The sequence below is a fragment of the Ambystoma mexicanum genome, chromosome 5q (genome assembly GCF_040938575.1).
Source record: "Ambystoma mexicanum isolate Mex_15411 chromosome 5q, UKY_AmexF1_1, whole genome shotgun sequence".
Lineage (NCBI taxonomy): Eukaryota > Metazoa > Chordata > Amphibia > Caudata > Ambystomatidae > Ambystoma > Ambystoma mexicanum.
In genome coordinates, this window is record NC_090933.1 from 164,829,896 (window position 1) to 164,974,074 (window position 144,179).

Here is a 144,179-nt window from a genome sequence, read left to right on the forward strand (position 1 = left end):
CATTTTTCTGTAAAATAGCTAATATACTAGGCGACTGGTTTGCTGATGGTAATACTGAAGGTGTATTACTTGCAGGAGATTTAACACTTATTGTTCCGAATCCCTATTTGACTTAAAAAGCCCATGATTTCACTCTAGCATGACAATTTAAAGAGTGTGGCTAGAGAGGCGAAGTGGATGAATTTAATGGATGTTTGGGGCCTTCAAGATTGTAATGAGAACATTGTGTGGGATGCCCCAGAAAATCCAACTTGAAGGACGGGCAATGCAAACACTGCAATAAATTAGGGTTTCTCTACCTTTATACTTGAAAAATGTACTAATTCTGCTGTGCTACCTTCCACTGTCAGTGACCATAGAGTTTTAACTTGCTCTATTAGATTTAAGAGTCAATATACTTCGCATTTTACAGGCCCTACAGCAGATTATTTTGGTCGTCTATGCCTAATGGCAGAATTAATGGCAAAATCTGTAACGTATTTGAAGGTGCATCAGAATGACACCCTGAACCCAGGCAAATGGATTTGAGAAGACAGGGGAGGTAACAAACATGTTCCTGTGACTGAGATTCAGATCCGGGAGCAGGCCATAAGAAGCTGACTTAGTAAATTTGAAAAACTGCCTGTTTAGGGACACTGTTTAGAACAAAGAAGGTTCAAAAAGACATATTTAAAAAGGATAAAATAATATAAGTCAATACTTTGGCTAATAGACAGTGAGACTATTTTATCTATTGTTCATAAACAGTAATCTCAATGTTGTTGGCACATCTTTGATGAGAAATCTGTTTTACAACCATTTTTAGAGGTTAATCCTGTTGGCAATTTCTTTTTTGTTGGACGGGATTGTATGCCTTCGTGTATGCTAAGAAATCGACAACTGATTCCTTGGAAATAAGGTGGGGTAATCCTTTCTGGAGTTTTGATTCCTCCAAAGATGGAATTTTCCTCTTAATTAAGAGCCTGATGGAGAGGGAGCCAAAATTATGGGTGAAAGTCCTATTCTTGCTCCTTACGAGAACTTTAATGTTAAAGAAAGTTCCATCACCTTGGAAAATTGCCTTTGTGGTCCCTATTTCTAAAACAGGTGATAACCTTCTTTCATTTGATTATTCACCTGCAGTATTATATCGGATGTCTGTAGTAGTTTTTGCTCCTCTTTGTTGCTGAAACAGGTGAATTATTGGGAATTCTCTTTAAGCGCAAAGGTTCCCTTTCAATCAGGGTTCAGGAAAAATTGTCTAAATCCATACTTTCTACTCCTGCAAGCATGGAGGAAGAAGAACCCTCTATATATTGCCTTTATTTTCATTATTGACATATCTATGGCATTCTAAATGTCAATAGGGGAAGGCTTTCATCTAAATAATTAGATTTGGTCAATGTAATGGTAATATTCAATCAGACACCAATCAGACTACTGAGGTCTCTAGAAGCACGAGATAACTACATGGTAACTAATACATTACAAATCAATACTTGGAATTCAAAAGTCATGACTATCTCTACCACTAGAAAGGGCCAATCCTCTCTGTGTAAGTTAAAATCGCAGAAACTTGAAGTAATTTATTTCTCTGGTGTAATACATCCTAGATAAAGTTAACATCCAGAAAAAGGCATACAACTCTATGACTGAAAGCCCTTGTGTAGGTTACCCAGATGAAGTGGATACATTTTGGATTTGATATGTTTTCTCTCTTGCCACTTCTGGACTCTTATAAATGTAAAGTTCTGCCATATCTAACCTATGGAGTACAATGCCTCCTCCCACAAGTCATAAGCAGACTGATAGTTTTGGATTGTGTAGTTTAGCGTAGAGTTTTAGACCTTCCTAAAGGAGAACCTTTCCCAATAATTTAGTTTGAAGTTGGCCTGCTATCATTGAAGTATTGATCAAGTGGAAGAAAATAGCATTATTCCATCAAATATTGCTTTCTCTTGCCCAATCTGGTTTTTGAATATTGTATGGAAGAAGGGGCTTCGGTCAAGGTTAATGAATGAGTCCAATTTTGTAATGAACTTTTAACTTACATTGACTTATCAACTACCAACACATAATCAGCAACCCTCTTTTATAATAAAAAAAAACAAAGAAAACATTGGAATGGCACTAGTGCAAGACAAGAGATTCTACCAAGCAGTACAAATTATATTTGTTAGTTGGGAACAATGGAAAAGAAATGTTCCACACTCTCAGGCTATTTAATAAAATTTCCCATTCAATCATTAAGACATGAATTTCTAAGACTGACTACATTTTTCACAACAAATTACATTTTAGGGCTTAGAAGGAAACTCCCAATTTCCATGATAATTTGTCAGTTTAGTTGTGCAGGTTTTTTAAGGATGTCTATAACAAAAGTCAGAAAGCCCCAGAAGAAAAGTTTAGACCAAAGTTTTCCTCTATTGACTGTCCTTATACAATGAGGCTGTATGTGTAATAAATAACAAGGCCTAATATAGAGAGGTTCATTAAATGGTAGGGTAAAACATTCTGAGAAAACCTCTTTATTTAGCATATTTTGTCTTTGCAGAAAATGGATGCATAGGAGCAAGGCATATTGCTTTTAAGCCTCCTTTTCCCACTGCCCCATTTTTGTTCCGATACACGATAGAGGAGGGGCATGGAGCGGAGTAAACATTTCTGTCATGCTTTCCTCCTCCATCTTGTGTGAGCACTTAGTTTCAGGCGTGCATGAGACTTTTCATGAATGCATAAAATTAATGTATTTTTTAAAAAGTACACTTGTTGAGGCCGCAGGTGGAGCTATAGATTCCTTTCTTCGGGTATTCAGGTACAACAGTTGCATGAACAATGAAGGACAGGAGCTTAGAATATTAATTTAAGTAGGAGTTGCTAAGCCCACTGGCTCCCACCACCCAGGCTAATTCATTCTAACTGCCAAGGCTGGAACTCACACCTTCAAATGAGCACAGGTCAACATTCCAAGCATTCAGGGAACATTCTGTCGGTGACATCAGGGCACGATGCCACCAGGCAGATTCAGACACAGCTAAAGGATATAACAGGCATCTCCCCTTCTTTCACCTAAAAAGGCAAGAGGAAAGCAGGAACAACCTAACCCACCTCCATTACTTGTAAAGGATATGAGGGTGTACGCCCTGGAGAAAAACCAACAGACAGGGGTCTCTACACTCACACAGAGGAAAAGAAAGTGGCATACTGACAGCAGCATTCAACGATAGTGACAACGCTGTGCTGCTCCCACAACAAGATCCTCTTGAAAACTATTACCATGTCCTTGTCAGTCGAACCAGCCGGACCAGGGCAACTAAGTTTATCTTAGCCAAAAAACTTACAGATACAAAATCGCTAACGAATAATAATGCAGCAAAACAGGTGACAAGAGGTTGTCAGGGTGATGATACACAGATGTGATACTCAGCAGGTACCAATACATTGTGGGTGCTGATGCGCACATGTCAACACCAAAATAAACACACAAAGTAAATCCGACAAAGTAAATCCGACTTAAACTGGGCATTACATATGAAGTGGACCCGGCATTCACCAACATTAAATTATATATCAGGGCAAGCATTCTCAAAATATGAACCACCAAGACGCATTAAATCACCCTTCTCAAAATCGGCATCCAAAAAGCGCCACCAAAAACAGAGGTTGTGAAAAACCTGAGCCGAGCATGAAAGACTCATCGTTGACAACACCAGAGGATTAGGAAATAGGTATATCCTTAGAGACCACAACATGCAGGAAAGACGTAAGAGTGCATGCAAAAATTGATGTCACATCGTAAAGCATAAGTAAGAGTGAACATCAGCATTGATATTCATGCCAGAATGTCAATAAAATGAGCAGAATGCAGAATTTAAAATGGCAGAATTGCACAGCAAATTCCAGGCCCATTAAAAACCATCCATCTCAAAATCAGTATTAAAAGAAAACCATCATAAACAGTAGTTGAGATAAGCGTGAGCCCAGTCTGCACACAGTGGAGTCTTAAACTTAAAGCATTTACACCACCACAGGAGAAGAATCAACATGCAAGCAAGCAAGAGTGCAAGCAAACATTGACATCACATCGTTAAGCATAGGTAAGAGTGAACATCAGCATTGACATTCATATCAGACTGTCACTTAATGAGCAGAATGCAGAACATTGCACACTTGTACAGCAAATCCCGGCCGAAGGAGGAGTCCGAACCTACACTGGGAAATTTTAAACTGTGATACAGGAGGCGTTCCACCCCACATCAGTGAGGTTCAACAAACATGCAAACATACACGTTAAAGAACATCATGTAACAGCAATTAGAAAGACGTTGCAGGAATTGTATGAAACTCTCATCAATTAAATGATAAATTATGTAGAAATGAGCACCAGTAACAATAAGTGATTAATATCCATAGCAGAACAGAAAAGAGTTTCACAGTTTCACCATAACAATGAATAGCAATGAGGCTTAAAACTCTTTGTCATGGAAAATGACACTAAAGAATACATCCTTTGTAATTTCTTTAAATGCAGGAGTAGAAATTCCTCAAAATGTTAAAACTGACACTCACCAACACACCAAGCCGCCTGATATTCCTCAAAGACAAAGGTGTCATATGTGTGTAATTAACTGAATGTGCGACCTTGAAGGCAACGCCATAATAACACTATAAGAAGGTGAGAAATTCACTCAGCAGCAAATAGAGGGGCCGATTAATGGAATAATTGTGCGCCGAAATCAGTGGCTCAAGCGAGAAAAATCCAGCGCACGCGTGCGATTCGCACGCAAGCGATTCATGGAAGTCTGTGCGTGTGTTTTTCCTGGGAGCAGCCCCAAATCCGCTCCTACCTTACACGTTACTGCGACATCCCAAACGCTGTGCAGGACGCGCACAGTGAAAGCGCACAACGTGTAGTGCAGACACCAAAAAGGGGGCGGAACACGCAGAATGGGGAACAACGCGTGAAAATGAGGGCATAACTGGGGAAGTACTGCTGGGAAATACATTGAACACCACACGCACGTGAACAACACGTATTCATGGAATCGAATGGGGAAAACCCACGCACACCAAAAGGCACGCACAGGCGAAAACATGTCCGCCACACGAAGGCAGGCGGAAGCACCCCCGCACAGTATAAAAGTGCGTGCAAACAACAAACACGCATATACAGCTACAATGAATGTCCCATTTCTCGCAGCAGTGATCGTGGGACAACGCAGGAGGAGGAGAATAGCCAGGTCCTGCATTTCTTTGCCCAGGACCAGCCTTTTTGGGATGCTTTATGACGAAGTCTATGGCAGGTATAGGTTTCCACCTCAAATCATCCTAGAGCTGGTCACTGAGTGGGAGGATGATATCACATCACCCACCTTGTGCTCCCAAGCACTGATCCCCTTGGAAAGGTGCTCAATGCCCTGCATTTTTTGGCCACTGGGACATTTCAGCAGACAACTGCCATAGTTGGGGGTGTCTCACAGCCCAAGCAGTCACGCTGCCTACACCAGGTGTTGGCAATCATGACTACGCGCCTCTCAGTCCGCAGACACATATACCTGCCCAGAACACCCGCAGAAAGGCAGGCTGTGGCCCAGGACTTTTACAGGGCAGCACACTTCCCCAAAGTGCTTGGTGCCATAGATTGCACCCATGTGGCCCAACGTCCACCTAGGGCCACTGAGAACATCTACCGCAACCGCAAGCGCTGGCATTCTATCAACATACAGGTTGCATGCAATGCCCATGGAATCATCACCTCTGTCTATGCAAACTATCCTGGGTCTACCCATGACACAGAATGTCCACCCTGAGCCGGGCCTTGGAAGCTGGGAAGCATGGCAACACATGGCTCATTGATGAGTAGAAATGTCTGTGCACATGCATGCATGTCACACACAGACAAATACACAAACCCAACTAATGACAACCATCATCACCTCCCCAGGGGACAGTGCCTACCCTCTGAGCACCCACATGATGATGACAATATGAAACCCCACCACACCACCCCAGGTAAGATACATTGCAGCCCATATTGCAACCAGAGCCATAGCAGAGTGCAAATTCGTAGTGCTCAAGTCACGCTTCGGCTCCCTTGACCGCTCTGTCGGGCAGCTACTATATGCACACCCAGTAGTGTACAGGATCATTGTGGCAGCATGTGTCCTGCACAAAGTTGCAACACGGCAGGGCGTACCGGTGGACATGGTGGTGCCCCCACATCCATAACCACACGCACAGGCACTACGCATGGGAGGGGAAAGGGCACGTGGCGAGGCAGTCGGACCCAGCTTGTGGCCACATTTTTCACCTAAACTCCCACACCTGCGGAGTGCACACAGGCCTGGCACATACCAGGTGACAATTGATGATGACAAAGAGACAGTCAAATGTCACAACCTTACCACCCTAAGAATGTTTCAACGGAAGTGCTACATTGTGCGCATCCCTAGCTACTTAAACATAACCAATCCGGTGTGACCAAAAGGAACACATGCAAGGTGCATATTCCACCACCCCCCTGCAAAACAGGCCATGAAAATCACTGGTATGTCACCCAAACCCTCCCAACCCCCATTACCTTTGTCGGCCACACCATGACATGGCATGCAACAGAAAAAGAGCAAACCAAATGCAGAACACATGACAAATTAGTCACAAAGTGCCACGTGATCAATGGAAACAGGCCTGAGACAATCACACCTGACATGGAATCAGATGAAATGACTGACCAACAACCCCCACACATACAAAGTCACACACAAATGCATGCCACCAGCGGTACCATCAACAAAAGACAGAATGCCTGTTGGTATGCACATTGAGCAATCCAAATCCGCAAATCCCAAAACCGTGTGCTGTGGGTGTCCCCTCAACACACCGCTCAGCACACAGCACAGTGAGCGGCCATTGTGTTGGGATACACCTTGAGCATCATATAAAAAAGGACAACCAACAAAAATTACCCAGTGACACATGTACATGATCGGAAAATTTTAAGTGATCATTTGCTGCAGGGACACAGCATGGCAGATAAGGCAATCTGTGTGCATGTGTGGGCATGGATGGGTGGTTTTATGTGTGGTGGTGCATTGTGGAAGTGTGTGTGTCAGTAGGGACATGCACTCAATACATGCATGTGAAATTAAGTGACCCTCAGTGTCCTGTACACATCACATGTGAACATTGCCCATGGTCAAACCACACCACTCCCCTGACACCTGAAAAGTAAACCCAACACAGGAACATCCATTGACCAGCAGAACACATCATGTACATAATACCTCACATTGACAATGTGAGACAGTGATCAATCACTGTATCCCAAGCATACTGTCAGACAACGAAAGCCCTTCCCTCATTTCCTCCTCACCTTGACCTTCAGAAGAACTGTCTCTGGGGTCCGTCGGCTTCTTCCTTCTAGTCTACCTGGCTTCAGGATCCCCCTTCTCCTTGGTTTTCTTGTTCTTCCTTTCATGTAAATAGGGTCTAGCTCCCTCAGAGGCCACCTTGAAAATACCAAATCGCAGAGAACACCAAGGAGCCAAACCCCCAAACCAGGGAAAAAGCCTCAAGGTGCCAAAAAACCCTGGAAGAGTCTCTAGCAGATGACTTGAAGTTGTAGAATATGGGCAAGTTAATGTCCAAGCTGAATGATAGAATAACTTCCAAGGTTGCACAGTTGTAGAATGGTTCAACAGAATGGGTAGGAACTTGAGTAGACAATAATGAATGAGGATGCCACAACTGATGGGTAGAGCTGAAACCTGAATAGAAAATAACCAAGGAGGCTGGCACAGCTGGATGGTTGAGCTGAAACCCAATCAATCCATGATAGCGTGAACGGAGAAAGGCAGAGACAGCACAAGTCCGGAAATGCAGAGTGAACGCGAGATCGCCGGAAACAGCTGACAGCAAGTTAAGAGCCAGAAAAGTTGAGTAGCTTTGGTAAAAGGCCAAAGCCAACATAAAGGTATGGATGTAATAGATGAAAGATTGGAGGAGCGAGAGAGAGAGCGAGAGAGAAAGATGCAGTGGTATAGAAGTGTACCGATAGAAGGAGCGAGACAGAGAGCGAGTGAGAGAGATGCTGTGATACAGAAGTGTACCGAGGCTAAGCAAGGCAGTGTACAAATATGTGGAAAGAACTGACCGAGAGACGGGCGGACAGATCTGCAACAAGGACAGTAGCAGGAAGAAAAACAGTGACCAAAGACACCAGAGTGTGAAAAACAAGTAAAAGAGCTGGAGTCCAGAAGGAAAACTGCGCCGTAATGCAGCAGCGAAGTCCATGAGGGAAGACAGATACAATGTGCCGTCCAAATGGAATGGAGCGCAAAAGCAGTCTAGGCGGCCATCTCATGTAGGACTGGACCGTGAGTTGTGGTTTTTGGGTCACATTCCTAATTCTTCCACCTTTGCCACAATTTCCAGGGGGTGAACCTAACACGTACCAACTTGACATTGTCACCACTGGCCCCCTCCCACCATCAGTGTGGCTTTGACAGCTAAAGTGTGCAGGCTACCATCTACAGCATAAAGTGCATCAAGCACGTATACAGGCAAGTAATGAAAAAAAATCACAATCAACTTAAAAAAAAAGCACAGTTCAAAAATATGCTCACCAACATTGATTGCAGACATGCCGTGGAGAAAACATCCTTATTCCCCTTTCGGGGTGTATACACAAGTAGGACTGCAGACTGGCCACAGATATGACGAAAGTCCAATGCCCCTGTGTAATTTGCTGTCACACCGAACCATCCTAGCAAGCCCATGGGAAGGGGACGCAGGAGTGGCATATGTGTCAGGACCCCAAGCCACAAACACATACACGAGACAAGCTTGTATGGGCCCAGCTGGAACACACAGTGGATGCTTTCAAAAGCCCCAAAGCACCACACCATCACATGATTGCACAATAGACAAACAATATAATTAAAAAAAATAAAAATGGCCACATATGACCTGGGGGGAGGAGGGGATCGGGTGGCACCCATGAGGGGGGAGGTACAGGGTGCACCTCAACATCCACATGCTATGATGTTGAGATAAAAAAAACTCCATGGGCTCAAAGCCTGCACGTCCTGACCTGTGTGGAAGATAAGTCGTCGTCCTACTCACCCTCTGGATGACAATCAGAAGGAGGACGTGGCACAGTTGCCTGGCCAGGGCTATCCACAGCTTGCCCCTCCACAGCAGCAAACATGCGGATCTGGTAAGCCTGGTCCTGTGTGGCAATGGCACGTAGGTCAGCATGCAGCACCTCATGTGATACGTGTGCTCTTCTTGCAAGGTAGCATGTGTAACATGGAGTTCTGCCTGCATGGCATCACATGACATCTGGAGCACCTCCCAGCATGCACGTAGCTCAGCCGAGATGGTGTTCTCAAGCTGCTCCATCCTTACTACTGACCGCTGCCTCTGGGACATGTTGAGCACACCCAGAGTAGATCTGAGAGATCAGGGTTCATCCCTCAGGGCCTCCCTGTGTGTCTCTGCCTGAGCAGCAATTGCTTTGCGCAGAGACACTATTTCAGCCCAGTGTGCCCTGTATGTAGCCATCATGCCCAGCCTGAGTGAGTGGCACGTGGACTAGGTTGCCTGCTGCTGGAGCATCACCCACCTATCAGGGGGTAGCCTGGATTGGCCCACACTTTCCATGCCTTGAGCAATCTTCTCAATAGCTGCCCCCTGTTGCTCTGAACTGGCATACATGGCATGCTCACACTCACGCACAGCCACCGCGTTGCCGGACATTACACCTGTGGGATCCAAGGAGCCGGGTCCTTGCTGGATTGGCACCGCCCGCGGCTGCAGGACTGCATCCCTCCATCGAAATGATGCCCCAGGCACATCAGCAACTGGTGTGGAGTGTGACCGTGTGTCCAGAACCACCACAGGCGGACGTTCCAACACTGCCTGGCCCCTCAGTGCAGGTGTCGCGGACAGAAGATCATCCACATTAGGATCACTCACCAGCGACGAATCGTCATGATACGCATCCAACACAACATTGTGCTCAGAGTGTTCATCAGAGCTGGACTGATTGCCAGCCCTGGACACAATGGTCCGGAGCACAAATGGGTTTCGTGGTCTACTAACCCACGACCCCCACTTGTGCCGGGTTGCTGATGTAAAAGCAACCATGTGTTTGCATCATCACCTGTAATGTGAACAAAACAAACATGAGTACACATGTCAGCAGCACATAACCCACACACATATAGACATCACTAAATCGACAGCCAACACATGAAGCAGACATGTCACACACAACTCAAATTCCGGCATGCATCCAGTGGCATTGATATGCAATGGCATCCCGAAAGCAGAAATGCATACGTGTAAATTGCGAAGCCTACAGATGTACTGAATGTAGTATATCACCTCCATCACACACCACCTCTGGCAGGAACATATCACAGGCAGAAATGACAGATGGCAACAAAGAGATGGCACATAGCAAAAGCATGTTTGAACAGCCAAATGGCCACAGCTGCAAGTGAATCAAAACACACAATGCACACGTAATATGCATGTAGACATGCATCACTAAATCATCATCACCAATATAGCTTCATCGATCAGCAGCTCGGCCCGTACCGGGCGTCATGGGCCCTGAAGACATAGTGAATGTCCCGAGCATAGCGAGCCCTTAAATGAGGTATGAGGGACCATAACGACCAGTACAGTCCGAGCTGCCGGTCCATGAAGCTTCTAAAACACCCTTCAGGGCCTGATTCAGCACTTTGTCCATTGAATGTGCCAAAAACATGATTCAGTGTGTCAAATCACCACTCCCAGGCTCCACCAGTATTGCTAAGTGGGCCTGGGCATACGCGTAGTGCACAACAGTGCACCTTCAGGTTTGTGCCGGTTGAACAGAACGGGCGCAATGCTGAAATCTCAGCAGCATTTTCGTAAAATGACGACATACTAGTTATTTAACAAAAATGCTGCTGAGAACACATGTGTAAATAAACACTTTCACACACACCTAAGTAAGTAGCTGCAATGTTGCACTACACAACATTGAAGCTACATTGAATACTACACGTATGGTGTATATGAAAGTGTACACATACACACGTGCCCGGCAGCTCCACTGTAATTACAACCCGATTTGTGGGCTATAATCAATCTGCGGGCTATACCAGTTAGTATAGCCTTCACATTGACCAGTCAACTTTGCTAAACACCCGCTAGGGTGTTCCAATACAGAGTGCATGTGTCACAGGATGCACCTGTGCTAGTGCGTTTCATAACAGTGAAGGGATGAAAATCTGAACATACATGCCAGGTCACTTTGACAGTGCAGCAGTGAGTAGGCATGTAGAACGGTGTAACATGGCTCAGAAGTGGGTGGGTGCAGTGCAGTAAATGTGTACGTTACCAACAATTTACATCAACAAGTACGTTTTGATGTCAATCACTTAACATGATGGCAGTGTAAGGGCAAGTTCAGCCATCATGTGCAATGTGCATGCACTGGGTTGCATGGCTACAGTTAACCCCCCCACGCCCCTTAGTGAAAATGCAGGGAGGCATTTCAGTGCAATGAAAGGTTGACCAGAGAACTGTGTATTGGCAGACAGTGTTAGCTAGCGTCAATTGCATCATCTCAGTCAACTGAAACCACAGCAGATGAGAATGTGACAGTAAGCAGGACAAATGGTGAGCTGTCAGTGGTACACCCATTCATGCAGAAGGAACTACACCAGCTGAACAGAGTCAGGGGGCCTGCAACAGGGGGAGGCCTGTGCCCCACACAGACAATGACACCCTAAACATGTGTGTGATGCAGGACTGAGCCAGAGTGAGCATGGAATGGATGACCAAATGCCATGATACGTATGTAATCCCGGACACATACTACAATGATCATCCTGCCAAGGACACATAGGGGCGTGCATGGAATGCACATGGAGCATGAATGGGCACTCATGTCCCTGGGGAGCATCTGCCATCTGTAAAGTCACCCTGAGACACCCTGCATCAAGGACAAAGGATGTACCCCACAGTATGTGTCTGGCAGGTTCGCAGGTGGAAGTGTGCATGTACACAGGAGCTTGGAACAGGCCATTGCAGTAGTCCAACATGTTACCCACCAGTGCCATTGTGAAATTGAGGTGCAGAGGGGTGGAGGGACAAGGAAGCATGCCCGCATTGAGTACCTGCATGCAGGCTGAACACACATGCACATCAGTCATGCAATGACATAGTCCGAGTGCTGAGTGGAAAGATACCACAGGCAACATGCAGACAGGTCAGTGAGCTGGAACATGGACCGGAGGGGCAGCCGGGTGACTAGCATGTGAGTAGGGTGCATGTGTGGTGATGAGGACAGTTCCCGTCTGCTTCACATGTCCAGCATGCATCACAACAGGCATGCATTAGTGAAGCATTGAATGACTTGCACTTGAGAACCATGTACACATAGCATGTAGTGGCAGTCAAGCACAACACATCACACAAGCAAACAACACATGGGCTGGACAAACACGCAACAACACTCACTGGACGGGGCATCATAATCCTGCATCTCTTGCACTCCTTCGATCAATTGTGCCAAGATGAACTACGCAGCGATCTCCTCGTGCGCAGTGAGTTCTTCCTCCTCAGGTGTTGGCCCATTGCCAGTCACCTGAGTCATGGCATAATTGGAGGCACGCTTTTGCTTAGCATAGCGTCAGAGGTCATCCCAACACTTTTTGCAGTCCTGAGCTGTGCGTACCTGATATCCGAATGCACTAACACCATCCGCAACATGCTGCCAGTGTGCCCAATGCTGGGCAGGCGTAGTATGGCAATTTGGGCCCACTAGTATATTGCGTTCGTGTTCCGACACGTAGCCCACAAGGAAGTCCAGTTCCTGCTTGTTGAAAGGCTTCTTCCACGACGTGCCGGAGGCCAGAGCCGTGTCTGGGGTCCCAGCCTCTTGCGCAGGAGCAACCTTCCTCCTCTTGGGCAGTGGTACGGACCCTGACTGGCAAATGCTGCCCTGACCAGTAGGGGCAGTAACGCTGGTGCACCGGACCAAGGGAGTGGCTGGTGGAACCTGGACGGAAGCCCTGACTTGTGTCAGTAGCTGCTGGGTGCTATTTCCAGGACCCAGCACATCAACTGCCTCAGTGGCAAGGTCAGTGACCGAGACTGTCATGGCTGGCAGACTTAAAGCCGGGGTGGTGTTGGCTGCATCTGTCCATGCACTTGCCACCACCCGGCTGCTTGCGGCAGCAGATGACAGCACTGCCCCAGGGACATGTGCCTCTGTCTGAGCATTCCTGCACGCAAATTGCTTGTGCCTCCTGACCACCTCAAATTCAGCCTGGAAGTCCTCATGTGCCAACGCATCATGCGCTGGCTGATCCAGAGCCTGGTTGATGGTCGCCACAGCTGCACCTGCAGCTACCACTACTGTTGGCCCCATGACAGTAGATGAAACTGACTGCTGGGTTGCATGGGTGCCAGTGTCGGATGCAACAGCTGCATCTTCCGGAGCGATAGGGGATGGTGGCATGACTGCACCAACATGTGGCAGGTCATCCTGGCCAAGTGGCGCACCCCTGCCTCTTCCCCCTCTGCAGCCACCCTGGCCACCCTGGACTCCCCCTACTCCTGATCACCCCGGCTTCATCCCTGACCACGGCCAACACGTGGAGGACACCCAACTGAGGTGCCCCTCACCTTTCATGGCCTCGCAACCATGGCAGGGATGTACTAGTGTCAATGGGAGGTGTACACGACAATTGTCCTGGGCAATTGGGGTGAAGGGGGCGGGGTACGTGATGTAAACATCACCCCTGTGATCCTGCAAGGCTGTATGTGACCCCTGGTAGAAAACGATGGGTCACGCAATGCTCAGGCACCCCAAATCTGCAATAAAACCGTGGACGCAACCCCCGCTAGCCCACGTGTGTGGAATTAACCTCCCGCAGTATGCGTTGGCACCCAGGGACACAAAAAACAACTATGCGTGGGACACACAGGCTACTATGACCTATGACTATAACGGGTACGCGATACACAGGGGGACTCGCAGTAGGAAAAATAGCATGCACAACTCACCGTCTGACTAGCATGGGAAAGAAAAACACATGTGGGCAAGACCCCGCCAAAAGAAGAGGTACATCCTCGACCAGCTGTGAAGTAATGGCGTGTGAAACAACAAGAAGTAGCAACACACACGTCAGTCTCCACAAAAAGCACGTACAGCAAACTGCTGGCCTGTGCTCACCTTTAACCCGTGCCAAGGGAAAAACCCACACGTGTCATGTCACTTAAGCGCTTATGCGCTAAGGCCCTTTCCTCGAATTACATGCTGATGTGCTGTTTCTTCACGTGCTAAATCACTCTGCATAGTGCTCGCCATGTGACAACACATGGAAGACCACGCTCCTGCCCAGAAGGCCATTTTCCTGCCCCCCAGGCTCCTGAACAGCCTCTTACGAGCCATCTGCTGTTGCCTGCCTGCTGCCCACATGCCCTGCTATTTGGTGCCTGCACATCAGCCATCTGCAGGGGTCCAGTTGCTGCGATCACCCCTGCTGGAACAAAAGACTCCCGACTGCTGTTCCATCGCTCCACAGCCCAGCCCCAGGACCCAGTTGCCCACCCACACCTGCCTCGGGGGTTGCCATGTCGGGGAAAACACCTATGAGACCACTGGCAACCCCCAGCCAGAGAGGCAGATGGCTGTCAGCTTCTCAGCCACAGAAATGACATCCTGGTGGAGCAAGTCCTGGGGCATTATGATGCCCTCTTCAGACGACCATGCACGGACAAGGTTAGACAGAAGAGAACCTGGTTGGACATCGTGGTTGCCATCAACGCGGAGGGGGTGGCAACCCGCGATTTGAAACACATCCAAAAGCGCTGGGAGGACCTCAGGTCCAGGACCCTCATGAAGGCCCGGCACCTCTTGCCAGGTCCAACTTACCATCGACCAGATAAGGTTCCTGGAACGCATCAACCAAGTGCTTCACCACCAGGTCCTAGAGAGGCAGAACCATCTGGAGTTGAGCGGTGAGTGTCCGGGCTATCCCATTCCACACAGTGCATGTTGAGGTGTGGCAGGAGTGTGCAGCATGGATATATGTCTGACATGGCCCATGTATGGATGTGTGTGTGCAGGGACATGCCCGTGCTGCATGTGTGTCCAGTCATGTGTGATGCACATCAATGGTTTATGTGTTCCAATGCATGATGCCCATCTGCATGTGGAGATGCACACATGTTTGCATTTTTGTGTATGTGCTATGCCATGGTTGGGGTCTGACACATGGGGGCTGGTCCCACCTTCATGTACGTGCACAGTGTACATGTGCGTGTATCTGTTTGGCATGTGTGTGACTGTGAGACACCATGGATGCATGTGTCCCGGACATCTGGATACCTGATTGGCAGATGTGACATAGTTGTCGATGTTTGCACTGTGACAGGTAGTGGAGATGTGCAGATGCATGCCTGTCTGGTGGCGTGTGTGCATGTGATCAGCACTCCCCATGTTGCTTGTGACATCATGCCAACCTTTGGATGTTCATGCAGTTACGTGTGTTTGGATGCTGATGCCTGCTGCACGATCCCAGTTTATTTGTGCATGTGTGTGGGTTCAAATGACATGAGTGTTGGGGAGTGTGATGCCATCTGTGGTGTCTGACACTGACACTCATGTGGTTCTGTCTCTCCCTGTCTGCAGCATCGACTGATGAAGAGGGTGGAGATGGTGCTGTGGAGCCCAGCGGCAGGGATGCCACCACCAGCCGGAGAGGCAAGGCCCAGCTCCCCTCCCAGCTTCTAATATCTTCCGGGAGTGAGGAGTCTTGTGCTGCCTCCATGGTAGCAGCTTCCGAGGGGAGTTCCAAGAGGCCAAGGTTGGAGGTGCACTCCGCGGCAGCAGAAGGTGCAGCTGAGCCCCCACAGAGGCGTACTGAGGAAGACGGCACCAAGTCATCCAGGTTGGTGGGGGATGTGGTTGAGGAGGAGGCCATATCAGCTCCACGGATGGGGCCTGGAGGCTGTGGTTCCGCTGGTGCGAGTGGTGCAGTCCAGGGTCAGGAGGCAGCACAGGTTGTCGCGGAGGTGCCTGTGTGTAATCCTGTCCCTGATCCTGTGACTGCATCCTCCCGCACCAGCAGGGATGCCTCTGTCCAGGCCCATACGTAGGCAGGGGATGCATCTACAACAACTGGCCCTCCTCTCCCTGCGGACGTGGCAATCCGTGACCATGTGCAGCCTGTCCTAGTCGGTGTGGTGTTGCGCACGCGTGGTATTCGGGATTACGTGCATGGTTCTAGGCAGGACAGTGCACGTCATTTCGAATACCTGCTTGGCTGCCTCGACTTGCTCGGACAGGTCACTGGTGCAGGGTTCATCCGTCTGCTGGACGCTCTTGCGACCCCCTCCACAACTGCACCCCATATGTGCCATTCGTCCTTCGTGCCGTCTTCCCGCCCATGTATCACCTGGGCTTCCCGTGCGGCTGCCCCAGAGCCCGCGGCCAGGCTGGTGGAGAGCACATCCCTGCGACAGTCGGGGGTCCAGCAGGGGTGGTCACGCCTCCAACTGGACCCGAGCAAATGGAGGATGTGCAGGCATCATTAAGTAGGGCACGTGCACGATGGCGCCGGGGGATTCCATCAGCCCGGAGGCCGTCGTGGTGGCAGAGGAATTTGGCATTGAGGCAGCAGCAGGTTCGGCATTGGAGGCGTCATCATTCAGGGCCAACAACATCCCGGGGCAGGCATCGGCCGATGGGCAGGAGGACCCAAGACTGGAAGTTTCTTCCGTGTGGCAGCAGTTGGGCCAGCAAAACGATGCATAGCAGCGTCGGGCGGAGAGGGCAAGGCTCACGATGCTCAGGGGGAGAAGTCCATGCACTGGGCATTGAGGCAGGCTGAGAGCCTTGTGGCAACTCACAGGGACTTGGAGGAGTCCATGGCAACATCCCTACGAGCCCTTGAGGTCAGGGAACAGGCCCGCCTCCGGGACATTGACGTGGAGTTCGATGATGCCCTGGCCCGGACCATCAAGAAGTGAGCCGTCGGACTAGCCCACTGCCTTTGTACATAGTTATTTAGGCATAGGTTTCCTTTCGTTTAATCCATGATTTGGAGTCCACAGACTTTGCTCCTCCTTTTTGTATATAGTTCTGTTTTTGATTAGATTTTTGATCGGTTTCCTTTGTTTTTGGGATCATGGACCCATGTGACTTATACTTTGGATATTTCCAGACATGTACATAAATTCTTTTTTTTTTTTTCCATCCCATGGAGTAATGTATTTTTTTTGTTTTTCAACTTTTGTTTTCATTTCTGTGGACTTTGGCAATGGACCACTTTTCAGTTTTCATGTCTTGAATTTTTATTTTTCCTTGGATTTACCTTTCTTTTTGGCATTTCTTTGATAATTTGTTTATTTGCATGTGTGCTTTTGAATTTGTCATTTTGTTTTCTTTTTAATACATTTCACAAATCTTCATTATTGTTGTGGTCTACTCTCATTACTTTTGTTCATGTGTCACTGTCCATTGCCTCTGTCATGTGTCACCACTTTGTGGCTCTGTTGGACATGTCTTTGTGTGCATGCATGTGCTTTTTTGAATGTCAAGGTGTGGTGTTTTAGTGTGGAGTGGGTACAATATATGGTTGTGTCTTTGGACTGGGGTGCTGCGGCATAGGGTGGGATTTGGGTTATTATTTCTGACATGGGCCTCTATTCTGACAGAACGTTGGGTGGGGTGACATGTGTCGGGGCCTGCTGGCAGGTGCCCGTCACTGGTGGGAGGGACACGAGTCAGGGCCTGCTGGCAGGTGCCCGTCACTGGTGGGGGGGACATGTGTTGGGGCCTGCTGGCAGGTGCCCATCACTGATCGGGGGGACATTTGTTGGGGCCTGCTGGCAGGTGCCATTCACTGGTGGGGCGCACATGAGTCGGGGCCTGCTGGCAGGTTTCCGTCACTGGTGGGGGGGACATGTGTCGGGGCCTGCTGGCAGGTGCCCGTCCCTTGTGGGGGGACATGAATCAGGGCCTGCTGGCAAGTTGCAGTCACTGATGGGGGGGGCATGTGTGGAGGCCTGCTGGCAGGTGCACGTCACTGGTGGGGGGGACATGGTTTGGGGCTCACAAGTGCATGGTGCCATGAGGGTTGCCTGCGGGGCATGGTCAGTGATTGTAGGGGTGTCCCCTGTGGTGTGGGCTGCCTGTGGGGCATGGCCAGGGGTCGTAGGGGTGTCATCTGTGTTGTGGGCTGCCTGCCGGGCATGGAGAGGGGGTGAGGGCACACCCTGGAAGGCCCACACTGCCAAATCGTGTGTAATGCTCACTCGCATACCCCGGAATACATGTACCCAACTCGTGCCATCAAAATCGTGTGCAATGCTCACTCACGTACCCCGGAATACATGTACCCTGCTTGCGCCAGCAAAATCACGTGTAATGCTCACTTGTGTACCCCGGAAATACACGTACCCTGCTTGCGCGAGCGGAATCGCGTGTAAAGCTCACTCGCGTATCCCCAGATTCGCGCACCAGTGTGGTGAGGAGCCACATGCACCCCCTGTAGGCAGCCCACAACACAGGGGACACCCCTACAACTCCTGGCCATGCCCCACAGGCAGCCCATCCACCCTGACCATGCCCTGCAGGCAGCCCATCCACACTGAACATGCCCTGCAGGCAGCCCATCCGCCCTCCCTATGTCCCACAGGCAGCCCACACCACAGGGGGCAGCCCATCCACCCTGACCATGCCCCGCAGGCAGCCCATCCACCCTGACCATGCCCTGCAGGCAGCCCATCCACCCTGAACATGCCCTGCAGGCAGCCCATCCGCCCTCCCTATGTCCCACAGGCAGCCCACACCACAGAGGGCAGCCCATCCACCCTCTCCATGCCCCACAGGCAGCCCACACCACAGCGGACACAACCACATCCCCTGGCCATGCCCCACAGGCAGCCTATCCACCCTGACTATGCCCCGCAGGCAGCCATCCACCCTCCCCATGCCCCACAGGCAGCCCACACCACAGGGGACACCACTACAACCCCTGGCTGTGCCCCGCAGCAAGCCCATACCACAAGGGGGACTTTTTCCACGCAATTTGCCTGGCACGAGCGGGGTACACACATTCTGAGGGGTGCGCAGGGAGTTTTACACGCGATTGGGCTGGCACGAGCGGGGTATGCGTATTCCGAGGGGTGCTCAGGGAGTTTTACATGCGATTGGGCTGGCGGGAGTGGGGTACGCGTATTCCAAGAGGTGCGCAGGGAGTTTTACAAGTAATTTGGCTGGTGCTAGTGGGGTACGCGTATTTTGAGGGGTGCGCAGGGAGTTTTACATGCGATTGGGCTGGCGTGAGCTGGTTACGTGTATTCCAAGGGGTGCGTGGGGAGTTTTACACACGATTGGGCTGGCGTGAGCGGGGTACGCATATTCTGAGGGGTGCACAAGGAGTTTTAAAAGCGATTGGGCTGGTGCGAGCGGGGTATGTGTATTCTGAGGGGTGCGCGGGGAGTTTTACACGCGATTGGGCTGGTGTGAGCGGGCTAAGCATATTCCGAGGGGTGCGCAGGGAGTTTTACAAGCAATTGGGCAGGCGCAAGTGGGGTACACGTATTCTGAGGCCTGCGTGGGAAATTTTACATGCGATTTGGCTGGCGCGAGCGGGGTACGCGTATTCCGAGGGGTGCGCGGGGAGTTTTACACGTGATTGGGCTGGCGTGAGCAGGGTACGCGTATTCCAACGGGTGCACGAGGAGTTTTACACGTGATTGGGTTGTCGCCTGAGGGGTGAGTGGCGTTTTTAGCGTGATTTCATTGTTGGGGGTCTATATGCTGGTCCACTGGCCTTTGCGCCATGTAGGGGATTTGTGCAGATGTTTTTGGCACAAGGGGTGGGGTTGGGGGCGTAATTGGCCCTGCTGCAGGGTCGCTGCACCACACTGCACCACGGCTAGTTATGGATGTTTAAATCACTTCTGCTCTTGATTCCATGAATTATCCCAGAGGGAGAGAAAAGTGGAAAAACAAAATTCAGTACTGCACTGGCCAATCAGACCAGGGCAAATAAAGCCAATCTTAAATCAACCAGACAACTTATATTTGGTAAACCACTAACGAAAATAAAAATGCTGTAAAAAGTGACGAGTGGTTGTCAGAGTGACTATGCGCAGGTGTAATACTCAGTAGGTATGAGTAGCATTGCAGTTGCTGATGCACAAAGTCAACACAAAATAAACACACCAAAAGAAATCCAAACTAAGACTCAGCATTAATTATGAGGTGGGTCCGGTATAGACTAAAATTAAAGTATCCATAAAGGCAGGCATTCTCAAAGTCACGCATCTCTAAAATCAGCATAAGAAAACCCCACCATAAACAGTAGTTGAGAAAGGCGTGAGCCCAGTGTGAACATAGTGGAGTCTTTAACTTAAGCAGTAGACAAAATCACAGGATAAGAAAATAACGATGTCCCGAGGGAACACCACATGCAGGAAAGATGCACGAGTGCTAACAAAAAACTGATAACGAAAACTAAAATGCAGCAAAAAAGTGACACGCGGATTGTCAGGGTGACAAAGCACAGCAGTGGTGCTCAGACGATATCAAGAGCATTGTGGTCGCTGATGCGCAAATGTCAACACCAAAATAACACACCAAAAATCCAACAAAAGCTGGACCTGGCACGGTTCCAATAATAATGCATCCGGCGCGCAGAACATTTACAAAGTAGGAACTGCGAAGGCCCATTGAAAGCCCGCATCCCAACATCAGCATACAATACCACAATAAATAGTGGTCCGGATAGGTGTGACCCCGGTGTGAAAACAGTGGAGTCCTAAAACTTAAGGCAGAGGCATCTTACACTGGGGAATGTTGAACTGTGATGCATGAGGCGTCCCACCCCGCATAAGTAAGATTCAGCTCACATGCAAGCATTCACATTCAAGAACATCATGTAAGTCACTAGACAACAGCAATTAGAAAGAAATTCAAGACATCGTGCAAAATAAGGATCAAGGAAAGAACTTAAGTTAAAAGTGCACAATAAAACATAACTGGGTAGTCTCCATGGCAGAACAGATATGGATATACATTGAGTAATGCACGTAAGATTTGAACACTCATCTGCCATCTTGCTGCTGCTTGTGTTGTTGTACATGTAATACTATACATGTGTTAGAGATAGAGAGATCGGCAGTGGCAACGTGAGCTAGGGAAGTGGGATATTTCTGCAAGAGGCCGTGGGTAGGAGTGCAAGGTTGCATTCTGATTTTCCTTGTATGGACTACTTCCCCTTCCACTGACTGACTCCCCCTAACATCTACCACCTGTGGAACACACGCACACTTCCACAGATGGCCACCACAGACCAAGCCATTAGCACATCAACACATAAGAAACGATGATAAAAGCCCTATCACACTCACCCACATCAGCAGCTAACCAGATCCAAAAACGCTTTGATATATCAAGGTCCCATGCATGATCCTGTAGTCTTTGAGGGGGACTCATTCAACCTCTGGCTGAGGTTCCACTGAAGTTTCTTTCCATAAAAGGAGATTTTCGGTTGCCATAACCTCAGGGAGATGAATAGCTGAGTTAGGGGCATTATTATGTCTCAAGCCATACATCATTATTTCTTTTTTGCATATAATGGTCATTTAGCAAGTGGCCATTGGCTCTCCATTCCCACACCATAGTATCTGACTCTCAGTTACCTTGCATGATAAAGGTAAGATCAACATGAGGTGGTGAGTGGTATCCTAGATATAGTTTAGTGGCCGTTCCATGCAGAAGATATGCATTGCACCTTCATGAGCAGTACCTGCAATATTATACATTGCTGATTTTGGACTTGGCTGCATTTAGAATGGTGGTGCTGGTTTCTCTAACTCACTGAATTGTTAATTACACCCATTCCTAGTGTTCCCCTTCATGTCCATAGTGTCCCTCCTGCCTCCTCTGAATTATACCAACTTGGCCAAAAAATTCAGAGATATTTGAGGAGGGATAAATAGACAGCAAATGCAGTTAACCGAGTTTATTTCCATATAACTGCTTGGGCATTGGTTAAGAAACCAACATAGTATCCCCATCCTGTAAAGGAAAATACAGTGAAGAATAATTGCCTAAAATAAAGTGAATTGAGAAAAGCCTTCCGGGAAAGGTGAGAGAGGCACCGATCAGAAGCTTTGCCTCTTGTTGGATTGCACATTTTGCTGACTGTCCTTTGTAGAAGGAATGCAGTTGTAAAGTAGGGAAACATAAATAAATGCACGTGTGCCTGAGAACATTTTTCTATGGGGTAACCAACTTTAAGTCATTTAAATGTAATTTCAGAGACTGGCTTGCTAATGCTGATGATTTGGTAATAAATACTTGTTTAAACAGTAAATAAAATCACAAAGGACTGATTTCATCATTAAATATACATCTATCAATTACATATTTTCTTTCAGTTACTGATTGACAGTACAGAAGAACATGTCAAGAGCCAAACTGGAACCCCTGCATATGAAAAGATAAGGCACAGAACTGTAAAATGCACTTGTATATTGTAAATATTATGATTTGTTTTCAATTATTATCTTTGCCAAATATGTATGAGTACACAATTATGTATACATACGGTTAAATTGAAGTACCACTTTATTTTGCCAAGTGTTCAATTCATTGTGAATAAGAGCTGTGATTTATATAGCTCAAATGGACTTACATAAATATTGCTAGATTGTTTAAGGGAAACTTGAAACTATCTCCATTCTGGAACTCCTGTTCAGAAATGCAGTCTCTAACAGATGAGTCAGCGACTGTTATGATTCTCAACTGAAAATTCCTTTTTTATTCCGGTTAAAAAAAATAGATTTTTTCTAGTTCTTTTCAATAATAATGATGTGGCCTTGCAGGGGTTTTCTTTCTCTGTTTAGTAGGCCCTGTCATAGCTTTCAGAAGCCCGCTCGGCGTCTTGTACCTGTAAGGATAACCCGACACAAAGTATCTGCTGATGGGCCTTTTATAGTTCCTTGGAACAGCCGCACCAATGAGGGGAAAGATTACTGGCCCAGTAAAACTCTTCAGGTGAGGAAACCCCAACCAACAACTTCACGGCAACTGCGGGTATCCGCAATGATGGTTGCAAGTTCCTTGGAACAGCCGCACCAATGAGGGGAAAGATTACTGGCCCAGTAAAACTCTTCAGGTGAGGAAACCCCACCCAACAACTTCACGGCAACTGCGGGTATCCGCAATGATGGTTGCAAGTTCCTTGGAACAGCCGCACCAATGAGGGGAAAGATTACTGGCCCAGTAAAACTCTTCAGGTGAGGAAACCCCACCCAACAACTTCACGGCAACTGCGGGTATCCGCAATGATGGTTGCAAGTTCCTTGGAACAGCCGCACCAATGAGGGGAAAGATTACTGGCCCAGTAAAACTCTTCAGGTGAGGAAACCCCACCCAACAACTTCACGGCAACTGCGGGTATCCGCAATGATGGTTGCAATCCTGCCTGCTGCATTTTGACAGCTCCCCGAGGGCTAGGTTGGGTTAGTAGTATACACATGTTCAATAGACTCTTTTGAGTCATTAATAGAGGGCCACTGTTTAGCTTGGTTGATTCCACTAGACGGTCTATGAGAGTGATCCATATCACGTTGGGCTCTGCGGCTGGGTTCCCCTCTTTGACAGTCACATGTTGAAGAAAAGAAAGAAACAGGGTTGATGTCTGACGCTGTCTGTGTGGCCAGCGGAGTCTTTCTCTGACACGTAGAGACAGTGGGAGAAAAGGAAATTAAGCCGCACCTCTTTGTGACTGTGGCAGAGTCTGGAGTTCCTCCGCTTAGCTTGTCGGCTCTGGGCCAGTGGCTGCATTGTAATTCCTCTGGGAGTGAAATAGGAGGCAATTCAGTAAAGTGGATGGACAGTCCGGGTTATACAATCATAAAACCTGACATCACGAGACATAGGCTACACAAAGGCCTTGGTTATTGAGGTTAGGCTGCTTCCATAGATTACATAAATAAAGAGACAGTCAGGAAGTTTTGGGACCAGACCCTCAAAGGGCTTGGCACAGTTCATAAAACTCCAAGCCACTCATAAAGAGATCCATTAGCACAGATCAAGAGATAGTTTATTGATTTTCATGCAAAAACAGAAGAATGTTGCTTTTGACATGTTAATATTAGGAAGGAGAGTGTATAGGGGATGCACCACCAGTGGCATCTGCAGGCAAAAGTCAACAACTCCACACTTGCAACACAAAAAGAAAGTAACATGTGTCCTCATCTTTAATCACAAGTTTAATCTTAAAAATGAATAGCGCCAAACAACACCATGCAAATTGCATAGTGTCGATAGAAATGATGCCTACCAAAAAATGTAAAAATGCACATAGGGTGCCATGTAAAGATTATTAGAAGAATGGGAAAGCACATTTCTCATAAAATATTTGACACACACCATTGTTTGTGTCTTCAATCGTGCACATTGATATCGAGATTACATTGACCTATATTTATATCATATTATAAATTAGCCAAAAAGCAAGCCTATTTCTCGAGGAAATTGTCTTTGTCGGCAGTGCTGCTTTATACATAGCTTTCTCAACCCAAGACAGACATGTTGCAAGACTGTCACGACAAGTACATTCGTGGTTTCGCCCTTACTAGTGTGAAATTTGCATTTGGGCTAATTTGCATACCCACAATGCCTTGCTGATGTGGCTCAGAACTGGAAGTGAACTTTCAGCAATGGCTACTAGATGGCATTGTGGAATGTGTCTTGGCTCAAATGGACTGCCCTACTTGCACATTTAGGGTGAACGTTTTCTTTGCAAACATGTTTAAAACCACCAAGACTTTATTGGTGTTTTGTGCGTATATATATTAGAATTGAAAGTGATTACCTGTTTGACTACCAGTAGTGATATTTGTATAGGTAGATATATTTGTTTTGCTGATTATTTGTTTTTAGTATCTATAATAATGTAGTGATCTATCCTTGCAAAGCTGGAGTCCGCCTTTGTTTAAAGTCATTCTATTTCTTTATATAAATTTGAAATTTTAAGATACAAACTGTCTGTTTTTCTTGCCCAGAATTGTATGGTGGAATTGTACATCAATGGGTATTACATTGTTTATGTTGCCCTACCGAGATCAATAAATAAACCTATCCATTTACTTCTACAATACTGGCTGGGAGCTCAGAGTCCGGTGCATTAGGTTGAAGACATTACTGGTGTCCATGCATTGGTGCAGTGAGTAATACAGAATGTGCACAAGAGCACACATGTGTCAGAAATTGAAGTAATGCAAAGAATCGTATGGTCCTTTATGTATTATCTAATGGAGTGTACAGTGAATATTAGTAAATGGTGTTTTTAAAATGGTGAGTGAGAAATTTCATATTTGGAAAAAGGAGAATTGTTTTGCCTATGCTGATTGAAGGCTAGTAACACTAATATATGGATTGATTGAATTTGTAGCCAGATACAATAGAGTCATGATGTCAGAGGGCATCAGAACAGATTTGGATGTGACCCTTGACCATGCACTAAGTAGATTTTGCATGGTGAATGGCAGCAGCAGGATCTGGAAACATGGAATAAATAAATTAGATAGTTGAAAGTGTGGGGTCAGATATTTGCGCCCTCGAGGCCCGGCTAGATGAGGCCCTTCGAAAAATGTATCTCAGCTCCCAAAAGCTGATGAGGAGAGGCTGCCATGCACGTTTCAGTGCACCTTTAAATTTACCTTCAAATGATGAAGAATAGATTTACCAAAAAGCCCACATGATTCATACCGCTTTACATAAAATATCCAAAAGACCTCTGCAGAATGAACATGTGTACAAGAAGTCAAACAGCGCCTAGAGGCTGAACTCAGACAATTGTTAACATTTATAGTGTCTACAGACACATAAGGAATTGAAGGCCAAAATAACTAATCAATATATTCATACTGTTGGCTTACTAGAAGACATGTTGAATATAACAGTTCAATTGACTCAGTGTCATGATGAAAATACAACACATATAATGAGGCTGATTGTCTCACAAACATAATTTGATTTGCTCCATTAAGAAACAAAGGGCTTGGTTAGCTCATGAGGAAGACTTAAATTCAGCAAATATGCCATCTTACCTCACAACTGTCTCACACACACACACGCACACGCAGGATGATCAGAGTATGGTGGCTGTTGAAGAATTAATGCAGAGAAAAGAGGAAAATGTCACACTGAGGGAAAACATGGCAGAATTAATGCATAATCTTGATGATTCAAAGTCAGAGATTGAACACTTAAATAATTAACTAGCTGGTGGACTATCAGTCAGGAGTCAGCAGAAGAAACTCAGATTTTCTAGAAATAAAAAGACTCATTGTAGAATGAGTTACAGAACATGAATGAAGCACTGGCTTCCAAAACCAGGGTATTTAAGACTAGTCAGGGTAGTCTGAAGGAGTCTAGGTAACAGCTAGTACAAAGTAAACAGCAGATAATTATTGAAAAGGATAACAAGGCTAGATTTAGGCAAGACATTAAAAATGTCCAAGCGACCTTGGACTCACGGTGCAAAACTCACAGATATATTTATTTATTTATTTATTCATTGAGCATTTGTTAGGTGCCTTTACAACAAAATGGTGTTTCCAAGCTCCACAAGGCAAGTGGGGAGCGAACAAGGGGAGATAATACAATGCAAAACGAACAGTAAGTATACAAACATGGTACTACTAGGCCATGCGACATTCAGATGTGCAAGTGCAGTGAAGAGAAGTGTAGGAGATAAGGAAGTGAAGGAGGGAGTCTGGTATGGGAAAGTGCTATTAAGCCCGGGAGGGAAGTGCAAAGGGGGGCCAGGGGAGGAGTCCACTAGCTAAGTGCTGGGTGGAGGGATCCCAAGGATGGTGATGCACAGCTGTCAGGTATGGAGTCCACAAGGGCAGTGCTGAGGGTGAGAGGGGTCTGGTGTTGACTGAGCAAAGAGCCTGGTAACATGTGAGATTCATGAAGGACCAGGCCACCAGTCTCAGGGGCAGTGGGGTGGCTAGCAGGGAAGGGAAAGAGGGAAAGAGGTAGAGAAAAGCAGAGTTTTGAGAAGTTTCCAAAACGTAAGGAGGTCAAGCTCAAGTCTGAGAGGGCCAGGGAGGCTGCTTCAGAGAGAGGCACCAACCAAAGAGAGAGACATCCCCCCCACTCTCTGCTTGGAGAAGTGTTTGAAAATCAGAGAGCTGGGGGAATTATAGACCTATAACATTAATGGATGTGGAGATTAAAATATTTATGAAACTAGTTCTGAAAGATCTTGAGGAATGGGTGGACCAAGCGAATATTATACCAAAATTTCAAACAGGGTCCACAAGGGACTCTCCACATCCTTAAATGGTTTGGCATTAAAGATACTTGTAGCAAACAATGTAAAACACACTGTCTACGTGGTGCATGGATCGATCGCTTCTGTGCATTCAATACCATCAATAGGGGCAAGCTCTGGTGTAAACTGAGGTACTGGGGTATCAACTTGAGCTTGTGACTCATCGGAAGGGGAATCGTTTCAGAATCCATTAAAGGTTAAACAAAAGTTGGCCCTGTTAGACTGGATCAAAACAAAAGCTTTGTTTGTGAATAAACAATGCTTTACATCAATGCTACCATTTGATAGATCGCTAGGTCAACTGCCAAGGTATCTTGCTAGATTTCCTAATCAATACTGGTGTGCTAATTTCATAAGGTACATAATGAATTTAGTGGTTACTAGAGATCTCCTAAGAATAAAAAAACATAGGGCCTGAAATTGATGTAATTTGTAATTTATGTGATTTGAGATCTACACAAACTGTAAAACATTTGTTAATGGCTTGTCCAGGTACGTTTGATTTGAGAAAAAAGTACTTCTCTCACTTTGTTCACAAAATGAATGGGTTTGAAACAGATGAGTTCTGGTCACGTATGTGGGAGATGAATGAGACTTTTGTCACCCTGGAAGTACTCAGATTCTTAAAGGTCATTGAAATACCTAAAGTGATTTGAATGCACTTGTGTTATTGCCTTTTTGTAGGTCATCTGTTGTATGTTCTGACTAAGATTTGGGGCAATTGAGCAATTAGTTTTGTTATTTTTAAAGGAATATAGTTAAGAATGAGAAAAGTCAGTTGGGCTAGATGGGTAGTTGTATAGTTCTCTTTTGCTTTTCCTATCTCTTTTTTATAAGTGATGTTGAATGGACTGAATTTTTTTTTATTTGTTTACGTTATGTATTACTTGTTTAGTGCTTGAATGGATTTAAATGTACTTTGTTTGTATAAGATATGTATTATTGTTTATTGTTTGTGAAAAGTCAAATTTTGATTAAGACGCAAAAAAAAAAAATCAGGGAGCTGGAATTAGAGGAGCGAAGGTCTCTAGCAGGGAAATATTTAGGGAGAGAAAGTTGGAGATAACATGGAGCCAGGCCCCAGAAAGCCTTGTGGATGATGCAGAGGGCATTGAATGTGATCCTCGTGGCCACCGGGAGCCAGTGAAGTGATTTTAGGGCTGGAGAGATACGGTCCCTGGGCTTGAGGCCAAGGAGAAGTCTTGCAGCCCTATGCTGGATTAGTTGAAGGGGCAAAGGGAGGAACAGGGAAGATTGTGAAAGAGGTTGTTGCAGTAGTCCAGCCTAGACTGGACCAGAGCTCTGGGGACATTGAGCTTCTGGGGAAAGGTGAGGAAAGGGATAATGCCTGTAAGGGGGTGAAGCTGTAAATGGGCCTTCATGGCAAGGTCCAACATGTGAGGGGTGAAGAAGAGGGAGGAGTCGAAATATGACCCCAAGGTTTTGGGCCTTGCAGGATGGTGAGGGTAGATGGCCCAAGGAGAGTTTCCAGAGGGTAGGAGGGAAACAGGGCACAGGTGTCCCAATGAGCATTATCTATGTATAAATGGCATTAAGACACAAATCATTAGCTGCGCACCATGCCTGGATAGTAGTCAGGCAATCAGGGATGAGAGAGGAGGAAGAGGCAGTGGTAGAGGAACGTTTGAAGGAGAGCTGTGTGTCATCAGCATAACACTGGAAATTAGGCGAGAAGTAGGAGATGAGCAAGAGGGGCGAGATAGATATTCAAGAGCCACGGTGATAGGATAGAGCCTTGGGGGACGCTACAGGTAGGGAGTTAGGTGGTGGAGGAGAAATGGCCCAGTTGCAGCTGGGAAACTAGTTAGTGAGGAAGAGGTCAGCCAATCCATTGCCCAGTCTGTGATGCTGAGGGTATCACAGAGCTGTTTTAAGAGGATAGAATGTTTGACTGTGTTGAAGGCAGAGGAGAGATCAAGGAGAATGAGAACAGCAGAAGGGTTAGAGTCAAGATTTGCAAGCGTGTCTTCATGGGTGCTCAAGAGAGCAGTTTCCGTGCCTCTGCATACCCGGAATCCAGATTGATGGCCATGGAGGCAACCAACAAGTTCAGTATGAAGGGTCAGTTGGTAGGGGACCAGCTTCTCCAGGAGTTTACTCAGGAAGAAGGTGGTGGAGATAGGGTGATAGTTAGCTGGGCAGCTTTATGAAAGGGGGGCAATTGTCCCCAATCTCTGAGACTCCTCCTCCATTACCAAAAATGTCCTAGAGTCATGCTAGTTGTTTTAACACACCTAGCAATATGCAGGATTTAGGGGGCACCAGCCACAATGCCCTCTCTTTACCAAACTCATCCAGGTGCACATAAAAAAAACATAATTTCCTTGTCAGATACAGAGGAATACACAAAAATACAAGTGAGGGGATTGGGAAGTGACACAATTAGCATGTCAGGATGGAAATGAGTGGACCATATGATCACAGCTGAAGGTACCAAAATCTTTCAACGAAAAAGATTGACATCATAACACAATTATGATCACTTGAGTAGACTTCTTATAAATTAATGTATTGAGGTAACTCCAGGAGGAAGAGAAATGAACCTGAATAATGCAAGCCTAGGATTTGTCCCATCTGCCACCGTTTTGGGCATATGATTTATCTTTCTCGGTCCTCTCACGAATAATTACCGCCTGCCTGATGACACATTTCCATGAATGTTTTAGAGGAACGAAACATGTTGACATTAGAGCACATTGATGTTCAGCAATACAGAATGAGAATTATCAGATATATGAACTAACTCTATTCCGTTGAATACAAGAACTGAAACAATATTTGGATTGCTAAATCAAGCTCGATGATGTACATGGAATCATCTGCCACTCTGCAATTCCACAAAGGTGAACTGATAGGCGATCCCATGCTTTGTCAGACAAACAGAACTTTCTGCGCATAAGTATTTGTGTATTAGTGTTTGACAACTAACCTTTTCTGAAAATTGTTTCCTACTTAAATGGATGTCTTTAACACATGACATTTGTCTTTGAATGTGTTTGTATTAAATATATAGGCTCTCATTACAAGTCAGGCGTTAAGGGTTTAACGGCTGATTCACACTGATTCACACTTTAACGCCTGCTTTTTGCAGGCGTTAAAGTCCAAGGCGCTAAGCGACTATGGGGCAAAAATGGGAATGGGGAAGGGCAAATGGTGAATGGGGAATTACCGCCCCACTCACCCTGGAATGGGGCGGTAATTCCGCCATCCAGCATGGCGGAATCCGGCATGGACCATGGTGCTAATAGCACCATGGTTCACCGCCTGACTTGTAATGAGGGCAATAGTGTTCAAAACATCCATAACCTAGAGAGTCAATTGAACACACATGAATATGACCTTTTTTGTAGCAATTTTACGTTACAATCCTGGTGCTGTCTTCCCTTGCACCGCTTGACAGGCCATAGGAGTCTTCCAGTCGTCCAAAACCTCTCTTAATTGTATTGAGGCAGAACATGCAAACTAAAAAGGGCATTTTAAAAGCCCCTATCAATGTCAGTTACTATGGAAATGTTCTAGAGCCCCTGGATAGAGTGTGATGAATCACCAGAATTTGTCCCTTTTCCCCAAGGGGTAGCCCCCTCGGTGAGGCTAGGGAGGAAAGCCCGCTCAGCAATTCCCTCCGTAGGGGTAGAGGCAAGTGGAACCTCACCAGGAGAGACACCCCCTTTTTGGGGAAAAGGACTCTCATTCCCAAAAGGAACTCCGTAGAGGACCTGCCAAAATACTATCTCTTAACCTTCCTAATAACAATATATATGAAGAGCAGGTCAATATGTGCTAATGCCAGCATTAAATTGAAAACCTTTTTATACATTTCAGTTCTACTGGGACGAGGAAGAGGACACCTAGAGGGGAATAGAGTTCACAACAGAAAGAGAAGAAGGAACATTTATTTGGGCAAGGGAATGCCCACCGCTATGTTAGCCCAGCAAGGGGAGTAGCCTGGGGAAACAAACAGAGAGCCTGTGAGTTTCAAAGGAAGACACATGCTGATTCCGTAGAGCAGCAGAAGCAAGATGTGCAACATCTTACAGCAGGGTCGGACTGGGACAAGAAATGGGCCCTCACCTAAAAATAAAGTGGCCCTCAAACCCTCAATGGTGAATCATGTCAGTTCACAATTTACAGAAAATGCTACTTATGGACGGTTAATGGTGTTTGTTGCATGTAATATTTTGTTTAAACACTTGAGAAAACGAGTGATTACATTCCTTTTCCATGGCCCCGGTATTTGATAATGATTTGTTATTTAAAAAGCGTGTTAGCCAAAGCACTGTACATAGCATATATTTACATACACTCATTCCCAACCAAAGTAGGTGGTACTCATTTATCAACCTCTGATTAATGAAAGGCTGAGTTGGCTTTGCCAGGATTTGAACCTGCTACCTGCAGATCATACATAGATCGCAGCAGCGCCAGCGAGCGCTCAACCTACTGGTCTATATTACTGGAGTAAGCTAGGAAGAGCAAGCAGTTCCTTCCTTCTTCCCTCCCATCATCTGTAACTTCCTTATCCCTCCCTCCCTTCCTTCCTCTTGATTTTAGCCTTTCTTTTTTCTTGTGTTCCTTCCTTTTTTCTTGCTTCACCTTCCATTCTCTCCCCTTTCTTTCATGGGCATCGTTCCTGCCCTCCTTTCCTTTCTCTCTCACATTGTTTCCTTCCTGTCTCCCTACCATTTTTCCTCTTAACTTTCCCCCATCCTTCTACCCTCCTTGTTTGTATCTCTTCTACCATTCCTCCTTATTTCTTTCCTTACTCACTCTGTGTAATTCCTACCCCATTGTTATATTGGAAAATAGCAGTTAAAGATAAATTGTAATGCATGGGTCAACAGGCTAAGGTGCACTCGAGTCGAGTGCAATGATGGGCTCTGCAGCATTCTTGAATCAAAGCTGATACCAAAGGGCAGCTGCATCACCAAGCCCTTAGTTGAGAGAGCATGAGAGTGTGATAAATCCATGTTCAGACAGAAGCATTTAATCTACGCATGCATGAACCCCACATCTGGGTCTGTCTATGTATAGATCCCTCACAGGATTAGGGGCCAGGATTTACAATCCTTGTATGTGTTGTCTAGTCCTGCAGGTAAGGTACCAGGAAAGGGTGATGTCCGCAAGCATGCAGTTTCAGCTACGACTTAACAATGCCACAATTCACCACAACCATTGTGCCACCACACACCTCATGCGCTCAGACAATCCCCAATCTAAAGCAATGCCACACTACGGTTACCACCTCCCCAATTCTACCCAATTCTACAGTGTGAGAACCATCCCTTGTTAAATGAGGGTAATGCACCTAAACTATCGAGGTGCGATTGCTAGCTGGAAAATTAGGAAAACGTGTCCTTAGCGCACCAAGTGATGCTCATACCAGTGTGACACAGCGTGCTTCAGAAAAGGCACTAACGATAACCTGGCTTTAGATCGCTTTAGTTAGACTTTAGGGAAGTGAGAAACTCTCACTTTCCACACATTCCTGTTTTCTGTTCAAAACTCTGAGCAAACATGCCCTAAAGCAGAAAACATGTATTCAAAGGAAACATAGTACAATAAACCTTATGTCCCACGGCCTCCCTCCCAGGCACACACATGGCCCAAGAAAACAGGCCTTGATGCAACTTCAGAAAGGGTCCTCAATGCAGCCACTGAATTTGAACCATACACAGCCTCTGAGAGGTCCCTTACTGAGGGGCCTGTCACAAAACTCCCAATGCACAGGGAAGCATGGAGAAACCATTGTTTCATATCCTTTTTGTGTATTGGGGTTCAGTTGTGCAAGTGCAGAGGCACAATAAAAGATAGGATCTGTACATTCAACCATAACCCCCATATATATTAAAGCAAGCTGCTTGGAATAAGGGCCAGAGTTTAGATGCCAGAGACCATGACTAATGCTGGAATAAACAAAACTGAGCTTTTAAGAGAGAATGATCATACGCCTCAGGTATCAGCAAATGCAACCACCTACCAGCCCAAATGTTCTTTTTTATTTCACCCACCCTTGACCTGCAAAGGTAAGGAGGAAGCAGTGTGAAAAGCATTCGTTCAAATTAAATTAGTTTTGCTGATTGCTTTAATCCCCATATTCTGGATACATAGTACATTTTGAAATAGGGCTTACAGAACGCGACAGCCATATGCTGCAAAGTTTGGAAGGAAGGTCAAACACTAGGCTCGAAAGCCAACAGTTTGGACTGAGAGTGAAAGGACCACATTATGACAAATGTTAGTGCACACTTGTGCTTGCAACACTTTATGCATAATGCAGAAGTACAATTGACTGTCTGTGTCCTATAATTGTACACCAGAATTTAGGAAATCAGCTCTTGCCAGAAGCACTGTGCATTGGACACTCCTAATCAACGGGCATGCACAAAATACACATACATGCAGCAATATTTACTACAGTCTAAGGGAAATTTCAATTTCTGTAAACTAAAATTATGAAGCTTTGTCCTGGCCTGTAGCAGTTTGTCCATGTCAAATTTCAAACATTTTTAGAAGGTAAGAGCTTTCGCTCATGGGTTAAAAAGAGACACATGGTGTGGATGCAGTTCATTTTCAGTCTTATAGAGCTTTCTGAGAGGATCGATCATGACCTGATAAGTGTGAAATACATACATACAATCTCACTGTATGAAGGAGCCAGCAGGTACGATAACATAGACCCAGAGCAGCCCAGGTCGAAACATAGAGCTTCCTGCACATATTTAGTGTGACACTGAAGTCACTTAAATACTGTATCATCACCACTCCCTCCCAGGCCCACCCAATCTAAATCTTTACAATTAACAGCCTTCACCATGCTTTTTTAACACTGACACACTGAGTAGCATCAAATGCCTTTATCACTGGACAGCACTGAGTGTTTTCACCACAGAACACCATCACATTCACATGCCTTTAACACATAGCAGAACTGACAAGGGCGTAGCACCTTTGAAAGCAGCGTAAAAACATCTCTTTCACTGAATAGTATCACAGAGCAGCATTAATGATTTATACATTAGGCTGCACATTTGGTAACTCTGCCCTGACTTTTCTGCAGCAGATAACCACTTCAGAACCAGTCCTGCCTGATTCGCCTAAACTGTAATCGGACCTGCTCCCTTTGTGGAGCCCTCCCACGAGCAACACCCTAAAGAAGTGAGGGGCTGTACCCAGACCAGGCTAGCTTAATATGGATAGACAAGTGCAGACTGTCTTGGACTTGGGACCAGAAACCCAGTGCCCACTAGCGAGCATCAGTGGGGCTGCCTCCAACAAACCAACTGAGCTGCACCATAAACACCTTATGCACAGACAAGCAACATGGACAGGCAGTTCACTAAGACCCTCTGGGCCCACATTATGAGAAATCGGATTCAAATGAATACTTGGGGCCAGACTTGATAGAGTATGGAGGGTGAAAGATAAAGGTGAAAGGGGAATGGGAATTTTGAGCAGGTTGACTGAAAGACTGCACAATGATACTATTTCTGAAAACTTCACATCAACCAGAATACCTAGGCACTGCATGCTCCACCAGGCCAGGACCTTTCACCTTTCCCTGCACGCGGTCTGTCTAGGGAAGCTCTTCCATGAGGGCCGAGTTCATTCAAATTGGCAAACATGCATGCACACTTTATGTACACACAAACAGGTAGTTTTAGGATTCAGTGTTCCCCTCTTCCATGGTCCACTTTTGTAAGGACTAGGACTACTACAAAGGCCGGTCCCCCACCGCTGTCTAGCCCACAATGAGCAAGGTGTTGAAAGCAATGACCCACTCAGGCAACAACACGGCTGCCTTCCGCACCTGCTCCGGATACAGTGCCAGGAACAGCATCAAGTTTAAGTAATCTCATGCTCCCACCATCATAGGCCTTGGATGCACAGGAGTGCTGCTGCAAAAGACACTCATTTAGTTTGTTTGGAAAAGTGAACATTTTTTCATACTTGTTTTTGTCTGTGCTCAAACATCCCCTTGTGGTTTGATTTGCATGTTGTTAGTCATGTTGACAGAAAGATTGCACGGCTGTGACACACACCGACTGAGTGGCAGTGCTCTGGCCCTTTCTCGACTAACAGAGATAGTAACAATTTATTACACTCCACTTGACTGTACTCATTCAGAGTGACTGCCTCTCCGACTCCCGACCCACATGCACAAATTCTGTCTCCAGAGACTCTCCATTGCAGTTTACTGCTCGGCCAGGCAATTTAAATAGGCCCCTTGTCATTGTTGGTTGTGCTTTGCTTGAGGCCTGCTCCCTTCTCTGTCATCAACACTTCTTTTTGAATATCTGTGCATTGTGCTGGGTGTGGCACCCAGCAACACACCAATGCGCATGATAGCCCACACGTCTTGAGCATAATTGGCTGCCACTGCCAGCATCCTACAAATAAATAGGCCCCCTGACCCTGCCCTAAGAGATCGAGGCTCAAGGTCATCCCCGGGTCAGCCCCGCCCTGCCCCCCACCTTAAGCAGGCAAAAGCAAAACTGATGTAGAGCCCTCCCCCTATGACAGGAATTGTTGGTGTTTTCGAAGAGAGCCTGAAGCTGCCTGCCTGGCGCCAAGCCAGTAGATGGCTGGGGCACTGGCAGCCCCATGACTCATGCTATAGGTGCATCATCAAAGAAAAGTTAACACTTAGTAAGTGTTAACTTTTCTTTGATGATGTTATTCGACTGACACTGTGTGCATTCTAATAATAAATATATCCTTTTGCCGCTGTGCCGCGAGCTGGCGGCAGGCTGTGTGAGGCAATGTAACAAGTACAACTTCAAAATCCAGCCCAGCTACATGGATATTAATGTGGCTCATAAAACCGGCCCCAGAGTTGCTTATAAAATCTGCCCCATGGCCATCCAAAGTCCATTTTGATTCAGCCGGTGGCAGAATGGCAGATAGGCCAGTCTGCCCCTGTCTCACAGTGAGAGGAGACCGAGTGCTGACAGGTGTGCTACCACCCGTAGCAAGGTCAGATAAGCTGAAGCCAGTTGTGTTGTGTGCTGAGGCAAAGCATGAGAAGGAAACTGAGATCGGCATCAGTTTCTCTACATTGCAAGAAACAACACTGGCTACCTGTACAACAAAGAATTGAGTTTAGGAATATATGCCTAATCCACAAATGAATCTATGGTATTTGGCTTCTAAAATTAGTCTTTATTATTGGACGCACTCTCTTCGTTCGATTGGGCAAAATGTGCTGAATATTCCACCATCTCACTTTGTTCTTGAGGTTGATTGATGTTTTTCAATTAAAGGTCCCCATCTTTGGAATGCATTGCCCACCAAACTCCGAAGACATCTTCTCTGAATCGTTCTCTTCCATAATTAAAAACCCACTTGTTCCAATAATTTTCTGCCTCTTTGCTATCTTAAGTTACTGCTCTGGGAAAGAAACATTGGCGCCTAAATGCAGGTTTCTGCTTGGTTTCATTGGATGCACGCAATATAAATACTAAATCAAATCAAATCAGATTGGTGACGCAACCATGGAGAGTCTGTGGTAGACTAGAGGTTCGCATAACAATGCGGAAAGCATTCTGCCATGGTCGACTGAAGCTAAGCCAATACCAGAAGGCCATCCATGACCAACAAAAAGAGAGGAAGTGGGAGAGAAGACCTGAGATGCCAGACCACGACAAAAGGAAGCTGATCCTTGCCAAATGAGAATCCTAGTGACGTTAATCCCAAACACTAAAGGTAACAGGGATAACGGGAGACCCAGGGAAGGATATGAGAATCATTACGAAAATGCTCATACTCGTCACAGTCAAGAGAGAAAAAATGTAACAGAAGTGAATGAGAATCATTATTGGAATGCTCATACTCATCACAGTCCAGAGAGAGAACACATAACAAGAGTGAATGACAATCATTACTGGAATGCTCATAATTGTTACAGTCAAGAGAGAGAAAATGTAATAAAATAAATGCAAATCATTACTGGAATGCTCATACTCATCACAGGCAAGAGAGAGAAAACATAGCAAAAGGGAACACAAGTTATTGTTGGAACATTCATACACAAGGAAACTCTCTATTGCCAGTCCAAAGAGAAGAGGATACAATATATTTTGGAAAGGATCCAATGAGCAATGATTTATGCCAAATAGGCTTAAGTAAAATTACAGACCAATACATAAACGAGAAACCTGAAAATAAGCTGGACTTTGTGAAAAGATATTCAGAAGAAGAGAAACATGAAATCAAAATAGATTATCTATTTAGGAAACAAAGAAATAGCCCAGAAGGAGAAGATCGTTGTTGGATAAAATCCTCAGGGGGAGAGAGATGGATCCGCTGTTTTAGAAGAAAAGATAAGAAACACATCTCTAAAACAGTAACGAATTAACTATACAAACGGATAAAAATGATCAGTAGAGATTACCAGACGATTATCTATTAAAAAGTGGCTGAATCGTAAGCCTAGAAGTATAAGGAAAATGGAGACATTTCAAGTGTTTTGAGTTGTTAAACATAGTGGTGGGGTCAGCTAGGTTAGAGTCAGATGGTGGACGGTTATCATCTATGGACTTTCACTGATGACTGACAAGCACCTTAGTTAGGTTGGGACACCCTGTAACAGGTCGTATTAATATGCTTTAATAAATACCCAGACAAATGTCTAACAAGAGTCTGTGTGCATATTCTCACCTACCACAAGAGATACTGTATTTGAGCAAAAATATGATGTCATACCAAACTATCGAGCCCATCAGAAAAGGTTTGAGGCCCAAAACGTGGAAGACCAAGAAGAAAGAGAAATGAGAGAGGGCCCCCAGTATCATGCATGTAAGAAATCTCTGTTTGATCATATTGACAAGGGGAACTATGTAAGCAGTGTCATGGAAAGAATTACAACCATCTATTGTGGTGGATTGATAAACAATTTATTAGTAGAAAGCGAACAACAAGACCAAACAATCCCAACGACAGGACAAGACTTCTGCACAAGTAAGAACCCCACTCCCTCTATGCACCGTTTTCTTATGCTCAAAGGAACACATGCATTTCAAAGGAATGAGTGTTCAATAGACAACAAAAAATCAAACTGAATCAATTTTGCAAGCAGGAAACAAAGCCCTACTATGCAAGTCTTTGATACCAGCTGTGTTCTTACATGTTAGTCAGTGTTATCAGGGAGGACAGTATAACGTGATACATTTAGTGAGACTGAATATACTCCTCAAAGATTCACAAAGCTCTGAGGCAGGCAAGAATGCTTACAGTATGATGACTGTCCACTGCTTAAGCTGCTTTTCCTAAGAAAGTGGGGGCCTTAAAAACGCTTACATATGCCAAAAGGGAAACACGTAAGAAGTGAGAGATGTGAAGGTGAGCATTCCTACACACTTGACGAAGAGCCTTCATTGCAAAGACATATGCAGTAAAGCCTATAGACTTACCTCGCATGCGCAAGAAACAGTGTTTAAACATAGCAGTTTATAGTGTCTACTCAATATTGTAATGCAACAGTATACTAGGAGAGTACATAACATTTTCAATTCCAAACTTTCCCATACAATCCCCTAATATGATACCTTCACACCAGGCTCATTCCTTACATCATTAGGGAACAAACATCACATACAGGCATGTCATAGCAGATTATTTCTTCGGCAGTGCGACAATAAAGCATGTGGGCATTTTGTGAAACCTCAGAACAGGTGTTGCATACCCAATAATAGAGACACTAATAAACCATTTACAGACAGGACACATGTAGAATTATGAATTGCACTATATGTAAAATCTGACCAATAGACTTACCCAGAGGACCCAATAGACCTTCAATCCAAGGCCCAAACGTCCAGGAAGCCTCCCGACTGGTGCGAAGGAGCCTTACAGTGTGACAAATGTGGCTGACAATGTCAGTAATATTGCTTGAGTTACTAGGTTTGTAAGTACAACACTCCCTTTTCACGATTGCAAAAAACCTCCTTGTGAGGCCATGACGATGTCTAGAGCCATACAATTCTGAAGCACCATGGTTTCGATGGCTACTTGTTCTCAGGATATCAGAGTCAATGAGGACGCAGCGGCATTTTCAATATCCTCCACTAATCATAACAATTGTGTCAGACATTCTATATTTATCTTGATGCCAAGGGCTGGTGTCAGATATCCCACCCCTGCAACAAAGATTTCCCAGGCAGTACTTCTTCTGAGACGGGACTGGACTGGAAAGGTGGGAGTATGCTGCACTGCAGGCAGGAAATACCCCATGTAAAATGTCCTGCCCCAATTAATGGGTAGCCAGGCATATGCTTTGTCCCCACAGATTAAATAGTTTCCAGAATACGTACCATACCCAGACTGGGAACCTGAACAATTATGGTCAAAGTCAAATGTAATATCATTAATTGCTACACAGGAATTGGTGGACATATAATAATGATATGTGCTAGTTCTCATGAACAGAGGACCTGGGTTAGTGTAGCATGCAAGAACAATTGCTGGGGACGAAACGTGGAGTGCTCCTTGCTTAGTGTGTACTTAGTCTGGGGTGTGAACATTTGGAGGACTGGTAAAGCCCAAATGGAAATGAGTGTCCCTACAAGGTCCTGGCCCTTGGGACTGGGTACCCAATTTGATATCCAAACAGACATCCCTCCACTGAAAGGGGATGGTTGTGATAAGGACCCTGGAGGATATGTTGTGTGGCAAATGGACACATACCCAACAATCAGTAATATTAAAAGTGCAAGCATACTGTCAGGAGAGATGCAGGTATGTTTTTTCACTGTGAATCCAGGGATGTGCAGAGGGACTGTCATTTTCATGACAGCTTGTGGGGAAAGGTTCGGCCACAGTGAAACAATGATGTATCAATATTCTAACAAGAACACAGATAACAGAAATAAATCCAGCCATACTGCACTCTAGAAGGTCCAAGTTCAGAAATCAGGTTGTAATACCAGCACAAAAGTTTGTAGCTTGCAGACAAAGTTCCATTTATTTCATCAAGGCAGGTAAGGTGCAAGTGACAAGTGAAAGACAATTGCCAAACTAAAACCTCCAGTTCAAAGTTTATAGGCTCTGGAAAGTTACAGTAAAGTGCATGTCAATGCTCAAAGATTCCACCAGGAATAATATACTGAGCAAACAATTCTTCAGACCACGCTTCATGATAGAAAGTTCCAGCTAAAAGTTCAAATTACAAGTATCCCAGGTACCAGAGCCACATGCATATGAGGGTCATTGTACCAAAAAGAATAGCAGGGGCCATAAATTGAATCAACAGTAGTGGCCACTACTCTCTGCCGGTGCACTGCCACCTCGGGGGTATTCATCGTTGCTGAGGGGACAGACTCAGGGAAGGGTGACTTGGCCAGTTGCAACTTGGTTCAGAGCGATTGACTCTCAGGAGCAAAATCATATACTTTGGAGGTTGCATTGTGAGGTCCAGAGGGGCCAGACACTGAAGATGGTATGGCAACAATGAGGTATGAATCGGGGTCTTTTCTTCCGGAACTTCGTCTGCCTGTTGAAGGAGCCCGAGCAATAGCACCAGCAACGACCTCAATGTGTGGAAGAGATTCAAATGTTTCAGATCCAGATTCAGCACGTGGCCATATTGGCAGATTGAAGGCATTGGCCTAGTCTTTTGGTACTAAACGTTCCATTCCAGCAACACTGAAAGAGTCTGATATCATCAAACCGCCCACTGGTGATGTCACTGGTGGTGGAGTCGGTGGTTGCAATGGAACTGGAGCCAAGCTGAAGAAGATTGGTCACAGCGGAGGTGAGGTTATTAACTGGGGCGGCAACTTTGTGGCAATACACCACATGGATACAGGCCGGGATCCCCAAGCACTTCGTGGCAGAATTATTTGTCAGAAGAACCTAAAATGAGCCACGCCACCTAGACCGAAGTGCAGACCTCTGCTGGTGGACCTTCATCAATACCCAGTCTCCTGGCTGTAGAAGGTGGCAGGGTTCAGTTGCTGGTTCAGGAAGAGCTTCACAAATCTGAGCATGGAGAGATCTAACAGGTTAATCAACATGCAACAATAATGGAGCACTGCATCATTCTCCAACTGAAAACTCTGAATGTGGGGAACTGCTGGGGCGGAGTTCCCATTCTCATGGGGTTACTTGTGTGGATTTCATGGGCAGAAACTTTGTGTTTATGCTGAGGATTGTTGAGCATGGCAAAGAGAACCTGAGGCAAAGCTTTGGACAATTTCAACCCTTTTTCCTTAGACACTTTGGACAGCCTCAAATTAAGGTCTCCATCCCGGCATTCTACATGCCTGCTAGAGTGCAGGTGATAAGCACAATGCAACTGCTCTGTTGTTCCTAAAGCTTTGCACACTTCCCTATTAACTTGACAACTAAATTGGGTACCACGGTGACTGTCTATACTGAGAGGCAATCCAAAATGAGGTATACATTCTGCTAACAACTTTTTAGCCACCGTGACAGCATCTGCTTTTCTACTTGGATATGCCTCCACCCATCCAGAAAACACAACAACCAGGACTAAACAATACACATAGTTCATGGATACATATATAGCCCTTTCCTCCTGTTGCAGGCCGGATCTTGACTGTTGGTTCCAGGTGCATTGTGGTACGTGTAGTTTTTCATTGCGTGGTGTTGCTTGCCGGGAAATATTACCCCTCCCTTCGGTCTGCAGAGTTTGATGCATCCTGGAAATTATAGTATTTTAGGAACCACCTGAATGAAAGAAAAAATAAACCTGCCCAAGACAGAGGCTGATATGCTTCGGGTCTGAGAAAGGGTCACCGTTATACATTCATGGCTCCAGGCATACAGCAGAACTGGGGACAGGGGTCCCCCTAGACCATCTCTGGGGTAGGTGTGGCTATAGTGCTACTCTAGTACATTCTGTTGAATGGGTCCCTGACCCCTCCCCTCTTGACAGAGCCAATCTCATGACCCTGTCACATATTGTAGAAACATGAGCATATCAGAACACAAGCATACGAGAACCTTTCGCATTTTTGATCTGCATATTTGTTGAATCTCTTCTTCGCAGCAGAGTTTTCTAAAAATAATCCAAGGAATGAACATATTTCAAGTCTATGTTGCTGACTGTAAGAGCCGTGATGCATTTATTATCGACAGTTCTTAAGGCGGCACCAAAACAAAAACATAACAACTGCAATTACAATGGCAAAGGGCATCATGATCTAATTATAAGTCCCAATCAACTTAACCCACATTGTCATATAACAGAACACATCCAAACTAGCACATATCTTGAGAGTGGCTGAGGCAATTCAAAACTTGCTTTTCCTGATTATATGTGGCCTCCACTACACACAATTGTTTCCTTAAATTGACTTATTCATAGATCTCTAGCAAGAACTGTGTAAAATTCTCAAAATGGTGTGTGATCTTATTGGTCCTATCATCATTCATCCTATATTTCAATTTGATATTATATCTTACTAGTGCAGGCCAATTTATGGTGATGCTCAGTTAGTGCGGTGAGCGAGCATATTAACTCAGATAAGCAATCATTTTTAGGGAGCATGCACATTATATGAGATTGAACATTCCGCTATCATTTGGTGACAAAAATCTGTGGAGCCCTTTCCCAAACACTCTTTGGGAACTTGCATTTCCACAACATCTCGATGGATGACCCAGTCCCAGACCTATCCCGCCCAGATTGCCGTAGTTAGCTTGCTTGTTGGGGTCCATATATCTTGGGTAGGCCCATATCTGCCAAACAAACACATTCCTAGACACTGCATTGCCAAATTGTGTACTTCCATGGACAGCACAACTGCTTTAGCTGGGTTGGAACTCCTGCACATCCCTCAACACTTCGGGCCATGACTGGTGGCTGATATTGTTTTAAATGGACCTCAATTGATCATTCAGGTCACCTTGCACCTATACACATGCATTGTTGGACTCCATCTTCTTGCACACATCTGTGATGTTGTATTTTATTGTATTCTATTTTAGCACCCATCGAGGGTCAATCAGAATATAACAAAAAATCTGATTGGCCCTCGCCAGGGCTTTACCCGACCGGGAATCCCTCACCCGGGATTCCTTTCCTTTGTTGCCTGCGGGGGGCATGGCAAGCCCTCACACAGTGAGGAGGCTCGAAATGGGGCAATCCCCGCTCCGATCCTACACACGGTTGGAGGCTGCCATCCTCCCTGCCTTGGATTCATGTAAGTGTTTTGTCACTCTCCCCCACCCCACCCTCCAAACAATCCCCTTACTGCTCTCCCAACCCCACTTACCTTCTTTTTGGCCCTTTTTTCAGGAGCAAACACTCTGGGAACACTTCTGTCCCCAGCGCGTCCTATTCCTGATGGCTGCCATGGAAAGTGAAAACGGACTCCCTTTTCCCTTCGGGCAGCCATTATTTTGTTTTTTGTTTGTGCTTTTTTAACAATACTATTAGTACCCCAGTCTTGCGGGCAGGCATACTAATAACAATCAGCCCCGAGCCGCTGGGGCATTACTGAGTCAGGTAATGCCCCCGGGCCTTCGTAAAGGCCCTCACTTCACTCAGGCCTGTAACTATGGGCCCCGGGGCATTACCTGACTCAGAAATGCCCCAGTGGTTCGGGGCTTATTGATTGAGTATTGTATTTGGTTATTTATATAGCACTCTTTCCCCATGTGTATGGATTCAATGCACTTTGTAGTTGGAACGCCCTCGGTGACCCTAGTCAATGTGTTGGAGGTTCAAATTGTTTTAGATTAGAAGATGCATGTGTGCATTTTAACCAGACTAAGACTTAGGTGACAGGCTAGGCTCGACTAAGCAGCCCAGATGGGTCAGGCACGTGGGTGGGTGCTGTTGGTGGTTTGCGAAAGAGGGCTATTGTTGAAAGAATAGAATTATTAATGCATGCTGGTTGATACTTGTTAGATTCTCTATTATTTTCAATTCTCGTATGCACTCCTTCTGCTAGTTGAGTGCTGTTCCCTAAGCCTAGTATTTTTCTTAGCTTATCCAGCTTTTATATGTTTTGATTTCCCAGATATGTAGACCATGTCGAGGCCATCAAATTGAGACCATCCCAAACATGACTGTCTTGTACCCTTTGATTTTACCTTCTACTTGACATCATGTACTCATGCCAATTTAACTGCTGTACCTGTTGAGCAAATAGGAAAGTGAGAAGTCACTCAAATGTTGAGGCTTGGCAAGACAACATGCATTGTTCCATTGGTTGTGTTTAAAATTGTCAATTTCTCGGGATCTGATCTATTGTTCACTTATCAGCACCATGGCAGCTAATGTATAGCCTTTTGGTTTATAAAATGAAAAGACGTTTTCTGTATTACTGTGCAGGTAAGGGATTTCCTGAAATGTACTTTAGGCCAACAATGGGCCTCATTACGACCCAGGCGGTAAGTTACCGCCTGGGCCGTGACTTTACCACCATGGCGTAAACTACGTTTACGCCATGGTGGTAGGCGGACTTACCGCCCCATTCCAACCTTGGCGGGGCGGTAAGTCCCCATTTTCCCATTTTCCCTTCCCCATTCCCATTTTTGCCCCATAGGGCATAATGGGAGTGGGGAAGGCGTTAATTACGCCACCGTAAATTACGGTGGCGTAATGAACTCCATGGTCCCTTAGCGCCATGGATTTTAACACCTGCTAAAAGCAGGTGTTAAATCCGCCATGGCGCTAAGGGACCTCGTACTCAGGCGGTAAGGGTCGGCGCTGTTTACGGCGCCGTAAACCCCTTACCGCCTGAGTTGTAATGAGGCCCAATGTATTTGTATTTCTTGGATACAATGCTTCTCATGGTGTAACTATGTAGACTACTTTTTAATGAGGTTATAGCTGATTCTTGATATTGTTGGGTGGATAAACAAACGCTGGGCACAATTTATCTACTCGTCCAGTCATAACACAGTCACCTTGAAAATGTTAATTGAACAGTACCACCTCCATACTGGTTGTTCGGGTGCCTCGAGCCATTCATTCTATGATGCTGCTGTGCACTTGTCCACATATATCCTGTAAATATTCAGTAAGATTTGTTTTCTTGACATATTTACACTTTCTAATTTTATCATTTAGTCTAATGCATTTTATCTGGACTTTGGACTGGCCCTGCCCATCTCATTTTGAATATGGTGCCTTCTTAGCAAATATCTCTGTTTCCTAGTCTTTGGGTACCCAATATGACATTGGTGTGCACGTTGACGTCACTTGCCCAAGGCGTACATTGTTTTGCAATTGAGCCACACCCAGTGTAGTGATTTGCATCACACTCCCATGTATTGAATCAACAAGTTCCATACTGTCAGGTGACTATCATTTTTATATTCCACCACAGCCAACTTTTGATCTGAGGTGTGTGTGCCTGTTGTTGAGTAGCCTACATTTCTAACTTTATGTCTCATTTTATATAATGTGTGACAAATTGGATTCTGCTCTGCAGGAGTGCAAGAATGAGTAGTGGCGAACATGCCCACTAAGCCCTCACACTTTTACAAACCAAGAGCCAAAGCAATCATAAAAGTAAAACAGGCCAAGTTAAGAGATGCACCTCTTTCACCTTTTGGGGTAATGTGGGCTGGGGGTTGGCTATTCTCGTAAGAGGAATGTTAATGTGACATAGTATTGACCCAAACAACACAGAAATACAATCCAAAATAAAGGGAATGTCCAATCAAGGTCCTATAAAAATATATACATTTTAATCAAACACACAATCTGCAATAAAAACGCTCTTCAAACCCACCCTTGTGGAAAGACATAGAAGATGCAACAGAAAGAAGAATGTACCACACTGAGTATGAATACAGGGGGGTGGTAGGTCAATTATTAACCACAAAAAGAATGTGTCTTTGGGTGACAACGGTGCAAAGGTGGCCTAACCTGTCTCTATGGCCCAAATGGACCAAGGGGGAAGTTATTGGTCGGAAATACCTCAGTTCGGTACTTTGGTGTCTCAACAGCTTTGAATAGGCTTTGAGCAGTGATGTGAGCAGATCAAGCTCAGTTCGGGTACAGTGGATCATGTGGGCACAAGCAGCAACGAGGCATTGAGCAGTTTCAAATGTTGTATCTCTGTGCTCCTCAGAGGTGGCTTTTGGTGATGCAAGTGAGGGCTGTAACAACCGGGAATGGTTGTTGAGTGATGTTCCAGTGGTTTGTGTCAATGGACGGTGGTTATCAAAATGGTGATCCTGTTGTTCCTATGTGCGGGACAGTGAAGCGACAGTTCAGGGGACGAGAAGGGCGAGTAGTGGTCTGAGTCAGCAAGTAACTCTCCAGTAGTTGGATTTGTGTCACGGCAGCAAGCAGTTGATTTTAAACTAGCAGGTGACAGGCTCAATGAAGGCACGATGCAGCACTGAGCAGATTGTATGTGCAAGCAATTGTTCGTCATTCGGAGAAGTACCAGAAAGTAGCACCAGTGGGATCACTCAGAAGGGATCGTGTCAAATTCCCTTTGCTGGCCGTCTGACTGGTTTTGAGGTGGCAGAACAGGTAGAATTAGCAGATCTGGTCTTCCAGGTGCTATGATAACACATTCAGGGGCTGGAGGACAGGGTGAGTCCTTCCTGGGCCTGCTTTGACCAACCCTGGCAGATTCTAGCAACTGCCTGATAACTGGCCTTCTCTGGTGGAGGGCATTGACTATTCTCACAAAGAGATCAAAGAAGAGGCATGGCCATTTAGGCTCCTGTCTTGTCATTTGGCAGCCTCATCCCGTTTGGCCAAAATACACATCACCTTGTACAACTGAGCTGACTCACAGGAGCTTAAACATGTGTGATATCAATTTTCGATGTGGCTGTAATAATTATGGGAATACCATCCACCACACCCTAACTGGGGTATGGCTTATATTTAAAGATTATTCTGCCACAAGGAGGTAGATCCATAATTATACAGTTTTGAAACAGGGGTGCACATCTTAAATACAGCCCCTGCGCTGCATAGAATTGGCTGTCGCTGCAACTGTCGTATGATCACCTGTGACTTCTGAATCTGCTCTGTGCCACTGATGGGGCTGGTGCTGCAAATCAGGGTACTGATTCAGCAGTACACATTTTGGCATGGAACTTATGAAAGGGGAATTTGATCAGCAGATTTCTCTATCAGAGATGTAATTACCTGCATCATTTTATTAATTTAATAAAAACCAAAAGCCAGGGCTCCTACACCCTTGCCAAATGGCAATCTCTCACATAATGAGACTTAAAAATAGAGGCAAGCAAATTGGTGTCATTATCTGCTGGAATGTCAGGTGGCACGGTGGGCTGGCAGTGTGACAAATGCATCTAGGCTAGTACATCTCTACAGCGGAAGGCAGTTTCTGTGGTCAGCAGCAATTTATGAAGTCCAGTCCAATGCTGGTCCAGGAAATTCTTCCTCTTATACTTCCAAATCAGTGTCCAATCTTTTTTCTTTTGTATTTGTATTAGCTGAAATAAATCAACCTTTCAAATACAAAATACAAGAAATGTATACATAAAGTTACAAAGGCATATTATTTACATTTACATTACATTACATTTACATTACATTTACATTACATTCCACGAAAACCACAAAGGGACAAAAAAAATTAAGCATCGTCATATAATCAATACATAATAAGACAAACAGACACATTTAAACATTTTTCCATTTGTGGTTTCATGGTTAATACATTTTACTGTCTAAACTCATAATGCAATCGAGAAGAAATTCATCCAACACATGATTAGTCATATTTTGTACAATAGTGATAGGATTAGATTTTTGTAGCCTCCAAGTTTAAGCATGATAGGAAGTTGTAAGTTGCAATTTGTAGAGGTAAGTAACAGGAACCCAAAATTAATGACCAACACAAATTCTGGTCTGTGAGGCACAAGTATTTACAGTGCCTTGCATAGTGCGTTTCACGTGAGAGCCGTAGAGCACAAAATTCTGTGATAAGATGTACTAGTGTTTCACAAGTGTCTTTCACTGAGCAAAAACGGCAGAAATTGTCAGTTGCAGCTAATAGTTTTCGTTTGGCTTGAACATCCCTGGTGTTCCACAAATTAAAGCGTAATCTTAGAATACCATTGCGCAATTTGAGTGAAGAGCACCGGACCAAATATGAGGGCAAGATTCGCTATTGTTTATGTGGAAACCGACATCCCACTATCTCATGATGCGAAAGACACAGGGTTCTGGTAGTTATCCAATCAAACTCAAACAGTTTTGATTTTACTTTGTCTGGATTCTGTATTAATAAGTCTAGTGACACATCTGCCAAATTTAATATATGAGACCTTCGTGAGGCATAGCTTGATGAATGTTTGATTAGTAGTGAATATATATTTTGTCAAAGTTTTCAACAAGACATTTAGGGAAGTCGAAATCAAACATTTCCTAAAAAACGCACACAAGCGCCACTGATATATAGCCTGTATGGATACCAAGCCCAGTTCATACCTTATCCAGGCTTTGGGTATACAGTTCGGTAGGTGTAAGATACGCCGCCAGTATTTTGCTTCCCATTTAGCAAACGGAAAGGGTGAATTAGTGTTTAATGTTTCAAGGCCATATAAAAGTGCCAGAATTGTTTTCATGTTCCAGAAGTACAATGCGGGCTTGATCGAAAATTTACCATATTTGAACATAATAATTCTGGCTTGTGAGATAGATGAAGTGAGTTTTGCTTCTAATCGTGCTAAATGGCCTGTTGCTTGGTACAGGCCCTCAAACAATATAACAAGATAGGTGTACTATGGCACCATTTTTATGGGAGACCGATCAAAAGTCCAGACATATGATAATGGACCAATGCGCCTAAGTGAGTAAGTGACAATTTGTGTTTTGCTTATGTTGATTTTCAACTCATTTTTTTGAGTATAGATGAAAAACGCATCCAGCAGGCGCTGCAAACCTAGTTGTGTTTTTGATATGAGAACTAGGTCATCTGCATACAAAAGTGTTTGGCTAGGTTGATTATTGAGTTTTGGAGAGTCTGACACCACATCGGTGAAGGCAGATCTAACATCATGGATTAAATAATTGAAAATTGCTGAGGCTAAATGACATCCTTGTTTTAGACCCCGAAAGGTGCTGATCTGGTCGGATAGTAAACCATCCAAAGTTAAATGAACTCTGATGGGGGTTTGGGAGTGTAACGAATGAATGACATCATACAGTGTCGCCGGACAATTATCTCTACAAAGTTTGAAAGCAGGAGCACTCGACTCACCCCGATCAATGTCCTGTGTTGTCACATTGCACAGCTCAGGAACATCTCCAAAAATAATCAAAACACTCTGGCAATTCAAATCATAAGTTGGAAAATTTCCATCTCGGCATTTCAGGATGAAAGTGTGAAAATTCGCTCTGCGTGGATGTAAGTGGCGTGAACATGGTTGCAAATTGTGTTTCCATGGCATCCATTTTAATTTTGAGATATCAGCACTTGTACTAAGATGAACACCACACATTTCCTCCTGCATATGTTGTTCCTCGTGTGAGGGGGTTTGTGGGACTGACCACTAGATATAACCGCTGCAGCAGGGAATTTGCTTTGCATCCTGGCTATGCTAGTGGCCAAATATTCATCCACCTTTTTTTTGAGATTCTCGAACACATATTGTGACGGTGGAACATCTGTTGTATGTGCGTGAACCTGTGGACAGGAGGCACTAGATTGTTTAGTAATAGGCAATGTGGTCGTTTTATGAGCTTGTCCACTTGAAAATTTGATTGACAAAGTTGGCAAATCTTGAACAGTAGGAACGGATATACCTTCTATGGCAAAAGTTGTACCAAACAGAGCAACATTTTGTTTCTTTATTGCAGCGAGATGGTTCTCTGCCTCATTGTTTCAAGCTATTGATAGTACTAATTGTGAAAGAGGCGAAAGAGGGCCGCCCGGACGATCTTTGTTACATGGGCCGGTGATGACTGGAGGCACCACAGGCAGGATTGAAGAAGGTATGGGTACTGGTATTGAAATGGGGGCTTGCCCAATTGTGACAGGTGCATTGTTTTGTGAAGCAGTTGTTTTGCTCAATGCTTTGAAAAATGAATTGAGTGTTTTTTGGTATGTTTGATGTTTACCATATTTGTCGTTTTTTTTTTTAGCAAAGAAAGGGATTTCTTTTGAGCAACTTTAGGATTTCTAACTTTAAGTGGCTTAAACCTTGGCCTGCTGGTCGCTCAGGTGCAGGCACCACAGTCGCTTGTTTCGCCACAGAAGCGCTTGCTTGAGATGGATGCACAATGGGTGCATTTTTTAACTCATCAATCGGAGTAGGACACATGCTTGTTATAGGGCGTATGATGCCAGTGATCAAGGGTAAAGCACAAGAATCTATGGCCACCTCCTGATAAGAGGTATGTGTATGTGCACTAATCATAGCAGAGTTATGGACAATAACATCAACATCAGAATCAACACATTCCACTGAATTATTCACTGCATTCAATTCATTATGCAAGAGAAGACTCTTAGACTGTGTGAATGAGAAATATGCTGATAACCACTTTGTCAGTTTGTCAAATTGTTTCGACTGATGAGAGACCTTTGTATCAAGTGACTCAAAGAGTTTACACAGACTCATGATGTTAGTATTGATGGCACTGAGAGCCGGTTGGATCATAGTTCAATGCTGTAAAAATAGATCAGATAGAACTGTTTTAATTGTTCTGGCTGTGGGTAGAGCAAAAGACCGTAACATGGGATTACGAATATCGGCACAAGACTGTGAGTGGGTTGAATCATCCTCCCCAACATTGGAGCCCTCACTAGGATGATTGCTATCCCTCCATAATATTGGGGATTCACATTTGCTTGCATGAATGGACAATCCAGTGTGGTCATGAAATAAGGGAGGGAAATTAATTGGTGAAATAACAATACGGGAGGAAGAGAGTCTCGGGCTATGTTTGGTGGATGCTAACATCGTGTGGTCAGAGAGTGGTTGCGGGTTGACTCTTGCGCAAGGCGTATTCACTGGAAGTGGCATGCTATTGGTCTCTGAGGAGCAAAATTTGTTGTGGTCAACAAAATGGGTTGTTGACATAGATGAAATAGAAACAATAGATTAATTCACATGATTGTCAAAAGTGTATTTAGGTTTTGGGCAAGATGACACACAAGTTGTCGTGATTGAAGTGGCAGAGTAAAATTTTGGCTGGAGAACTTCGGAATCAACATAACTTAGTTGGTTTGACAGTTTCAATATTAATGTCAAGTGAGGAATGTTCGGCGGCATACTTGTTGTTAGCTTATATGCCATTATTAACTCAATTCACAATGCCGAAAAACAAAACAAGGTCGGGGACCAACTCACAATACTAAATGAATACAATAGGCTATGCCAACAGGCCACCCAAAAAACCAAAAACAAAACACACACTGAATTTTGCAGGATGCTAGTGAGATGAAGAATTTAGAGAGCACTGCATTTGTCTGACTTTTATAGGGGATATCAGGTTACACAAAATAACACAAATTGACAGTGAGCATAAAATCACAAAAGAGTCAGGACATAAATAAAAGGGACACTGCACCACCAACCGCACCGCCACCTGGCTAAGCGGACAAGCAGTACTCTCCCAGTACTCCCACGAGGGCGCACGTGCTGTGCGCGTGCGCTCTCGTGTTATGGGAGATTGCTGATGACGTTGGGGAATGGGCGTTTCCTAGGGGGAAAGCACAAAAAAACTTTATCAATCTAGTGGCAAAGAGCTAGGTGTGACAAGAGCTCGTTGGGCTCGAAAGAGGCCCAATAGCCTTAGTCCTTAGTCACCTCCAAAGTCCTCCTCCAAAACACAGGCAAGCGCAAAGGCGCTAACAGCAGGCAGCAGGCAGCAAGCAAATCCAATGGCAGTCCTGCAGCGTTTCGCGGACAAGCGATACTCTCCCGGTACTCCCACGAGTGCACCTGCACTGTGCACGTGCCCTCTCATGTTATGGGAGATTGCTGATGACATTGGGGAATGGGTGTTTCCTCCAAAGTCCTCCTCCAAAACACAGGCAAGCACAAAGGCGCTAACAGCAGGCAGCAGGCAGCAAGCAAATCCAACGGCAGACCTGCAGCGTTTCGCAGACAAGCAGTACTCCTGGTACTCCCTCGAGTGTCCAATCTCCTGGTTGAGGGGCATGGCAGGAGGCAGTTGGGGATTTGAGCAAAGCCTACTGGACCTGATGGTAGATATAATGGACATTTGTTGTTAGAGTTTTACAATAACCAAGCACAGCATCATTTGTCAGATGCAACATGCCCTCATTCATATTCACCAGTGGAGTTTTTGTCAATCACTGTTGTTAGCCCTGTTATTCTGTTAGCAGTTATGTTTCCTTCATGCTCTTTTTTGTATGTTCTGGTACCTACTCTTTCAAGTCTGACAATTGCTCAATTGTTTCACATCATAGTTGTCTCACTGAACCTGCCTGCCATTATCTTCTCTGCCGATGGGGAACCCCTCCTTGCTGTCTGATTAGTGAGTGCATTGTCATAGCTGACATCATCTTGTGGAGATTGGTATGGTGTGCTCTTCACAACCACTATTATTAAGTGCAGTTAAATAACACTGATCCTTCCACAAACCACCAAAGTCGCTTAGCTGTGTAAATATTAACTTGCTTACCTGCAGCAATGGTGAATGCATGAGCAAGTGAAACCAATGTGACTATTTATGCTGAATTTACTGTTATTGTTTTCTATTATTTCATAGGATGTGCATTCTGTACATGCAGATTTCAGTTCCACATGTTCTGTTCACCCACGACGTGCATCCAAGTAAAGTTCCTTGTCTGGATTTTTCAATGGGGTTTCCTGGGAATCTGTTTGTGATTTTGTTCGAACACTTGTGGTTAAAATAACATTATATTCCACTTTATCTGTGGGACAAGGCTCAAAGATGTGGGATACAATGCTCAACCATGTGTGAGGGTGATATTTTCAGAATTTAGCAATATTAGATCATATTTATTCAATCATGATGTGGACACTTTTTGGGCTTTTATTTTGCAACCGCTGCAACCGACCAAACGCAAGGTGGTAACACTGCGTCTACTGGATTTAGTACTGCACTATAGCATGCAATTGGATGTTTTTCAACACTGTGTTCTTCATGTTAGCACTGCCTGTGCATAGCTCCCTTTCTCAGGACAATATAGAATACACGTTTTTATAGCCCATGAACCATTTAAGGGCTTGCTTTATCTTGACAGATGTTTTCTCCACTTCCTCTAACTAAATGAGAGGCTCAGGTGTGTTTACGTGAACCATTTCCTGTAAGTGGCTTTACAACACTTCACATAGCCGATTATCTGCTAGCAGCAATACACAGTGATCCCAAAAAGAACCTAATTTGTCTGATAGTAACTGGTCGGGGTAATTTCAACATGTCCTCTACTCTTAGTGATACATTGACTGTCTGCCGGCACATGGTGACCAAAATAATGCACTTTTACCTTAAATAGTTGTAATTGCTGTTTGTTTACTGTTTGTCCCTTACTTGTCTTGGCTCTTAATAATATCAGTGTGCCTTGCTTCCATCTGTCATATGTGGGAGACATGACCACTAGCTCAATGACATATTTCCCTAATGTAGAACCCAATGGAAATGTAATGTGTTCAAAGTATTTCTTCGTGGTTTGGCTAGTAAGGTTGGGCTTTCAGTGTGCCACTGTGGTAAACAATTCCACATTTCTTGGCAAACTAATTTTGACAATGCAAAAATATATTGCCTATGTGACGAGTTCCCTAGTTTAGCAGCAGGATCAGACAAGACCGTTGCCTTAGTGGTGTGGGACCCACTGTAGCTCCCTTTGTGAAGGAGGGGCTGGTCACATGGCCCACACAATAGCCACCACTCCACTTGAGAACATTCATAAAAACCCAGGAGATCATTCCCCAACTTTTTCACCTAGAGTGTTTTCCTAGAGTGGGTAGGGGTTCTACATCGCATATAACCCCAATTTAATACTAAAGAAAACCCTCAACAGGAAATCAGAATCTTGGCCATAGTGCCTGGAGAACAGGTGGAGTGTGTGTCTGTTTACAGAGGGATTTGCCAACCTCCCCGGAAGATAATAAAGGTTGACGTACACGCCTTGTTCACAAATGGTGAGAAAGTGCATCCCCTATCCATTTTAAAATCAAAAGCATAAAAGCAATATTTCTTACTGCACCAACACAGCCCTTCAGATTCATATACCCTTAGAGGAAGATGGAGGAGCGAGGAAAACATAGAAAATATCAATTTAAAAGAGGGTCTTGTAGGAGGTTTTTTCTTTTTGGGACAAATTCGGAATTTGGTGGTATTTTCCTACCATGCTATTTTGGAGGTAAATTGGCAGTAAACTGGATTTACCACTAGAGATAGTTTAGTATTACCCTATTTTGGAGATAATATAGTGTTGGCTTATGTTGGCGGTAATTTTTAGTGGTATCTTACTTTTGTGGTATTTTCAGAATTACCTTATTTTGTGGTATAGTGGTGAGCATATTTTTTATACTACTGCCCCATAATAAAGCAAACCTTTCCTCCCTATTGAAATACCTCTTGGTCGCGTGTAGAGAACCCCCCAGCCCTCTCACATTTTCATGGAACACATTGAGTTTATTCAGAATGCCACATTTTTTATGTGGCTTGTATTACTGGCTTATTTACATCCAGTAATCTATGCGTCTCATCTGACACTGTCTTCTTTTCTGCATGCAAAGAAGGACTCATTCACACCCACACACCCTTCTACCTGGCAGAAATATATATCTATATACCTTTTCTTGTCTACTACTTTTAGCACTGGCGATAAAATGGTAAATACTTTAGCGCCTCAGCATGTACAACAAACCTTTATGATTTTACTTTGCCTTTAAAATGACCAATAGACTCATGAAATAAAGCACAAAAGAAAAACCCAAAATGCTTTCAGTACACGATATGTTACACAATCATGATAACAAGGTTACATTGTGTTGTTACAATCATTTGCTCTTACCACATTTGTCATAGCCTCAAGCCTACAAAAGATAACAGAGAAGAAAGAAAAAAAAACACAACAGAAAGAAGCACTTTGCATGGCAACTATGCATGGAGAAATCTGACACATTTTATATCAAAATACATCTTTATTTTTTATATAACTTCTTACTTAACTCCACTCACCCAGATAAGCAAAGTTTATTCTTGCAGTCTGGGCTTTATCAATGGAAAACTCCCTTGCACAACTCCTGGTAGCACAGCCTTGCACTGCCTTGGGCTACTTCAAAGCCAGTCAGCTCTCCTCTTCTTCTTTATCTTCAAGACTGCAGCCACGGATCTCCCAAATCTGGGAGTCACTGTTCGCACTCTAGTCCCAAACTGCTCTGAACTCTTCATCTCACTTTGCCCATTAAAAAAATTCTCCCTGTCTCTCAACTGACATCAGCTGGCTGTTCCTTCTCTCTTTCCCTACCAATCATAGTGCAAGAATATTTTGTAAAAAAAAAAAACCTCTCTCTATGCTCCAGAACAATGAAAGCTTCAGCCCAGAATAGTAATTGTTTCAATGTTCTTTCCTGCTGGTGCATATTTCTGCTTTTCATAAAAACTTGAATGCATCTCACTGTGCTCACGAACTGCATTACAATGTTAGAAGGATTGGGGTTATTATATTAGTAATACAATTAGTATAATGTTAGTTAATTATGTATTTCTAATGCAGTTCCACACAGATGAAAACATCCCAATTGTAAAATATGCACATTTTTAAAATGACAGCACACTGTGCTAAATGCTTCCAAAACTAAACCCATTTTGCTGGTTTAGCTAAATGCTTTTAATTGAAAAAAAATAATGTTTGCTGAAAAACTGTGCCTGGCACCTATTTCGAAATGGCTTCATTTCCATACTGCGTACTGCATACTGCACATAAACTAAATGCTTTTAAAAATAATGCTTGGTGAAAAACTGTGTCTGGCTGCATTTCTATACTGCATACTGCATACTGGCAGTAAAATCCCCATATATATATCCTTACATTCCCTCTATTTTCTGATAATTCTGGCAAATAAACCCATAGTTGAAGGAAACCTGCATTTTTAAAATGTATGTTTCCCGAGACAGCTTTCTTTTTCCATTGTTGTTAGATGAATCACGGTTGAAATAATAGCATCTTAATAAAATGAAGATTTAAATATTTCACAACAAACCATTGCTTAATCATAACAAAAGTGAAGCAGATCCCAAATAAGGTCCATCAGTCCTCACACACATGTGCATGTGCATGTATAATGAAACATTGTACGCACATATTTCCATCCAAAGTGTCCATGGGCCTCATTAGGCGTTTGGAGGTAACCATGGTGCTATTAGCACCATGGCTGCCTCCAAATCCTTACCGACTCCACCCTGGTGAATGGAGCTATTACCGCCCCATTCCAAGGTTGGCGGGGGCGGTAATTCCCCATTCACCAGGGCCCTTCCCCATTCCCATTTGCGCCCCCATAGGGCTCAATGGGAATGGGGAAGGCGCTAATAACGGTACTGCAAATTGCGGTACTGTTATTAGTGCCAAAGTCCCTTTGCGGGTCCCGCCCTTAACGCCTGGTAAAACCAGGCATTAAGGGAGGACCCGCAAAGGGAACTCGTAATAGGGCGTTAACGGTACCAGTAATCCCTTACCGCCCGGGTCGTAATGAGGCCCCATGTATGTTTGCGGCTACAATGTCTTTTTCAATTATAGCCTTTATATATGTATGAAATAACATTTCTCATTAGTGTATATGTATGACAACAAAACAATAAAATAAAATAAATAAATAAAACACATGGCTAACATAGCTAACTAAAACAATTAGATAAAATAAGAAAATCTTAGGCCTCCACTGTTCCCATTTTCAAAATTAAGTTCAACTGACTACTGTTTCATTGATGGCATTCACCATCTTCATGACCACACCTCTGAGATGTCCTGATCACCACATTTCATACTCGCATCCTCTTCAGTGTAATCCCTCCTATTCGGCGCTCATGGGCGTTTCTCCACAGAAATCATCTCTTTTGTAATCCCAGTCTGTTTGTCTTCACCTCCATACTTCGGTCCGGAGACTTTCCTGAGGCTTTCTCCTGTGGACTCCAGGGATCCATCATCTCTCGGATCCTCCGTTCCTACGACCTCCAGGATAATAGTTGCATCTAAATCAAATAGAAAAGGAACAGATTAAGTACATAGCACAATACCAATTTTACCCCTTCTACTACCTGGCCAAAAACAAAAATGTGGCCCAAAACATTATGGTACTTTAATTTGTCGCTTTTGGATATCTTATTACACATTTCACATTTCCAAAAATCTGTATGTAGAATAACTTTATCACATTCTGCTAGAATAGAGTGATTTGACTCAGCACCTTTTATAAATGCATAGTGTCCCATTTGTATGTGTTTTATTTTATTTTTAACATTGCTTTTTCATCTACTACTATACTACTATATTTTTAATTCTCATGGAATAAAACACCACCTTGTCATATTCATTATGCATACATTATATATATCGATCAGACTCCAATAGGCCTTCAACATCAACCAAAAGCTTTAGAGGCATATGTAGTCAAAAACAAAATAACCATCAATCCGGAAAAATCCAGGATTTTGACATTCGCCAACACTAAAAAGGGGAAAAAGACAAAACACCCTCAATGGTATTTAAACAACAAAAAGATAACGGAAGTGACTGCCATTGCGTACCTGGGGGGGTCTGTGTTAACACCGATAGAAATGAAGCCCCAAGACGTCAAGATCTCAGAAACAAACTCAGAAATCTAACAGGACAAGCAAAGATCTTATTGGCACGATTCTGTCGATTTTCCATGAAACCCCTGATAGACTTCCATCGAGCAAAAGTAGTGGCAATCCTCACCTATGGATCACAAACCTTGCTTCTCTTGGACGTCAACGTATGGTCCTGTCTAGAAGGCAAATTCTGGAGAACAACCTTGGGACTGCCAAAATCCGTCCCAATTCAAATAATTCGAAGAGAATTGGCACTATCTTCTCTGAAAGTTATCGTAGAGTGGAAGATAATGTCTTTCTTCAGAAAATGCCTGGAACCAGGAACAAAGGGTGGGGGGTTCACAGCCATAAAAAAAGCAATGGCTATGAGATCGGAACCGATATTGGCTGAATGGTCCAAAACATGCCAGGCAATCCTCTTTAATCTGAATGAAACGGAAGAGTCCCTACTAAATAATCCGGACCAAGTGAAAAAAAACATTTACACCAGAGACTGGATTGATACACTGGAAGAGCTTTATAAATATCAAGGCTATGAAGAATTCTGGGCAGTTCCTCGAAAATTGAATATGCTACCAAAATATCTAACACTTTTTCCCAATTGGTTCTTGAGAAAGGGTTTCTTAAAACTACGCCTTAACCCCTGGCCAAGTAGAGCAAATCACTACAGAAAGAGAGGGAGAGAAGAACCAAAGGAATGTAGATTGTGTTAAAATGTAATGACGGTGGAATCGCTGAAACATTTGTTGCTCGAATGCCCAACAGTGCGAGGGGAACGACAGACCTATTTAGGCTATATCTGGCAAGACTATAGATTCAAGGAAATTGATCTCTGGTGGTCACATTTGCTGGAAGGAGATAACATTTCAAATAACATAGCGGTTATAAAATTTATCCTGGTCATCTTTGAGAAAATTGAGGGAGAACATTTAAACCTCGGAACAACGACAAGGATTTGAAACATAGCAGACTCTCCCAGTTTTAAGCACTAAGCAACGCAAAATAACAGAAAGAGAAAAGAAATAAGGCTGGCACTTGCACAAACTTTTATTAAGATTTTAGTATACTTTCAGAATTGTAGTTTCTAAAGTGTAAATCTTGCTGGTTTTTTATATGGAAGTTTTTGTTGTTTCTTATACTTTTATTTTGTTCTTTTTTATTTTAAAAATATTATTTAAGCTCTTAAATGAATTGTTTGATTAATTGTTTGATTGATTTGTCTAGTTGAGTTTGTTCTTTTCTTTTTTCTTTGTAAGAATAGCCAAAGGTTTTCTTGTGCAAACCAAAGAGCTAATAAAAATAAAAAAAATAAAAAAATATATATAGTCAACTGTCCTTCACTCATTCATTAACATACAAACGCATTGTGTTTTCATCAGTTATCTTAATGCTAGCTTTCTTTCCATGCAATTAGTACACCTAACCCATCTCCACCTGCTCAAGCCTCTTTATTTCATGCTTAGGATGACAGGGCTTAATTTGATTGACATGGACAAATATCTCTGTCGCTATTTCACCCTCTGTCTTCAAAATTTTGTACACCACTGGGGACACTTTATCTATGATTTCGAATGGACCTTGCCATGCCGCAAGAAATTTTGAGTTTTATGTTTACCTCTCCCGAAATGAAACTTATATGCCCGATCACCTATTTTATACTCTTTCACAGATGTCTTATTATCACAGTAGGACTTTGCACTATCAGCAGCACTTTCCAAATTGTGCTGAACAAATGCAAATGCATGTTGTAAATGCTTTCTCAATTCTTCCACATAATCTTGAACTGTAGATGCACTCACAATTGTTTGCTCATGCGTCCTGTACAGTAAATGTTGTGGCAGTACCATTTGCCTTCCTGTCAACACCTCATGAGGACTGATACCTGTTGCTTTAGCAGGAGTCGATCTAACGGTCATCAACATTAAAGATAATCGCAAATCCCAACTAGAACCTCTTCCGCTTCAAACTTCTTTAGTATCTCCTCTATAGATCTATTGCAATGTTCAAGATTCCCAGAAGAGGCGGGCCAATATGCGATAATGTGCTTGTGAAATGACTTGCTTTGTCTGACTCTATTCTTTGTGGTAAACAAAATCTTGAAAATATTTGATTTACCAGCAATGTAGCTGCTGTTTGTGCACTACAATCTGGTGCAGGAATTCATTCTACCCATTTCGACATTAAAAATACCACCGTCAAAGGATATTGGTTTCCCCTACTCGATCTCTTTACAGGCCCTACATAGTCGATTTGTAAATCGGACTATGGAAGGGTTAAACCACTTTTCATTAATGGAGCTCCATGCATTGGTGAAGCAGGTTTAAATTGTGCACATACCAGACACCCCCTGGTATATAACTCCACATCTTGGGACATGTGTGGCCAGTAAGCATAATCTTTCAGTATCTCTAAAGTTTTTTGTGAACCTCTGTGTCCTGTAGTTATTGCATCATGTGCATGGTGTAACATTAGCCCTCTGAATGAAAGAGGTACCACCAACACTGTCTCTGCCCTGTTATGGATTCCCTGATCATCAGACCATCCTATAGTTTAATTTGTTTTTTGTTCTTTAATAACACTCTCAACTCTTCTTTTCCTGTACAATCATTTTCAGTTAATCGATTTTGTTCGGGGTCCATCAAATGATTATAATAGATCCCCAATACTGGATCCTCTTTTTTTGCCTTAATCATATCCTGATCTGGGGCATCATAACTCCATTACACTATAGGTTGTTCAACTTCTTTTGGAGATTTAGAGTGTGTAACTGCATCTACTTGTATTTCACCAATTAAGTGTTCAATGGGCAACAATTCTCCCATGACAGCCCCAATCTTGGCTAATTGATCTACTCTATCATTTCCCTCCTTATCCTCTCCTGGTGTTTTCAAATGTCCACAAATGTTTCTCCAGTATATTGTTAAATAATTATTTCACACTAATGTGTCTATAGCTTCAATCATTTGCCCATGTTTGAGGGGCATTTTGTTATATGTGAGCATTTCCCTTGCTTTCCAGCCAGGCAAATATTCTACCAAGCTATTTCGTGCATAATCAGAATCAGTCACAAGGACATTTTCGCTGAATTTGTTATCAACTGCAGTAGTAATTGCTTTATAATTGGCTGCTAACTCTGATATCTGGCTACTCCTAGCCCCAATCCGCATTCCTATACTAGGAATGTCCTCACATCTCAACCATACGTTTCCTACCCCTGGCACCAACTGTTTACTGCTGTCATTTTCAATGTGAAAAGCACACTCATCGACATACACAATTGGCAAATCATTGCATGTATTTTCATCAAAAGCTTTATGGGGTGGTAGTTCAAACTCCCGCAAACTGGACTCCACCTCTACCTCATCTGATACACACTCAGCTGCACTGCCTTGTAGATCTGCCAACCCTTGAGCAATTGGGCTCTTTTTATTCTGGCCCTATCTCACTTCTACAGGAAACGCCTGCAATGCCAATGTCCATGAAGTAATTCTGGACTGTGCTAGATTGCCTGATCTAATCCTTTTACTCTGTAAAAACTGCAATGGTTGATGATTTGTCTCGATGATCACCTTTTCCCCTTGAACAATGGGACGAAAATGTTGTAATGCCCATACAGTGGTCAGAAGAGCCTTTTCACATTCACTAAATTTAGTTTCAACCTGAGAAAATGCCTTACTTGCATAAGCAATAGTTTTATGGTTCAAACCATGTTTTTGAGATAACACTGCTGACATACACTGCTCAGTGAATCCAATTTCTACAAAATAAATCTTTATTCTTTATGGGATAGGCCAAGCATTGTGGTGGAGACATTCCGTCAGTTTAGCAACTGCCTCAGATTGCTCCTTTTCCCATTTCCAGGGTTTATTCAGCTTCAATAGTTTAGTCAATGGTTGATTGATTTCAGCATAATTTTCAATACATTTCCTGTTATATCCTGTCATTCCTAATAGACTTTTTAAACCTTTCATGTTTCTAGGATCTTTCAACTTCTGTATGGCCTCCACCTTTTTCTTTTGTGGATTTAATCAGTGTTCAGTTACTTCATGGACTAAGAAATTCACCTTTTTCTTGCACCATTGGGCTTTCTGTAAATATACTTTGGCACCCGCCTTCTGCAATTGGTCAAGTACATGTCTAATTTCATCAAAATGACTTTTTAAGCTTTCATTTTTTATCAGGACATCATCTACATAAACTATGGCCCCTCTTCCTGCTAAATCTGGCATAGCTTTTCTCAAAAATATGCCAAATTTGCTCCCACTATTGACATACGCAAATGGTGTTCTGGACCAGGCATATTGCGTTTTTATCAAATGAAAATGCAAATAAATTCTGAATATCTTCTGCCAATGGCACACACCAGTACCCAGATGTAAGATCTAATGTAGTAAATACCTTTGACCCATTCACCTGAGCAAGGCCTTGATCAATGAATGGCAGCGGCCATCTAGACACTGGCACTCTTTTGTTTAATTCCCTCAGGTCTGCACACAGACGCCATTGACCATTTGGCTTTAATACACGCAAAATGGGAGTGTTGGAGGTACTATGAATGGGTCTGATAATTCCCCTAGACTCCAAGTTTTTAATTATCTATGCCAATGACTCCAAGCATGCCAGTGGCAATCGATATTGGCGCACAAATACTGGATTTCTACCAGAACCCTATGGTAATGTGGCAACATGTAAATCAGTTAGGCCGCAATCATATGCGTCTTTGGCAAAAACGTCCTTAAATTCCATAAATATTTTTCTCAATTCAGTCTTATCCTCTTCACTATCACAGGCATCTGCTAACAGAATATGCTCCTCTACCATTTTCCAAAATTCCGGGATTTTCTCCAATGGAGGAACCTCTGTGCTTTCCTCCAACTGTGTGGCTGTATCTCTCTGCAGAGTTGCCACTTTTAAATATTTTGGCATATCAGCCTCCATTTCAATGTGCTGATTTCCTGTTTCATTTTCATTTAAATCAAATAATATACAATTCCCTTGGTGACAGCACACTCTCTCATTGGAATCATAAGGGTACACAGACTGAATTTTGAACATCCATTTGGGTTGAGAATCCAGGGACTCTGGCAACACACCCTGTGCATCTACATATCTCTCAGGGATATTTCCAATGACCATATTGTTGAAATCTGCAGTATAATGTGATTTTTGTATTGCCATTCCTAGCACGGAATTCTCTTCTAAATGAACATCTTGACATCCTTTACTATTCACCACGATTTTGACGGCTCCCTCCCCAATATCTACCAATGGGGTGTATTCATAATCCAGCCCTTGCTGTTTCATGGACTCATTGAAGCACACCAATCCATCAGAATCCTTCATTTGCTGTCCATTTTGCACTTTGGTGTTATAGCAACCTGCCTGATGAATGCAGGAATAGTGATCTCCGTATTCACCTGTAGTTCAATTGCATATGGCACCAATTGTGCACAATGATAAGCCTTTCTTTTGTCTTCAAATTCGGGTGCAGGCCCGCCTTGCCGGGACCATACTTTTTGGTTAAGGAAATCTAACACCATACGCATCCTGTGCATGATATCATTGCCCAGGTAAAAATCTTTTGTGTTCCACTCACTATCCACACACTGTGGTAGATGTTTTTTTTTTTCAACAGTAATCTTTAGCATGCACCTTCCTGCTATTCAATTTTCAAAATCTGAATTGTCCAATGCACAAATGTATTGGTGTTTAATTCTAAACTTCGGGATCTCCTCCCTTTCCATCATTCTCTGAAGTAATTTCTCATTAACAAAACCTCTTTTCTGTTCAAGTGCCAAAGTGGCGTTTACCATTTCAGAATGCCCATTTATACCAATATGAATCCATGAATCCATGGCTGCTCATCTTCCATATGTATTTCAGCAAGAGTAGCGATGTGTTTTTCTGTGTCTGCTTTAGGGATGGTGTTCTGTTTGCACTTCTTTTCTTTTAAATAGAAGCGCAATGTGTGTTCATCTATTTCAGTTTTCCATTTTTTCCTAGGATCCAAATAAATCTGCATGGATTGTTTTCTTTTTCACTTTGCATTTTGTCCTGACACATTAGAATATTGGTGACACTAGGCACACAGCTATTCTGGAGATACAGTTCCACTGCATCATTTGATTTGGCAACAGTATGGCATTCATTTATACTTCTGTTTTGTGACTTTATTTTCTTAGGCCTTAATGGTGTTTTGGTTAAAGACCACAGAACCCCATTTACCCCATCAATGAGAGGAGACAATCTTTTCAGGCAATCTGTTCCCATCAAGAATGGAATTTCACAAATAGATGTGATCAATACTTCCTGTTTCATTCTATGTTTTCCTATCTTTATGTCAACTTCAGTGACACCTTCAATAGGCACTTCCTCACCGTTAAAATTATGTACTGGGCCTTCACTTTGTCTCACTTTGATCTGATTCTGTGGAGATTTCCCTTCATTGATACTTTTTACCAATTCTTTGGACATAATTGTGGCCTGTGCACCTGTGTCAATCATTGCAAATGTATTGCACTTCTCTTCCACAGTAATGGGAGCATAATATATGTCCTCAACTTCCTCCAATACACACAAAAAGTGCACATTTTACTGATTTCAGGACTCACTTTTCTCAGACCCTTCTCACTCTTGGCTAAACACATCGGTAAATGAAACATTTTTCCCTCCTTTCTTTCCATTTGAGAAACCTGGCCCATCTCCCCCTGTTCAGAGGTCATTTGGAGTGTGGCCAATGTTCGCCCTTCCGTCCGGGAATCATCAGAGTTCAAACTGCAATCCTCCAACTTAATATGCGTATAAACATCACCCGATAGGTTGTCATTTTCTAATTCTGGAAATTTTTTGGTATTTGGCATGATATCAGTCTTTTTAATTTCTTCAACAATATGTGGCTCAAAGAACTCTTCAGGTGACGGATCTGTACCCTCCTTTTTAGTACTTATTCTTCCTGCCTGTATTTTATTAGCATCTTGATTGTATAGGGAGGGTGTTCTAACATTCACGTCTACTCCCTCATCAATTATTTTATCAGTGCATAAATTGTCTTTCTTAAATCTGTCTCTTTGTTCCTTTGGAACATTGTTTTTCTCCTTTTCCTTTTTCATGTTTACATACTTCCAACGTTTGATTCAACGGTAGGTTAAACCAAACCTCTTTTTTAGATGTGTTTGCAACTTCTGCCTCATGTTCATTTGAAAGTATTTTCATGTTTAACCCTTTAAGTGCCATGGGTATTTCCCCCAGTGCCAGGGCCTTTTTTGGTGATTTTGGTATGTGACCATTCAATGGCTTGTAACTTTTTTGTTACATGAGATATCTCGGCCAAATTTGGCTCCTTTTTTTCCCACATCTAGGCGGTCGTAACGCCACCCAGGAATCCCAGGTTGCTATAGGGGGGTGAGAGAAAATAAGGAAAAAGTGTGAAAATTGTGGGTTTTTTTCAAAAAATGCCAATAAAATGAATTTTCCTTGTAAGAGCTTGGAACAAATGGTTTGCTGTGCTGAGTTTCCCAATGTGTTGGCTTTCAGGAACAGGTTGAGTGGAAATGGAAAAAAATTATTTTGATGTGGTTATCAACCGTTTTGTGAGAGGTAGGCGATTTTTGCCATTTTTGCCAATTGGACATGCATGGACGGAAAGGAAGAAAAGGGCAGGGAAGCCAAATTGGAGGACAGAAAGGCATATATTTCTGAAAAGTAGACAAAATTCCAAGTTTAGGAAGGGGTGATTTGCATAGCTCAGGCAACAACTAGGTAGGGGAAACTGCCATCGAATGGGGGAAAAGCGGGAAAATGACTGAAAAAAAAGGTATGTGTTGGACATGGTTGGCTTGGTACGGCAATGGCTTCTATGAATTTTGAGAAAAGCAATGCTCCGCTACATTCCCCCGACTCTTGCAGTTAGGAGAGCATACCATTTTTGTAGTGTTTTTACAAAACAAGCAATACCACCAGCCAAACACTGAGCCATGGTACACAGGAGTTTTATGCTCACGGCCTGACCAGACACATTTAGCATGTGTAAATTGGGAAAATCAATGTGGTGAGGAACGGCAGCCATACATTTTTTGAAAGAGCACAGGCAGACCTTTTCAAGAGTAGGTGACTTGTGCAGGTTACAAACGTGTATGGTGGCTAAAGCAGCGACTAAATGTAGGTCACATTTGGGAAAAGAAAGGGTTGTGAGACAAAGGGCACCAGCAAATGGGTCAAAACGTTATGAAAACCACACAAACACAACACATGGCCTACCGTCCCGCGTTCCCACAGGTGTCCCGATGAAAACAGTACCCCACATGTGTGGGTGCACCTACCTGGCCGCCAAGGGGAAAGCCTAAAACACAAGTAACCCCAAGTCTGTTTTCAGAGCGAAATCTCAGACATTCTGCCGACCGGCACAACGTACAGATATGGGCCTTGGGTGTCCAAGCCACCGAGGAAAACAGGGAACCCCATGCATTTCCGAAAAGAGGACACCCGTGGGAATCCGCAGAGGTATGATTTGCGCACCTTGCCCCAGAATTTTTTACCCAAACAGCCCCGCAAAGTCCGAAATGTCGGGAAAAAAACACTTTTTCTGCACATTTTGCTCGACGCACCCATCAAAACACGCCCCCAACAACACATGGCCTACCATCACGCGTTCCCACAGGTGTCCCGATGAAAACGGTACCTCACATGTGTGGGTGCCCCTACCTGGCCGCCAAGGGTAAAGCCTAAAACACAAGTAACCCCAAGTCTGTTTTCACACCAGAAATGTCACACTCTCACATCATACAGATATGGGCCTCGGGTGTCCAAGCCACCAAGGAAAACAGGGAAACCCATGCATTTCCGAAAAGAGGACACCCGTGGGAATCCGCAGAGGTATGATATGCCCAAATCGCCCCAGAATTTATTACCCAGACACCCCCGCAAAGTCCGAAATGTGGGAAAAAATATGCATTTTCCGCACATTTCGCTCGGCTCACCCATCGAAACACCCCCCAACAACACATGGCCTACCGTCCCGCATTCCCACAGGTGTCCTGATGAAAACGGTACCTCACATGTGTGGGTGCACCTACCTGGTCGCCAAGGGGAAAGCCGAAAACATAAGTAACCCCAAGTCTGTTTTCACACCGGAAATGTCACACTCTCACATCATACAGATATGGGCCTCGGGTGTCCAAGCCACCAAAGAAAACAGGGAACCCCATGCATTTCCGAAAAGAGGACACCCGTGGGAATCCGAAGAGGTATGATATTCCCAAATCGCCCCAGAATTTATTACCCAGACACCCCCGCAAAGTCCGAAATGTGGGAAAAAATACGCATTTTCCGCACATTTTGCTCGGCTCACCCATCGAAACACGCCCCCAACAACACATGGCCTACCGTCCCGCGTTCCCACAGGTGTCCCGATGAAAACAGTACCTCACATGTGTGGGTGCACCTACCTGGCGGCCAAGGGGAAAGCCGAAAACACAAGTAACCCCAAGTCTGTTTTCAGAGCGGAATCTCAGGCATTCTGCCGACCGGCACAACATACAGATATGGCCCTCGGGTGTCCAAGCAACCAAGGAAAACAGGGAACCCCATGCATTTCCGAAAAGAAGACACCCGTGGGAATCTGCAGAGGTATGATATGCCCAAATCGCCCCAGAATTTATTACCCAGACACCCCCGCAAAGTACGAAATGTGGGAAAAAATAAGCATTTTCCGCACATTTCGCTCCGCTCACCCATCGAAACACGCCCCAACAACACATGGCCTACCGTCCCGCGTTCCCAGAGGTGTCCCGATGAAAACGGTACCTCACATGTGTGGGGTGCACCTACCTGGCCGCCTAGGAGAAAGCCGAAAACACAAGTAACCCCAAGTCTGTTTTCAGAGCGGAATCTCAGACATTCAGGCGACTGGCACAACATACAGATATGGGCCTCGGGTGTCCAAGCCACCAAGGAAAACAGGGAACCCCATGCATTTCCAAAAAGAGGACACCCGTGGGAATCCGCAGAGGTATGATATGCCCAAATCGCCCCAGAATTTATTACCCAGACACCCCCGCAAAGTCCGAAATGTGGGACAAAATACGCATTTTCCGCACATTTCGCTCGGCTCACCCATCGAAACATGCCCCCAACAACACATGGCCTACCGTCCCGCATTCCCACAGGTGTCCTGATGAAAACGGTACCTCACATGTGTGGGTGCACCTACCTGGTCGCCAAGGGGAAAGCCGAAAACACAAGTAACCCCAAGTCTGTTTTCACACCGGAAATGTCACACTCTCACATCATACAGATATGGGCCTCGAGTGTCCAAGCCACCAAGGAAAACAGGGAACCCCATGCATTTCCGAAAAGAGGAAACCCGTGGGAATCCGCAGAGGTATGATATGCCCAAATCGCCCCAGAATTTATTACCCAGACACCCTCGCAAAGTCCGAAATGTGGGAAACAATACGCATTTTCCGCACATTTCGCTCGACTCACCCATCGAAACACACCCCCAACAACACATGGCCTACTGTCCCGCCTTCCCTCAGGTGTCCCGATGAAAACGGTACCTCACATGTGTGGGTGCACCTACCTGGGCGCCAAGGGGAAAGCCTAAAACACAAGTAACCCCAAGTCTGTTTTCACACCGGAAATGTCACACTCTCACATCATACAGATATGGGCCCCGGGTATCCAAGCCACCAAGGAAAACAGGGAACCCCATGCATTTCCGAAAAGAGGACACCCGTGGGAATCTGCAGAGGTATGATATGCCCAAATCGCCCCAGAACTTATTACCCAGACACCCCCGCAAATTCCGAAATGTGGTGAAAAAAACGCATTTTCCGCACATTTCGCTCGGCTCACCCATCGAAACACGCCCCCAACAACACATGGCCTACCGTCCCACGTTCCCACAGGTGTCCCGATGAAAACGGGACCTCACATGTGTGGGTGCACCTACCTGGCCGCCAAGGGGAATGCTGAAAACAAAAGTAACCCCAAGTCTGTTTTCTGACCGGAATTTGAGACTCTCTGCTGCACAACATACAGATATGGGCCTCGGGTGTCCAAGCCACCGGGAAAACAGGGACCCCCATGCATTTCCGAAAAGAGGACACCCGTGGGAATCCGCAGAGGTATGATTTGCGCACATTGCCCCAGAATTTTTTACCCAAACAGCCCCGCAAAGTCCGAAATGTCGGGAAAAAAACACTTTTTCTGCACATTTTGCTCGACGCACCCATCAAAACACGCCCCCAACAACACATGGCCTACCGTCACGCATTCCCACAGGTGTCCCGATGAAAACGGTACCTCACATGTGTGGGTGCCCCTACCTGGCCGCCAAGGGTAAAGCCTAAAACACAAGTAACCCCAAGTCTGTTTTCACACCAGAAATGTCACACTCTCACATCATACAGATATGGGCCTCGGGTGTCCAAGCCACCAAGGAAAACAGGGAACCCCATGCATTTCCGAAAAGAGGACACCCGTGGGAATCCGCAGAGGTATGATATGCCCAAATCGCCCCAGAATTTATTACCCAGACACCCCCGCAAAGTCCGAAATGTGGGAAAAAATACGCATTTTCCGCACATTTTGCTCGGCTCACCCATCGAAACACGCCCCCAACAACACATGGCCTACCGTCCCGCGTTCCCACAGATGTCCCGATGAAAACAGTACCTCACATGTGTGGGTGCACCTACCTGGCGGCCAAGGGGAAAGCCGAAAACACAAGTAACCCCAAGTCTGTTTTCAGAGCGGAATCTCAGGCATTCTGCCGACCGGCACAACATACAGATATGGGCCTCGGGTGTCCAAGCAACCAAGGAAAACAGGGAACCCCATGCATTTCCGAAAAGAAGACACCCGTGGGAATCTGCAGAGGTATGATATGCCCAAATCGCCCCAGAATTTATTACCCAGAAACCCCCGCAAAGTACGAAATGTGGGAAAAAATACGCATTTTCCGCACATTTCGCTCCGCTCACCCATCGAAACACGCCCCAACAACACATGGCCTACCGTCCCGCGTTCCCAGAGGTGTCCCGATGAAAACGGTACCTCACATGTGTGGGGTGCACCTACCTGGCCGCCTAGGAGAAAGCCGAAAACACAAGTAACCCCAAGTCTGTTTTCAGAGCGGAATCTCAGACATTCAGGCGACTGGCACAACATACAGATATGGGCCTCGGGTGTCCAAGCCACCAAGGAAAACAGGGAACTCCATGCATTTCCAAAAAGAGGACACCCGTGGGAATCCGCAGAGGTATGATATGCCAAAATCGCCCCAGAATTTATTACCCAGACACCCCCGCAAAGTCCGAAATGTGGGACAAAATACGCATTTTCCGCACATTTCGCTCGGCTCACCCATCGAAACATGCCCCCAACAACACATGGCCTACCGTCCCGCATTCCCACAGGTGTCCTGATGAAAACGGTACCTCACATGTGTGGGTGCACCTACCTGGTCGCCAAGGGGAAAGCCGAAAACACAAGTAACCCCAAGTCTGTTTTCACACCGGAAATGTCACACTCTCACATCATACAGATATGGGCCTCGAGTGTCCAAGCCACCAAGGAAAACAGGGAACCCCATGCATTTCCGAAAAGAGGAAACCCGTGGGAATCCGCAGAGGTATGATATGCCCAAATCGCCCCAGAATTTATTACCCAGACACCCTCGCAAAGTCCGAAATGTGGGAAACAATACGCATTTTCCGCACATTTCGCTCGACTCACCCATCGAAACACACCCCCAACAACACATGGCCTACTGTCCCGCCTTCCCTCAGGTGTCCCGATGAAAACGGTACCTCACATGTGTGGGTGCACCTACCTGGGCGCCAAGGGGAAAGCCTAAAACACAAGTAACCCCAAGTCTGTTTTCACACCGGAAATGTCACACTCTCACATCATACAGATATGGGCCCCGGGTATCCAAGCCACCAAGGAAAACAGGGAACCCCATGCATTTCCGAAAAGAGGACACCCGTGGGAATCTGCAGAGGTATGATATGCCCAAATCGCCCCAGAACTTATTACCCAGACACCCCCGCAAATTCCGAAATGTGGTGAAAAAAACGCATTTTCCGCACATTTCGCTCGGCTCACCCATCGAAACACGCCCCCAACAACACATGGCCTACCGTCCCACGTTCCCACAGGTGTCCCGATGAAAACGGGACCTCACATGTGTGGGTGCACCTACCTGGCCGCCAAGGGGAATGCTGAAAACAAAAGTAACCCCAAGTCTGTTTTCTGACCGGAATTTGAGACTCTCTGCTGCACAACATACAGATATGGGCCTCGGGTGTCCAAGCCACCGGGGAAAACAGGGACCCCCATGCATTTCCGAAAAGAGGACACCCGTGGGAATCCGCAGAGGTATGATATGCCCAAATCACCCCAGAATTTATTACCCAGACCCCCCCCGCAAAGTGCGAAATGTGGGAAAAAATACGCATTTTCCGCACATTTTGCTCGGCTCACCCATCAAAACATGCCCCCAACAACATATGGCCTACCGTCCCACATTCCCACAGGTGTCCCGATGAAAACGGTACCTCACATGTGTGGGTGCACCTACCTGGCCGCCAAGGGGAAAGCCGAAAACACAAGTAACCCCAAGTCTGTTTTCAGAGAGAAATCTCAGGCATTCTGCCGACTGGCACAACATACAGATATGGGCCTCGGGTGTCCAAGCAACCAAGGAAAACAGGGAACCCCATACACTTCCGAAAAGAAGACACCCGTGGGAATCCGCAGAGGTATGATATGCCCAAATCGCCCCAGAATGTATTACCCAGACACCCCCGCAAAGTACGAAATGTGGGAAAAAATACGCATTTTCCGCACATTTTGCTCCGCTCAGCCATCGAAACATGCCCCCAACAACACGTGGCCTACCGTCCCGCGTTCCCACAGGTGTCCCGATGAAAACAGTACCTCACATTTGTGGGTGCACCTACCTGGCCGCCTAGGGGAAAGCCGAAAACATAAGTAACTCCAAGTCTGTTTGCAGAGGGGAATCTCAGCCATTCTGCCGACCGGCACAACATACAGATATGGGCCTCGGGTGTCCAAGCCTCCAAGGAAAACAGGGAACCCCATGCATTTCCATAAAGAGGACAGCCGTGGGAATCTGCAGAGGTATGATATGCCCAAATCGCCCCAGAATTTATTACCCAGACACCCCCGCAAAGTCCGAAATGTGGGAAAAAATACGCATTTTCCGTACATTTCGCTCAGCTCACCCATCGAAACACGCCCCCAACAACACATGGCCTACCGTCCCGCCGTCCCACAGGTGTCCCGATGAAAACTGTACCTCACATGTGTGGGTGCACCTACCTGTCTGGCAAGGGGCAAGCTGAAAACGCAAGCAACCCCCAGTCTGTTTGCAGAGGGGAATCTAAGCCATTCTGCCGACCGGCACATCATACAGATATGGGCCTCGGGTGTCCAAGCCACCAAGGAAAACAGGGAACTCCATGCATTTCCAAAAAGAGGACACCCGTGGGAATCCGCAGAGGTATGATATGCCCAAATCGCCCCAGAATTTATTACCCAGACACCCCCACAAAGTCCGAAATGTGGGAAAAAATATGCATTTTCCGCACATTTCGCTCGGCTCACCCATCGAAACACGACCCCAACAATACATGGCCTACCGTCCCGCATTCCCACAGGTGTCCTGATGAAAACGGTACCTCACATGTGTGGGTGCACCTACCTAGCCGCCAAGGGAAAAGCCTAAAACACAAGTAACCCCAAGTCTGTTTTCACACCGGAAATATCACACTCTCACATCATACAGATATGGGCCTCGGGTGTCCAAGCCACCAAGGAAAACAGGGAACCCCATGCATTTCCGAAAAGAGGAAACCCGTGGGAATCTGCAGAGGTATGATATGCACAAATCGCCCCAGAATTTATTACCCAGACACCCCCGCAAAGTCCGAAATGTGGGAAAAAATACGCATTTTCCGTACATTTCGCTCAGCTCACCCATCGAAACACGCCCCCAACAACACATGGCCTACCGTCCCGCCGTCCCACAGGTGTCCCGATGAAAACGGTACCTCACATGTGTGGGTGCACCTACCTGTCTGGCAAGGGGCAAGCTGAAAACGCAAGCAACCCCCAGTCTGTTTGCAGAGGGAATCTAAGCCATTCTGCCGACCGGCACATCATACAGATATGGGCCTCGGGTGTCCAAACCACCAAGGAAAACAGGGAACCCCATGCATTTCCAAAAAGAGGACACCCGTGGGAATCCGCAGAGGTATGATATGCCCAAATCGCCCCAGAATTTATTACCCAGACACCCCTGCAAAGTCCGAAATGTGGGAAAAAATACGCATTTTCCGCACATTTTGCTCGACTCACCCATCGAAACACGCCCCCAACAACACATGGCCTACTGTCCCGTGTTCTCTCAGGTGTCCCAATGAAAACGGTACCTCACATGTGTGGGTGCACCTACCTGGCCGCCAAGGGGAAAGCCTAAAACACAAGTAACCCCAAGTCTGTTTTCACACCGGAAATGTCACACTCTCACATCATACAGATATGGGCCTCGGGTGTCCAAGCCACCAAGGAAAACAGGGAACCCCATTCATTTCCGAAAAGAGGACACCTGTGGGAATCCGCAGAGGTATGATATGCCCAAATCGCCCCAGAATTTATTACCCAGATACCCCTGCAAAGTCCGAAATGTGGGAAAAAAATGCATTTTCCGCACATTTCGCTCGGCTCACCCATCGAAACACGCCCCCAACAACACATGGCCTACCGTCCCGCGTTTCCACAGGTGTCGCGATGAAAACGGTACCTCACATGTGTGGGTGCACCTACCTGGCTGGCAAGGGGCAAGCTGAAAACGCAAGCAACCCCCAGTCTGTTTGCAGAGGGGAATCTCAGCCATTCTGCCGACCGGCACATCATACAGATATGGGCCTCGGATGTCCAAGCCACCAAGGAAAACAGGGAACCCCATGCATTTCTGAAAAGAGGACACCCGTGGGAATCGGCAGAGGTATGATATGCCCAAATCGCCCCAGAATTTATTACCCAGACACCCCCGCAAAGTCCGAAATGTGGGAAAAAATACACATTTTCCGCACATTTCGCTCGGCTCACCCATCGAAACACGCCCCCAACAACACATGGCCTACCGTCCCACGTTCCCACAGGTGTCCCAATGAAAACGGTACCTCACATGTGTGAGTGCACCTACCTGGCTGGCAAGGGGCAAGCCGAAAACGCAAGCAACCCTCAGTCTGTTTGCAGAGGCGAATCTCAGCCATTCTGCCGACCGGCACAACATACAGATATGGGCCACGGGTGTCCAAGCCACCGAGGAAAACAGGGAACCCCATGCATTTCCGAAAAGAGGACACCCGTGGGAATCCGCAGAGGTATGATATGCCCAAATCGCCCCAGAGTTTATTACCCAGACACCCCCGCAAAGTCCGAAATGTGGGGGAAAAAAATGCATTTTCCGCACATTTTGCTCGGCTCACCCATCGAAACACACCCCCAACAACACATGGCCTACCGTCCGGCGTTCCCACAGGTGTCCCGATTAAAACGGTACCTCACATGTGTGGGTGCACCTACCGGGCTGGCAAGGGGCAAGCCGAAAACGCAAGCAACCCCCAGTCTGTTTGCAGAGGGGAATCTCAGCCATTCTGCCGACCGGCACAACATACAGATATGGGCCTCGGGTGTCCAAACCACCGAGGAAAACAGGGAACCCCATGCATTTCCGAAAAGAGGACACCCGTGGGAATCCGCAGAGGTATGATTTGCGCACATCGCCCCAGAATTTATTACCCAGACACCCCCGCAAAGTCCGAAATTTGGGGAAAAAACACATTTTCCAGACATTTCGCTCGGCGCGCCCATCGAAACACGCACCCAACAACACATGGCCTACCGTCCCACGTTCCCACAGATGTCCCGATGAAAACGGTACCTCACATGCGTGGGTGCACCTACCTGGCTGGCAAGGGGCAAGCCGAAAACGCAAGCAACCCCCAGTCTGTTTGCAGAGGGGAATCTCAGGCATTCTGCAGACCGGCACAACATACAGATATGGGCCTCGGGTGTCCAAGCCACCAAGGAAAACAGGGAACCCCATGCATTTCCGAAAAGAGGAAACCCGTGGGAATCCGCAGAGGTATGATTTGCGCACATCGCCCCAGAATGTATTACCCAGACAGCCCCGCAAAGTCTGAAATGTGGGGAAAAAAACGCTTTTTCCGCACATTTCGCTCGACGCTCCCATCGAAACACGCCCCCAACAACACATGGCCTACTGTCACGCGTTCCCACAGGTGTCCCGATGAAAACAGTACCTGACATGTGTGGGTGCACCTACCTGGCCACCCAGGGGAAAGCCTAAAACACAAGTAACCCCAAGTCTGTTTTCAGAGGGAAATGTCAGACATTCTGCCGACCGGGAAACGTACAGATATAGGCCTCGGGTGTCCAAGCCAATGAGGAAAACAGGGAACCCCATGCATTTCCGAAAAGAGGACACCCGTGGGAATCCGCAGAGGTATGATTTGCGCACATCGCCCCAGAATTTATTACTCAGACACCCCCGCAAAGTCCAAAATGTGGGGAAAAAAACATCTTTTCCGCACATTTCGCTTGACACACCCATCGAAACACTCCCCCAACAACACATGGCCTACCGTCACGCATTCCCACAGGTGTCCCGATGAAAACGGTACCTCACATGTGTGGGTGCACCTACCTGGCCGCCAAGGGGAAAGCCTAAAACACAAGTAATCCCAAGTCTGTTTTCAGAGGGAAATCTCAGACATTATGCCGACCGGCACAACGTACAGATATGGGCCTCGGGTGTCCAAGCCACCGAGGAAAACAGGGAACCCCATGCATTTCCTAAAAGAGGACACCCGTGGGAATCCGCAGAGGTATGATATGCCCAAATCGCCACAGAATTTTTTACCCAGATACCCCCGCAAAGTCCGAAATGTGGGAAAAAAACGCATTTTCCGCACATTTCGCTCGGCTCACCCATCGAAACACGCCCCCAACAACACATGGCCTACCGTCCCGCGTTCCCACAGGTGTCCCGATGAAAACGGTACCTCACATGTGTGGGTGCACCTACCTGGCTGGCAAGGGGCAAGCTGAAAACGCAAGCAACCCCCAGTCTGTTTGCAGAGGGGAATCTCAGCCATTCTGCAGACCGGCACATCATACAGATATGGGCCTCGGGTGTCCAAGCCACCAAGGAAAACAGGGAACCCCATGCATTTCCGAAAAGAGGACACCCGTGGGAATACGCAGAGGTATGATATGCCCAAATCGCCCCAGAATTTATTACCCAGACACCCCCGCAAAATCCGAAATGTGGGAAAAAATACACATTTTCCGCACATTTCGCTCGGCTCACCCATCGAAACACGCCCCCAACAACACATGGCCGACTGTCCCGCGTTCCCACAGGTGTCCCGATGAAAACGGGACCTCACATGTGTGGGTGCACCTACCTGGCTGGCAAGGGGCAAGCTGAAAACGCAAGCAACCCCCAGTCTGTTTGCAGAGGGGAATCTCAGCCATTCTGCTGACCGGCACATCATACAGATATGGGCCTCGGGTGTCCAAGCCACCAAGGAAAACAGGGAACCCCATGCATTTCCGAAAAGAGGACACCCGTGGGAATCCGCAGAGGTATGATATGCCCAAATCGCCCCAGAATTTATTACCCAGACACCCCCGCAAAGTCCGAAATGTGGGAAAAAATACACATTTTCCGCACATTTCGCTCGACTCACCCATCGAAACACGCCCCCAACAACACATGGCCTACCGTCCCGTGCTCCCACAGGTGTCCCGATGAAAACGGTACCTCACATGTGTGGGTGCACCTACCTGGCCGCCAAGGGGAATGCCGAAAGCACAAGTAACTCCAAGTCTGTTTTCAGAGCGGAATCTCAGGCATTCTGCCGACCGGCACAACATACAGATATGGGCCTCGGGTGTCCAAGCAACCAACGAAAACAGGGAACCCCATGCATTTCCGAAAAGAAGACCCCCGTGGGAATCCGCAGAGGTATGATATGCCCAAATCGCCCCAGAATTTATTACCCAGACACCCCTGCAAAGTCCGAAATGTGGGGAAAAAAATGCATTTTCCGCACATTTCGCTCTGCTCACCCATCGAAACACACCCCCAACAACACATGGCCTACCGTCCCGCGTTCCCACAGGTGTCCCGATGAAAACGGTACCTCACATGTGTGGGTGCACCTACCTGGCTGGCAAGGGGCAAGCTGAAAACGCAAGCAACCCCCAGTCTGTTTCAGAGGGGAATCTCAGCCATTCTGCCGACCGGCACAACATACAGATATGGGCCTCGGGTGTCCAAGCCACCGAGGAAAACAGGGAACCCCATGCATTTCCGAAAGGAGGACACCCGTGGGTAACCGCAGAGGTATGATTTGCGCACATCGCCCCAGAATTTATTATCCAGACACCCCCGCAAAGTCCGAAATGTTGGGAAAAAAACGCATTTTCCAGACATTTCGCCCAGCGCACCCATCAAAACACACCCCCAACAACACATGGCCTACTGTCCTGCGTTCCCACAGGTGTCCCGATGAAAACGGTACCTCACATGCGTGGGTGCACCTACCTTGCTGGCAAAGGGCAAGCCGAAAACGCAAGCAACCCCCAGTCTGTTTCAGAGGGGAATCTCAGCCATTCTGCCGACCGGCACAACATACAGATATGGGCCTCGGGTGTCCAAGCCACCAAGGAAAACAGGGAACCCCATGCATTTCCGAAAAGAGGACACCCGTGGGAATCCGCAGAGGTATGATTTGCGCACATCGCCCCTGAATTTATTACCCAGACAGCCCCGCAAAGGCCGAAATGTGGGGAAAAAAACGCTTTTTCCGCACATTTCACTCGACGCACCCATCGAAACACACCCCCAACAACACATGGCCTACCATCCCGCGTTCCCACAGGTGTCCCGATGAAAACGGTACCTCACATGTGTGGGTGCACCTACCTGGCCGCCAAGGGGAATGCCGAAAACACAAATAACCCCAGTCTGTTTTCACACCGGAAATGTCACACTCTCACATCATACAGATATGGGCCTCGGGTGTCCAAGCCACCAAGGAAAACAGGGAACCCCATGCATTTCCGAAAAGAGGACACCCGTGGGAATCCGCAGAGGTATGATACGCCCAAATTGCCCCAGAATTTATTACCCAGACACCCCCGCAAAGTCCGAAATGTGGGAAAAAATATGCATTTTCCACACATTTTGCTCGGCTCACCCATCGAAACACGCCCCCAACAACACATGGCCTACCGTCCCGCGTTCCCACAGGTGTCCCGATGAAAACGGTACCTCACATGTGTGGGTGCACCTACCTGGCTGGCAAGGGGCAAGCTGAAAACGCAAGCAACCCCCAGTCTGTTTGCAGAGGGGAATCTCAGCCATTCTGCCGACCGGCACATCATACAGATATGGGCCTCGGGTGTCCAAGCCACCAAGGAAAACAGGGAACCCCATGCATTTCCGAAAAGAGGACACCCGTGGGAATCCGCAGAGGTATTATATGGTCAAATCGCCCAAGAATTTATTACCCAGACACCCCCGCAAAGTTCCAAATGTGGGAAAAATTACGCATTTTCCGCACATTTCGCTCGGCTCACCCATCGAAACACGCCCCCAACAACACATGGCATACCATGCCGCGTTCCCACAGGTGTCCCGATGAAAACGGTACCTCACATGTGTGGGTGCACCTACCTGGCCGCCAAGGGGAAAGCCGAAAACACAAGTAACCGCAAGTCGTTTTCAGAGCGGAATCTCAGGCATTCTGCCGACCGACACAACATACAGATATGGGCCTCGGGTGTCCAAGCAACCAAGGAAAACAGGGAACCCCATGCATTTCCGAAAAGAAGACACCCGTGGGAATCCGCAGAGGTATGATATGCCCAAATCGCCCCAGAATTTATTACCCAGACACCCCCGCAAAGTCCGAAATGTGGGAAAAAATACGCATTTTCCGCATATTTCGCTCGGCTCACCCATCAAAACACGCCCTTAACAACTCATGACCTACCGTCCCGCGTTCCCACAGGTGTCCCAATGAAAACGGTACCTCACATGTGTGAGTGCACCTACCTGGCTGGCAAGGGGCAAGCCGAAAACGCAAGCAACCCCCAGCCTGTTTGCAGAGGGGAATCTCAGCCATTCTTCCGACCGGCACAACATACAGATATGGGCCTCGGGTGTCCAAGTTACCGGGGAAAACAGGAAACCCCATGCATTTTCCTAAAAGAGGACACCCGTGGGAATCTGCAGAGGTATGATATGCCCAAATCGCCCCAGAATTTATTACCCAGACACCCCCGCAAAGTCCGAAATGTGGTGAAAAAAATGCATTTTCCGCACATTTCGCTCAGCTCACCCATCGAAACACGCCCCCAACAACACATGCCTACCGTTCCGCATTCCCAAAGGTGTCCCGATGAAAACGGTACCTCACATGTGTGGGTGCACCTACCTGGCCGCCAAGGGGAATGCCGTAAACACAAGTAACCCCAAGTCTGTTTTCTGACCGGAATTTGAGACTCTCTGCCGCACAACATACAGATATGGGCCTCGGGTGTCCAAGCCACCGGGGAAAACAGGGAACCCCATGCATTTCCAAAAAGAGAACACCGTGGGAATCCGCAGAGGTATGATATGACCAAATCGCCCCAGAGTTTATTACCCAGACACCCCCGCAAAGTCCGAAATGTGGGGAAAAAAATGTATTTTCCGCTTATTTCGCTCAGCTCACCCATCGAAACACGCCCCCAACAACACATGGCCTACAATCCCGCATTCCCACAGGTGTCCCGATGAAAACGGTACCTCACATGTGTGGGTGCACCTACCTGGCTGGCAAGGGGCAAGCCGAAAACGCAAGCAACCCCCAGTCTGTTTGCAGAGGGGAATCGCAGCCATTCTGCCGACCGGCACAACATACAGATATGGGCCTCGGGTGTCCAAGCCACCGAGGAAAACAGGGAACCCCATGCATTTCCGAAAAGAGGACACCCGTGGGAATCCGCAGAGGTATGATTTGCGCACATCGCCCCAGAATTTATTACCCAGCACCCCCGCAAAGTCCGAAATTTGGGGAACAAAACACATTTTCCAGACATTTCGCTCGGCGCACCCATCGAAACACGCCCCCAACAACACATGGCCTACTGTCCCACGTTCCCACAGATGTCCCGATGAAAACGGTACCTCACATGCGTGGGTGCACCTACCTGGCTGGCAAGGGTCAAGCCGAAAACGCAAGCAACCCCCAGTCTGTTTGCAGAGGGGAATCTCAGCCATTCTGCAGACCGGCACAACATACAGATATGGGCCTCGGGTGTCCAAGCCACCAAGGAAAACAGAGAACCCCATGCATTTCCGAAAAGAGGACACCCATGGGAATCCGCAGAGGTATGATTTGCGCACATCGCCCCAGAATGTATTACCCAGACAGCCCCGCAAAGTCCGAAATGTGGGGAAAAAAACGCTTTTTACGCACATTTCGCTCGAAGCTCCCATCGAAACACGCCCCCAACAACACATGGCCTACCGTCACGCGTTCCCACAGGTGTCCCGATGAAAACGGTACCTCACATGTGTGGGTGCACCTACCTGGCCACCCAGGGGAAAGCCTAAAACACAAGTAACCCCAAGTCTGTTTTCAGAGGGAAATGTCAGACATTCTGCCGACCGGGAAACGTACAGATATGGGCCTCGGGTGTCCAAGCCACCGAGGGAACCAGGGAACCCCATGCATTTCCGAAAAGAGGACACCCGTGGGAATCCGCAGAGGTATGATTTGCGCACATCGCCCCAGAATTTATTACTCGGACACCTCCGCAAAGTCCGAAATGTGGGGAAAAAAACACCTTTTCCGCACATTTCGCTTGACACACCCATCCAAACATTCCCCCAACAACACATGGCCTACCGTCACGCATTCCCACAGGTGTCCCGATGAAAACGGTACCTCACATGTGTGGGTGCACCTACCTGGCCGCCAAGGGGAAAGCCTAAAACACAAGTAACCCCAAGTCTGTTTTCAGAGGGAAATCTCAGACATTATGCCGACCGGCACAACGTACAGATATGGGCCTCGGGTGTCCAAGCCACCGAGGAAAACAGGGAACCCCATGCATTTCCTAAAAGAGGACACCCGTGGGAATCCGCAGAGGTATGATTTGCGCACATCACCCCAGAATTTATTACCCAGACACCCCTGCAATGTCCGAAATGTGCCCCGGACCAGGTAGGGTATGCAAGCAGCACACACTTCACAACTAGAAAAACAAAATAAATAACAATAGCTTAAGTAGCTAATACTATAGGTAGACCACCTTTATCAATCTCCTAGGTATCTCCGACTACCTGGAACTTGCAGATAAGAACAGTCAAACCTACGGAGAGACTCCTGGTGTTCACTTCGGTTTGTAGTCCACAGATCTGAAAACTGCCAGACAGAGGAAACACTGATGTAGAGCAAATAATTCAGGGATCTACCCGGTCGGCACAAGGCCACCACTGAGGGGGAAGAACACCAGAACACCATGAAAAGATGGAATCCAGGGAGAACAAGGTAGCAAAGGACCAACGAAGAAGATCCAAGGAAGAATAACATGACACCAGAGAAGTCCAGAAACAGGCACAATGAAGCCTAAGGGAAGTCCAGACCCAAAAGGAAAAGAGCATGCCAAATCCAAAGTGAGATCCAAAGAACTAACCAATACAGAAGTCCTAGACTAAAACCAATCCATTACACCAAATCAAGAAGGAGATCCAATGACAAGCCAATCCAGAAAAAATAATCAAAGACATAGAGAAACAGAAGAACAGGATAACACTAAGCAGGATACAAGTTGAGAATCAATATTCTTTTCTCAATCTGCCATTTGAGTGCGGGTGGCAGCGCGGCATTCCTGGTTGCGCATGTCCTTATTGAAGGACCATGCTTACACCATGCGGTACCTGATGCCGCGTATTGAGTATGCTGCTGGTTGACAGTGTTGTGGCTGATTGGTGGCAGCTTGGTTCGTTGGTGATGTCGCCATTGCCTGAGCCTCCAGGGCAGATGCCAAACATGGGGTTGGTACTTAGACTGCACCAAGCAGATCCTGACAGACACCATGGCTTGACCCAGTAGGAGGTTTGGTAGCTAACGTGGGGTAGTTAGGATGTAGAGTGAATAAAACGTGGGATATAGAATGCAGGCATAATAGAACATACATAAAGAAAAAGAAGACAACATGTTAAAATGAATAAGACAAGAGTTACAATGGAGCTGATGGTGGAGTCTAAATAGAGAAACGGACGCATGGGAAGAATCCAGTAGTTTAACCATAGAACAGTCTGCACTGAGAAAAATAAGAACAACATACAAATGTGAGCAGTAAGGTCACAGGGGAAGAATAAGTGGAACAGCTGCATTAGGGCTGCACTCCAGTAAGAACATCTTTTCTTAATATTTGGACCGAGGTCAGCATGAAACGGCAGGGTGAGCCTCACCTGCCCCAAGGAATCGCAGCTAAAACGGTAACAGGAGCAGTGGACTGCACCCCCTCAATCATTCTGTGCACACAAAGATAGGAAAGAGACTGAATTGAGACCTCCAAAAATGGTTTCAAAGAAAGACTGCAATGGAGGCTGGTATTTCTTCTTTGGTTGCTTAAAAGCCTGCATTATTTGATTCATGTGGGCAGGACATGTAGATCCAGTAGGGAGTTTGGGAGCAAGCGATGCAGAAGGGATGATGTAGAGGGAATACAAAGTGAGATACTCAATGCAAGGATAAGAGAATAAAATAATAAAGAAAAAAGAACATGTTAAAATGGATTAAAAAAGGGTTAGAGGGAGCTCAAGCTGGAGCGAAAATGGAGAAGGGGAGCTGAGAGTCGAACAAGTGGTAAACTCTTATCTGCGGAACAGTTTTAAAATATTCATACAATACTCAGCATATGTGAGCTATTCAAACGAAAGGTGAAGCTGAAAAAATGCATTCGAGCTAAGCTCTGCTAAGAGAGTACTTTCTAATTACTGTTGAAGAACGTGGGAAAGTGATAGTTCCACACAACTAGCACCACAGAAAGGGGCATTTGCCTTCCGCTTACTTGTTTGCCTAGCATCAAGATGCCTTTTTGGGCCTTGGCTTGTGCTTAATTAATTATATTACATTGCATACATTACATTACACCATTGTGCTATATGTACATAATTATCTGCCGAACACATGCAACTAGGTAGAGAAATGGTATGCCCTAAAACTGCTGAAGGTATCTTTCACTCAGATAAACGTTAGCACATATGACACATGTTCAAGGACAAAAAGGGAAAAATAATGCATTAATAATGAAAGTTATGTTTTAATTGGTTTGGAGAAAGTGCAAGGTGGGTAAAGGAGTCGTGAATGAGAGTTTTGGAAGCTATGAATGACAAAATGAGGGGTGAAAGAAAGGGACAAACATAAAAATAAGTGGTATTTTGACAGGGAGGTGAGAATGAAAGAGCATAGTCAGGTTCTGTTGCGTTTTATTGAGACCACCCTTAACCTGGGGAGTTCCTTCCCACACCCATTCAAGGAACCCTGCAAAACTTGCTTAAGTTATTTAGTGCTGGCCTTACTGAAGACTCATATAGATCCTGCCCACAGAGAACTAAGAACCAGGCCGGGGCATAGAAAGAATATATACTTATTTCAATTATAAAATCAATGAATTAATAACTTTGTTCAATCACAGCCACCACCTTCTTTGTGGCAGAAAACACAGCTTCAATTACAAAATACACTTGGTCTACATTTACTTTTGTTTCACAAACATGCAGCACAGGCTAAATAAATTGCAAAAACTCTTTTCCCGTGAATTTACCGTTGTAAGTTAAATGTCAATAATAATAATATGGCACAATGCTATAACATAATCTTCAACAATACTGGCTGAGATGTTCAGTATCAAAATATAAGCACCATTTTCATTTTGTGGAAACTAGTTCACCTTCAAGGCTTGATATACAGAATTACCTGTGCACTCAAAATGCTAGCAGTTTAAATCACAGATTTGTACAATGCATATGATAATAGGACTTCACCAGAATTTCACTTAGGAATAGACATGGCTGATTGAAAATCAAGACATATGTAACATGTTCAGTGTTGGATACCTAAGGATTCACTTTAAAGCACTTCTAACCCCAGCCCCATAAACCCAAGCATCAAATGACATGCAGCACCCTTCTGGTCAACAGCCTAGTCTAGTGAGTGGGGACAATTTAATAGTTTGGTTTTTCAGACTCCCTTCACTTAAAGTCCTGTGTTGGAGAAGTTCAGTAAAATGGGGATGATTATGAATTTTGTTTTTTCAGACCCCCTTCACTTAAAGGCCTTTGTTGGGGAAGTTGGCCAATTTAAAATGTTCTTTTTGTGGGGCTAAGGGCACCCCTTGCTTAAATACAATGTTGAAAGTGTGGTGACAATTGGGAATTTCGTTTTTAAGATAAGAATACCATTTATTTTAAAGAAAGTTTGGGGAATAGGTTTCAGTAGGGAATTTTGGTTTTAGGGACAAGGATCTTTTGGTTTGAAAGCAAGGTTTGGTGATCTCGACAGTTGTCAATTTCGTTTTGGTGGCAAGTATATCCTTTGTTTAAAAACAAGTTTTGGCAGGGGTTCAGTCCGGAATTTTCATTTTAGGAAATGACACCACTTCTCATTAGAGAAGTCAGGGGCGAACAGGAAAATGAGGGCACCCGAATTGCTTTTGTGTCTCTTCGCGCTAGGAGGGTGGGTGAACATTTTGACATCCTCCAAGCTCCCCCCTGCATTATCTAGCTGGGAGCTAATAAAATTAATATATAGTCAAATATGCTATGGGTTTACACAATTTCCCCCATCCTCTAATGAAAGAGAGCACACTATCAAAGGGATTGGGTGGATTAAATAGATATCCACGCTGACATTTATTTGGACAATCTACTTGCCTTTGGAAATCTCTGGGCTAGCACTCATGGACTGAGCAGGGCTTTGCTCTTAGGGAATAACAGGGTTCTGGCCAACACTTCAGTCAAAGGTCCAAAGCAATCCGCCCTCTATGCTTCCAGGGAAGCCTCACAGCCTCTGTTTTCTAGTGTCCCCAGCAATATTTCCACCCAGATGAAATTTCAGCAGATCTCCTTTGGTAATTTTGGCAGCTGTTCCTTGGAAATCTTTTTGCAGCTCTTCCCTTGTCCCATGATGCAATACCTTTTTACCCTCTAAGCCCCTCCCCTGGACAGTGAACATTACGCAGTACTAATTTATAATCTCGCAACCCGGATTGGACATTTACATGTCTCTCCACCCCTAAATTCAGCCGTTCTCTAAGGATTGGTGTAGGAGTCTAAAACAGAAAAAGATTGCAACTCCCAATTGACATGGCAAAACTTCGTAATTTACTAATAACTGGCATTATATATATATATATATATATATATATATATATATATATATATATATATATATATATATATATATATATATATATATAATGTGGAACACAGCAGAGGAAGAAAAACGCACTCCAAACATGAGGTACTGGCAATCCCAAGAAAAATAACAAACTCGAATCCAAGTGGAGAAACGAGTTTAATGAAGGTAAAAATAAGGCAAAAGCACACACAGCAAGCAAAGCAGGATGCCAAGGAAGGGTCCTGAACGACGCGTTTCGCGCTTCCCTGAGCGATTGGTCACATTAGGGGACCGCCGAAAAAATCACAATACATATTGCAGTGTTGTCCCTCTTCCATTTTTGCCTATCTCCACATATCAGCCGCTATGCCCTGAAACCAGGGCGGCCATATTGGACTGGAGTAAAATCGCATATATGCCAATACTGGAGTGAATTAAGTACAGCAGTATAATAGATTGCACAATAAGACAATACATGAAACATGGTTAAAATGTCATCAAATAAAAGGTAAACATAATTAAAAAAAATGTAGAAATCCCATTATTAAAAATTAAGGATTACGTATGCAGATCCTGACATAGAGATATCTATTTAAAAAAATGAATGCATCATTTTCAAAGAAAGCGCAGCCCAAGGCTACAGCATAAAGTGCAAGTGCATTTCTATGTAAACAAATCAACATAGCAGCAGTGTGCAATCAAGAAGATTCATATATAGAGTGGCACTAGAAATATAGAGCCTCTATTGACTGTTAGAGGTAAATGCATCATGTCAGAAAATGCAACCATCAATGTAGAGCATGTTTCAAAAGAAGAGCCATAAAGTCAAAATGCAATAGTGGACAATCTCATAAGTAAGGAAACCCATAGCTACAACATAAAGTGCAAGTGCATTTTTGTGTAAACATATCGACATAGCAGCAATAGCCAATCAAAGAGATCAGTGATCATAAAGTGCAAGTGCATGTATATTCCGAGGTCTTCCTATCATACAATTCCATATTAAAATACATCTGGCTACAGGCTAGGGTGCAAATAAAAGCACAATCCATCCTAAGGTCTAAAAAGATATTAGTTTCTTTGTTAGAGTGCCCGCATGTTCAAGAGAAAATATATGAAAACAGGAAATCCAGACAGTGCTGGGTCTTATAGAATGACAGACAAGGAGAGAAGGCAATGAATGGAGAGAAGAAGGCAATATCTATTGAAAGAATTTAGAAAAGATGAATTTACAATAAACATATCATCTCATAGTCATAAAGTTACGTTCCCCTAATACATCAGAAAGGCAAGACAGTCGTGAAACCGGAAAGAAAATAACTCTGGTTGAATAACACAGATGGTAAATTAAAATAGATAGGGCATTACCAGGCCAGGGCAGTGTATCTTATTGGTACCTGAGAGAAGCAGTATTAAATAAAATACTAGGGTATATATATATTCCACCTCAGTTGATCATGGGGGATTTAATAAAATGACAGCCGTGTTCGCACCATGTTTCCTGCGCAATTGGTGTTTTTTGTCAATTACATGAAAACAATAGCAGTGATTATGATCACACCATACCACAAGTTATGTGATATATTTTGCCACTATTGTCCTAAATTTCAGCTTGTTCCCACTTTCTGGGGCGCTGTGAAAAATGTTCAGCTAGGTACCAGAGTTCTGAAATTCTGACTTTTATGTGAATTACCCCACAGAAACACCTTGACATTAGCTTTCAGATGACGCCTTAATGGCTTTTCTCGCCCTTACGAAAATGGAGAAAATCATGAAGAATTTATCCTCTGGGCTATTCAATAGCTAAATACATGATACATATTCTCTCTCATTAATTCCAAAGCTAGTTTCACTTCAGCTATGAGGAGTTCATTTCTTGGAATCCATGTGACACAGAGACTGTTAGGTAGAATATTTGACACTGTCTACAATAAATCCTCTAGCCTATTGTGCATTGAAAGTTCATTTGCTGCTGGTCATACATAGTTGGGATGCATCGGTCACACAGAGATCTCCCACTGCAGATAAGTAGCCAGGCCGGCCCTGTGATGTCATGAGGCCATGCTGACATCTGCCATTCTGTCCTGGTAATCTTGAGTTGACCACAATTTTGATCTTAAAACCTTTTCTTTTTTTGCATTTTTCCCCAGCAAGGACAGATATTTACTTTATTGCAGTTGCAAATAACTGGTTAACTGGTATGCAGGAGCTTCAAAGGAATTCCCTTTCCAAATAAAGAAGCCTACATGCCTGCAGTGGGGGAAGCCATTTGTGAATCCTGCCCAGAGACCCACACATTGTGCCTGACTGAAATTAACTTGCATATTGCAATTTCCAAACATCAGCCTTTATTCTTTAAAATACTGTATATTTTACTGATCATGGTTCACTTTGCTTTTGCATCGGTGGATTTCTTATATCTTTGCATAGAGCATTGGTTTTCACATGTGAAAGCTGGTACAAGGCTGTTTATTTTAGTCATTCATAAAATATATTTAATTATCTGCTGTCCGTTTTTGTGCTGAAAAGTGGGTATGAGTTGTCTTTTGATGGGTGGCAGATTCACTGAAAAATGCTGTCTTTTCAGTTTGACCCTTCCTTTGTAATGAAAGATAGGCCTTTCGATTTCCAATGCTTCGCCATTCACATTGCTCTTCCTTGTGTTACTTGAGTCTGCTTTAATAGGCCCATTTTCAGTGTGAAGGTTTTTAAAGGAAGACAGGTTATTTTTCCAGCGTGCCTTTCAGTTATGTTTGGGCATTTGATTAAACTCCACAGCTCACAAAGCTAGAGAAGTCTATTAAGTCATTGTATCCACATCAGGCAATGGATAATAACATAGAGTAAGAAGACATGGAACAGGAAGGAGAAGATACCACAAATGACTTTGCCAGTAACATTTTCCAAGCCTCCATTGACAAAATAGCTCCAACCCTCAAACCCAGTTGCAACGAGCATGCATATTTAGTAACAGCCTGAAATATGTCCTGGCTAGACAAATAAGCAGTGCTTCTGCAACCACAAATATTAAGGGCCTAAATCATGGAGCATTTAGCGCTGTGCAAAGTTACTTTGCACTGCCACCAAACACGTTGAGCTGGGCCTGATTCACAAAGCATTGGAAAGTGTATTTTTGCAGTGCAAAAACACTTTGCACTGCAAAAGTATTCATTGGACTGTGAATTAGGTCCATTTAGCATGGTGCAAAGAGTAGTTTTGCAAATTGTCTTTGCACTGAAGAAATGCATGTTGCACTGCTCTGGGAATCAGGCCTAGTTCAACATGTTTGTTGGCAGTGCAAAGGCACTTTGCACTGAGCGAAATGTTCCATGAATTAGGCCCCAAACTCGTCTCAAATATATTTGTTGGCAGTGCAAAGGCACTGTGCACTGTGCGAAATGTTCCATGAATTAGGCCCCAAACTCTTCTCACACAGACGTGCAATATATAACATGCCCAGTACACAATTGTATGTCCCATTGATACTGCATATGTGGGTTCTGGTGATGTTGATAGTTTGCCTATGAAACCTGGGAATTTGAGAACTGTGTCTGAAGATTTTTCAAACATCAGAGAAGAACCTGAAAAATGTGTTGATTAATTCTGAATGCTACAAAAATGCTATAACTCCTCTTTGGTTGATATGAGGGTCTTTAATCCTAAAGAGGTGTTCCACAAGTTTACTCAAAAGAGTGGTTGCCCCACTGGGGTACTGAGGACATGGGCTTAATTGGTACAAGCAAGGGATACTATAATGCAGAACATTCCAGTGGTATGCCTACCATACACAATTTGGGCAAAAATAAACAATTTCAGATAAAGAAAAATGAGACTACAGCAGACTTTTTGAATTATTAGAAGGTGCATGTTTACTTTCTTTTTCATTGCATTTTGTCACTGGTATAGCACCTTTCACCGTAGGTATGTTCCCAATGTGCTATAGGTTGAAAGACCTCAGAGGGTCCGAAGTATGGTAAAGTTAGGAGGTGCTAGTATGTGTGAGCCCATAGTGCCCATTAAAGGTTATAAGGGCTTGGCCGAGTCCCTGCTAGCCACCCACGTCTAATTGGCATGTGCATGGCTGGAGAGATGTATGCTAGGGAAATAAGATGGAGGGTGTGTGTGAGAGGATAGCCAGTTATGTGTGTAGCTACAGTTTGAAATGTTGTTGTGAAAGGTAGCTACATTCTTATGACAGAAGTGTTCTGCAGCGTGTCATTTGAGTTGTATGTAAAAATAGATGTGTGCAGGTGTGTGGCTGTGCCTTTTTTTAATTCCAAAAGCATGAGTGCAAGAGCAAAAATGCATTGGTTAAAATCAAATGAAAGCCTAGAATTGTTCCATTGGGCAAATTCTAAAACATCTGGTGGATATATTCTGCATTCTTCCAGCTAACATTAAGTGGCTACATTCAATACCACAGATAACCGTTAAGCCATCATTCTGGCAACACCTGCATTCACTGTAGTGGAACACATTCAACAATCGCTTAGAGTACGTAACTTGGTCACCCTCATAGGCTCAACTAAGTGCAGCACCCTGGTCAACTGCACAACCATTCCAAGTGCTGTTCAATGGCTATCACAAGAGCATCATTGAACATGATCAATAATTCAGCTGGCAAGATCTTCTTTTTTAAATGGGCTATCATTAATCAGACTATGCAACAAGTGACAAACTCTTGGATTGAGTACAAAGAGTGGACAGGAAGGAAGACAGGCCAATGCCCACATGCAGAGGTTAATGTCTCTTCCTAGAGAATGCTCTGTGTCATAGGTTGCTACTCTTCTATGGTCCCCTGTATTCTTACCCTCCAGGAATGGGGACGGGTGAAAACCCTGCATCATATTTACCACCCCTTTAGTAGGCTCATTTGTTGTAGATTTTTTAAAGTATGGCTGCCACCCTTGCTCCCAGCATTATGTCTTCCCTTTCACCCATCCCGTTTTTGGCAGGGGTTTGGAGGAATGTCCTGGCCCCAGCATTCATTTGTTAGACCTGATTTATTGCCCCTTCTGTCCTTCAGTGTGGCCTATATCTGCTTGACCTTTGGCTTGTTCCCTACCAGAGACCTTGTCTTACCATTTTGCACATGTGACACAGATTTAGAAGGAGCATATGGGTTGGGCCTTGTCCAGTTTATATGCTGTTTAAATGCTGGTTCCAGCTCTCTTGGAGAGGGGCACAGAGTGCCTCAAGGTGCTGGTACAGGCTCCATTGGCTTAGCATGGCTTAGCTGTGATCTGGCTTGAGGTGCTCTGGAATAAGCAAAGCCACTGTGAGGGCTCAGGAAGCTGTAGAGGCTTATTTTGTTCAAGGGCTAATGCCCAATCCTCAGCACTATCGGAAGGCTATTTTTATGGGCTGGCAAACGAAGCCTCCTGCAGAACTAGTGGTGGTAGTGCTTGTGAAGTAAAAGAAAGAAATGAATGAGTGCAAACTGATGGCACTTCAACTACTGAATTTGCAGCATGGACTGGGATGAGGAGTGTATAGGAAGATTAACACAAATTCCAAAAAGGAAAGTGGAGGACCAGTTGTTTTGAAAGCAACAGGTCATTACAGAGGAAGGGATAGAGGTTTAGGTGGTGGCACTCCTGACTCAAAATCATTACAGGTGTGTGATGAGTAGCACTATATACTAGTATTGGAAGTAAGCAGTGCACTGGAAGTTTGAGCGTCCTAACATGCCTCAACTTTAGGCTGCCAGGTTGCCCACTACTCCTGTGTTTGCAAAATCAGCCCTTTTTAAAAAGCTTGACTGAACTGTACTTGGCTGCATTCTCTCTTACTATCATGCACATGTAGCAGTCCATTTTAACCCCCCCTTCCACAACTCACCTTCCTCCTTGATGGGTTCCAATTTGCAGTCTGAAGCACCACTGGCAGGTTGTCCTCCAGCTCCTTACCTGAATTCTGGGATCCTGCTGCTGCTGCATCCACTGCCAACATATGGCTAAGTGCCTGTTTCCTGTTTATATCTATTTCCTACATCTGGGTCAGTTTTGTATTTTATACACTTTCCCTAGAACATCCACTAGCTCGGGAATCCTAAGCAAGGGGCAGACAGAGCTAACGGCTCCTGCAATTATCTTTTGCTCTGTTGCATTCTTTCCTCCCTGTTAGTCACTGATTGCTATACAAATGCCTCACACAAAGCATATAAATAACATAAATATTATGTACAAACACTTCACCTTACTCAAACAAATATTCACACACCCCTGTGTTCTTCTCAGCTGGCACTATGTACCAGCACACACACATTCCACATGCATACTCTTTCTAACAAAGACATGGCTCAAAACCCATCACGCATCGATTACCGCTGACAAGCTTCCACCACACTATACCATCCACTACAGAGACCTCACACGCACAAAGGTGGTGGCATTGCCATCTTTTACAATGATTCACTCCCATGCACTAACCTCACATCCCCTACACTTCTTTTGAAGCACTCACTCTCACCTGGTTCCCTTCATTACATCCACACCGAACCGTTATCCACCTCAAGAATGTCCCCCAAAACACAATCCCAACTTCCACATATGCTGGCCTGATTGCACTAGAAAGAACCACAGCAACCCCTGCACCAATATCTAACTTGGTGAATTCAACTCTGGTAGTTGGCATTCAGAAAGTAACCCCATACTAAAGTGTATCTTCACTTCATGCACCACCAATGACCTCACATAACTCATCACCTAAACCACACAGATAGCTGCAACACCATTGACCTTTTAATTTCAAGCTGAAATCATGTCTCGGTCGAAAATCAAATCTGAGTGTTGTGGTCTAACACCTCTATTCCCCAAGACCAGCGGCAACACGCAATTGAATGGCAATTGACAAAGGAAGACGAAGTAGGGGGCTCAAAAGAATGGATCATGATATTGCTGGATTTTATATAGCAGAATTCATATTTTGAACACTATGGGAAGGTTTACCTTCAAAACAGCGATACAGCAATGGGTGCTACAATGACTCCAGTCTATGCCACTTCTTTCACGTGGAAATATGAACATGACCATATTACCCACTACCCACAATGGCATAAATAGACAGGTTAGTGGGGAGGCTATATTGATGATATGTTCCTGGTATGGAATGACACTGCAGAAACAATACAATGTTTACTTGCATATTTGAACATGATTGACAACAAAATGCAGTTCACCTATAAAATCAGAGACCCTTAACTGCATTATTTAGATGTGCAGATTATTCCTTCAGCACCTGGATTTAACACTTCCCTGTATCATAAACCTACTGACTGCAAAAATCCACTCCACAGAATGAGTTTTTATTCTCCCTCCACTATCAAGAGTTTACCCTATAGCCAATTACTACAGGTAAAACACATAGTTAACACTGAGCGCAAACAGGAATTGGACAAAATGGTCACCAAATTCCATTGAAGATGACATCAGAGAATGAATTATCAGAAGCCAGGAACAAAGTAGATGCAAAGGACCAGTCATCCCTCTTGGTACCAAAGACTGTCCCAATTTGACAAGTAAACCCCTGTTATTTGTCAGCAAATACAGTAGCAAGTCCACAAAAATTTCAAAATATATATTAATACACTGGTCCCTATTGAGCTGTGACAGTAAACTACAGACATTTATTTGTAGAAAAACAATCTTTGCTTTTCGAAGGAGCGGCAATTTAGGGATTTATTGGTGAAAACGCAGCCTAAGAGACCCACTTCACAAAAACCAATGAGCATAAGCACATTTGTGTGCTTATTGTGTATCCCTTCCAGTCTGGTTTCCGGGCCCGGGAGGGGGACTGAATCTGTTCTTAAATCTGTCATGGGTGACCTTGTCCGCTTGGTGGATCAGGGTGGGGTAGGAGCAGTATTACTATTAGACCCGTCTACTGCTTTTGGTACAGTTGATCACCCCACCCGGCTCTCCCGACTGTCAGACGCCGGCATTACTGGCCAGGTCCTGGACTGGCTCTCTGCTTTCTTGGCAGACAGTTCCCAGTCAGTATCACTCCCCATTTTTTTCTCCAAATCTGTACTTCTCTCATGCGTGGTCCCTCAGAGATCCGCACTCTCTCCTATTCTGTTTAACATATACATAAAACCTCTTCTTCTTCTTTGTATTCTCTCACACAGTTTTCAATATTAATCTTACGTGGACGATACGCAGATTCTGGTTCGACTGGACCTTACCTGTTCAGATACTACGACTCGCCTGAGGAGTTGCTTCGAGGATTTGGGTGGATGGATGTCATTAAACTCATTGCCAATACAACAGAGGTGCTTGATGTTGGTACACCCTGCCCTCTCTCCATTTGAACATCAGAGTTTTGGCCCCCTTCCCTGGGTGTGTGCCCTCACCCTACCACCTTAGTAAAAAGTCTGGGAGTAATAATGCCACCTTCTCTATCCACTGCAAAGCAAGTGGCAGTTGTGTGCAAATCTGGGCACTTTAAGCTAGGCATTTTTGCGTAAAATGCTCCCTTATGTCTCGGTCAAATATCATGGCCCAGTGGTGGCCGCACTGGTGCTTAGCACGACTGATTACTGTAATTCATTCTATTTTGGTCAACCTCAGTATTTTACAAATGGGCTTCAGTTACTCCAAAATGTGCCGCCAGATCTGTGGTACACCCCCTTTCCGAGTCCATATTTCCCCAGTTCTCAGGCAGCTTTACTGGCTTCCCATTGAAAAGAGGATCTTCTTCAAGTCCATGTGTAATGTTCACCGGGCTTTCTACAGGCTAGGAGCAGAATACATCCAGGACAGGTTTCCTTGGGATGTTTCGGTACGCCCCCTGTGCTCGCAGTGTGCCTTTGTGCTACCTGTCCCTCGTATCCGATTAGTATGTACTGGTGGCCGGGCCTTCTCGGTACTGGCTGTGAAAGCCTGGAATGACCTTCCCTTAGCCCTGCGCGCCACTGACGACCATCTGGTTTATCATCGCTCTTTGAATACACTTCTGTTCTAAGCCTCTGGAGGCTACCGCTTCTTCATTTTTAGCACCATTATTCCTTCGGGCATACGTGCGCTGTACAAATACTCATAACATGACATAACATAATAATTGTAATAATTCATCAAAGGAGATTTTGTCATACATCCAAGAACAGGGGACAATAAACATATTGAAAGACTACTCCACATGCAACACACAGAATGTGGTATATTCTATAAAATGTCCATGTGGTCAACTTTATGTAGGCCAGACCGGCCGTAGAACCTGTATACGGTGGAATGAACACAAGTCAAATATCAGAACCTGTAACCAACAGTCAGCTGTATCTAGACATTATGAGCAACACAGACACCAACTGTCATAAATAAGATTTCTGATTCTTGATGTTGTGAATGTTACAGACCTATGGTTCAGTGCCAGTAAAAAATGATTGGATGCTGTTCTTCTAATTGGTCTCAATGAAAAGTTTAACCTGTTTTTTTATTTGTGAAAAATTGCAATGCTGTCAGTTTATCTACCATAGTAAAATCTATTATGCGACAATATTAATCAATCACTAGCAATTACAACTAATCTCAATCTCTTGGAATGACATAGATAGGAATAATAAGGTCTTGATATTACTGATGATATTGTTAGGCATCTTGTATGTAATTGATCACCTGTCTGATGTTTAATGACATAACATGTTGCTATGAACAGAGTGGCAAATTGAACAAATATACTTCCATGAGCAATAACATATTTTTCATTGACTTTACATAAAGACAGTGTAACCTATCAATTTCCACAGTAAATGGTTGTCCACAAATGTATGTATTATCAGAAAAGGACACACTATCTGGGCGTAATAGTTTCCCTGTACTGTTTGTTATCTGTGCAAGTAACCATGGAGTGAATGGCTAATTGTACAAACATATGCATAGAAATATGGTTGTCAGCAATACCACATGCAATCAATATCACATTATGCATTAATGTCATACAGAAATTATGTTAATTACCACCTTATCCATCTATTGTCAACTTGGCGTTATTAAGATGCATATTCTTGTTTCTGTCACCACATGTAATGTTTAAGTACATAGGCACCATTTGGGACAACATATTTTCACATCCCAGATGCAGTCCACATGTATCTCCTGCACGTGGTCATTCATGTTAGGCAATGCGCAGCAACGTGCTGATGTCTCTGAAATGTGCAGGAAATACACATGCCCGTTACCACGGTAACTGGAATGTTTTATGTACCGGCACATTTACTAATGTCTCCAAGAATGTTGGCTCCCAAACCTCCACGGTCGTCAGCTCTGGTTTACAACCTTTAGTGCAGCACAGGTACAAACAAGTGTCTTACACTGTTATGTTTTAAGACATCAAGAGAGAGATGAATATGTTCAAGTATCTTTATTGTGAGAGCCCCCAGGTAGGTGGGCTCATACAAAGATCCAGTTCAACTCAACACCCACGTTGTTCTCGATCCTGCAAGGTTCGAGAACGACGTCAGAGTTTACATCACAACAGCTCCCCTCCATGGGTGAATATAGATTGGGAAAGAAAAGGGGTTAAAGAAAAGAAAGAAGACAGGGATTAAATATCCACGACAAAAAGGATGCAGTTAGTAATAAACATAGTCACTCTTGAAATTGGGAACAACTCTCCTGTTCCTCAATGGCATCCTTTTGACAGGGAAAGGGTCACCAACACTTATCTCCATCATAATATCTGTTGACAGTCCTTGGTTATCAATCAGCTCTTGACTTTAAAAGCATGTGACAGTTCACTTGGTCTGCTCTGCTCTCTGAAACCTATGACATCGTCACACAACCACCTTTTTCCAAACATTTTAAAATCTTCCTTGGTTCTTTTACACACATCCAATATCTGTCCTTAAATTTGCTTCTTGCATGTCTGGTATGGTCATAATACGCTTTGCTTTTCTTTCACTCTCTTTGTAATGTCTTCAGTGTCTATTATTTTACATTTTTTTGTTGGCAACCATGGTGGTCTCAACCTGTAATATGCTACTCTCCCTCTCTTCATAATAAATGGTTCTTCCTGTGCTGTAGAATGAGGAGTCATTCTATACGTGTTTAGTGCCTCCTTCAGTGTATCTCTCCATGGTAATGAATTGTCCACAACCAATTGTATTATACTCTTTACAAATCCATTCACATGCTCTACTTATCCATTGACCATGGGATGGTAAAGTGAAGTAACTCTATGTTCAATGGCTCCATCCTTTGAAAATGCTTGCATCTATTCTGACATAAATTGAGCCCCATTGTCAGATATTATTTCTTGAGGATCTCCTTCCCTGCAGAATACCTCTTTCAATAATCTCACGATCTTCACTTTTGTAAACATGCCCTCCAATGCACCCCATTTAACTCACTTTGAGGTATAATCTAACAATATGACTATATATATTTTCTGCATACCCAATGTCTCAAAGGGTCCTGTAATATCTATGGCCATTTTCTTCCACACCATGTTTGGAATCTCCACAGGTTGTAATGGGGTAACATGCCTCGTCTTGCTCTTGTCACTTACTGCAAACACCTGGCAATTCTTTACCAACTCTTCAATTTCATTCCACATCCCTGGCCACCAATAACAATCTATGATTCTTCCTTTCATAAGATTCCTTCCAACATGGCCTCCATGTGTGAAATCCATGATCCTTTTTCTGAATGTTACAAGTGGAATTATTCGATCACCCCTAAAAATATACACTGCATCTTCTGCAATCTCGATCTCAATGTATGCCTATTCTTTCAGAGCATGGTCAACCTTTTCCCATCCTTCCCATATGGCCTGGCACAGTAAACTCTGTTCGAGGTCCCCATAGGATGCTCAGGCCCACTCTTCTTTTTTGATAATCCTGGTTCAATATGTGCAATAAGGCATTCAATATCCTTCTCATCCACATGATCCTCGTTCTGTTCTACATTATAACAAGGCAGTCTGGAGAAACAATATGCAACAGCATTCATTTTACCAGACATGTACACTATCTTCACGTTGAATTGCATTATGTCAAGGATACACCTAACAATTCTAGGGGACACTAAATGTGGATTCTTATAATTTAACATGTGTATCAATGGCTTGGAAGGCCCCATATCAATCCTCTAAAATGCTCCAGAATCCATCTCACTGCAAGGGCTTCCTTTTCTATGGTTGAGTAGTTTTGTTCTGCCACATTCAGTACACGCAAAGCAAAGGCAATCAGTACAATGCCATTCCTTATTCTCCCGAACTTGCTCTAATACTCCACCCAGGCCAACATTACTAGAATAAACTGTGATTACATTAGTGGCTCTACTGATGAACATACTTAGTGTTGATGCCCTGCTCATGCTCTTCTTAATGTTCTCTAGTTCCATTTGGTACTTCTCAGATCACACAAACCTTGTTGACTTTTTCATAAGGTCCCTCATGTACTGTGTTCTGTCTGTAAAATGTGGTACAAATTTTGAATAGTATTCCGCTAGCCCTAAGAAACTGCACAGTTGGTCTTTATTTGAAGGAGCAGGCATGTTTCATATTGTTTCCACAAGATTCCTCTGTGGGCTGATCCCTTCAGAATTTATGATGTTTCCCAAATACGTTACTTCTCTCACTTTGATCTTACACTTATCAATCTTGAGTGAGAGTCCTTTCTATTGTATGACCTGCAGCACTCCTAATAGTTTGGCATTGTGTTCTCCATCCATCATGGTTGCAATCATGATGTCATCCTGGAAGTAGTATACTCCGTCACGGCCCCCAAACAGTTGTTGCATCAGCCTCTGAAAAACTGCTGCAGCAGATGCAATCTGAAAAGGCATACGCCTATATCTGAAAGTGCTCAGGGGAGTGATACATGAGGTTAGATGTTTTGAGCTTTCATCCAGAACAACCTGGTGGCTTGCTGATGACAGGTCAAGTGTAGTACAATACTTGGCAGGCTTCATGGTTGTTAGCATCTCACTTATATTTGGTAGAGGGTTCCTATCAATCCAAATGTTGGCATTAAGATCTCTAAGGTCAACACACATCCTTATGGAATTATCTGGTATGCGTACAATTACAATCAGAAATAACCACTCAGAGGACTTGATGGGCTCTATAATCTTCTGTTCACACAGTTTCATCAATTCCTTTTATAGCACATCTCTTATTCTCAAGTTTCTTACTCTGTGTGTGATATGATATGATATGGCATTTGTAACGCGCCTATACACAAGTGTTTCAAGGCGCGACGAGGCGGGGTGTGAACACGGGGAGACAGACAGCGATCCTACTAGGCCAGGTGTCCATTCAGACCGTGCAAGTGCAAGGGTAGAGGGGACTGGGAAAGTGCAGGGGGAACGAGAGAGGGGGAAAGTGCTGTACATGGTTAGTAGAATACAAGATAAATAATAGGGCCAGCTGGTGGCAAGTGCAAGGAGAGTGCAGTAAAGGTTAGTAGAATACAAGATAAATAATAGGGCCAGCTGGTGGCAAGTGCAAGGTAAGTGCCAGGAGAAGGGGCTGTGGGATACAGAGACAGTCCCGTGGTGCAGGTAGGCAGTGCAAGGGAAGAGTGGCTGGGCCAAGGACTGAGATCGGTGAGTGGTCCAGTAGCAGATTTGGTGCAGGTTCAGTGGTTTTAGCAGGAGAGAGAGGGAGAGAAAGCGGAGGCAAAGAGGAAGGTTTTGAGGTGCTTTCGGAACCGGAGATGGTTCCCCTCAACTTTCAGGGAGGCAGGAAGGCTGTTCCAGAGGGAGGCCCCTGCTGCGGAGAGAGATCGACCCCCAGCTCGTTGCTTGGAGAAGCGGCTGACCCTGAGGTAGTTGGAGCTGGATGAGCGAAGAGCTCGAGAAGGAAGATATTTAGGAAGAGAGAGTTGAAGGTATTTTGGCCCAAGGCCCCAGAAGGCCTTGTGGACAATACAGAGGGTTTTGAACTTAATCCTCACAGCCACTGGGAGCCAGTGCAGTGATTTCAGTCCTGGAGAGATACGGTCCTTGGGCTTGAGGCCAAGGACAAGTCTTGCAGTCCTGTTCTGGATGAGTTGCAAAGGGCGAAGAGTAGAGGCAGGAAGATTTAGATAGAGGCTGTTGCAGTAGTCCAGCTTTGAGAGAACCAGGGCTCTGGAGACAGTGAGCTTCTGGGGGAAGGAGAGGAAAGGAAGGATCCCTCTGAGGAGGTGTAGCTGGTAGTGTGACTTCTTAGAGACGTCAGATATGTGTGGAGAGAAAGAGAGTGTGGAGTCGAAGATGACCCCAAGGTTTTTTGCCTTGCAGGTAGGCACAGGAAGAGGGCCAAGGGAGGCCAGCCAGAGAGCTGCAGGGAAGGAGGGAGTGGGTGTGCCGATAAGTAGAATCTCAGTCTTACTGGCGTTAAGGCAAAGGTCGTTGGTGGCACACCATTCCTGGCTAGCAGAGAGACAGTCAGAGATGAGGGAAGGGGAAGAGGAGGCCGAGGGTAGCCTGAAAACGAGCTGGGTATCATCCGCATAGCACTGAAAGTAGGGACATAGAGCGGCTATGCGGTGAGAAAGAAGTGCCAGATGTTGGTTGAACTACCAGGGGAGAGGTTAGAACCCTGGGGGACACCACAGGTAGAGAAAAAGATGTCAGAGAGGAAGGAACCCAGTTGGACCTGGGAGGGTCGATTGGAGAGGAAGGAGGTCAGCCATGCCAGAGCCTGACCAGTGATACCCAGGTTATCACGGAGACGGTTGAGCAGGATGGTGTGGTTGACAGTGTCAAAGGCAGAAGAGAGGTCAAGCAAAATGAGAACACAAGGGGTGTTAGAGTCAAGGTTAGAGAGCAGGTCCTCACAGATGTTCAGGAGAGCAGTTTCCGTGCTTCTGGCAGCTCTGGTGTTTGGCACCCCTCTTCAAAACATTTCTATGTTTGAAACCCTTGAGCATCCCAATGTTTTCATTAAATACTACAGGAAACATTTTCGCTAGTCCTTCATTGGTATTGTAATGTTCGTTTGACACACATAATATCAGAATCGCTTCTCCTGGGAGTATTATTTTTATTTGTAGGGGTGCCTGCTCCTCCCATTTTACAACTGATGATACATTTTTTTGCCACTTACAACTTACATTATGTCTCGCTACCCTCAAAGTTGACATGGACCCATTTATAACCTATGATGTTGATGGGCCTTACTGTATCCTGTGGCCCTGATATTGGTTGTCCTCAACTCTTCAGATCGCCCGTTCAATTCTTTAGAAAGTCTACTATTGTGTTTGGTGAACCTGTGTCCACCATCACTTGCATTTGTGCCCCCTATGTCTTCCTAAGCTCTAATATTGGCATTAGTGGGGTGGTTACCTTCCTCATATGTTCTGCCATTTGAACCCCTTCCTCTGCCCTTTCTGAAAACATTTCCAAAACGTCCAATATTTCCACACCTGAAACACTCTGCCACGTATGCTGGGCATTCTCTGTCACTATTGGGGTGCTTACCCCGACCACATTTGTAGCATCTCCATTACAATCCATTCAAAGTATCTCTTTCTTTTCTAGTTTTGTCAGTAGATCTCATTTTGGAAGCCACTGTGGACATTCTTTTTATCAATGCTAATATGACATCTTCTCCATCCTCCTCTTTTTCTGCTTGCACCCTCTTGATTTCCGTCACATGTTGTTTGCCTTGTACAGTCTTCATTCATCGAGCTCCTAGTTCCATTGTCCTGGCAATCTCCATTGCCTGTTAAGAGTGGGGTCCTTAGCCTGCCACAACCTTTGTTGCACTAATTGATCTCTTAGGTATTCTCCTGCAATGCCCGTGAAGCTGCACATTGCCAGTAAACCTCTTAAAGCCATGATATAAGTATCCACTGATTCTCCCTTATTCTGTTTTCGGGAGAAGAAATGGTATCACTCTAAAACCACGTTTTTCTTGTTCCCAAAATGTTTTGAGCGTTTTTATAGAGCAGCTTCATAGCGTCTGTTGCTACTGGTACCAGTGGAAGCACCTACCCCTTCGTCACTATTGCTTTGGTTGGGTAGTGTGCGAACAATTCTGAGTGCCTCAGCTTCTATGCAATTTAATGGGGTGGCCTCTTTAAAATCATCATTGAATTTTGCTCCACCATCTGTAAGTATACCTGGAATGTGTCTGGCCACTGCTGCGATGGTGTGGTGGGGTTGCCAGGATTTGCAAGGAAGGGGAAAGGTTCAGTAGTATTCTGCATTTTTCTGGTTCTGTTCACTGTTTGTTTTCCCCCTTTTTTGTTTACTTATTTAGCATGTTCACTGTGCAAGCATTCATGAAATAACATTGAGTTCTTCATCACAGGATAAGTTGTGAAGCTTGGTTACTCTTAAGTTCATGAAACTTTAAAAAATGTTTTCAATAGTTGTATATGCTGTGGGCCTTTGTTCTGTTGTTACCCTGGTAAGTTTTGAGTAACATTGAGTGGTTGTGTTGCCGTGCTGGTCTTTGCAATGGTGCGGCTCTACAACAACAAAGCGATTACTACGCTCTGTGTTGTGTTGCTATGGTAATGTGTCAATAGTGAAGTTCAAACAAAATGGCAATCACATTTCGGAACGCTTTTCTGGGTCCTTTTCTCTAATGATTTTGAGGATGAGCGTTGTAGATGTGCCGGGCTCTATAATTGAAAGAATGCTCCTCTGTGTACTGTGGTCAGTGACTTCCCTCACGCCTCCACTTATTTTTTTTTCATATGACCTTTTAGCTGGCCCAATGGTCCCTCTGTTGTGCCCATCACAGTGCACTTGCCTCTGTCATGTAACTGGCCCGCCGGCTGTTTTTCCGCTGGCTCCAGTTGGCAACTTTTTTCTTGCCCTACCTGGGGTCCTTGGGCATCAGGAAGCAGTCCACTCTCTGGAGGCTTTTGCATCGTCCTTTTTGCCAATTGTTATGTTTAAAGACATCAAGAGAGAGATGAATATGTTCAAGTATCTTTATTGCGAGAGCCCCCTGGTGGGTGCGCTCATGCAAAGCTCCAGTTCAAACCAACCCCTGCGTCATTCTCAATCCTGCGAAGTTCGAGAACGATTTCAGAGTTTACATCACAACATACACTTCCCCCTGAACACTTTTAAAAGCATTTAGTGCCGATCGAACGTGTCTCATTGAGTAGCACGCATGTGTGTCCTTTTCATTGCAGTGAAGTTATCAAAACTGTTACTCCTCACAGCAATATCATTATTAATGTAAGATAAATGACTGCCATTATACTTACATCATCAGCATCACATAATAGTGCCTTTCAAAAGAGATGCTATACACACAAACATTCATGATTAATCTTTTTTACACGGATAGCAGTTCTGTGCATAAACATCACTAGTCAGAAGGATTAGCCTCCCGGCAGGATTACTTATCAATTGAATGCCAATAGGTAAGATTGTGCCTTAATTTTTACTTGCAACATTATAATGGACCACACTATTAGTTCTTTGTTATACAATCATTTCAGTGTTGCTACATTCCCCTTAGTTATATACTAAAGACTTACAGGGAGTTCACACAATCATTACCACATCTGATTTCCAGAACAACATTGTAATAGGGATCCACCTTTTTGGGCAGCAACGAGTGCCAGTCTTCTCTAATTTAAGACAGGTACAGTCTCCTAGCATGCAGTATTTATAGTGTTTATGAATAATACTGTTAATCAGAAGTGTATACAAGAGATCAGACCCTAAAGAATATGTGTTATATTGTTTATTTATAGAACCTGCCCTGAAGATGAATGTTTCAGTCTGAAATGCATGGGCATGGGTCTCTGCGCGCAAGCAATGAAAATAAAAGAGAAGAGCACCACTACCAGAATTATGAGCACCTCTTGTTTATTCTGTTTTTTTCACAATTATTGATTATATATATTAATATGCAGTAGTGTTTACTGTGAATGTTTCACTAGACACTTTTTGTTCTAGGTATTTTTCTGATTTAGTGTGTAGAGAGGCAGACGAACATGCCTTCAATAGTATCAGCTCCCTCACCTCCATCAAATTGGAAGAACAAGAAGACACTGTGCATGACACTGGTATCATCCCACTACTGCTATGAAGATCTGAGAGACATTATGCACTCAGACAACCGTATCAAATGTGTCCTCGAACTGATCTGGTAGAAGAATGCCTGCAGATACCATTGAAAATAGAATAGCTATATGTAAAGTTTGATAGGTGCAACATGACATCACAAAGAAAACACACAACTATGCACTGAAACAATATGTGTATACTTAAAGAATGAGGATGTGACTGAAGTAACAAAGTGAACACATATATGCGAAAAATCATATATACTGAGAAGATAAGAGAGAAGAGACGCAGTAGATGTATATCCAGAAATGCAAGGTAGATGAGATAAATAGAGCTTGCTGCAGTAGAAAATATAACACGGGTAAAACAAGCATTATGAGTAAATGGATGTTGATTCTGTATAGATAGTAAACAAAGGGACCAAGGCTGAACAGAGGAAAAACAGTGGAATACAACTGTGTGCAAGAACAAAGAATATTTGCTTGGCTCTAGATCAAGGATGCCATAGCAAGAAGCAATTACAAGGCACAAAAGGAGTCATAGAGGATAAGCCACATATGCATGACATATTTCTCTTAAGCAAAGGAGAGAACATTTGCAAGTGCCAAACATTGAACAATTAAAGATGCAGAAAGCATATGAAAGATGGAGCAACCAAGCCTCCAGAGGCCAAGAGGAGTAATAGCACACTGTATAATTGAATCAAAGAGCACTAAATAAAAGGACACGATGGACAAAATCATGGTCTCCTCACACATTGTGCAAGACTAGGAAACAAGGGCTATTCATTAAGCTCCAGACGAAGATAGCAATGTACCTTCATTCCATTTAAAGTTCTGAGGAAGAGAACAGTCAGCAAGTACAACTTCAAAGAAAAAGCCTTCGCTTAGGGCCTAACTGATGAGAGATGGTAGGCTAATTGGCCAAGTGGGAAGTTGTGTGACATTGGGTCACATGGGTTTAATTTTGCTTATGTTCTGCTTACGAGCCGAATGTCCAAGGTTGTGAGAGAATGCCAACCATTCATGAGGGCCTATGCAATGATGGGTTATGCATTGTTGCAAAAGCCAATCTGCTGCTGTTATTCTGCTATTATCTGTATTATATGCAGTTAGTGGAAGTTCAAGGGGTGCTTACTTGATAAGGGGCAGCCAATAATGTTATTAACACCTAAGTAAGCTATAGGTGTATATGTTCTCTTTACCAATCCCTCCAACCGATAGGCTTTTCCTGTTTGCCCTGAAGGATGACATCATAGCTGACGTACATTGAGGTATAAAGCTTTTGTGTAACCAACATGTGTTCAAGAGTGTGTGAACTGTATTCTGTTTGTAGACTAGGTTTCCCTACATTATTGAGCTGATAATAAGTAGTATTTTGCCATATTCATTGAGTCTGAAAAGTTATTTGGGCCTGAGATCATTTATTGGTAATACCATCTGTCACTTTGATTGTTCCAGGTGCTACTGCACAAGTGCATATCAGGTTCTCTGGAGCCCTCCTTTAAGATTGTTTTAACCTTTGCTTAATAGCACATACCTTAGTGGCGCCCACCCCATCCCCATACTACTGGCAATCAAACCCCTTGCCACACATCCACAAACACATTACAGACACAGTCTTAGCACCACTCATACCACCCTTGCCTCCCCACACACATGCCTCAATTTTCCTCAACAATTACATCCTCATCATACAGGCACTCAGAAAATGTGGCCTCTCAACTCACAAAAGCCGTGCAAACACCATAATAAACCATGGTTAACAGTTACCACCTCTCTATCAAGCAGGACACAAGATTGTTAGAAAGAGCCTGGCTACAGAACCCATACCTTGCTACCAGGATACTCCTCATACACTGCTGCACCAAATACAAAACATCCATACACCAGGGCAAAGCCAGGCACTACCTGCAAAACTTCAGTCCTCCACAACTCATACACAGAAACTTTTCAAGATCGTCAAGTCTGTCTCCAAACCACCATCCACACCAATCCACTTTAGTATGCAGTTCCCTCATGGAATACCTCAACTGTAATATACAGAACATTAGACAAGTCCTCCCCTCTCCCCCACTCTTACCGCCCGCTCCCAGAGATTCCAACAGATGGGACACCTTCCACTCAACAGAAACATTCTCATCACCCTTACCATCAAAATAAATCCTGCACACTTCATTGATGATGCATGCCCACTTTAAGCCACATCCAATTGCATCACTACCCCCGCTCCATGTGTCAAAATCATAAACTCTTATCTCTCACATGGTACTGTCCCCTCTGCACACAAAACTGAACATGTCTCTCTCCTCCTCCAAAAACAATCTCTCAACCTCACACTCCCTGAAAACTACTGCCCCTTTGATACCCTGCCATATCTCGCCAAAATCACAAATCACTTCTCACAACCCAACTCCAACAGAATATCACCACAAACAACCTCCTGATCCCCTTCCAATCTTGCCGTCAACCTGTACACAGCACAGAGACCACTACACTTCACATCCCCGAAGACTTCACAACATCACAGAAAAAAGGACACACAGCCATACTTGTACTAATCAAACGTCCTGGAGCCTTAGAAATGATCGACAACACCATTCTAATCAGCTTACTATCACACATGATTACACTTTCAGGCACCATCTTTGACTGGTTTGCATCCTTCTTCATTGACAAAACATACTGTGTTTCCATGCCCACTTATCGTTCAGACCCCACATCAGTCAAGTACACTTCCTCACTAGGCTCCTCCCTGTTTTCACTCCACTTCAACCTATATGGAGAATCCATTGAAGAGACCCTTTGTAACGTAAAAGTCAATTTCCACCAAAATGCAGACAACAAATATACTTTCCAAATTTCATTACCTACACATGTTCACATCCTCAAAAGCTGTGTCTCCACCATGATCCCATTGCTGGCCACATACTTCCTCAAGCTCAACCCTTTCAAAACAGAATACGCCTTTGTTTGCTCCATAGGCACAAACCCAACCATGCCCCCTGAATCAGAAAACTGGTACAGACAACCCACAATTATCCCTCTACACACCCGTCAAATCTCTTGGCTTCACCATAAACCCCCACCTTTCCTTCATATACCAGATAGTTGCTATCACCAAAATATGCAATCTACAACTACCCTTCTTATACAAGTGTCCTATGGTAATTCTCTTCTCACTGGACTCCTCAACATCTCCCTTTGACCAACTGCAAACAAACAGAAAACACATCAGCAGCCAGACTCATTCTCCACCTACTCAGACATTCGGACATCACCCCAGAACTTGGCTAGCTCCGCCGTCTCCTTGTAGCCTACAGAATTGTCTACAGAATTGTCTCAGAAGGATACTACATTGTGTTCAAAACCATCAACCTCAATACCCCATCCTACCTTCATAATAAACTGAAACCCATCACCCAGACAAACACAAGAATCTTCTACACGTTCCACCCTGAAAACTATCATGCATACAAAATCAAGCATGTTCTAAGTGGGCAAACAAAGCATGTAACAACCTGCCGCTTGACATTCAAAGTGCACCCTCTATCACCACTTTCTGAAAGAGTCTCAAAACATACCTGTTTCCCTACACATAATTTAGCCCTCACACCTCAACTGCAACCACTTGGCTGTCCTAATCTTCTTATCCTATCCTGAAAACATTTTGTAACTTCTGTTTCTACTCCCATCTTTGAAACTTTGAAACTTGTAAGGTGCTCTGATCAAGAAAACCACTACAGAGGTTGCTTCTGTCTGTGGCACCACTAACATCGCTACTGGGGAAAAAAATTATGGAACTACTATTATGAGACACTGGTAGCCAAGCGTGCTCATCGCAGGGAACTGCCAATAAAAAATGGCAGGAGATGATGTGTATCCTGAAAGATGGCCACATAAGATCAGTGTGGAACATGCTAAATAAGGTTAGAGGAAGCTCTCGCCACAGCCCTTAAATGCAATTAGCGAAGAGTCTTGGCCTTCTTAACTTACGAATACCATGTATGCAGATCTCCCTGCGACCTGTATGATAGCTAATGTTGATGAATGGCCCTTACAATTCAACAAAAGCGACATTATGAGAATTATTAGAAACCTCAAAAACTCTAGAGCTCCTGGCCCCAATAGACTTGCATCCATGGTAATTAAATATGATCCAAATAGGTGGTCTGAGATTCTGTATATTTTGTGTAAGAGAATGTGTATGGAATGACAAATCCCTTCCCCCTGGTCCACCTCCATTCCTGTATTCAAAGCTAGTTCGAGAACTTTCCCTGGTAACTATTGTATACTATCTTTGCTAGATACCCCCAGCAAAGTATTTACGGCCATTTCAATCAGGCTTTCGTATTGGCTCTAGTACAACGTACAATATACGCATACTTGATGCTATTACTACACAAGCAAAACAACACTCCAATCCCTCGGTCTATGTCACATTTGTAGACTTCAGCTCTGTATTTGACAGGGTCAATCGCAAGCATTTGTCAGGTATTCTGTCTGAGCTGGAGTGTCCACCATGGCTACTAGAGATCATGATTAAATTACGTACCAACATCACTGCATGAATATGCCTAGACAGTGATAGGCGGTTTCCAACCCAATCACAATCCATAAAAGAGTTAAACAGGGATGCTTGCTCGCCACTTTTCTGTTTAATCTTTATATGGTCCAGCTGATAAAGTGCCTGGAAAATAACACTAATTGCCCTGTAAAATGTATTACATGGACGCGTTAGCGTCCATGTAGTTATGGTTAAGTTGGTGTTTCCATAGGAAGAGCATTTTTTGGGCGGCTTATAACTTCGCTCCCTCTGGACGAATCCTCACCTTGCAAAACAAGTTTATGGTCCACTCTGAATGTTTTTGCAAAGTTTGGAGAGGTTTGGTCCAGGGGGGGCAAAGTTATAGGGGGGGTCCCAAAACTTTGGTTTTTTCCCATAGACATAATGGGAAAAAACTTTGCGCACGCCTACAGCCTAAACCGCTGGACGGATTTACACCAAATTTGCGACAGGAGCAGGGGCTTGGTCCCGAAAGTGTGCTTTTGCAAATTTGGTGTAAATCCGTCTGGTAGTTTTTTTTAAAATGATCAAAATGTAAGGCAAAAAAATTAGTGATATCTCGTTCGCTTCACGGACGGACTTCCCGGTTCGCTACGCAGACAGTGCCCTGATTGGCCGAGCGGCTTGCGCGATGTCCACGGACATGCGATGTGTTCGCTGATTGGACGGCGTGGTGCGTGAAGCGCGTCAGATTTTCTGTGGCGCCCGCCATCTTGCATTCGCGGACGACCGCGGACAGCGCGGTGAAACTTGGATTAAAAATTGGATTAAGTGGAGTGTGTTGGTGTGTAAGAGTGTTTGGGGAGGGTGGGGGAGTATGAGATAGGTTCAATGTTCTGTTTTTTTTATGTGCTATACACTTTTGTTGTGTTCGATTTTTCTGCGGACAACATGGCTGTTCTGAAATGTTCGTAAATAAACAGAATGGATTCAGTGAAAGTGTTCTAAGAAGACTCGTGGGGTCCTGGAATGTTCGCGGGGGGTGTCCTGAAGACGTTGTCTGTATTGTTCGTTGTCAAGCTGAAAGTGTTCTAAGAACACTCGCGGTGTTCTGAAATGTTCGTACATAAAGAAAATGGGGGTGTTCGGAGGACGTTGTCCGTATTGTTCGCTGGCAAGTTGAATGTGTTCTAAGAACACTCGCGGTGTCCTGAAATGTTCGAAAATAAACAAACTGGGGGTGTTCTGAGGACGTTCTCCGTATTGTGTGCCTGCTTAGCTGTATCCAATGAGGGAATGGCACAGAGAATGAAGTGGAAATGGTAGAAGGGCTGTCTAAGAGTTATGCGGTCTGCGGACAGGGCGTGCTACATCTGGGGTTTTCCAGCAAATCCAGCATGGAAAGAAGACTGTAGGGATCAGCCAATCAGATGTTGAGGTTGTGGATTTGTGTTCAAAGAGACTGTGTGTAGTGAAGATGGCAGAAGTGGAGAAAGTCAGGGTGTTGGTGCTCAGAGATATGTTTGTGCATGGTTTACAACAGTATGCTCAATGCAGGCATGTTGCAAAGAATTTTGATGTTAAAGGAGTGGAGGTGGTGTGGAGCACTGTGCCTGATTGCAATGTACAGGGAATTGTACAAGTTTGTGAAGATATGGGCAGGATCAACAGTCCCCATGTGGTAGTTTTGCACTATGGTGCTTTCCATTTGGGCTATGTCAGTGCCCCTACTTTGTTGGCAGATTTGGAACACTTGGTTCAAGCAGTAATGAACATCCTTCCAAATGCCAAAGTAATTTTTTCTGGATTAGTACCTAGGGCAATATGGGACAATAGTTCAGTTTTTTGTCCTCAGCAAAACAATGCTAGGTGTGTAATCAACCGAGGCATGTGTCCCTTCATGCTTAGAGCTGGTATGTTGTTCTGTAATAATGAGAATATTGATTCCAGTAATGCTGTTTATTTTAAAGAAGATGGCATTTCCTTATCTTTTATGGGAAATGCCATTCTGTTTTGGAATGTAAGGGTTGCTTTGGAGAAGGTTATGTGAAGATTTTAGGAGCAAAGTAAGAAAAAAAAATACAAAATAACAGGTGTCTGTCAAGCATCTGCAAACCCCCCCCAAAAAAACAGCTTTTTTCAGAGCCAACCTCAAAGGGGAAATGGGGCACACTATTTAAATTTATTTTCACCATTCTCAGATTTTCGATATGTCCGCGGACATGGCGGTAGTCCGCGGACATCGAAATCACTAGCTAGGGCTTCGGTATGTTCTATGTTACATGTATATAAAGTCAGGGATATTATGGTTAAGTTGTGCTACTAAAAATATATGAATTTCAGTAAAAAAACTTTGTTAAAGGGACGTTGCGCTACTAAAAACCTATCAAATTCAGTAAAAAAACTTTGTTAAAGGGACGTTATGGTTAAGTTGTGCTACTAAAAACCTATCAAATTCAGTAAAAAAACTTTGTTAAAGGGACGTTATGGTTAAGTTGCGCTACTAAAAACTTATCAAATTCAGTAAAAAAACTTTGTTAAGGGACGTTATGGTTCAAAGTAAAACCGAAAAACCCCAGAAATTCGGCAGTTATGGTAAGATAAGCAACCATAACTCACGCCACCATGCACTGCTAACACTAACACCGAGGACATCAAAGATGACATCACAAATGTCCTTGATGACATCACTGATGACATCACATGTGCATTTACTTTTCATGAAAACTCTGTAGAAGGGATTCTTATAATGTTGACCAAAAAGTGTGAAGGATCATTTGAATAAATATCATGAGCTTATTAGTGCATTAAGCAATGCATTGATATAAATAGCATTTTATTATGAAGTTCTATCCAGTATACTAAGGCAGTGTGTGCAGTATACATGATGAAGGTGCAATATTCATAATCTAACATGTAATAAGTAGCTAATAAAACCCACTTAATACATAATTACACTTAATACAGACAAAACACAAAGAGACAACAACACATACAAATAAGAGTATATACAGGGACAGAGAAGTAAGCAAAAAAGCAGAAGTAGTAGCAGAAAGAGTTCATAACCTAACTGATTATCTTTATGCAGAGAAATTATTGCTCTGTTTCAAAGGTGCTACTTAGTGTATGTATGTGTATCAAATGATGTCAGTGAACCCTAAGGAAAGGAGTGTGAGTACAATGGGCCTCATTCCGAGTATGGCGGTAAGGGATAGCGGCCACCGCTAACGAGAGCGGTGGCGGTAATCCCTTACCGCCATACTCCGAGTTCCCTTAGCGCCATGGTGCTTTTAACACCTGCTTTTAGCAGGCGTTAAATACCATGGCGCTAAGGGACCTTGATGTTAATTACGCCACCGTAATTTACGGTGGCGTAATTGACGCCTTCCCCACTCCCATTATGCCCTATGGGGCAAGAATGGGAATGGGGAAGGGTAAATGGGGATTGGGGAATTACCGCCCCGCCAACCTTGGAATGGGGCGGTAATTCCGCCAACCACCAAGGCGCTGCCGGTCCGGGTACGGCGTCAACCAAGGCGTTAATAGCGCCATTGGTTAGCGCCGTACTCGGAATGAGGCCCAATGTATACAAATATGAGCATATAGAGGGAAGGTATAGTAATACAAATAAAACTATGAGAAAGTGCTGATAACTCTAATGATTATCTAGTTTTCATTCGCTGACGACCGCGGACAGCGCTGTGAAACCTGCATTAAAAATTGTATTTAGCGGAGTGTGTTGGTGTGTAAGAGGGTGAGGGAGTATGAGATAGGTTCAATGTTCTGTTTTTTTATATGCTAGACACTTTTGTTGTGTTCGATTTGTCTGCGGTCAACATGGCTGTTCTGAAATGTTCTATATAAACTAAATGGTGGGGTGTTCTGAGGACGGAGTATGTGTCCATTTTGTTCGCAAGCAAGCTAAAATTGAGCTAAGAACACTCGCGGTGTCCTTAAATGTTCGTACATAAACAAAATGGGGGTGTCCTGAGGACACTGTCCGTATTGTACTCTGGCAAGTTGAATGTGTTCTAAGAACACTCGCGGTGTCCTGAAATGCTCTGATTACTTACCGGTAATCTTCATTACTCCTAGTCCTACTCTTCCTCGTCACAGTACTGACGACCCTCCTCACCCTCCCTGCGGGGAAGGTCCCATGCTCCGGCTTGGTAATATGAAACTGAGTGATGTGGATGTGGGGGAGGATTTATAGGAATTTAAAGAAATAGAAGAAGGTCCTGTGTCGGAGGCAGGGGCCTCATGAAGTAAGTACTGGGACGAGGAAGAGTGGACGTGGAGGTAATGTTTGCAATTAAACAAAATGGGGGTGTTCTGAGAACGCTGTTCGTATTGTTCGTTGTGAGGTTGAAATTGTTCTAAGAACCCTCCTTATGTCCGTTGACATTACAATTTCCTATGGGCCTTATCCGACTTTTTGTCCACTAAACAAACGATAAATCAGGCTGCTGTGCGCCAACATTATGTGATAATCCTATCACTTGCCCCATCGACCTGGATGACCTGCTTTTGCGACACTAAATCATATCTCCCGCCCCTAAGCCTGACATTATCAAAGCATTCATATTCCCCGTCTCTCTCCGTGACGTTACAGGGTGCGTAGCCAAACGCGCCCCGTCGTCTCCAGTCCTACGCGACTTTACACAGAACCCGGAAAACAACACAGATCATCTCACAACACAGCGCGCCACAATTCGGAATATGAAACTGTGATTTAAAAGCAAACAGCAAGATTGTACATTTCGTAAAGTACTTTTATTTGACATCAAATGTTTAGAGAAAATTCAGCGATTTGCATTTGTCTTTGCTGTCGATCCTCAAAAGTTCATCTTGAGTCACACGCTGTTCCTTTGCGGTACACAGGGTATTGGTTTATGATAAAAGAAGCACTATGGTCGCACTGATAATCGGAAGGCTGTTCCATGTAAGAGGATTCAATTCAACACTACAGCTAAGTCAATGCCTAGTCTGGGATACTGAATGGAAACCCTTATTGATACATCTTTATGTCCAGTTCATGCGTTCTGGATGACTACCCCTATATAACACCCCTCTCTTGGAATCCCCCTGACCCCACTGAGCCAAGAAGTAGTTCTGTTTTGCAAGTTAAAAGGTTTATTTGATAATTTAAACAATAGATATATATATCACACTTTATAATAATTAATAATTGAATATCACACTTAATCTGAGCAGTAATCAATAATGGATAGTCTGGCACTAGCACACTTCTTTATAATCAATGATGAGTGGTTATAGGATGGATAAGATAGCAACAATACTTTGAGGGTTTCAAATGGATGCAATATGGAATGAAATGCAGTACAGAAAAGAACTTGATAGGATTTCAGCAAAAGACAATGTAATCACTTTCTTGTACAATTCACCCCCCCTTTTATGCACTGTAAGGAGATGAAGATGACACAGTTCTTAGGAATGCAATCAAATAGAATTCAGTTCAATTCCCCTCCAGCAGCTTATATAACAGATAGGAGTTTTGAAACACAGGCAAAATGCTTTGAATATGGTGACAATGCAGTGAGAAATATGCTGAAAATGGTTTTAATTCCCTTTAGGAGGTTCAGGGTGAGTGAAATATACTTGGGATGAGTTCAGGCTCACTTTAGCAAGGATCTAGGGACGGTTCTTAAGAGGCAAACAAATTTTTAGCAAGGAAAGCAAGGAAGCTGCTGTTTTCACACGTGGAGAAATTTGCAAATCGCGGTAAAATTCGCGAGTGCGTTTTTCGCGATTGCGGCAAAAGTATAATGAATAGGAATGCGGTTCGTTGAAAAGACAAGATTCCCAGCTTTCAGAGGAAAGTTACTGCAAGTCTCTAAGACAAACGGTCACGGAGATATGAGCGATATGGTAAAGGTCGTTTTTCAGATTTGAAATTTTAAAGTTCAAAGTGACAAGTGACAGCTAGCAACTAGAAAATGACAGGTGACAGCTTTGCAAATGACAGGTGACAGTTAGGAGACAGTTCTGGTTAGATTAAAATAGATTGAATTATATTATTTTAACTAAGAGATTGGTTCTGCACAGTTCTGCTAGGTACTCACAATATATTTTTGAAATAAATGGGCCTCCTCACGGATCTGGTCAGGTTTTCTTCACTCGCCACGGACGGTTTCTGCGCACAGCGTCGGGGTCAGCTCTACTCTGCTGGTCTGGTCTGGGTCTTTGGTTCTGATCAGGTCTGTGGGTCCGGAGACAGCGGTCTCCGGTTCAGCTGGTCTCTCTCTGGATACAACACTGCTCTCTGGCAAATGGCAAGAGTTCTTGCAAAGAATTCAAACAGCTCGCCTGGCTGTGATAATGGCAATGATTTGAGGCCTGCTAAAGAGGGATTTAGCTTGTAGTTGACCTCTCTCCTACAAATTCTGAAGTAAAGTCTTGGTCTCTGAAGGTGGATAGATTGAAGTCTCTATGTTGGCTCTCTGGAGGTTGATGGAGGTAAAGTATGGATTTTCCCGGCAGAGCGTCCCGCAGCAGATGGAATAGAATGTCCCTATCTGTCCTGACTGTCTGTTTTTATGTGTTTTGAAAGTGGGTGTGTGTGCAGCATCACTAGCCAGCCCCTCTCTCAACTGCCCATTGGCCCAATTCTCCCCTCTCCCATGATTGGGGAAGGAACTGTGAGTCAGAGTGATGCTGTAGGTTTTATGGGTCAGAGGATCCTCCCCTGGTCAGTTTGCCCACAAAATCTATATTTGATCAAAATGCACACTTCATAGATACACAGTGGTTTGAAATTACATGCACCCATCATGCATTTACTGATGGTAGCCCCTGTTCAAACTCTGCTCTTCCTGGGGGCTTGCATTCAGAAATGGCAATATTTTGTGCTTTTTAGTGGTTTTGCAACATCAGATTTTTCTCCAGATTTGTACACATGTACACGGCCTGTCCATACATACTCCAGTAAATTACCATGTCCCTAGCTTAAACACAGAGTCTGTAGTATACATAAATAGCAGGGTTTTGCCCCAGAACATCACACAAATTGGAGTCTGGGCTTGAATTGAAGGTACATTTTTTAAATTAAGGCTCTCAAAGTTATACATTTCGGTCATTTGATTACAAAGAGTTATCAGTGTTTCTGTAAAATATATATTTTGCTTTCAGTTCAGTTCTCAGAGTGTTGGAGTCCGCCTCCAAGACTTGGGTGGTCAGTCACATGTGTCTTCTGGCAGGCAGGCCTTTGTTGACAGGAAACAGTCAAAATCAACATATCCTATTCAATTGCAAGAGCCTATTGTGTGGTCTCCAGGAGGCTCCCAGCCAGTCTGCCTTCTATCAATCAAGAGGTCATGTGAGATTCTAACTCCTGGTGTGAATCTCTGGAGGTGAGAGGGTTTCCCAGGCTTCAGGCCTCTGGGAACAGCAGGTGGCTAATTTTTAATTAAAATGCAGCCTTTGAAGTCAGCTGAGTCAAATCCCTTTGTCAGCAACTGCACTCAGTTCTCCTGTCAGAGTTTAGACCGCTAGCGCCGCCTTGAGGATTTTGTTGGTACTGCATGCAATTTTGGAATCTTTCTTGGATTAATGCATTCTAAACAGGAATGATTCTTACATGGTAGTAAATAATCCTTGCTTAACATTGTTTTGATGGGGCTCCTGACAGTAAAATGGTTATGTGGAACCCCACAAAAGGGTTGAATCTTTAAAGTGGTCCGGTGAGCCACGATTTCAGCAACTTTTTGACATCAGTAACAGTGGATTTTGTTAACAAAGATCTTTCTTTACACTGGTGGGTGGCAAGTTAGGTAACCATTTTGGTGTGCGCACAAACTGCGTGGTTCTCCTGGATTCTGGCGCACTTGTGGGCTTTTTGGCCATCTTGGATTTTCTAAGCCCACAGCACCAAATGTTGCAGCATGATAGCTCAAACGTGGGTCAGGACACCCAACAGATCCCCCCACCTGACTGCCCTTTGAATTTGAGTCGATGGGGAGTCGGGTGCACAAGGATTTTGACCCACGCACTGGTCTGTCCGCCTAATCCTCTTCCAATTCTGCAAATGGCACAGTTCAGCATCTTTTCCTCCATCCGGTACTGATCGATCGGTTCTCCTCGCCGGTCCTGATGGGAATATTGGGCGGTCCACTGGGCCCCTCGCGTCTCTGCTCCCGGTCTCCGGATCGTCCTCCTTGGCCAGTCTACAGGTTTTCTTTCTCCTAGGACGACAAAGGAAGAGCGGCAATACCTATTCATAGACATTTTTCCCCCACCATTGATATAGTGGGGTGGCATATAAATTTATAGTCAAAACATATGGACATGCACATTTCTTTTTGCATTCAAAAACGAAAACACCCACATTGAGAAACTCAGAATTTGATAGGCGATATGTAGGATATTTTAAGTTAGAACTGAATTAATCTGAGACAGTACCCTCTAGGATTCCAGAGGATTCCTCCAGTTGTTGCAGAGTGTGCCTGGGATGGCAACACTTCAACTGGTTTATGTGGACCCACTTGTCTTCCCCCTCTGCCAAACCGCCTTTGGGGATGCGGATCTTATAGGCCACAGGGGAGATTTTGTCTATAATCTCAAAGAGTCCCTTCCATGTAGGCAAAAATTTTCGCTGTTTGGCCTGGTTCCTTTGGAAATTGTATAGATAGACCCGGTCCCCCATCTGATATTCCTTCCTGAAAGTTTTCAGGTCATAGTGGGTCTTCATACTCTCAGCTGATCTTTCTAGATTCCGCTGAGCATAGGCAAAAGCATGTTGAAGGTGTTTCCTTAAATTCTCCACATACTCATGAGTTGTGGAGGCATTTATTAGTGTCTGCTCTTGGGTCCTGTAGAGCAAATGCTGAGGAAGCACCATCTTGCGTCCAGTCATCAACTCGAATGGTGACATTTTGGTTGCAGATGAAGGGGTAGATCTGATGGCCATTAGGACCAGAGGTAATCGGATATCCCGACTTGGCCCAGAATCTGCCACAAACTTCTTTAATATGCTCACAATGGTTCGGTTATATCTCTCTACTGCCCCAGAAGAAGCTGCCCGGTAAGCAATATGCAACTTCCTTTTGACCCCCAGTATCTCCCACATCTTTGTCATTACTTCACTGGTGAAGTGGCTACCCCTGTCTGACTCAATCCTTTGAGGTAGACCGAAACGGGAAAAGATGTGGTTAATCATCAGGGCAGCTGCAGTTTCTGCCTTGCAATTTGGGGCTGGGAGACATTCCACCCACTTGGTAAACAAGCATGTCACAGTCAACATGTACTTATTCCCCCTAGCAGAGCGAATCACGGGGCCTACAAAGTCGATTTGCAAATCTGACCATGGCAGTGTCATCCCCCGCTTTTGGAGAGGCGCGCGGTGTGTGAGGGACGTCAGCTGAAATTGCGCACACACAAGACACCCCTTCAAGTATTGGTCAAGGTCCTGGCCCATGTGTGGCCAGTATGCAACCTCTCTTAAGATTTCTAGTGTTGTGTGAAACCCCCTATGACCGGCGGTGGCCGCATCATGGGCGTGACTTAACATCAGGCTTCGGAATGAGGTAGGAACCACCCACTGATCGTGGCCAGCTTTGGATTTCCTTACCAGCAAACCGTCTTGGATTCGGAACATTTTTGGACATTTCATCAACACTCTGAGGTCCTCTTTCCCAATATAATCGGTATCCGTCAGGGGAAAGTTCTCAGGGTCCTCAAGGTGTTGGTAAAACTTACCAATAATTGGATCCCCCTTCTGAGCGGTAATCAAATCAGCATCAGGGGTCTCCTTACTCCGTTGTGCAATTGAAAGGTCGTTGTGAGCATTTGTCTGGGACCTAGTGATAGCAGTGACCTGGATTTCCCCCAACAGGGACTCAATCTCAATTAGATCCCCTTGGATGGCCCCGGTTTTGGCCAGCTGATCAGCTAAGTCATTTCCAGTTTTGTCTGGTCCCTCTACTTTGGAATGACCCTTGATCTTTTTCCAATGGATGGTCATCTCATTCGAGGTGACCAGATCGTCAATGTTTTGGATCAACTTCCCATGTTTCAAGGGTTTGTTATTAGCACGTAACATGCCTCTGGTTTTCCAATTAACCAGGTGCTCCACGAAACCGTTCCGTACATAATCCGAATCTGTGATTATGACCAGTTCGTGGAGTTGATGCTGGACAGCAGTGAGGATGGCCTGATGCACAGCCATCAATTCTGCCACCTGACTACTTCGGGGACCAATTTTGTATCCAGCGGAGGATTCTGGGAACTCCTTCACCCATGCATTCCCTACACCGGCCACCAGTTCTTTCTCCCCGTTGTTGTCAACATGGTAAGAGCATCCATCCACATAGACAGTGGGCATTCCCTCACACTTGTCCTCTTCAAAGACTTTGTGGGGGGAATTAAGGTATGCCTCCATGTTGTCCTTTATTTTTAGACTTTCGTCCTCGAGACAGTTTTCTCTGGCACAATCATGCAAGTCAGCCAGACCTTGCGCGAGGGGACTCTTCTTGTTTTGGCCATATCTGACCTCCACAGGAAAGCCTTGCATTGACAGAATTCAGGAAGTAATTCGGGAATTACTCACATTTCCGGCCCATCACTTTGGAGATATTGCAGAGGCTGGTGTGGAGTCTCCACTATGATGTGTTCCCCCTGGATAAACGGGCGGTAATTCTTCAATGCCCACACCGTTGCCAGGAGTGCCTTCTCACAATCGTTGAATTTTTCCTCCATAGAGGATAAAGTTTTGCTCGCATAGGAGATTACTTTATTGACCTTGTCATGCTTTTGGTATAATACTGCTGTCGAGCACGTATTAGAGAACCCCGTCTCCAGGAAGAACTCCTTGTTTCTGACAGGGTAAGCTAGGCAGGGCGCTTGTGAGAGGCTTCTTTTGAGGTGTCTTACTGCCTCAGCTTGTTCTGGACCCCATCCCCCCCCTTCAGGAGACGAATCAGGGGTCTGGTGATCTCTGCGTAGCCCTCAATGAACTTTCTGCTGTAATTAGTCAGTCCAAGGAGGCTCCTTAGTTCCCGCAGAGTTGTGGGGTCTTTCAGTTTCTGAAGTGCTTCCACTTTCTTTTCCTGGGGACAGAGACCCTGAGGAGTAATCTCATGCCCCAAGAAATTAACACGGGTTCTACACCACTGTTCTTTCTGAAAGGAAAGTTTTGCTCCGGCGGCCCTCAACTGGGTCAGAACATAACGGATCTCCGCTATGTGTTCCTCCACAGATGAACTTTTGATGAGGACATCATCTACATAAGCCAGGTTACCCCTTGCACCCAGGTCGGGCATGGCTTTGTGTAGGAAAATGTTGAATTCATTGCCGGAGTTGAGGTACCCGAAGGGAGTCCGGGTCCATGTGTACTGCTGGCCCCCAAAGGTAAAAGCCAGCTTGTATTGGTCCTCCCTACTGACAGGCACAGTCCAGTATCCATTGGTCAGGTCTATTGCAGGTGAATACCTGTGACCCCTGAATCTGGGCCAGCCCTTGGTCAATGTAGGGAAGAGGCCATCGGGAAGTATGGATCCCTTTGTTGAGCTCCCTGAGGTCGGCGCAGAGTCTCCACTGGCCGTTTGGCTTCAATATTCCCAGCACCGGATTATTGAAGGTGCTGTGGACTGGACTGATTATTCCCCTGGACTCAAGGTTCTTAATTATTTCAGTATGGGACTCCATTGATGCGAGAGGCAAGCGATATTGCTTCACAAACACAGGAGTCATGCCAGGGTCCCTGGGGATTGTTGTTGTGTGGATGTCAGTGCGGCCACAGTCATATGAGTCTACCGCAAAGAGATCTTGGAAATCCAAGAAAACTTGTTTCAACTTTTGCTTTTGTTCCAGAGTCACACAGGCATCAGCTAGGTTGACTCTCTCTTCCACCATCTGCCTGAAGCCTGGAAAGACTTCTGGTTTGGCTATCTCAGCGGCCTCCTCCAGCTGGGTGGAGAAGTCCCTGGTCAGAGTGCTGATTTGGACTGGAGGCTTCAGGTGGGAAAGGCAGCCCTCATGGACCTGGAAAATCACCTCATCCCTTCTGAAGTCACAAGTCACATCTTCCTTACCATAAGGGCAAGAAGTGTACACCAGGAAGTTCCCCCCATGCCGGGTAAAAATCCTGTCTGGTGTTGTATTGTCATCACTGTCACTGTCAAAGCAGTCCTTGGGGATTGGCCCTAACAGTTCATTACCTAAATCTATGGAAAAATGTCGGTCATCAACCGCCATTCCAATAATGGTGCCTGCGGCTAGAGTAATACTCTTTAAGTCGCTGTTATCCACCTCTATTGGAATGGTGTCATGTTCTATGTTGACTAATGGAGTTGGGTTTACCCCCAACCCTTGCTGTTGGAGAGAAGCGTTTAGATGTATGTAAGCATCAGGGTTTTTCAAATGTTGTCCTCTTTTAACTTTCACTTCCAAGGAGAATTGTCGGGTCCTTTCTGGGATGGTGACTTCCTCTTTAATCTGAATTTCAACTGCATAAGGTAGCAATTGAGCTGACCTAAATGCTTTTTCTGGATCATCAAAGCCCATGGGATTATCCGCTAATCGGGACCAAGCTTTGAAGGTTATTAGGTCCAAACTAATGGCAAAGTGATTGAGAATGTCACTGCCTAAGTAAAAGGCGGCAGGGACATCTCGCACGACCCAACAATTGTGGACTATGCTCTTGTTGCCAATGGAGATTTTGAGCATACACCTGCTTGGCAGGAGCTGTTTGGAATTAGGTGCTTCCAGGTCCATTTCCCATTTGTCTATCAGTTTGAATGTGGGAATGGCTGGATCTTTTGGGAGTTGGCGGAACATGGCTTCGCTGATGAAGCTCTTACCGTTGTTCACACACACTCGAGCGAGAACAGAGTCCTTCCCATCATTTAATTGGACAGGGATGAACAACTGCTCTCCAATTTGCTGAATATCAGCCAGGCTCTGAGCTGATTTCACATCTTTCTGGACTATAGCAGTGGGAATTTCTGATTGTGGATTAGTATAGAATCTCAGAGTGTTTCCTTCCAGCGTGGAGTACCACTTTAGACTGGAAGGAAGGTTGATTTTCAGAAATAGAGAGGACCCTCCATCACCAGTCTGTTGTCCTACTGCTATTACTGTCACGTCTGGAATTTGGCTATTCTGGAAGTGAAATTCTACTTGGTCAGATTTTTGTTCAACCATGTGGCAGGTGCCGTTTAAACTAACATGGTTGACACTCTGTTTTAATTTTATTGGTCGGCTAGTCTGGGTCCAGAGGACCTTGTTTACGCAATCTACTAAGGGTGACAACCTCCTCAGGAGGTCATTCCCCAGTAAACAAGGGGTGCCCTCTGGAGTCACTACTATGACCGGGTGTTTCACCTTGTGTCGCCCGATCTTAATGTCCAAGTCTGCAGTCCCCTCAATGGGAATTTCCTTCTGCAGTTGTCCAGGAAGAGAGGTGAGAGGAATTTGGTAATTCTCTCCCCTTCCTGCATTCCGTTCGTCAAAGGTCCTTCTGGACAGAAGGGTAGCTTGAGATCCAGAGTCCACCAGTGCCAAAATTGTACCCTGCCCCTGTACTTGTACCGGGGCATAGTATCTTCCCTCCTTCTCCTCAAGGGGGCACAGATAATGCACATTTTTGGACAACTGGTGGGCTAACTTTCTGGTTTTGGACATCACTAGCGAAGAGATTTGGGCAGAATTCTGTGGAGAGCCTTGGGAATCTGAAAGAAAAAGTTGGCAACTGGAGATCAGAGCCATTGTGGGTTCCCCTGGTTCCGGTTCTGGGACGCCCCGCCCTTTTTGGAGGCAGTCATCAGGATGGGTTTGAACCAGGGGATTTTCTTGCGGTTGGTTCTGGGATGAGATGGTGGGCGGCGGTAGCTCAGTCTCCACATCTCCCCAGTCTGAATTTGCATCCCTAGGGACCCATTTTTCTTTGGGAGGAGTTCCCCCTCTCTGAAGGAGAAGATCCGTTTCCCAGGATCCTCTGAGGATCCCTCTCCCTCAAATTGGAAGATCTCTACCTCCTCCTGAAACTGAGTCTGTTTGGGTCTTTTGTTTCTCCTACCCCCCCTCTGCTCCTTAGGAGGCAGACTTTCAGGGGCAAGAGATTTTGTTTCCGGTTTCTGGGTTTCCAGGGGCTGTTTACAAGTGAGGAAGGAAGCTTCCTCCAAGGCTTTACACCCCCCTTCCCTTTGTGCCTCCTCCCTGGGAACCGGTGAGTTATCGGGGTGCTGCCCCCGTCATTGTTCTGGAGCACCAGGTCCAGAGTTGGGTGCGTTCTGCGCCGGCATGCCGATCTGAGGGTTCTGCTGAGCCCTCAGTATGTGACCCAGATCCCGCGCCATGTTTTGAACCTGGCGCTCTAACTGGAAAACCCGCTCAGGCTGATACGGGGCCCTGTTTTCTCCCCTGGGCTGATCCCGGGAAGGGTAGCTATCCCTTCTTTGGTAATACCCCTGGTTGGGAAGATTTTGATACCCCTCCACCCTTGGCCTCCCCTCTCCCGGATTCGGTTGTCTGGGCTCAGGGAATTGGGGAAAGAAGGGTGGAGGATTTTGGACCTGGAAGTTGGGTGGATACCTGGGGAAGAAGTTCTGCCCAGGGTTTGGTGAGTTTCTGCCCTCCTGTGAGAAGTTGGGAGGGAAGTTCTCTGGGTTAGGTGCTTGGCTGGATCCCCCCCCTTGGGCTGGAGGAGTCCACACATAACCCAGGATGGGTCTGTTTCCCTTGTAACGGGGGCTTACATAATCAGGAGAGCGAGGGACCCCATTTGTGGGGCTGCCTCCCTGGCTCCCTGTCTGTGACTGGCCCGAAGACCTTCTGGGCCTAGCATTATTAGGTGCAGGTAGGTTTTTAGGCCCCCCCATCTCCAAATCCAAAACGGGGGCAACATTTACCTCTGCCACCTTGGCAGCAGCAGGGGTGCTGTTAGTTTTGGGATTTTTCTGGGTATTGCTTTTATTTTCTATGGGCTTCTGCACCTCATAGATCCGGGTAGCCTGTTCAATGACCCAGTCTAAAGATCTTTTCTCATGAAAATCTCTCACGAGCTGGGTCATTATATATTTGGGCAAGGCATGGAAAAATGTATTGACAAATTCTCTGCTGTCTGTGCGCACCCTTCTTGTGGTCTGCGCAAAGGCACGTTTCAGTTCTTGCACGAATTCTTGTGGGGCCGGATCCTCCCCACATTGCAAATTGTAGGCTGCCTTGCGAGCCTCTTGAGGATTTCTGTGAACAGAAAAATGTTTCAAGATGGCCGCCTTATAGGTGGCCCATCTTAAATGATTTTGGTCCTCCAGCCCCGCAAAGAAACTGGAGTATTCTGGGGAAAATGTCCATTTGACGTACTGGATGCAGCTACTGCTGTCCTTCAAATGGAAAGTCTCCATCATTTGCTCATAGAGCTCCAAGTGCTCCCAAACAGAATACTTGGCGTTCTTATGATAAGGCGTGATGACGCTCCTGATTGCCTTAATCTGCTTTAAGGGGTCCTTAAGCAAGGCCCTTTTTGTCTTATTGGCCCTTTTGGTCCGGGTAACCCTGGTCCATTCATCTTCTGACTCAGAGGCACTGCTCCCAGAGGTTCCCGTCTGTTCTTCCAGGTTTTCCCGGATTCTGCGAGCCTGGGAATGGCTGGCAGAATGTGGGGACCTGGTCTCCTGTGTCCTGTGCCGCTCAGAGGAGTCTTCAGATCCCTCCTTGCTGCCAGGATTTGATGGGTACCCCCACTGACCTAACTGGGCAGAGGTTTTCAGGATGCCCTTAATGGGTCTACTCTCCTGGGGTTCCCCACTAAATTGCACTGTGCTTGGGTGCCCATACCCGGATTCCCGCCCCTCCATTCCTGGGTGGTACTGGCCTATGAGCCCCATGCTTCTGGCTGGATAGTAATCTGCCATCCCTGTGGCCCGGTGCTCATGTGCGCCAGGGGACAGGGGGGTGGCAGAGTCCAGGGACTGAGAGATATAAAGGCCTCTGGTACTAGGGCTCCTGAGGTTAGGCTCAGGAGTTTCCCTTTCCCAGGGAACCTGGTCTCCACCCGCCCCTGCTCCCTCTCTCTGTTGCAATGCAAGAGCCTGAGCCTTCAGTTCCTCAGTTAAGGCCTTACTAGACTCTATCAGTCTCTCCTGCATCGCTACCTGTTGTTGGAGCCTATCATTGTGCTGGCAGAGAGCCTCATTCTCTCTCTGTGCCTCCTGATTGGTCCTGGAGCACTGGGCCAGTCTTTGCTGCAGGAGGGTTACCTCCTGAGCTGTGTCCCTATTGGCCTGCTCCTTTCTTGCCAGAGCATCCTCCACCCTCCTGGTGTGTTCTAACAAGTTCTGGTGTTCTTTTTGGAGGTCACCCAGCCCCTGGAGGGCCAAGTGATTTTCTTCTGTTTTTCATTTTAAATGGCAGACTTCCTGGCCTAAGGCGTCTCTTTCCTGGCTAAGAGCCTGCATTTGAGCCGCCAGGTCGTCCCTCTGCCTTTGAAAGGCACCAGCTTTCTGGCGTTCTTCATCAAACTCTGCCTGGGTATCCAGGTCTTTCAAAATCAGCTTGTTGCTCTCATTCTATCTAGATGACTTTGCAGGGTGGCTACCTGCTCCGTGCATGCCCTGTTAAAGTCTAATTGTTGCGCCAGCTTTTTCTGGCTCTGCAGTAAGGAGTCCAAACTGTCTTGGTGCTCCTTCTGCAGGGCCAGAAATCTAGTATCCTGGTCAGCCTTTTCCTGTTGCAGTATATCCATGTCCTCCTTTATTTTAATGATATACTGCCTACTATCATTTTCTGACTCTTGGCTCCTCTGCAGCCTCTGCTCAGAAGAGTCCAGATCAGATTGGGCCTTCTGTAATGCCAGCAGTTGCCTACTCGCCAGATCTTGGCCTTCAGCACATTTGTCCTGCATGGCTCCCATATGTAAATATAAATATGCCGCTACCCTGGCAATCTTGTTGTGCTCATCCTTGGCCTTAGAGGACATATATAGTTCACTCAGGGCCACATGTAAGGGACCTTGGTCTTTGCATATATCTGACCCTGTTTCCGTGATCTGGGGTGCGATTGCTTGCAACCAGACCGTCTGGTCCTGATGAGTCCACTCACCTCTCACAAATAGCTTATGTAAGAAGTGCTCTCTGGCTATTTTCATATCTACCAAGGTCGTCATTCTGGAATTTGAGTTCCTTCCTGACTTACAGAAGTTTGTATTTTATTTTTGCAAAACAGACCTTTTCCTTAGAGCGTTCCTTTGAGGAGTGCTTTACAGCGTAAGACAGTGTGGTGATCCGACCGGATATGTGTATCTGGTCAGCTGGCACGCTGTATTAATCTGTACAAATGGTAGATCTAACCCAAACGTCCCGCTCGAGCCCCCAATTTGTAAGAGGATTCAATTCAACACTACAGCTAAGTCAATGCCTAGTCTGGGATACTGAATGGAAACCCTTATTGATATATCTTTATGTCCAGTTCATGCGTTCTGGATGACTACCCCTATATAACACCCCTCTCTTGGAATCCCCCTGACCCCACTGAGCCAAGAAGTAGTTCTGTTTTGCAAGTTAAAAGGTTTATTTGATAATTTAAACAATAGATATATATATCACACTTTATAATAATTAATAATTGAATATCACACTTAATCTGAGCAGTAATCAATAATGGATAGTCTGGCACTAGCACACTTCTTTATAATCAATGATGAGTAGTTATAGGATGGATAAGATAGCAACAATACTTTGAGGGTTTCAAATGAATGCAATGTGGAATGAAATGCAGTACAGAAAAGAACTTGATAGGATTTCAGCAAAAGACAATGTAATCACTTTCTTGTACAATTCACCCCCCCTTTTATGCACTGTAAGGAGATTAAGATGACACAGTTCTTAGGAATGCAATCAAATAGAATTCAGTTCAATTCCCTTCCAGCAGCTTATACAACAGATAGGAGTTTTGAAACACAGGCAAAATGCTTTGAATATGGTGACAATGCAGTGAGAAATATGCTGAAAATGGTTTTAATTCCCTTTAGGAGGTTCAGGGTGAGTGAAATATACTTGGGATGAGTTCAGGCTCACTTTAGCAAGGATCTGGGGATGGTTCTTAAGAGGCAAACGAATTTTTAGCAAGGAAAGCAAGGAAGCTGCTGTTTTCACACGTGGAGAAATTTGCAAATCGTGGTAAAATTTGCGTTTTTCGCGATTGCGGCAAAAGTATAAAGAATAGGAATGCGGTTCTAGGTTCGTTGAAAAGACAAGATTCCCAGCTTTCAGAGGAAAGTTACTGCAAGTCAAACGGTCACGGAGATATGAGCGATATGGTAAAGGTCGTTTTTCAGATTTGAAATTTTAAAGTTCAAAGTGACAAGTGACAGCTAGCAACTAGAAAATGACAGGTGACAGCTTTGCAAATGACAGGTGACAGTTAGGAGACAGTTCTGGTTAGATTAAAATAGATTGAATTATATTATTTTAACTAAGAGATTGGTTCTGCACAGTTCTGCTAGGTACTCACAATATATTTTTGAAATAAATGGACCTCGCCACGGATCTGGTCAGGTTTTCTTCACTCGCCACAGACGGTTTCTGCGCACAGCGTCGGGGTCAGCTCTACTCTGCTGGTCTGGTCTGGGTCTCTGGTTCTGATCAGGTCTGTGGGTCCGGATACAGCGGTCTCCGGTTCAGCTGGTCTCTCTCTGGATACAACACTGCTCTCTGGCAAATGGCAAGAGTTCTTGCAAAGAATTCAAACAGCTCGCCTGGCTGTGATAATGGCAATGATTTGAGGCCTGATAAAGAGGGATTTAGCTTGTAGTTGACCTCTCTGCTACAAATTCTGAAGTAAAGTCTTGGTCTCTGAAGGTGGATAGATTGAAGTCTCTATGTTGGCTCTCTGGAGGTTGATGGAGGTAAAGTATGGATTTGCCCGGCACAGCGTCCCGCAGCAGATGGAATAGAATGTCCCTATCTGTCCTGACTGTCTGTTTTTATGTGTTTTGAAAGTGGGTGTGTGTGCAGCATCACTAGCCAGCCCCTCTCTCAACTGCCCATTGGCCCAATTCTCCCCTCTCCCATGATTGGGGAAGGAACTGTGAGTCAGAGTGATGCTGTAGGTTTTATGGGTCAGAGGATCCTCCCCTGGTCAGTTTGCCCACAAAATCTATATTTGATCAAAATGCACACTTCATAGATACACAGTGGTTTGAAATTACATGCACCCATCATGCATTTACTGATGGTAGCCCCTGTTCAAACTCTGCTCTTCCTGGGGGCTTGCATTCAGAAATGGCAATATTTTGTGCTTTTTAGTGGTTTTGCAACATCAGATTTTTCTCCAGATTTGTACACATGTACACGGCCTGTCCATACATACTCCAGTAAATTACCATGTCCCTAGTTTAAACACAGAGGGCCTCATTACAACCTTGGTGCTAAGTGCACCAACTTTACCACCATGGTGTAAACTCCGTTTACACCATGGTGGATGGCGGATTTACCGCCCCATTCCAAGGTGAGTGGGGCGGTAAATCCCCATTTCCCATTTTCCCTTCCCCATTCCCATTTTTGCCCCATAGGGCATAATGGGAGTGGGGAAGGCGCTAATTACGCCGCCGTAAATTACGGCGGCGTAATTAGCACCATGGCAGGTTAGCGCCATGGATTTTAACGCCTGCTAAAAGCAGGCGTTAAAATCAGAATCAGGCGTTAAGGGTTAACGGTGGCGTTAACCCTTAACGCCTGAGTTGTAATGAGGCCCAGAGTCTGTAGTGTACATAAATAGCAGGGTTTTGCCCCAGAACATCACACAAATTGGAGTTTGGGCTTGAATTGAAGGTACATTTTTTAAATTAAGGCTCTCAAAGTTATACATTTCGGTCATTTGATTACAAAGAGTTATCAGTGTTTCTGTAAAATATATATTTTGCTTTCAGTTCAGTTCTCAGAGTGTTGGAGTCCGCCTCCAAGACTTGGGTGGGTCAGTCACATGTGTCTTCTGGCAGGCAGGCCTTTCTTGACAGGAAACAGTCAAAATCAACATATCCTATTCAATTGCAAGAGCCTATTGTGTGGTCTCCAGGAGGCTCCCAGCCAGTCTGCCTTCTATCAATCAAGAGGTCATGTGAGATTCTAACTCCTGGTGTGAATCTCTGGAGGTGAGAGGGTTTCCCAGGCTTCAGGCCTCTGGGAACAGCAGGTGGCTAATTTTTAATTAAAATGCAGCCTTTGAAGTCAGCTGAGTCAAATCCCTTTGTCAGCAACTGCACTCAGTTCTCCTGTCAGAGTTTAGACCGCTAGCGCCGCCTTGAGGATTTTGTTGGTACTGCATGCAATTTTGGAATCTTTCTTGGATTAATGCATTCTAAACAGGAATGGTTCTTACATGGTAGTAAATAATCCTTGCTTAACATTGTTTTGATGGGGCTCCTTACAGTAAAATGGTTATGTGGAACCCCACAAAAGGGTTGAATCTTTAAAGTGGTCCGGTGAGCCACGATTTCAGCAACTTTTTGACATCAGTAACAGTGGATTTTGTTAACAAAGATCTTTCTTTACACTGGTGGGTGGCAAGTTAGGTAACCATTTTGGTGTGCGCACAAACTGCGTGGTTCTCCTGGATTCTGGCGCACTTGGGGGTTTTTGGCCATCTTGGATTTTCTAAGCCCACAGCACCAAATGTTGCAGCATGATAGCTCAAACGTGGGTCAGGACACCCAACATCCAACAACGAGGCATTAGACCACCACAATGGTTGGCATGATGCTTCTAGCCGCTAGTACCGCGTAAGGGCATATTGGTCCTTGCCGATTGTCCCATAAAATGGTGAGGGTCATGAAGTTGTTTAGAAATAGCTACACCTGACAGTTAATAAATCCGGTCTGAAAATCGTGGCATTGACAGTACCTGTTTTAAAAACATAAATTAGTCTCACGAACCGATCTTCATTAAAAATATTCATTTTATTTATTAGGGCGTGAAACTATTTGCTAGCGAGGATAGTGCAACGGAGTATGTTAACTTATTCCCACTAACCCACCCTCACTCCTCTGCCTTTTTCAGAGCCGTCTGAGCGCCGGGGGACCACTTCAGCAGTGATAGTGCGCGGTACAAAACAATATGCCACATTGAACTAACAAGTACAACTTAACCGGGCTTTAACGCCACGCTATTGTTATTATATTCCGATATAAAATAAGCTAAAGGGTTACTTACATTATATTGGCATTTTCCATTGTCTACGCGTAATGCAGTCCCTAAATACCACTCCGTCTGTGCCAACGATCTTTCTCATAATGATATAATATATAAAAGCGGTTTCGTTTCAGAAATTTCATCCTTATCGTCTCTTACGTTTTTGTACCCCTCCTTCAAAAGAAGTCTTTTGACACGATCCATGTCTGTTTCGGTCAAAAAACAATAGAACCTTATAGTGCGAGTCATGGGCCACTCCGGCCCGCGAGCAAAAAAATTGAAGCAGCTGACCTTCACTGTGAACGAGCATAAATTCTTACTTTGCAACATTCTGTGTAAAGCCATCCCTGAGAAATTGCTTTTTACACTCCATCTTTGTATATTGTCTGTGTGCTAATGAAAAAAGTTTGTTAAAGGGAGTTTATGTTTAACTTGCGCTACTAAAAACCTATCAAATTCAGTAAAAAAACTTTGTTAACGGGACGTTATGGTTAAGTACTACTAAAAACTTATGAAATTCAGTAATACAATTTTGTTACCGGGACGTTATGGTTAAGTTGCGCAACTAAAAACCTATGAAATTCAGTGAAAAAACTTTGTTAAAGGGACGTTATGGTTCCAAGTAAAACCGAAAACCCCCTGAAATTCGCCAGTTATGGTAAGTTAAGCAACCATAACCCACGCCACCACCGTGCACTGCTAAGCCTAACACCCAGGACATCAAAGATGACATCACAAATGTCATTGATGACATCACTGATGACATCACATGTCTGACTCCCCCTTTTTTCCTTTCCTGACATATCTAGGGCACATGATTTTCTTCAGTAACAGTCAGGAACTAAAAATTGTAAATGACTATATTCGTAGACTTATCCTTCAAGTATGTTCTTAGAATAATTCCCTTATGGTCCAGTCATATCCTATGAAACATATACATAGGTCTGCTCTTATAATAAAGCCTTATTAGAAGAACTAGGACGTTTCACCAGTGAACACAACATGAACATTAACTTTAAAAAAACTAAGATCAAGTTGTTTGCAGCTAAAAAAGTGAATAGACCTGTAATGACTCTCAGTTGGTGTACTATTGAATATATTTCCACCTATAAATATCTGGGTGTAGAAATTGATAGCAAAGAGGGGTATAGCCCTGTAATAGCCAGAAAAACACAACACGCGAAACAGATAGCAACGCGTGTGTGTCGTTTGTAACACACTAATCTGGCTATTCCCTGAAAGACATAATGATGCTTTACACCCAGTGGCTTGTACCAGTCGTTTCCTACGGACTAGTGGTTATAACAATTAATAACCTTGCTTGGCTTGATAAAATAGAAGGTTCTTTTTGGCGAACCACACTAGGCCTTCCATCTATTTGCCCTATTCAATAAATCCGCTTAGAACTCGGTCTGGTATCCCTTAAAGCAACCATTTTACAACAAAGAGGTCTTTTTGTGTTGAAATGTTTGTGCCACCCTGTGAGTCAGATGCTTCGTATTATAGGGACAAATATTATCCATTTGCACAATGCTAAAACATCCAATACATATGACACTTTGTGTGTCGACCTACATACCAACTTAAATTGGTCGATCGACCATTCTCATTGTGGTCACTTTAAAAGCATCAAAATAGCCCTTAAAAAGAAGCTCCAGATAAATGATTGGGTAAATAACTTTAAAGACATGAGTACATTACATCATTTCCATCAGCTTGACGGTAGCGTTTATACATACCTTAAACCTCAAAGATATTTAATGCAATGCCCTAGTCGTGCAGTACCTAAATTTGGACTCCTGATGAGGATGGACCAACTACCAGTAAGAGGAACTTTTGGCACTCAGTGGCTAACCAACGACAGTGCCGGATATGTAATATGCAGGAGAATCTTGAGACAGTTCGCCACATCCTAATTGAGTGTCCTAAACTCAAATCGTTACACAGAATTATGTATGATAGTTATGTAAACCATTACACTACCATACCTACTGTACATTTCTGGCAACACTGTTTAAATTCTCCATCAGAATCAGTACTTATTGCCCTACATGGTATATGGTTTGCAGTTGAACCTATCTGGCACACCTCAACGAGCCACAGATGATATGGGAATTTGTGTATCTCTGCACTTTATTCAATGTGTTGCTTTTATCTGCTTCAAGTCTATAAAAAAGGAATTGTAGAATGATGGGTTCATAGATGGAAACGAAATAATTTTTAAACTAAATTTTTTCCCCACAATGAGCTTATGGTAATCATACTGAGGAGCCACTAATCAATTTGAGATCAATGATTTAATGATGAAGAGTTTAGAACTAAGAATTTGCATGAACATTAGATTATTGATGTATATATTGCTAACTGATGGAACATTTGTAATGTTAAATTATGAATGCATATGAAATGTGAAGATCACACCAAGTACATATGTAAAGTATAGATATCATTATTTTCAGGTTATTTTAGGTAGCTACACAGTTGTAAAAGTTCTCTGAACTATAATCTGAGACGGCTGCCTACAGAAGTGCCTGGTGGAATTTCCTCCACTCAGGTAAGGTGTTTTTTCTATGATACTTTACATGGTACAGCAAACAATATAGTTGTATTTCCAGCACCCCCCACTCGAGTTCTCTCCTAAACAGTTCTCCTTTTCCCTTTCTACAGCACTCCACGATTTCCCTCACATACAGACTTCATCCTGATGAATGCCGTGGTTGATACGTGACTCATCTTGCCCGCACAGATGGCAGAAACACCCCGGTGTAGACACACCTTTTTACCCACAGTGCAACGTCACTGTTTCAGAAAGAACATTGTTATTTGTCTTGTTGTATTTGTTTATAATATGTTCGGTTGCCCCAACCATAATACTGTATACTAGATCATGGCAGTAAGAGATTCACCTCTTGATTTGATGCACAAGGATTTGACTTCAATACTGTTTATGCTTTTGTGATTATGTTCTTTATGTCTATTTAAAAAATCCTTGGTGAAAAATCTTATTTATCAACCAATGTATTTTTATTGTACCTGATATAAAATTTGAAGGATTCCTCAATGAGGTACCATAAATTGAGTGTCTGTATTCAATTGTTTTAACCACTGAGTGTAAAGGAGAGTGCAAAGATGAACCCCCCCCCCCTTTTTTGACCTATTCAATTGTATCCTTGTCTTTAAGTAGCCTTCCTGGGCAGAATAGGTTCCTTACCAGGAGCCCGAATTCATAAACCTCTTGGAAGCAAGACTACACAGAGCAACACAGGTTCCATCCACAGGTCTGCGCTTAGAAACATCTGGGTATTAAGTGCATTATAAATAACCAATTACAATTCACGATTACAATCTGTAATATAGTTTTGGCTTCACCAAGCCTGAATTACTATCCCAATGTATCTTTTTGGTTTGCCATTGGGATACTAATGGCACTTTGTTTTTTGGGCCATTCCTTTGTTTGGGAAAAACACACGCCAAGCATATAATTGGTATGGTGCACACATGGGCTCAATCTGAGCTTAACGCTGCACATTCTATATTTGTTTGGACTGGTTTACACCAGTTCCTTTATTTGTGTTGAGCTCTGTATTTAGTGGGTATTTGGTGGTTTTTAGGAACAGCCTAATTGGTTGGCTGGCAACATCTTTGTTGGAGTGCAATTGTTTGTGTTTGGTGGGCTGGTGTGTGAGTATGTGAGTTCATCATGGGGAGACAAACACGATCCTCAATTCTGTTGGGATTTGGTAGATTGCCTATGTGCCTGTTTGATGAATATTTTTCCATGCAACCACTGTTGCACTTTTAAGACCAGGTCTGACCATACTGACTGGGCCATGTGCTCTCACCTCTAGCTTCTGTTTGAATTTGTGGCTGCCGGATATCCTTCCTAGGCTGTCCTCAACCTGCCTCTGGTCCTCCACATAGGATGGGCTTGTAATCCTGTTTTGGGACCATTTTGAGCTTGTTTACTGCTGTATTCCTGAATTATCACTTTTCTTTATCCAGAATGGTAATGGGATACCACTGCCCTACCTCAGCTGTTCATCTGCAATGTCCTGGGCTGCCTCCACTGTTGTGTCCTCCATGGTACCATTTTCTGTTGGCTGGTTGCCCCTCTATTCCCTCTGAATCATTAAAATCTGATTGGTCAGGATTCTTCACCATCCTGGAGCCACCTTTACCATTGTTTTCAATCACGATGGCATTCCCAAACATTTAAATGATGATTATTCTTTTTTTTGTCAGATATATCATTGTTTGTCTAGGGTTCAAGTATCTGGGTGACTGGATTCTGTTACTTGACCTGCAAGAGTAGATTTTCTACTCACAGGATAGCGTCACTACTCTTGAGCCGTGCTTTCTGAACTGCCACTGTGGGTACTTATCTCTTGCTCTTGGTTTCTGGGTTATTAACGTCCCTCATTGGTTCATGGTTGTGCTTTTCTGTTGGTCCTCTTCAACTGCATTTGGTGTTCAAGTGCATTGGCTCGGTCCTGCTGTGCTCCCTTTCTTTTCGGGCTCTTCGGTCTTGAACCTGAGAATGAAATTCTTCTTGAGTGTCTCTTCTGGAATCCCCTGGTTTAGTTTGCCATACCTCTCAGTAGAACTTAGTCTTACCTCATTTTTTTCACATAACAACAGCAGTGCCTATCGACTTCGTCCCTTTGTAGACTATGGGGAACCTTTTACGCATTGGAAAAAACTGCACAAATGACTCTTGAAAGTACTTGTCTGAACACTGGCATTTTTTCAGGGTTCCCCTGCAGTCCTTTGAGTTTCCTGCAAAATTGAATGAATTCTAGAATGTGCTTCTGATTTTAAATGTTTTTTAAAAACATCTAGGTATTACACACTTTTTGTGAACATCCTTTTAGTTACACTGCCTAACTGTTGGTTACTACAGTTTATTTATTATTATTTTTTTTTTCTAGGAGTGTAATATGATTTATGGATCTTGGCTTTGCAAATCTGAGCTAAACCTACAATTTGGTGGCACTCTGGTCTTGGCTGTTCAAGTATTTAACCCATTCTTTTGGTGCTATGGGAATGTGCACTGTGCATTTGTAACATGTATGCTAGCACGTGCTGGAGGTCTAGGAACTACTGTGATTATTTTATCTGCTTGCGTTTTGGGTCCTGAATATGGCTATGTGAATGTATTGTTATACTGTGTCTTGCATTGCCTTTACTTGCGACTCTTCGGCCAGTTTGAATCGTGCCTACCACCTGGTATTGGGCCTACACGTTAGTAATAGGAGTGGCTTTGGAGTTTATTGACCATTAATGTTTGTATACATTACCTGTGTTTTTTACTGTATGCCAGTTTTAACCAATTTAACCTAATATCGATTCGATGTGATATTATAATAAAGTGTATATTATTCAATATACCAGTGTATTGTATTCTTTGGTGGTAACTGTGTGGGTTAAGTTTACTTCACTACCAGAATTCCTCCCTCTCTTGATTTAAGCCTGACTGCTCTGCCAAAGATACAATGCCGAGATGTTCGGCCTATTCTTTTTGTTGGAACTCTGTTTCACCATAGGTTAGATGTTTTCACATCCCTCACCTGCAGAGTGTTGAAAAATGACCCCAACACAAGTAATAATGGTGTAATAATTTTGTTAATTTCGCCCTGTATATATCTATCTTCACTACAATTCTGTCAAACTCTGCAACATTCCACGTTAGGTATATCAATAATGTTGTTTATGCGACTTGTAGTCGCATTTAAAAATGCATTTACCTTAGTTGGTTTTCTAGATTTAAAGATTTTGGCTGGATCAAGCAATGGTTTATATTTGTTTTGGAAGGTTTTATGAACATTCATCAAACAGTACCAAAGATGTCAGCATCTCAAACACGTATCATCCTATTGGGAGACCAAATTAATGCTAAGTACTGTCACTGTCCCAGTAATATTCAGTGATGAAACGTATTTTAAAGGGCATTGTTATTGTAATTGTAATTGTTAATCTGTAAAGCGCGTATACACAGGTGAAGTGTTTCAAAGCGCTTCAAGACGAGAAGGGAATAAGGGAATACAGTCACATTCTTAGGCCTTGAAGTTTCCGAATGATCTAACAGTAATAACTAGCATACTAGGCCAGTGGTATATTTGCTATTGTAAGCGCAAGACAAAGAGAGGGAGGAGAAGGGGAGTGTGGATAGAAAGGAGATACAGAACAAAAAACGTCAAAACCTTACAAATGTGCACCTTATATTTATCAAAGTAACCTGAGATTGGCTTTTGCAATGAACCGGTCATGACGTCTCATTGACATGGAAAAGTGACACTTGGAAATCATCTTTATAGTAATTTTGAGTTTGAATTTATATTGGCTCTCAAATGAAATTAAAAGTGAGCAAAACCTTCTGTACACCAGCTTTTCCTCCGCTCGTTTTGCTCCTTGCATCCTTTGGGAAATATGGGTATGTATATGTCTTTAGAACGGGCATGTGTGGTGTCAAATTGCAGTGGGCACGTTATGGTTCTTAGGAACCATAACCAGTAAATTTAGAGGAATGTGTTGCTATTTGTTGCAATGGTAGCAGCCCTTTAACCAAATAATTGTTTCTCTGAAGTTTAAAGGTTTACTTTCAGATCAGAATATCCATAATGCCCACTTAACCAAAGGTTTTATCACTGTTGCTTTTTTTTCTTTTTTTTTTCTTTATTGGCAGAGGTTTACAGCAAACACATACCTCAGAGCATGAAGCACAGCCGGCATACGTACATAACAAATTTCATATGAAGCAAGGCAATATCATTTTCCACAAGAGAAACTGTTATCTACAACACACCTTGACATTCCAGTTTACGCTTGCGGGACCTTGGGTGCGGCCGTCTCGGATGATCCCTCTCCTTGATTAACAAGATAACTATTAAAGACGGACCATACATTCTTGGGGCGGGAGTGCATTGGAAGCGTGTTAATATATTCTTCTTCACAGGTCTGGGACCAGGTGACTGCGTTAATTCACTTTTGAAAGGGTGGAGGAGATGGGCTCTTCCAGCTCTGAAATACACATTTCTTGGCTACCATGCAACTTATATAAAAAAATGTAGCCATCTTTCTGGTGTCATCTGTACTCCATATCCCAAATAGGATCCCCAGCGGGCTAGGATCAACCACAGTACCAATGATGTATGTAAGGGTCCTTAGGATCCCATCCCAGAGGTCCCCCAGCACGCAGCATGTCCAGAACATGTGTAAATGATCAGCCCCCTCCATTTGACAGAGAGCGCAGGTGTGTACACTATTTTGGAAAAAAATTAGCAATTCTATGAGGAGTGTATTATAATCTATTCAGCAATTTATATTGCATACATCTGAAACGAAAATTGAGGGATACCCTGTTTGTGTGCGAGCACATTTTTTTCTATAATTCGTTGAGATCTCGAGGCCCAGTTCGTCTGCCCATTCGTTTCGATCTTTTGAGGACTGGTCTGGGGCCTTTGCCAACAGCAATTTATATAAGGAGGAGACGACCCAATGGGCACCACTCGAATTGGCTATGTACTTGACCTCCGGGGCATCAGGAGGTTCCTCTGGGAAAGAGGGCCACCTGTCACGGAACGCGGCATGGAGCCTGTAGTACTGCAGCATCTCCAGCGCAGACCTGGAATGACCCTGCCTACATGTCTGTGGAGTAATACATCTCCCGTTAGGGAAGAGATCAGTCACCGCCTGGTACCCTAGAGCCACCCAATGCTGAGTTAAAAGTTTACCGTGCGTGGGTTCAAGCCTGGGGAATCCCCAGACAGGGAGGCATTTGTAGTAGGGGCAGGATTCTAACGTTGGGCGTAAGAGTTGGTCCCATGCTTGCAGGGTAGTCGCAATGGGATCAGATGGGGAATCAGGCACGTAGTCCCGACAGAATATCAGGGTCATCTTGTTGACCTCAGCCGCTGCAAGTGGTTCTAATTTAACGTGTGGTCGAGTCAGTGGACTCGGGTACCAATAAGTGGCATACTGGGCTTGTGCAGCTGTCCAATACAGTGTTAGGTTAGGGGCGGAGAATCCCCCTCTGTCCCCGGAGGATAGCTCAGCGGTAACGTGCGTGCCTTGGAAGCAAGACAACACAAAGCAACACAGGTTCGATCCCCGGGTCCACGTTTAGAAACCTCTGGGTGTTTAAGCGCGTTATAAATACGCAACTAAGACAAAAACTATTATTCAACTAAATAAACAAAAACAATTCCTGTAACAGCGCCTTGATGCCCGCGGGCTGTGTGAGCGATTTCAAAATGTAAAATAAATAAATAAATATGGGAGAGTCATATCCAGCCATTTATTCCGAACAGCTCCGGCATGACACAAGAACTGTGTGCACAATTTGTGTAGGCTCTCGAATTATTGTTTCCCTGGCCAGATAGGTACGTTTCCAAAGATATATAGGAGTTTACGGATCAGAATCATCTTAATTAGGGAGAGCTTTCCAGCAAGTGATAGCGGGAGTGGGCGCTACCTCATCATTTTGGACTCAACCTGTTGTGCAACGGCAGTGTAGTTTTCGGCTAGTAGGGTTGATTTGGATAGGGCCACCAGGACACCCAAATACCTGATTCTCCCCGGGGACCAGCAAAGTGGGTACTCTGATACAGGTTGTTGGGTCGCATTAGTGAGCGGGAATATCTCCGACTTGGAGTAGTTGATCATGAAGCCTGAGAAGGTGCCAATACGCGTGACATCCCATAGGATAGAGTCCAGGTGGGTAGCGGGATTTCTAATGTACAATAACACATCATCCGCATATAGCGATATTATTTCCAGGGTGTACTTCAAGTATATGGACATGGCGTGCTCTGATATAGTCCACCATTGGTTCGATAACCAACGCAAAGAGGATGGAGGAGAACGGGCAGCCTTGTCGGGTGCCCCTGAAGAGTGTGAATAATGTAGATGTCAGGGAATTAACCCGGACCCTAGCTTCGGGAGCCATATATAACAATTTTATATATCCAATCATATTAGGGCCAACCCCCATCGTTTCAGGGACCAGCCACATGTACTGCCATGAGACCAAATCGAAAGCCTTTTGGGCATCTAATGTAACCACTACAGCGTTTAAGTTCTGGTCGATTCTAGACATAACATTAAAAAGCCGCCAGGTATTGTGGGAAGTAGATCTCCCGTGTACAAAGCCTCCCTGGTCCTCATGCACCAAATGTGTCATAATCGGGAGAAAACAGTTTGCTATTACCTTAGCGAATATCTTGGTATTGATGTTCATGAGTGAGAGGGGCCTGTGTGAGCCACATTCGTCGGCAGGTTTATCCGGCTTAAGTAATACCGTTATGACTGCTTCGCGCAGGGATGGAGGGTGGATACATTTTTGGAGTGATTCAGTCCAGACCTCTAGTAATTTGGGGGCAAGTATCACCGCATGTTCCTGGTAGAATTCAGGAAAGAGTCCATCCAGCCCAGGGGCCTTGTCCTTCAGGAGGTCTGTGACGGCCGAAACAATCTCCTCCAACAGAATTGGGGAGTCGAGTTGATCTTTGGTTGAGTGGGAGATGCATGTCATAGGGATCTGATCAAGGAGGTCCCTTATGTGTTGCTCACTGTGTTCTGGGGGTGATGCATAAAGGTTAGTGTAAAACTCTGTGACAACCTCTAATTTCTGCTGGTCTGACCATTGTGGGAAGCCCTGCGTATCCTTGATGTACTCAATCTGGACCTGACCCCATTCTCCTCTAACCAGTTTAGCTATTGTCTTCCCCAGTCTCTCGGCTTCTCCATATTTCCACGCAGCCTGTGGGTGACTGAAATAGTGAATCTCCCGCGTGGCATGCGATTCAAAGATCTCAAGTTCCTCCCTTATCTGTGCATCCCTCTGATGTACACATTAAAGGCTTCCCACCGGACCCCCACTGTTGTGGCGAGTGGACTGTTACATTCAAAAAAGGTTTCAATATCTGCCAGGATGTCGGCTTTGAACATATATAGAGGAGGGCAGCCGACTTAAAGCGCCATGAAAAACATGTAGGCAGGGGGTGATCCTAACTCTATGGACAGGGTGATTGGAGCGTGGTCAGACAATGTGCAGGTGAGTATCTGGGCCCTTTAGAACTTGTTTATCAATTCATCAGATACCAAAAAGAGATCAGTCCTGGAGGAGCTGTCCTGTACCAACAAGTAGTACGTATATTCTCGTAGATGGGGGTTAAGGACCCTCCAAATGTCTCAGACACCAAGTGCTGTATTGAGCGTGTGTAGTCTGTGCGCTGCACGTGATTGGGTTCTGGGTGGCCCCACCCGAGATGATCTGAACTCCAACATAGCCCAAAAGAATAGAAGCAACAGTATCAAAGAATTCCGAGGTGTCCATGTTGGGGCCATACATATTCACTATGAGACACTCTCTATTGGCTATTATGCAATACAAGATGATATACTTACCCTCTGGATCAACGTAGTTTTTTTAAATACACATTTAACTGATTTATGAACCAATGTCAGCACTCCTCTGGCCTGTGTGGAGTAGGTGGTGTACAATCTATTTGCCCCCCAGGATGGTGCCATACCCATTGCCAAATGACATCGGACATGTGTTTCTTGCAACATGAGTATCTTTACCCCATACCTTTGGGCATAGGCCGTGATTTTGCGGGCCTTTGTGAAATTACTCAACCTCCAAACATTCCACACATTATGTTTATAGCCATTCCATTACTCTAGGGTACATCCCAGCAAGTGTGGACCTGTGTAACTATGCCAGTATCAATGTTATCACTATGTATTGCGTAGTGCCATTTTGCCTCTGCCGTTTTTGGTATAACTTCCCCCAACAAGTCCTCCCTCCTCCCTCACCACCGTATCCCAATTGGCAGTGTCCCATCCCTCCCCCCTCATATAAGTACCAGTGGACCATACCCAACTTGGCCCAGCTGTACTTCAGGCCCAACAGGGGCATGCACACAGTAGAACCTCCAAAATAGCCATTGCAGCCACAGTGGGGTGTGCTGCTGTCGTGCAACCAATTTAGCAGGAGCAGTGGAGTACCGCTATCGGTACACATGTCAGGCAGTTTACGCCACTATACACAGTTTCGCCTCTCAAAAGGAAAGCATAACAGAGAATAGTGGTAGTGCCATCCTGCAATAGACTAACTTTTTCTAGACATTTCAAACCCAACACAGTATATCAATAGACAATCAATATAAGCTCCTGTCTCGTTGTACCAGTCACTGATGAATTCAAAAGACCCCCTCATACAACCCGCAAGTCGAGCGCTCACCACTATTCAATACACCATTATTACATACAGTGAGGAAACCATGAATGCCAATGCTGCTATCAACACAGACGTTGAAGGAAAATAGTTCTCGAGAACCGGGCAGACCAGGAGCTATCATTCTTGGTCAGTCGTTTTCCATGAGGTCATCAGCAGGGTTATTCAGCAGTATGTATGCCTCTATGAACTTCACCGCTTCGTCGGGGCACGTAAAGAAGTATAGCTTCTCCCTAAAGGTGAATTTGAGATGGGCTGGAAACAGTATTGCCTAGGGGATGTTCCATTCCCTTAGCAACTTTTTCACGCCAGTGAATTGACATCTTTCCTGCTGCACACCTACGGAGAAGTTGGGGGAAGATTCTGATCATTTGGGAGCCGAGACGCAGCTATCCTTTTTCCCGGGCAAGACAGAGAACTTGATCCCTGTCTCTATTGCTTAAAATGTTAGCAATGTTTGGTCTGGGTAAATCCCCGGGTCTAGGTCGTGGAGCTAGAGCGCGGTGGGCACGCTTGACAGTGAAGAAAGGAGATAGCTCAGGATTGTCCAATAGTTCTTTAAGTAGGTTTTCAACCGCTAGCTCCATGCGGCCTTTGAGAGCATTCTCCGGAACCCCTATAATTCAAATGTTGTTTCTGTGCAATCTAGACTCCAAATCGTTGCATTTCGCTTTCTCAAACTTTATATCACGAGTAAGAGAGGCAACTGTATCTTAAAGGGTATGTAGTCCATCCTCATTAGCTCCAATTCTCAGCGTCCGTGATCCTGGTCCTGGCCTGATCTAGTTGAGATTTAAGCGACACAACGTTTGCGTTTATATCATCTAGCTTTTCGTGGAAGGAATCAAAATTTTTAGCCATGGATTCCATCATTGCGGTGAGATCGCTGGCCAGCACATCTGGGGTGAAATAGGATCCTCCTGGCTGGCCGAGGAATGACCTAGCTCCAGCTTTGGTGCCGCCATGACGAACTTGTCCATGGCACCGACCTTTTTAGCATCCCGGGATCTATTCGGCATCTCCGTCGGACCAGTAGTGCAATTGGGGCCAGGTGTATAGCCCCCAGTCGTGGAACTCCCCCCACTCACAAGGCCGCGTCTCGCCCAAGATACAGAAGATCCGAGCAGGTGTTGTTAGGGGCCGGGAACCAGAGCAGCAGCAGGGCAAGCTGCGACAAGTGGAAGTCAGCACAATGGTATTCGAATGGCAGGAAGCCAACAGAATAGCTCAGGAGTGGGGATCATCTGTATAACAATATCACAAGTCCCTCAGCCAGGCCCCGTGGACAAATGGAAGTGTTTGTAATGCAGGAGTTAGTTAGCCCCACTGTACACCCTCGCCCATAAAGGAATTAAACAATGCAGATGTAAGTATTGTTCATTCATTTTAGCCAGTGATTAGGTGCTTCGAGTCGGGTGTCTGATGGCAAGAGGGTAGCCTAGATAGCTTCCCAGACGCATATACAGTACTGTGCCCAGCAGGTCCGTCAGGGGAGTGTGCAGTGGAACAGCAAGGTCTCCAATATATATGTCCACATGACTCAGTGGCAGAAGGCAAGAAGGAGGACAGGTTGGCTCCACCGTTGCACCTAGGTGCAGTAGAATTTGGGCAATGTGGTCGCTGGAGCTGATCGTAGAGGAGATAGATAGGGGAGCCTGCCACTGGAGTGGTTCAGAACAGGTGGGTACTCTCTGAGCCCTGTGGTCTGGTTCAAGTCTCTGGAGGCAGGGAAAGGGCCCAATCAGCACCCCGTTATGGGCTAGAGGGAGAACTCCAGTTAGTAATGAGGCTTAAAATATTCAGAGCGGTTAAAGAATCAGCAGCAATCATCCCCAGGGTGTGAGACAGGTCAGCTCCGGTGCAGCCAGGGGGCTCTGGGCCAGTGCCGCCCTCGCCAGGAAGTAGCAGCTCAGTAGTATATTGAGGAGGGGCCTTCAGGGGCGTGGTGAATGAGAGGCCTAGAGAGGTGATATTTGAGTCAGGAGGGGGATGGTTCCAGTGTACCATGTGAAGGCACGAGATGAGTTTGTATGTGCCCCCGGGTAATGGGATAGGCCAGAGGAGCAGCAAGTAACCAGGGCAGGCCAGCCAAGCAGCGTGAAGAGATGATGTTGCTGTGGGGAGCGGGGACCCAAGAAGAAGCCGAGCCGTTAGGCAGTAGTAGGACCGCCCCCCCCACAGGGTTGCTTACTCGTCAGCTTAGATGTCAAGGCTGTGCGAGGCAGAGACTGGCCCAGCCTGCGGTCCAGGCGGTAGCCGCGAAACGCGCTTGCCACCAGGCTGGCCAGCCATCGCCCCCAAGATGGCAGCACCGGGCTGCAGCCCCCCTCCAGTCAAGGAATCCAGCAGCAGGGCAGGCCGGCAGGGCAAAGAGCAGGCCGCGCAGGCCCCAGCATCGGGCCGGCAACGCCTGAGAGCCCGCAGGGCAGACGCCACACCTTGATTGAAATCCTCAGGGGGGGGCAGCCCCCAACACCCCTAGCCGCAAGCACCCTGAGCTGCAGTGTAATGATCGCTCAGCCCCGTCAGAAGCCCCGCCCCAGTGCCAGGAGGGCTCCCGCCAGCAGGCACTGCAGCCAGGCCACGTCCACTACACCAGTGCAGGCGTGCTCAGAGACAGGAATCAGGAGGCTGGATGTCAGCACCAGCGCATCAATTCTGCCCAGCTTTTGGACCAAATGCACTCTTCGCCTTCACTGACTGCTGGTATTCTTTATAGGCACAGGAATATAGAGGAACCACCACTATATCTGGATTGTCGTCAGTAGAACACTGAGCTAATCAGCTAGGCAGCCATCTTGCAGGCTGCTCAACAGCGCCCCTATCACTGTTTCTTTTTATATAATCAAATATATCATCCATGTCCACTGGGTATCCCCTGCAGCCATTTGTAGTGGGAACTTTACATGCCCCTGGCTCCTATTTGGACATGTTGCCTGGGACACAGCCTTAAACTATACCTGGATCACCCCATAGACATCCAGTGTACAACCGTGTGACAATGCTCATTAGCTAATTTGCTCTAGGCCTGGCCATCTGGTCTTTGACCATGCCAAATCGATAGTGTGCATGGGGAATGGCTTCATGCCATGTCCAATGCTCCTCTCATAGTTTCAATGTGGTCACTGGGCATAGCTTATGACTATGCCCACTAGACTATTTGCCAGGGTTAGTCTATAAGCCAGGCCCTTCTCACTGAACCTCCTAGACACATTGTGTGCCCACTGGGTATGCCCTTCATCCATTCCCAATGAAGATTGTCCCCTTGGCAAACCCTTTTGTCATGCCTCAGACAACAAGGCAACCAAAATAGCTGCTAGGCATGGTCTCCTGCCATGCCAATTGCTCACTCTACCTGAGGACCTCTCCAATGCTTAGAGACATTCTGTAGCCATTCCCCTTGGCTACTGGCTAGGTTCCATCCAGAAGACAATTTTCCTGGGCCATGGTCTACAGCTTTGCCAGAGGCACCTTCTAGGTGGGCATTATTTCCTCTAGACATGGCCTCTGGCTGAGCTTCTTGGACACTATCATCAGGCCTTTGCTTTTTCCATCCACCAGGCTTCTTCCAGATATTTGGTGTGGCCACAGAGCATGCCCTGCAACCATGCCATGTGAACATGTTTGCCTTGGGTCCAGATACCCCTAGAGATGCAATGTGCCCACTAGGCATGCGTGACTTGACACTATGCCCAGTTGGCATTATGACTGAGCC